Genomic DNA, 144,179 nt, shown 5'->3' with positions numbered 1-144,179 from the left:
GATTCACTTATAATAGCAATGAACAATGCAAATTGGAATGGAAAGTCGACTAAGTCAAGCAATGTGAGGGAAAGTCAATCATGCAACCAAAAGAGCATGTCAAGCTATTCTCCTAGAGGTCTAACTAGCGTCAACTACGATAAACTCTAGCTAGGAAACATCACAAGACACCTAAATCGTGTAAATGAAAGCCACAAATCAATGGTCCGTATCAATGTGAACTTACAATGCAATCTAGTGCAATAATCAAAGTTAGCTACTCTCTAATTAATCACACACATGCACATGATCAATTAACCAAGTTTAATCACATCATCAACTCCATCAATTATCCCCAATTTACATCAATTCATTACATCATAAGCTTCACCAAATCCCTAACCAAACAACTACTCAAGCATGATAATCAATTCTACCAATACAAACATGAATATCCAAAATCAATCGTCAAATCATAAAATTCCAATCAAATCAATCAATCAAAACAATGAATATTAAACAAAGCAATAAATGAGATAGAGTTTAGAAATTCTCTTTGATAATAGAGTAGATCTCCAATACAATTGTCACATTTGGATCTTCAATCTCTCAATCACCATTGAAATTCCTCACTTCCTCTCTCTAAAATCTACTCCTAAAATTAACCCTAAACTAGAGAGAGAAGCTCTCAACTAAGCTAGGAAAATGATTTAATTCTAATTCTACTTGTCTAATTGTTTTTTCTCTCTACCCAAAAATGGGTATTTATAAATACAAGGGTTAAAAGAAAATAAAAATAGAAAAGAAAGAAAAAGAAACTAAAATAAAATAAATAAGAAAAAGAAAAGAAAGTAAAAACAAAAAGAAAAATAAAAAGATAAAAGAATCAAAAGAGCCCGAAATTGGCAGCTCCAACAAAGGGGAAATTATCCCCTGCTTCACGCACAGTTGTCCCCTGCTACGCTCCTTCAAACCCACGAACGTGCGACCGCAAAGAAGGTAAGTGCGGCCGCAGAGGCTGCGAGTGCGGCCGCACCTGTCGAGGTGTGGGAAGTTTGCTGCTACGACCTTGAGTGCGGCTGCCGGAAGTTGCTTCGAGGGTGGCTGCAAGTGCTACGGTTGCTGCAGTTGGTAGAGTGTGGCTGGAGGTGGCGCAATTGGTGAGTGCGTTGGTGTTGCTGCAATTGTTGTTGTGAAGTGGTTTGCGGGAATTGTTGTTGCGGTTGAGGAGGTAAAAGGGACAGCAGCTGGTGGAATTTGCGGTTGTTGGTGGTATTTGCGTGAGGTGGCTGGTGGGAATTGGTGGCTGATTTGGAGGGGCAGCAGGTGATTACTGGTGTGTTTGGAGGTGTAATTGTGGTGCTGCTAGTGGTGTTTGGGGGCAGCAGGGGCTGCGGTGGCTGCTGTCCTGTTGGTTGCCGTGGTGGTTGAGTGGTGGTGTGCAATTGGAGGTGGTGGTCTGGGTGCGCTGCTGGTGGTTGTTGTTGCGTGAGGGAATGAGGTGCTGCTAGGGGAAAGCAGGGGAGATAAGGGAGGAGTTGTTGCTGCGGGAAGTGCGGGAACAGGGGAGCTAGGAAGAAGTTCCTGGCAGCTTTCAACACCATCACCATCATCACCATGATGGTGATGAAGGTTCAACTATGCAGTAGCTTTCCAAATTGGACTTGAACCAACACCTACAAAACACACATAAAACCGAGAAATAAAACAAAGTGAAATAAAACTAAAACCGACAAATAAAAGTAAAAGAAATAAAATGAAAATGAAAATAATAAAGGAAGGAAAAATAATAAAATGAAAATAAAATAAAGTAAAGGAAATGAAAATAAAATCAAATAAACTAAAATAAAATAAAACTAAACCTATAAAATCTAAAGTAAAGAGAAAACAACTAAAATAACGAAAATAAAAGAAATAAAAGAAAAAATACTATAAAACCATAGAAAGGTAGAAAAGAGAGAGAAAGCATAAAACCGAGCATTTATTGAGCAAGAAAGCTATGAAAAGAGGATAAAAAGGACCTAAATGCTCATCAAATGTGTGCCATTTATGACACACATCACTCGGTGATAGAAACACCTTAAGTGCACAAAGGCACCAACATACAATTTATTCCTAGTGTACATAGATACTTATATAGCTCCTTTCTCATCCTTAAAGCATCAATAAAAATTATATGAACCATAATTAAATTCCTTTTCAATATTCCAAATATAATTAAACGCGTAGTTTAATTAATCATGCATTCTAACATGCCATAAATAAAAGTGTGGTTCAAACACAACATGCCCAACATTAATTTTCCAACTATTAATCCATCTCAAATAAATCATGCATTCTAATTTAATCACCAATATCAATAATCCACAATATCCAATCATAAATCTTAGCATGATACTATTTAGGATTAATTAAATCAAGCTTAGCATGATACTGCATCACCAAAAATATGCTAAGTACGCGAACGTACCTTGAGTACGGTCTTGATAACGGGGCCGGTGGTAGCCTTAAAAAGCTATCGGTGGATGAAGCATACAAAATGATTGAAGAAGTGGCAAAGCACTACGCATACGGAGGTGATAGAAGGCAACCTCAAGCAAAGAAGGCCGGAATCCACAATCTTAGTGCAATAGACCTTATTGCATCAAAGTTTGACATGATAGTTCATAAGCTAGATCAAGCCACCCTTACATCTCCAAGCTCTTCCTCACAACAAGTCATGTCTTGTGAAACTTGTGGAGGAAATTATCATATGTCCTCTTATTGCAACTCAACCAACCAAGAGCAAGCGGCGGCAATTGGGCAAAGAAATGAGCCATACCCCCAATCCTACAATCAAAGTTGGAAACCCCAACAAAGTACGGGATGGAAGCAACAAAACCAAGGGCCCCCACAAAATAGCTGCAATCAAAGCCAAAATCAACCCCAAAACCACTACAACCAACCTCACTCTCAAAATCGACAAGCTCCATATCGCCATCCCAACCAAGACCAACAAAGGCAACAATATAACCAACCCGCTCCTCCACCTCCTCAAAAGTCTAGCCTTGAAGCCGCGCTTGAGACCTTCATTGCACAACAAGGAAGAAGCAATGCGGATATGCAAGAAAACATCTAAAAAATTTAAGCACACAACAAGATAATTGATAATCAATTGGCACAAATAGCACAACAAGTTGGGAGTTCATCCTCAAATCCTAGCGGTCACTTCCCAAGCTCAACGGTGGTGAACCCAAAGGAGCAAGCTAAGGCCATTACTTTGAGATTGAGGAGAGGTTATGAAGGGCCGATCATGAGTGAAGAGGAGCCTCAAAAGGGAGATGAGGGAGTTGTGGTGAGAAATGAGGATGAGTTTGAAAATGAAATAGTTGATGTTGAGAAAAAGAAGCAACAAAAGAGTGACGAGGGAGTCACAAAAGAAAGTGAGGGAGATGAGGAAAGATTAGAAAAGCCCCCTATGAGAGTATACAAGCCTCCCATTCCATTCCCTCATAGGATTGTAGAAAAGAAATTGAATGAGAAGTTTTCAAATTTTCTTGAAGTCATGAGAGGACTTCAAGTGAACATCCCCTTTCTTCATTGCCATGTCACAAATGCCTACGTATGCAAAATTTTTGAAGGATCTTCTATCCAACAAGAGTAGGCTTGAAGAGAGTGCAACCATCTCCCTTCCTAAGGAGGTGAGTGCAATCATTCAAAACAAGCTTCCTCAAAAGCTTGGTGACCCCGGTAGCTATGCAATACCGGTGAAGATTGGAAATATGGAAGCTATGGATGCTTTATGTGATCTTGGAGCAAGTGTGAGCTTGATGCCCTATTCTATAGTTAAGAGTTTGAAAGTTGGAGACTTGAAGCCAACAAGAATGTCCTTAAAATTGGCCGACCGCATGGTTAGGCTACCTTTGGGAATTCTTGAAGATGTGCCGGTTCAAGTTGGTAGAGTATTTGTGCCATGTGATTTTGTGGTAATGGAAATGGAAGAAGATACTACGGTGCCCCTAATCTTGGGAAGACCGTTTTTGAACACCGCGGGAGTGGTGATTGATATGAAGCAAGGAAGATTGACCTTGAATGTGGGAGATGAGAAAATATCATTTTCATTCCCACAAACATTGAAAAAGCCATTGTATGATGAAGTTCATAGAGTTGATACATTGGAAAGGGACTTAGAGAAGTTCCAAGAGAATTTGTTTGAAGGAGATCCTTTACAAGCTATCCTAACGGGAGGCTTAGTTGAGGAAAGTGAAGAAACAAGGGGGTATGATCTTTTGCTCAACCAAACTTTAGTCCACAACAAAATGAAAGTGGAAGTGCTTAATGTGGAGGTATAAGAGGAGAGGACTACGCCTCCTCATAAGGTTGAACGTAAAACCCTTTCTCCTTTACTTAAATATGCTTTTCTTGATGATAGTGAGAGTTATCCCGTTATTGTCAATGCTAAGCTTGATGACACCTCTCTTGGGAAACTCCTAGATGTTTTAAGGGAGTATAGAGGTGTCATTGGGTAAAAAATTGATGACATTAAAGGGATAAGTCCTACTATATGCATGCATAAGATTTTACTTGATGATGATCATGCTTCCTCGATTGAGCACCAAAGAAGGCTCAATCCAAACATGAAGGAAGTTGTGAAAAATGAAGTTTTAAAACTTCTTGAAGCGGGCATAATCTACCATATCTCCGATAGTAAGTGGGTTAGCCTGGTTCAAGTTGTGCCTAAAAAGGGAGGCATGACCAACATCAAGAATGATAAGGGTGAGACCATTTCTACGAGGTCGGTCACCAGGTGGAGGATGTGTATTGATTACCGAAGATTGAATAAGTCCACCCAGAAAGACCACTTCCCACTCCCCTTCATTGATCAAATTTTGGAAAGACTAGCATCACATAGTCACTATTGTTTCTTGGATGGATACTCGGGATTCTTCCAAATCCCAATCCAACCCGAGGATCAAGAGAAGACTACATTCACATGCCCTTTTGGCACCTTTTCTTATCGAAGGATGCCATTTGGACTTTGTAATGCACCTTCCACATTTCAAAGGTGTATGATGTCTATTTTGTCCGACATGCTTGAATCATCAATTGAAGTATTTATGGATGACTTTTCTGTTTTTGGTTCATCTTTTGACATATGCCTTTCGAATTTTATTAAAGTGTTGAAAAGATGTCAAGAGGTGAACTTAATTTTGAATTGGGAGAAATGTCATTTCATGGTAGAGGAGGGCATTGTTCTTGGTCATGTAATTTCTATTAGGGGAATTGAAGTTGATCGTGCCAAAATTGAGGTCATTGAGCGCCTCCCACCCCCTACAAATGTGAAGGGGATAAGGAGCTTTCTTGGACACGCGGGTTTTTACCGCCGGTTCATAAAGGATTTTTCAAAAATCGCAAAGCCGCTCACTCAATTGTTGGTAAAGGATGCCCCTTTTGTGTTTACTAATGATTGTTTGCTAGCATCTGATAGGTTGAAGGAGGCATTGATTTCGGCTCCTATTATTCAACCCCCTAATTGGGAGCTTCCTTTTGAGCTCATGTGTGATGCTTCAGATTTTGCCATTGGGTCTGTTCTTGGACAAAGGAAGGATAAGAAGCTCCATGATATCTACTACACTAGAAAAACATTGGATGATGCACAAAGGAATTACACGACCACGGAAAAGGAGTTTCTAGCCATTGTTCATGCAATTGAGAAGTTTAGGTCCTACTTGTTGGGGTCTAAAGTCATAGTCTTCACCGACCATTCGGCCTTGAAGTACATCTTGTCAAAGAAAAAACCAAAGCTAAGGTTGATACAGTGGGTCTTGCTCTTACAAGACTATGATATTGAGATTAGACACAAGAAGGGTACTGAAAATGTTGTGGCCGATCATCTTTCACGGTTGCCTATCTTTGTAGGTGATCTTGATAACTTGCCAATCGACGATTCATTCCCAAATGATCAACTATTTTCTATTCTCCAAGCACCGGCACCATGGTTTGCGGACATTGCAAACTACTTGTCTTGCTCTATTCTTCCCCCCGACCTCTCTTATCAACAAAAAAAGGAAGTTTCTTCATGATGTTTGCCAATACTTTTGGGACGACCCCTTGCTTTTTAAACAAGGTGTTGATGGCCTTTTTAGAAGGTGTGTCCCGGATAATGAAATTGAAGATGTTATCACAATGTGTCACTCCTCACCTTGTGGAGGACATATGAGTGCTAAAAAGACCTTGGAGAAAATATTGCAATGCGGTTTCTTTTGGCCAACGATGTTCAAAGATGTGTGGGGTGTGGTGAAAGCTTGTGACCAGTGTCAAAGAACCAGTAATATTTCAAAAAGAAATGAAATGCCTTTGAACAACATCCTTGAACTTGAAATTTTTAATGTATGTGGCATTGATTTCATGGGGCCTTTCCCGAGCTCCTTTGGGAACAAGTTCATTCTAGTGGCCGTCGATTATGTGTCAAAGTGGGTGGAAGCGCTTGCATCTCCTACTAATGATGCTAAGGTTGTGGTCAAGCTCTTTAAAAGTGTAATTTTCCCAAGGTTTGGAGTGCCCCGGGCTGTAACTAGTGACGGAGGTTCACACTTTGCAAAGCGATCCTTTCAAGCTCTCCTTGAGAAATATGGTGTGAGGCACAAGGTGTCATTAGCTTATCACCCCCAAACAAGTGGTCAAGCTGAAATTTCAAACCGGGAGGTAAAAATGATTCTTGAGAAAACAGTGGATATGTCTAGAAAAGATTGGTCTACAAAGCTTGATGATGCTCTATGGGCCTATCGCACTGCGCTCAAAACTCCTATTGGCACCACACCATACAAGCTTGTTTATGGGAAGTCATGCCACTTGCCGGTAGAATTTGAGCCTCGGGCTCATTGGGCTATCAAAACATTGAATTTCGACCTTCAAAACGCCGGTGAGAAGAGGTTGCTTGACCACCACTCCTTGGAAGAATTAAGAATGGATGCATATGAGAGTGCAAGGATCTACAAAGAAAAGGCCAAGGCTTGGCATGACAAGCATATTAGCAAAAGGGAGTTTAAGGAAGGTGACAAGGTCCTACTATTCAATTCCCGGTCCAAGTTATTTCCGGGTAAGCTCAAGTCAAGATGGAGTGGGCCTTTCACCGTTAAGAAATCTCAAATGACAATGGTGAACCGTTCAAGGTGAATGGCCAAAGGCTTAAGGCATACTTTGACGGTTTTGTGCATGAGGAAGCCAAGGTTGTTCACCTTGATGAGTTTGATGTCCCCTACTCTCATTGATCCTGCAATATCGTCAAGTTAGTAAAGTTAAAAGAGCGCTTCCGAGAGGCAACCCGAGTTTCTCAACTCGATCTCTCATAAACTATTATTTAATTTCCATCACTCTTACTCTTTCTTAATGTGTTTTGTAGGTGTTGATGAAAAGACAAGTAAGAAAAGGTTTTTTGTGAAAGTGAAGTAGTAGGTAATAATAATAATAATAATAATAATAGTAATAATAATAATAATAATAATAATAATAATAATGATAATAATAATAATAATAATAATAATAATAATAATAATAATAATAAATAATAATAATAATAATAATAATAATAATGGTAATGATAATAATTTTATTATTATTATGCCTTACTATTATAATTCAAATAAAAAAGAGAAAAATGTGCAGCATCTGGTCTGCACGGAGGTGCAGAATATCGCACGTCCGTGCAGAAGCAAGCAGGAGCAAGCAGATTCGAGCAGAATTGAAGAAAATTAGAATTTGAAGTTCGGCACGGACGTGCCAAAATCAGCACGTCCGTGCGAGTAAGTCAGCACGGACATGAACACCCTCGGCACGTCCGTGCCAAATCAGGCAGAATGCCCCTCAAATCTGCTCGAAGTTGCACGTCCGTGCTGAATTCGGCACGTCCGTGCAGCCCCGAAAATGCCTGGCAGCAACACGGTTATAACTTAAAAAAAAAATTTTCTTCACTCAACCTCATTCTCACCCACGAAATTCCCCATTCTCTCTCTCTAAAAACTCCTCTTCTCCTCCTCCATACTCACTCAAATCCCCTTAATCACCCAATTTCTTACCAAAAATCAACAAATTTCTCCAAAATCTTCACTCCTTTTCAACAAATTCACAAACTACTACTGCTTTTCTCACATTTAACCCCAAAAATCACCCAAAATATTCAAACCCTTAATTTGAAAAATTGATTTGGGGGTTTTCTTTGGAGTTGAAATTCAAGGCAATTGGTTGAAGGAGTAAGTTTAAGCAAACAAAAGGAAGGTTAGGAAGGTTCAATTGCGGGTTTTACACCCACGTTAAGTTCGGTATAATCGTTCCTCCCTTTTACTAATTTTATGTTTAAATTCTTGAATTTTTGCATGAAATTACTTTAGAAAGTTTGCTTAAATTAGCTATAAGTGATTGATAGTTGATAATTACAAAGTTTTAGTAATTTGGTGGGTGTTTGGTGAATGTTGTGAGTATTGAATTTTTGTAAGTGAGGTTGAAGAATTGATTTTTATAAATGACAAAGCATGCTTGTTTGAGTAAGTTGTTATGTTGGATTGTTTGATTTTAGTGTATGAAATTGATGTCAGATTATTGTGGTTGCATTGTTGGATTAGTCTTGGTTGTTGGGTGACTTGCTTGTCTTAATCTTAGGTGGTGCCTTAGAGCTTGACTTGGTGATTGTGTTGCGTTCATTGGTGATTGTTTAAGCCTTTGGTTGTTGTCTTAGTGGACTTAGTGCCTCTTGTGTGTTTGTTGTGTTGATTACTTGGTTGTGGTTTGCTTAATTGATTTGCATAAAAGACCGACCATGTCTAGAAGAAATCGACCTAGAAACACGGACGCTAGGTACCGCAACCCTTCTCCTCTTCCCCCTGTTGATCCACCACAATGGATACAATGAAAATAATCTTCAATAACACGACCTTTTCGAACAATTTCCTAAGAATTAGTAGGAGGAGAATTAGGCCTACCAAATTCTACAATGAGGATGTAGCCGAGTCCTTGGGGGTAGGGGACGATATTAGGATGCTATTTGAGGGATGTGGCCTAGGTGGTTGGCTAGACTTGCATGCTCCGACTTACAAGAGATTGACTCTTGAGTTCCTTTCCACCCTCCAAGTTCAACTAACGGGACAACAATAAGACCCCCCGCCGCATTACCTTCCAACTTATGAACACCCAACAAATAATGACCATAAAGAGGGTGAACCAAGCTTTTGGGTGGCCTACTAACGGAACCATTGGGCCAAAAGATAGCCCCCCCCCGTAGCTATAATGCGGGTGAGTTTTGGAGAAAGATCACCGACCTCTTCAACTACAACCCTAAGACCGATAAGGCCACAGCTATCATCCACCCCGCCTTTAGGATGTCACAGCGCACCATAGTGAACACAACGTTCGCTACAGGTGAAAGCTCGGGTGTAGTGTTCACTAGGGAGCTTCACTTCCTATGGCACTTGAGTGAGGGTATCACGGCCTTAGATGTAGGGTCCTGGCTAGTTGAACACCTAGAGGATGTTGCCACAGGGTCCGATAACATCACCATAGGTGGTATGATCACTATTATTGCTGCTGCTCTTAACCTTGATTTTGCAGATCAGGAGGTTTGCCCAAGTCCGAAGCAGATTGATATGCAATCGCTGAGGACGATGAGGTGGGTAGAGGATGTGGAAGGGCCGCACCCCTACTTGTGGTACGTGAGTGGGTGGTCCTATGCCTACCTCCCCGACCCGGAGCGGACCTACATCTACGATGAGAGCAATTAGGTTTTTGCGATGGACCACCCTTGGGTTCCCGGTGACGAAGAAGAAGAGCAGGAGCAAGAGCAAGAAGAACAACAACCACCACAACAACATTTCCAACAACAATTCCAACAACAACAACAATACGAGCATCATCAAGGATACCAACAAGGGTACCAAGGTCAAGGCATGGGTGAGGGCAACCCACCCCTCTCCTTCGAGCAACAAATGCAAATGATAAACAACGGGTTCAACCGCATGACCACCGAGTTCGAGACTATGAGGAAGTCTCACAAAGACATGGGATCCTCCTACGACAACATGAGGACAAGCTTCGAAGGTCTTACGTCTACCGGCATTGGTACCCCAGGTGCTCAAGCTCCCAAGGAGGCCTGAGCCAATGAGTTAGTTCTCTTTCTCCCCTTTCTTGTGCTTTAATTGTTTTAACATTGGGGACAATGTTTATGATAGCTTGGGGGGAGTCTTTCTCTTTGGTTCTTATATTGGTTCTTGTATGTTCTTGTTGGTATTAACTTTGCATGTTGTTTGTTCCTTCCCCTAACATCCAAACCCCTAAACATCCAAATTTGCTCCCTTTGAAATCCAACACCCTAAATCCAAATCTCCTAATATGTGAATACTTATCTTCTCTTCTCTCTTTATTTATTTAGATGTATAGTTGTGTTTTAATTTTTTATGCTTAGCTTAGTTTTCTTAATTTTCTATCTATTCTTGCTTTCTAGTAACCTTAAAAAAAAAAAAACAAAACAAAACAAAAAAAAAAACAAAAAACAAAAAAAAAAAAAAACAAAAAAAAAAATAAAAAAATAAAAAAAAAATAGCCCTTGGATGAGACTCAAATGACGATGCTTATATGATTTGCTTGCTTGACTCTTGAGTGATGAGTAAAAGTTCTTTTAGAAGGATGTGTGCAAGAGTTGGGGTCATTTAGAGGCTTATTAATCTTGATTGCATTAGTGTATATGAAATTAAAACAGATGAATGCTCAATTGCACGTCTAGCATAGGGTATTGTCAAATTTGCCCAAAGTAGGATATGTTTGAATCGAATTTCGGTCCCTTGTGCCCTTGATGTGTCTCCCTTCCTCCCCAAAATGAAACTCTACTAGGGAATTGGTTCTATGTGTATCTTTGTAATAAGTGGCATAATAAGCCACATGTTTCAAATAAAAGAAAGAGTCGCTCACAGTTAAAAGAGGCGAGGGCAATGAATGTTAAAAAAAATAATAGAAAAAGAAGAGGAAATAAAAAAAAACTCCAAATTCTCAAAATTTTCACTTTTTATTTTGTAGAGGTCAATTTGTGGATGCCTCCCACACACTATCTATTGTGATGTTTCTTGTGTAAATTCCCAAATTAGAGCGTAGTTGAAAGGGCTTGGGAGTGCATTTTGGGAGGTGGACTTGCATTTCGAGATTTTATAACCGAAAGAGGGCTTGTTGCAACTTTGGAATATCTAGACGTGCTCTAATGAACTAGTAAAGGTATAAGGAAGTATCCTAGTGCAACCTTACTTAGTTCGCCTCTCCACCCCCAACTCATGTGCACATTTGTGTGAATGGTAATTCTTAAAAGTTGCTCACTTGTCTTGCTTGTGATTTATATCCCGATGAGTAGACTCGGGCAATAAAAACATTGGTTTGGTGTGTATTGACCACTTTGATGATAACGATGTGTTATGATAGTTTGGTGTAGTTTGTGTGAGTTGTGGGTTAAGCTCAAGGGAAACCCTCACGAGATAAAAACTCGTCCTCTTAGGCGACTTAGGGGTTTAAATTGCTTTCACTTGTGCTAAAAGTGTTTATGGTTCTTGCCATACGGATTTGTGTTTGTGTTTTATCTCCTTGGTTTGATCATTAGCAAGTAATCTTCCTTCTTGGTTTGACATGTTTGTTTTGCTCGAGGACTAGTGTAGACACCCATTTGTGTCTGCCCAAAACCAAACCCAGTGATGAATGCCTTGCACGTTGTGTCATTATCGAATTAGGTGAAAGTGATTTGAAAGCCGAGTGTTGCGGTTTAGTTTTAATTAAATTCTTTTCTCTCTGATTTTGAAAATGACTATATTTATTTGAAAATAGCCGAACCAGTTTAGTTTGGCCCGTAATTAAGGTCCAATAATGGTGTAGTTGGATGGGGCTTGAAAAGACCTTTCCAACGATATATTATAAGCCCAATTCCGATGAATAATGAGGAAGTTATGGCCAAAATACTAAACTGGGCCCAAACCGGATTTTACCTACGACCCAATGATCATGAGGAGGGTCCAAAGGTTTAATCCTATTCCTAAACTAATTAGGATTGATTAGAATCTTCTATAAGTTTCTAAAATATCTTAATTATCTTTTTTTGAAAAGATAAGATCATGGAATTTGATTTGAATATAAACTTTCCTTTTTTAAAACTTTCCTAATTCAATTCGGATTTAAACATGTTCAAAGATAGTCAGATATTATTTTCGTGTCTCATATTTTTTATCCAAATTTTATATGGTTGGATAGATCTTGAAATTATCTTTCCAATGATATATTATAATAATAAATCCGAGCTATAACGAAAAAGATATTAAAGAAATACGATACTCTATCCAAAACTGACATCCGTCCTACTATTTCGTCCATATATTTTTATCTACAAAATATTTTAATCTGATTCCAATTGCATTAGAAAGTACACTTCAAGAACTTTCCAACGACATATTATATGACTTATTTGGACTTCTGGATCAAAAGATATGATAAAAACAAAATTCGTAAAAACTGCTGTCTACGAGTTTTATTTCGATTTGAATTCGGATTTCTTTTCTTATTCTTCGACCTTCTCTTTTTTCTTATAAATAGAGGTCTTATCTCCCCTTTTTCAATCATCAATTTTCTCAATCGACTCTCATCAATTACTATCAATCTTCCTTAATTCTCTCTTTTCCCTCTTGAGCAATATATGCTTTCTTTCTCTCTCTTTTTCCAAACTAGCTTTTTACATACAATATTCCGCATTCACTAGACTTAGAGTCATCTAGCCAAGTTCGAAGTTGCCTTCGCCCTAGACGTGCAAGGTTTGATAATTTCTGAGGGTTTGGTCCAAAACTAGTCTAAACTTTGTTTAACTTGTTTTTAATTTAATTCTTTAATTGTTCTTTATTTATTTTCATTGAAGTTTACTAACTTGTGTATTTTGTTATTAGAAAGAGGTACGAGGCTTCAAAGTAAGTAGATTAGCTTACTCCCTATTTCTTTCACAATGTAGATTGCATGCTTATTATTGTTTATGATTCCTAGTATCATGTTAGGATGTTTTTAATGCTTTCTAGTATCATGTTAGGATGTTATTTTATGCTTTCTAGTATCATGTTTAGGGTGCCTTTACTTATTTCTAATATTATAATATCATGTTAGTGCCATGTTAGTTTAAAGCTTTGATCTTTATTGCTTAGTGACATGCTAGGATTTGTTATTAATCTTATTAGTATCATGCCTAGGATCTTGCTATTGTTATTAAGCTTTATTATGCCTTATCATGCTATTATCGTTATTTAATATCGTTTATTATTATGTTGCTTGATATATTTTATTGTTATTGCTTGATCCCACCTTTTATGCAGATTTAAAGGGAATTTGTACTTGAAATCACGCTTAATAAGATAATTAATAATTTGGTTTAGGCTAATGTGATTTTAACTCAAGTGGTCGCCAATAATAGTTTTGTTTGTGCATTAATATTCAACCAACATAGATAAACAGGGTAGGTTTAATATAATGTTTGTATGTTATTCGAAAAGCGCGCATGAATACGAGCAGAACAAAGTAGAGGCCTATTTTATAGGGCGGGTCCTTTCTTTTGTAGATTGGATTCGTACCTTCATCCCCGGACCCTGTTTGGTTCAAGACCTTATGGAGTAGTTGATGGTCCTTTTGAATTGTCTTTTGGGTTTACAAGTTCCTAAAACTTGTTGGTGACTCTTTTTGCTTTTTGTCTTTCCCTTTGGAACGCCACCATACTTTAGTGTATGATCACAGTGGGGTTCAAGTTTGGGGTCATAATGCTTGAAATATTCCCTACAGTTTTTTGGCGACTCCACTGGGGAGGATTTCTATTTATATTCCTGAAATTTATTTAATTTTGGCAATTCTTTAGAATGAGCGGATGAGACTCGAAAAATTCTAAGTATTTCATGTGCGTGATTCGATTAACATTATTGTCATATGCATTAAAAGGTCTTCATGGGAGCACCCCATGAGTCAATCCATAGGAATTTTACACGTAGGAAATTTGAGAAATATCTTTCATGACTAGAATCGAAAAGATGATGCGAAATCTGGAAAATTCGAAGAACACAGAAACTTGCCAAGGCATGTAGGAACTAGCGTCTAGAAAACAGGGCTTGTCGCCCGTAAAAAGTTTCTGTCGCCTGGCGATAGGAGCTTTTTTGCGGCGACAGTCCCTGTAGTCTGGCGCCAAGTTCTTCCAATACCGAGCAAGGGGTCTGCCTTCTTGCTTTGACCATTTCTAGCGTTGTTGGCTTGATTTTGCTTATTGATTGAGTCCTTTTCTCACTTTTCTGAACCCATATGTGTTCTACATATGGAAATAACCCTCTGGGGGTTCCTGCTTCACCTGCCCAATGGAATATCCCACTATCATGTGCAAAGTTCAGATTTGGGTACGTGTAATGTTTGTGAATCCACCAAACCATGGAGTCGAGTTCGATTTCATCACGAACTCGCGGAATCCTGTCCATTCGCTCCAACCCTCCCGGTAGGCTTGTGTGCAATGCATATGGATTCATAACCATGGACCTTTTGACTTAACCCATATCCTCGAACTTTAGAGAACTAGAGCCATGGTTAGGTTGCAAACTCATCATATTGTGACTATGTGAACTACTTGTGCACCCTTGCTTGTATATATTATATATGTGTTAACCGTTTGCTTGACTTGTGTTAAAGACTAAATAAACTGACCAATGACTAAAGGACTTTGTTTAATTAATTAATTAATTAATTTGAACTAATGAATAAGCCTAAAATCGAGTCATAGTTCCATTAAGTCAACCCGGATTTTTATTCCCGTATACTGCACATGCGTCAACTTGTTTTGGTCATATCCGGAGTTCTAGGAAGAACCACGAGTCGTATAACCTATGGATCTGTAGCCCTGGGTTTTATCTTTAATTTGGCGTTGGTTTCGTCCCAATTAGAGTCACGGATTAAAAGTTATGACTAAAATACCACAGCCTGTCCAGTTTAATGCATATACGTGAAGTCTTAACTTAGTCTTTGCTTGAGTCTAGTCACATAGTCTAGCCACATGGTCATGACACAAGTCTTAACATGTCACCTACACTCATTAGTCTTAGCACAAACTTTGTATATGTCACCATGACCATGTCTTAGGTTCATGCATGAGTCGTTTTTCCGTCATTTGAGTTAGGGTCCATTCTATTCCTAATTCTTCCATATTTCTCCATCTACATCATCTTCCCACTCTCCACTCTCCACACATATTATTTCCTTCATTCTTTCATGATCTCTTCCCATCAATGCATGTTGAATCGAGTTTGAGTCATGTGATTGACAATAATAAAAAAAAAGTAATGATGAGACAAAATACAAGGCAAGCTTCTCCCCAAGATTTCATGCTTTCTTCTTCTTTTTTCAAACCTTTCCCTCATAAGTCTAGCATAGGCACCCTTTGTCTTCCTTAGATTTTTTTTTCCATAGGTTTTTTGTTTTTCCATTTTAATAAAATGAGCATTTAATTTCTTGCATATGATCATTGCATTGCATTGCAAAAAAAAAAAAAAAAAAAAAAAAAAAAAAAAAAAAACGCCGAATTAAGCACAAGGTATACCAATGATTTGAGGCACCTCTTGTAGCCATATCATATCTCTCACCCTTTAAATATATAATCCTTTTTTTTTATAAACCACTTTGAGCCTCGTCTAACGATAGACCTTTCATTTTTCAACCCACATCTACTAACCTTGGGATGGGATGGTGTGTAACTTATGCAATTTACAAATATGAAAGCTTGAGTGATCTCAAAAGAATAAAATAATAATAAGTAAATGAATAAAAGTGTACAAAAGGGCAAGTGTTCCAATGTCTTTGATATAAAAATATCTTTGATAAGAACATGTCTCAAATTGCGTCTCTTATCGAGTGCTCGGTACCGTGCCTGAGAAACATGAATGCCAAGTGAGTGATAGACCGCATGATCGGGATTGCCCACACTTATAAAAATAAAAATGAAAAAGCAAAATAAAAGAAGAGCAAAAAATAAAAAAAATAAAAGAGAGCTCAAAAGAGAGAAAACCTCAAGCATAAAAATAAAAAAAAAGATTCAAATTAAAAACAAGGTTGCACACCATGGGGGGCTTATTCAGGGTCTTGAGCCTTTATCCCTTTCTTCTTCAACCTTTAGTCTAACCACGTTACAACCCTTAAAAAGACCTTTTTGAGGTATACACACACTTGTGCGAGGTTCGGCTAGAGCTACGTTTGGCCTGATTCCTAACGGATACGTAGGCAACCTCATATTGAGGTGCGGCCATAATAAAAATGCATTCATTTTCACATTCACACACTTACACCATGATCATATCAAGGGATTTCCAATGCTCATCCCTATTTACTTAGAGCTAGACTTGGGGGCTTGATCCTTACATCATTAGCCTACCTAGCCTAAGAGTCATCATTATTTGACTCTTATCAAATAATACTTTTCCATACACTTAGCCTTTGCAGCTTAACTTTAGTGTCACTTTCACACACATCACAGATACATGACCAAATAGACTTCCAATTAGGAACCTTTTGTCATGAAATCTTAGCATAACGTTGAAGCATGCTTTGTCATATCACACATCACTCATCACTTATAATCATCATTGTATCAAAGTATGAAGTACTTAGCCTCCGTGCCTAAGTTACCTAAATACTTTCATAATTGAGTCAACTAAGATAGTTTAGGATGAATTAATCCTTATACCTTGAGGGATAGTATCAAATGCATATACTCGATTAAGCTCATTCAACATGCACCATTAAACACTTCGATTCTTTTTCGCGTCTTTCTTTTTCGGGAGAAATTCGGTACCCTCCACAAAAAATGACGGAAAATTCTTATTTTTGAGTCATGTACACATCGAGTCAAGTTCACACACGAGTCATGTATATTGAGTCATGATGTGTCATATCACATCGAGTTGAGTCTAACACATGTGTCAAACGATTTGAGTTAAGTCATGTCAAATCAATGAGTCAAGCAGCACTAAGCCTTAGGTTAACCCTAAGATAATAAAAGATGAGCAAAGTCCTATAGTCTGAAATATAGATGCAGGTACATTCCAGCGAGCAAGAATATTCCCGGATTTTTTTCGAAAAACCGCGAATATAAATACATGAGATTCTTCCAAGATGAGAGGAGTTTGAGCAAAAATTATATGGATCAGTAAATCATAGGTGAAGAGCCTTAATTTGCAAAAGATTTGAGCGGATTTGGTTGTAAGGAAACGACCAAATTGAAAGTTCAGAACGATATTGCGGCGACAGAAGGTTCTGGCATCCGCGTGTGCAGCGACAGAATGTGTGGCCCCATATTGGATTATGCGGACCTTTTACAGAAAATTTCGGGTTCCTTGGTACGCCAGTTAGCCCCTCTAAGCAATTTGACATGATTTAGTAATCGGCTCGATTACAATCACAATGAGTGATTGACCTGACAAAAGATCGTCTCACTTAGCTTAAAGCGCCTAAGTATTGGCTCATCGCAAGCACCAAAATAACGGTTCATAACGATTTCAATTCCTAGGATGGAAGAAGATTTGAAGATTCGAGATGACGGAGCCTTCAACAGGGGGCTTTAAGATTGAAAAGAGTCTATTACTTGGATTTAAGAAAGACGGTTTGAGATAAAGCGACCTTTAATAGCTTTCACTATGATTGGGGAGGTTATTATTTGAGAAGAACGATTCAAGATGAAGCGGTCTTTGATAGCTTTCGCTAAGATTGAGGAAGTTATCACTTGATTTGGAGAAGATAGCACGAGATGGGCGATCTTCGACGACCTTCGCTAAGATTGTGGAGGTTGTCACTTATATTTGAGAAGAGCGGTTCGTGATGAGGCGGTCTTCGACAACATTCGCTAAGATTGTGGAAGTTGTCATCAAGATTTGAGAAGATAGCACGTGATGGGCGATCTTCGACGACCTTTGCTAAGATTGTGGAAGTTGTCATCAATATTTGAGAAGAGCGGTTCGTGATGAGGCGGTCTTCGACGACATTCGCTAAGATTGGGAAGGTTGTCACCATGATTCAAGGAAAAGCTCGAGATGTAGCAGGAATGATAGACAGCGTTCCCTAGGATGTGGAGAGTTGTCACAATCTTGGAGATGGCGAAGTAAGGTCACCTTCGACGGTCCCTCAAGGTAAAGAAGAGATTGTCTATAGCGGCGATGCACTGCCGTGGCGATGTACGGCCACAACCCTGAAGATGACGGCATACAGTTATTATCGACGATGTTCCCGAAATACTGTGGAGGATTGTCACCAAGAATATTGAAGACGACGACATATGGTTATTTTCAATGATGGCGTTCACGAGGCACTGTGGAGGTTGTCACAAACAACAGATGAAGCAGCAAAATGGTTACGCTCAGAGACGTGTGCTCGACGGTGCAAGATACGCGTTTCTTAACTCTTTTATCTGTTTAACTAATGATTAGTTTGCAGGTATCGGCGTTATAAGAATGATTTGGAATTGCAGAACGTTTTGAATCATTCTCCGTCCCTATCAATACTTTGACTCTCGTTTTTCGAAACATAAGTTTCTCCAAACTCAGTCAAAGTGGGGGCTTCTGTAGACACCCATTTGTGTCTACCCAAAACCAAACCCAGTGATGAATGCCTTGCACGTTGTGTCATTATCGAATTAGGTGAAAGTGATTTGAAAGCCGAGTGTTGCGGTTTAGTTTTAATTAAATTCTTTTCTCTCTGATTTTGAAAATGACTTTATTTATTTGAAAATAGCCGAACCAGTTTAGTTTGGCCCTTAATTAAGGTCCAATAATGGTTTAGTTGGATGGGGATTGAAAAGACCTTTCCAACGATATATTATAAGCCCAATTCCGATGAATAATGAGGAAGTTATGGCCAAAATACTAAACTGGGCCCAAACCAGATTTTACCTACGACCCAATGATCATGAGGAGGGTCCAAAGGTTTAATCCTATTCCTAAACTAATTAGGATTGATTAGAATCTTCTATAAGTTTCTAAAATATCTTAATTATCCTTTTTTGAAAAGATAAGATCATGGAATTTGATTTGAATATAAACTTTCCTTTTTTAAAACTTTCCTAATTCAATTCGGATTTAAACATGTTCAAAGATAGTCAGATATTATTTTCGTGTCTCATATTTTTTATCCAAATTTTATATGGTTGGATAGATCTTGAAATTATCTTTCCAATGATATATTATAATAATAAATCCGAGCTATAACGAAAAAGATATTAAAGAAATACGATACTCTATCCAAAACTGACATCCGTCCTACTATTTCGTCCATATCTTTTTATCTACAAAATATTTTAATCTGATTCCAATTGCATTAGAAAGTACACTTCAAGAACTTTCCAACGACATATTATATGACTTATTTGGACTTCTGGATCAAAAGATATGATAAAAACAAAATTCGTAAAAACTGCTGTCTACGAGTTTTATTTCGATTTGAATTCGGATTTCTTTTCTTATTCTTCGACCTTCTCTTTTTTCTTATAAATAGAGGTCTTATCTCCCCTTTTTCAATCATCAATTTTCTCAATCGACTCTCATCAATTACTATCAATCTTCCTTAATTCTCTCTTTTCCCTCTTGAGCAATATATGCTTTCTTTCTCTCTCTTTTTCCAAACTAGCTTTTTACATACAATATTCCGCATTCACTAGACTTAGAGTCATCTAGCCAAGTTCGAAGTTGCCTTCGCCCTAGACGTGCAAGGTTTGATAATTTCTGAGGGTTTGGTCCAAAACTAGTCTAAACTTTGTTTAACTTGTTTTTAATTTAATTCTTTAATTGTTCTTTATTTATTTTCATTGAAGTTTACTAACTTGTGTATTTTGTTATTAGAAAGAGGTACGAGGCTTCAAAGTAAGTAGATTAGCTTACTCCCTATTTCTTTCACAATGTAGATTGCATGCTTATTATTGTTTATGATTCCTAGTATCATGTTAGGATGTTTTTAATGCTTTCTAGTATCATGTTAGGATGTTATTTTATGCTTTCTAGTATCATGTTTAGGGTGCCTTTACTTATTTCTAATATTATAATATCATGTTAGTGCCATGTTAGTTTAAAGCTTTGATCTTTATTGCTTAGTGACATGCTAGGATTTGTTATTAATCTTATTAGTATCATGCCTAGGATCTTGCTATTGTTATTAAGCTTTATTATGCCTTATCATGCTATTATCGTTATTTAATATCGTTTATTATTATGTTGCTTGATATATTTTATTGTTATTGCTTGATCCCACCTTTTATGCAGATTTAAAGGGAATTTGTACTTGAAATCACGCTTAATAAGATAATTAATAATTTGGTTTAGGCTAATGTGATTTTAACTCAAGTGGTCGCCAATAATAGTTTTGTTTGTGCATTAATATTCAACCAACATAGATAAACAGGGTAGGTTTAATATAATGTTTGTATGTTATTCGAAAAGCGCGCATGAATACGAGCAGAACAAAGTAGAGGCCTATTTTATAGGGCGGGTCCTTTCTTTTGTAGATTGGATTTGTACCTTCATCCCCGGACCCTGTTTGGTTCAAGACCTTATGGAGTAGTTGATGGTCCTTTTGGATTGTCTTTTGGGTTTACAAGTTCCTAAAACTTGTTGGCGACTCTTTTTGCTTTTTGTCTTTCCCTTTGGAACGCCACCGTACTTTAGTGTATGATCACAGTGGGGTTCAAGTTTGGGGTCATAATGCTTGAAATATTCTCTACAACTAGCAAAAACTTAGCTTGGGGGGATTTGATAACTTGTTATTTGATATGATTTTAGGGTGATTTTGAACCTTGTTTACTCGATATATTAGCATTTTGGCTCACTTCTATCCTATTTTCGTTCAATTTTTGTATATCCCTTGCTTCACGGGTTGTTAGTGTTTTTGTTGAGTTGTTAGGTCCAAAGACGATAATTTGAAGCATATGGATGATAAACTGAGGTTAGAAGCCGTGACAAAGGAGCAAAACCGAAGAAAATGTGAAGAGAAGGACCTAGAAGACCCTGCACGGCCGTGCCATGTCCTGCACGACCCTGCAGCGGTGTCCTAGAAAAACAGAGCTACTGCCTGATCTTGCACGGCCGTGCAAGACTTCAGCACGTCCGTGTGATAAGTGACTTTTATGTCACTTTTAGGGTGTTTATTGAGTCGTATTTCAGCTTATTTTCCAATAATTTCACCCTTTTATCCTTTATTTCTATAATTTTATTATTCTCGTCTTTTATCTTTATTTTGAGTATTTTTGTAATTTTCTATAGTTTTTAGTTTATTTTCGTGTTTTATTTTATTTTTCTTACTTTTAATGTTTATAGTTTAAGTTGTTAGTTTTTATTTTTATTAATTTCTATTTTTTTATCTCGTTTTCCTATTTATTTTAGTTTCGTTTTTTATTTTATTATTTCTTTAGTTTTAGCATTTTATTTTATTTTAGTTTATTTATCTTATTTTATTTTACTTTATTTTTCCTATTTTATTTTATTATTTTAGTCTTTGTCCCGTTTCTCCCTCGTCTTTGTTTTTGGTTGTAGGTGCGTTCGGGTCGATACTCAAGTTGCAAGTTTAATTTGGATCTAGTTCGAAATCTCGAATTGAGCCAAGCATCATTCACAAGCTGCTGCCCCTAACCAACACCCTTGCTGCCAGCTTATCGTATACTGCACCTCCCTTATCCTCCACCACACCTTCTGTCACCATCTCCCATGATCCAACTCTCCTTCTCCCCTGCTTCCCCACGCAAGCAACTGCACCACCACAAAAGCAATAACACCAATAGCAAACACAACAACACCAACACCACCAATCAAACCTCCAGCATGAAACCCCGCAAACACCACACACACCAGCATTAACCACCGCCAAAACAGCCGGAGTAACCCAAACCACCACTTCGCCACCACAACCAGCCACAAATTCAATCACACAATCCACCAGCCAACTCCCCTGCTCCAAGACACCAAACCAACCTCCAATTAACCACTTCTCTCACCCCAACATCTACAACACTCGCAGCCCGCATCACCGCAACCAACCTCACAACCACGCACATCACCACCAACTCCTCACAATCACTCACGCAACACCAACATCACCTCCTGTAGGGAATATTTCAAGCATTATGATAACCCCAAACTTGAACCCCACTGTGATCATACACTAAAGTACGGTGGCGTTCCAAAGGGAAAGACAAAGAGCAAAAAGAGTCGCCAACAAGTTTTAGGAACTTGTAAACCCAAAAGATAATCCAAAAGGACCATCAACTACTCCATAAGGTCTTGAACCAAATAGGGTCCGGGGATGAGGGTACGAATCCAATCTACAAAAGAAAGGACCCGCCCTATAAAATAGGCCTCTACTTTGTTCTGCTCGTATTCATGTGGCTTTTCGAATAACATACAAACATCATATTGAACCTACCCTGCTTATCTATGTTGGTTGAAATTAATGCACAAATAAAACTAATATTGGCGATAACTTGAGTTAAAATCACATTAGCCTAAACCAAATTAATAATTATCTTATTAAGCGTGATTTCAAGTACAAATTCCCTTTAACAATCATAAAAGGTGTGATCAAGCAATAACAATAAAACATAAATCAAGCAACATAAGAATAAACAATAATAATAATCATGATAATAACATGATACGGCATAATAAAGCTTAAAAGAATAGCAAGATCCTAGGCATGATACTAACAAGATTAATAACAACTCCTAGCATGTCACTAAACGATAAAGATCAAAGCTTTAAACCTAACATGGTACTAACATGATAACATGACATTAGAAATAAGTAAAGGCACCCTAAACATGATACTAGAAAGCATAAAATAATATCCTAACATGATACTAGGAATTGAACATCTTAACATGATACTAGGAATAATAAAACAATAAACATGCAATTTACATTGATAATAAAATAGGGAGTAAGCTAATCTACTTACTTTGAAGCCTCGTACCTTTTTCAAATAACAAAATAGACAAGTTAGTAAACTTCAATGAAAATAATAAATAATTAAAGAATTAAATTGAAATCAAATTAAATAAAGTTTAGACTAGTTTTGGACCAAACCCTCAGAAATTATCAACCTTACACGTCTAGGGCGAAGGCAACTTCGAACTTGGCTAAGAGACTCTAAGTCTTGTGAATGCGGAATATTGTGTTTAAAAAAACTAGTTTAGAAAAAGAGAGAGAAAGAAAGCATATATTGCTCAAGAGAGAATAGAGAGAATTAAGGAAGAGTTGATGAGAATTGATGATTCTGAAAACAAGGATTCAGACCCTATTTATAATGAAAATATTCCGAAAAAACATAGAATTTGATAAGGAATAAAACTACACGCTGTCGCCAGGAATCGACTCTGTCGCGACGCGACAATGTCTGTCGCGAGGCGACGCGCGACAGACTTGTCATTTGGCGACAACCTGTATTAGCGCGTTTTCTTCACGCTGAATCCGATCTTTAATCAACTTGATCTACGAAATCCGTACAGAAGATAAAATATGTATTTTTAAGATAATAAAACGATATTTTACTCCAAATAAAAGTCTATTTTAAAATAATTAAATATTAAATCTAATAATATTAGAATTAAAAAGAACTTTCAAGAAACTTCTAGAAAATTATAATTAATCCTAAAAATTTCAGGAATAATAGTTAACATTGGGCCCTCCTCTAGATCATTGGATCGTATTTAAATAATTAACCGGGCCCAGTTTAGTATATTGGCCATAACTTCCTCAACATTCATCGGAATTGGGCTTATAATATATCGTTGGAAAGGTCTTTTCGAACCCCATCCAACTACACTATTATTGGACCTTAATTAAGGACCAAACTAAACTGGTTTGGCTATTTTCAAATAAATAGAGTTATTTTCAAAAACAGAAAGAGAAGAATTTTAATTAAAACTAAACCGCAACACTTAACTTCCAACCACTTTCACCTAATTCGATTATGGTTCGACGCAAAAGGTATTCATCACTGGGTTTGGTTTTGGGGAGACACAAATGGGTGTCTACAGAAGCCCCCACTTTGACTGAGTTTGGAGAAACGAATGTTTCGAAAACAAAAGTCAAAGTATCGATAGGGAAGGAGAATGATTCAAAATGTTCTACAATTCCAAATCATTCTTATAACGCCGATACCTGAAAACTAATCATTAGTTAAACAGATGAAAGAGTTAAGAAACGCGTATCTTGCACCGTCGAGCACACGTCTCTGAACGTAATCATTTTGCTGTTGCATTTGTTGTTTGTGACAACCTCCACAGTGCCTCGTGAACGCCATCGTTGAAGATAACCATATTTCGTCGTCTTCAATATTCTTGGTGACAATCCTCCACAATATTTCGGGAACATCGTCGAAAATAACTGTATGTCGTCATTTCCAGGTTGTGGCCGTACGTCGCCACGGTAGTGCATCGCCGCTATAGACAATCTCTTCTTTACCTTGAGGGACCGTCGAAGGTGACCTTACTTCGCCATCTCCATGATTTGTGACAACTCTCCACATCCTAGGGAACGCTGTCTATCATTGCTGCTACATCTCGAGCTTTTCCTTGAATCATGGTGACAACTTTCACAATCTTAGCGAATGTCGTCGAAGACCGCCTCATCACGAACCGCTCTTCTCAAATATAGGTGACAACTTCCACAATCTTAGTGAATGTCATCAAAGACCGCCCATCTCGTGCTATATTCTCAAATCTTGATGACAACTTCCACAATCTTAGCGAAGGTCGTCGAAGATCGTCCATCTCGTGCTATCTTCTCAAATCTTGATGACAACTTCCACAATCTTAGCGAAGGTCGTCGAAGATCGCTCATCTCGTGCTATCTTCTCAAATCTTGGTGACAACTTCCACAATCTTAGCGAGTGTTGTCGAAGTTTGCTCATCTCGTGCTATCTTCTCAAATCAAGTGATGACCTTCACAATCTTAGCGAAAGCTATCAAAGATCGCTTCATCTTGAATCGTTCTTCTCAATAATAACCTCCCCAGTCATAGTGAAAGCTATTGAAGGTCGCTTCATCTCAAACCGTCCTTCTTAAATCCAAGTAATAGACTCTTTTCAATCTTAAAGCCCCCTGTTGAAGGCTCCGTCATCTCGAATCTTCAAATCTTCTTCCATCCTAGGAATTGAAAATGTTGTGAACCGTTATTTTGGTGCTTGCGATGAGCCAATACTTAGGCGCTTTAAGCTAAGTGAGACGATTTTTTGTCAGGTCGATCACTTATTGTGATTGTAATCGAGTAGATCACTTAATCATGTCAAATTGCTTAGAGGGGCTAACTGGCGTACCAAGGAACCCGAAATTTCTGTAAAAGGTCCGCATAATCCAGTATGGGGCCACATATTCTGTCGCTGCACTGGCGCATGCCAGAACCTTCTGTCGCCGCGATATCGTTCTGTCGCCAGGCGACAAACCTTATCGTTTGGTGACATATTTCTTTTTCATTTCTACCGCTGCTATTGCTGTTCATTGCTCAGTTTCACTCCGAACTTTCAATTTGGTCGTTTCCTTACGACCAAATCTGCTCAAATCTTTTGGAAATTAAAGCTCTTCATAATTTTGCTCAAACTTCTCTTATCTTGGAAGAATCTCATATATCTATATTCGCGGTTTTTTTTTTCGAAAAAATCCGGGAATATTCTTTCTCATTGGAATGTACCTGCATTTATATTTCAGACTATAGGAATTTGTTAATCCTTTATTATTAGTATTTGTTTGTTATCTTAGGGTTGACCTAAGGCTTAGTGTTGCTTGACTCATTGATTCGACATGACTCGGCTCAAAGCGTTTGACACATGTGTTAGACTCCACTCGATGTGATATGACACAACATGACTCAATGTAAATGACTCGTGTGTGATGTGCAAAAAAAGCAAAAATATTCCGTCATTTTTGTACCGACTTTCTCCCGAAAAAATAAAGACGCGAAAAAGAATCGAAGTGTTTGATGGTGCATGTTGAATGAGCTTAATCAAGTATATGCATTTGATACTATCCCTCAAGGTATAAGGATTAATTCATCCTAAACTATCTTAGTTGACTCAATTATGAAAGTATTTAGGTAACTTAGGCGCGGAGGCTAAGTACTTCATACTTTGATACAATGATGATTATAAGTGATGAGTGATGTGTGATATGACAAAGCATGCTTCAACATTATGTTAAGATTTCATGACAAAAGGTTCCTAATTGGAAGTCTATTTGGTCATGTATCCGTGATGTGTGTGAAAGTGACACTAAGGTTAGGCTGCAAAGGCTAAGTGTGGAAAAGTATTATTTGATAAGAGTCAAATAATGATGACTCTTAGGCTAGGTAGGCTAATGATGTAAGGATCAAGCCCCCAAGTCTAGCTCTAAGTGAATAGGGATGAGCATAGGAGATCCCTTGATATGATCATGGTGTGAGAGTGTGAATGTGAGAATGAATGCATTTTTTTTATGGCCGCACCTGAAACGTAACTCTAGCCGAACCTCGCTCAAGTGTGTGTATACCTCAAAAAGGTCTTTTTTAAGGGTTGTAACGTGGTTAGGCTAAAGGTTAAAGAAGAAGGGGATAAAGGCTCAAGACCCTAAATAAGCCCCCAAGGTGTGCAACCTTGCTTTTGAATCTTTGTATTTTTATGCTTGAGGTTTCTCATTTTCGAGCTCTCTTTTTTTTGTTTGCTCTTCTTTTTTGCTTTTGCATTTTTTCATATTTACATTTTTTTTATATAAGTGTGGGCAATCCCGACCATGCGGTCTATCACTCACTTGGCATTCATGTTTCTCAGGCACGGTACCGAGCACTCGATAAGAAACGCAATCTGAGACATGTTCTTATCAAAGATATTTTCATATCAAAGACATTGGAACACTTGCCCTTTTGTACACTTTTATTTATTTACTTATTTTTTATTTTACTCAAGCTTTCATATTTGGAACTTGCATAAGTTACACACCATCCCATCCCAAGGTTAGTAGATGTGGGTTAAAAAAAATGAAAGGTCTATCGTTAGACGAGGCTCAAAGTGGTTTAGCAAGAAAATGATTATATATTTAAAGGGTGAAAATGATATGACATGGCTACAAGGGGTGCCTCAAATCATTGGTATACATTGTGCTTAATTCGACCTTGATTTTTTTTTTTTTTTTTTTTTTTTTTTTTTTTTTTTTTTTTGCTATGCAATGCATTGATCATATGTGAGGGAAGAAATGCTCATTTTATTAAAGGGGAACAAAATAAAAAATACCTATGTAATAAATCTAAGGTGGACAAAGGGTGCCTATGCTAGACTTATGGAGGAAAGGTTTGAAAAAAGAAGAAGAAAGCATGAAATCTGAGTGAGAAGCTTGCCTTGTCTTTTGTCTCATCATTACTTTTTTTCTATTATTGTCAATCACATGACTCAAACTCAATTCAACATGCATAGGTGGAGAAAGATCATGGAAGAATGAAGGGAATGATATGTGTGGAAAAAGTATGTGGAGAGTGGGAAGATGATGTAGAAAGTATGTGGAGAGTAGGAAGAAGATGTAAATGGAGAAATATGGAAGAATGAAGGGAATTATATGTGGGAAAAGAATGTAGTGAGTGGGAAGATGATGGAGATGGAGAAATATTGAAGAATTAGGAATAGAATGGACCCCCAACTCAAATGACGGAAAAACGACTCATGCATGAACCTAAGACATGGTCATAGTGTGACAAACATGTTATGTGTGCTAAGAATAATGAGTGTAGGTGACATGTTAAGACTTGTGTCATGACCATGTGGCTAGACTATGTGACTAGACTCAAGCAAAGACTAAGTTAAGACTTCACGTATGTGCATTAAACTGGACAGGCTGTGGTATTTTAGTCATAACTTTTGATCTGTGACTCAAATTAGAACGAAACCAACTCCAAATTAAAGATAAAACTTGGGGCTACAAATCCATAGGTTGTACGACTTGTGGTTCTTCCTAGAACTCCGGATATGATTAAAACAAGTTGACGCATGTGCAGTATACGGGAATAAAAATCCGGGTTGACTTAAAGGAACTATGACTCGACTTTAGACTTTTTAGTTCAAATTAATTAATCAATTAATTAAACAAAGTCCTTTAGTCATTGGTCAGTTTATTTAGTCTTATTTACAAACACAAGTCAAACCAAACGGTTAGTTTAGTCACATATAAGCTATGCACAAGCAAATAATGCACAAGTAGTTCACATAGTCACAATATGATGCAATGAGTTTGTAACCTAACCATGGCTCTAGTTCTCTAAAGTTCGAGGATATGGGTTAAGTCAAAAAGGTCCATGGTTATGAATCCATATGCATTGCACACAAGCCTACCGGGAGGGTTGGAGCGAATGGACAGGATTCCGCGAGTTCGTGATGAAATCGAACTCGACTCCATGGTTTGGTGGATTCACAAACTTTGCACGTACCCAAAATTTGAACTTTGCACATGATAGTGGGATATTCCATTAGGCAGGTGAAGCAGGAACCCCCAGAGGGTTATTTCCATATGTAGAACACATATGGGTTCAGAAAAGTGAGAAAATGACTCAATCAATAAGCAAAATCAAGCCAACAATGCTAGAAATGGTCAAAGCAAGAAGGCAGACCCCTGGCTCGGTATTGGAAGAACTTGGCGCCAGACTACAGGGACTGTCGTCGCAAAAAAGCCTCTGTCGCCAAGCGACAGAACTGTCGCCAGGCGATAGAAACTTTTTACGGGCGACAAGCCCTGTTTTCTTGACGCTAGTTCCTATATGCCTTGGCAAGTTTCTGTGTTCTTCGAATTTTCCAGATTTCGCATCATCTTTTCGATTCTAGTCATGAAAGATATTTCTCAAATTTCCTACGTGTAAAATTCCTATGGATTGACTCATGGGGTGCTCCCATGAGGACCTTTTAATGCATATGACAATAATGTTAATCAAATCACGCACACGAAATACTTAGAATTTTTCGAGTCTCATCCGCTCATTCTAATTAATTGCCAAAATTAAATAAATTTCAGGAATATAAATAGAAATTCTCCCTAGTGGAGTCGCCAAAAACTGTAGGGAATATTTCAAGCATTATGATAACCGCAAACTTGAACCCCACTGTGATCATACACTAAAGTACGGTGGCGTTCCAAAGGGAAAGACAAAGAGCAAAAAGAGTCGCCAACAAGTTTTAGGAACTTGTAAACCCAAAAGATAATCCAAAAGGACCATCAACTACTCCATAAGTTCTTGAACCAAATAGGGTCCGGGGATGAGGGTACGAATCCAATCAACAAAAGAAAGGACCCGCCCTATAAAATAGGCCTCTACTTTGTTCTGCTCGTATTCATGCGCGCTTTTCGAATAACATACAAACATTATATTAAACCTACCCTGTTTATCTATGTTGGTTGAATATTAATGCACAAACAAAACTATTATTGGCGACCACTTGAGTTAAAATCACATTAGCCTAAACCAAATTAATAATTATCTTATTAAGCGTGATTTCAAGTACAAATTCCCTTTAACAATCATAAAAGGTGTGATCAAGCAATAACAATAAAACATAAATCAAGCAACATAAGAATAAACAATAATAATAATCATGATAATAACATGATAAGGCATAATAAAGCTTAAAAGAATAGCAAGATCCTAGGCATGATACTCACAAGATTAATAACAACTCCTAGCATGTCACTAAACGATAAAGATCAAAGCTTTAAACCTAACATGGTACTAACATGATAACATGACATTAGAAATAAGTAAAGGCACCCTAAACATGATACTAGAAAGCATAAAATAATATCCTAACATGATACTAGGAATGGAACATCCTAACATGATACTAGGAATAATAAAACAATAAACATGCAATCTACATTGTTAATCAAATAGGGGGTAAGCTAATCTACTTACTTTGAAGCCTCGTACCTTTTTCTAATAACAAAATACACAAGTTAGTAAACTTCAATGAAAATAATAAACAATTAAAGAATTAAATTGAAATCAAATTAAATAAAGTTTAGACTAGTTTTGGACCAAACCCTCAGAAATTATCAACCTTACACGTCTAGGGCGAAGGCAACTTCGAACTTGGCTAAGAGACTCTAAGTCTTGTGAATGCGGAATATTGTGTTTAAAAAAACTAGTTTAGAAAAAGAGAGAGAAAGAAAGCATATATTGCTCAAGAGAGAATAGAGAGAATTAAGGAAGAGTTGATGAGAATTGATAATTCTGAAAACAAGGATTCGGACCCTATTTATAATGAAAATAGTCCGAAAGAACATAGAATTTGATAAGGAATAAAACTACACGCTGTCGCCAGGAATCGACTCTGTCGCGACGCGACAATGTCTGTCGCGAGGCGACAGGGTCTGTCGCGCGGCGACAGACTTGTCGTTTGGCGACAACCTATATTAGCGGGTTTTCTTCACGCGGAATCCGATCTTTAATCAACTTGATCTACGGAATCCGTACAGAAGATAAAATATGTATTTTTAAGATAGTAAAACGATATTTTACTCTAAATAAAAGTCTATTTTAAAATAATTAATTATTAAATCTAATCATATTAGAATTAAAAAGAACTTTCAAGAAACTTCTAGAAAATTATAATTAATCCTAATAATTTTAGGAATAATAGTTAACATTGGGCCCTCCTCTAGATCATTGGGCCGTATTTAAATAATTAACCGGGCTAGTTTAGTATATTGGCCATAACTTCCTCAAAATTCATCGGAATTGGGCTTATAATATATCGTTGGAAAGGTCTTTTCAAACCCCATCCAACTACACTATTATTGGACCTTAATTATGGACCAAACTAAACTGGTTTGGCTATTTTCAAATAAATAGAGTTATTTTCAAAAACAGAAAGAGAAGAATTTTAATTAAAACTAAACCCAACACTTAACTTCCAACCACTTTCACCTAATTTGATTGTGGTTCGACGCAAAAGGTATTCATCACTGGGTTTGGTTTTGGGGAGACACAAATGGGTGTCTACACCTCCCCTGCTCCCTCAGCTCACAATCAACCACCACGCAACTCCCCTGTTTCAACCAAACACAGCCCCGCATCTCTAACCACACACAGACACCAATCACCCCACAGCCAAAACCACTACAACCTTCACACCGACACCGCCCAACACCAGCAGCAACCCGCAACAAGCAACTCTTCACCGCATCCACCAATTCGCACCATCTCCGAGCAACTCACCTCCACCAATTCGCAATTCGCAATTAAGCCCCAATTTGATTAGATCTTTATGCGGACGCGCAGGTCTGTCAGAAGGCGCACACAAATTGGAGTCCAAATCAAAGTCGAGGCAGAAGGTTTGCGTGACCTCTACGCGACGTCTTCGCGGGCGCGTAAATGTGGGTTCAATCACGAGCTTTTCACGTGATTTTAATGAAAATTGGATGGGCACGATTTGATGCTAGATGATGATGATGCTGATTTACGGTGAAGAGGATGGTTGGATGATGGAATTAGAGTAGCCACGAAGAGAAGAGATTGGAGGGGCTGATTCTTTTAGTTCATGGGTTTATGAGGGAATTGGGGGATTATGGGTTTGATTTTATTTTTATTCTTTTCTATTTCCTTTCCTTTTTTCTTTTGTTTATTTTATTTTATTTTTCTATTTTTATTTCTCTTTTCTTTTATTATTTTAGCTTGTATTATAAATACCCCCTTTGGGGTTATTTTTTAAAAAACTTTTCAATCAACATTTAATTCTACCCTAGATTAGATTAGAGTAGTTTTAGTTCTTTTATTTCCTCTCTCTTAGGGTTAGATTAGGTTTTTCTCTCTCTAGTTTAGGAGTAGTTTAGAAAGAGAAAGCTTGGATTTTTGATGGATTTTGGGATTTTGAAGAAGCATTTTGTGGATTTTTCTTCTCAATTATTCAATGAGTCTTCCTAACTTTCTCTCACCTTTATTGCTTTCATTTATTATTGTTTTTGCTTATTTATTTGTTGTTTTGAGTAGATTAATGAGTTTAGTTGTTTGAATCTTGCTTTTATTCTTATTTTACGTTGTTTTCCATGTTTTTGTTCATCATGTTAGCTTAGGTTTTGTTTTAGGGAAATGGATGAAGGTTATGTTAATTAATTTAATGATTGATTGTGGTTAGTATGAAATTGTTTCTTGATTATTGTGTATGGATGATGCTTTTATGGATTAAAATCTTTCTAGCTAATTGATTCTATGTTCTTAATTGTATTTTCAATCAATTGCGCGAGAGTGAGTTGGTTGAGAGCCTTAAATTCTTCCATACCAGTGCTAGGCTAGTTGCACGAGAGTGAATTAGTTTAGTAGGATAATTAACATGCTTAATTGTGCGAGAGTGAGTTAAATGTGTTAATCGTTCCTAATCAAGGTCATTTTCATCTAATTGTATGATGTTATTGAATGCATTGATGTAATTGGATTCCGCTTTCCCTAGTTTTAGTTATTTGCTCTTAGTTGTGTTTAGTTTAACCTCTCTTTATCTTACAAGCTTTCCTAGTAGTCTAATTAGCATAGATTGATACACTTAGTCCTTTTGGGTTCAACCCTTTACTTACCCCTATGCTCGTATTAGGGTAGTTTAGGTTTTATAAATTTCTCATTTGATTAGGGTTAGTAGACCAACGACACTATCTAATCCCCCGAGCACCGTGCAATTCAGCCAGCACGTTCGTGCCAGAAGCAGCACGTCCATGCATCTCACTTAGCCCGAATCAGTTTCAAAACTGATTCTGCTCTTCAAGGCTGCACGTCCGGGCAGAATTTCCTGGCCAAATCAGTAGCAAACTGATTCCCCCCCCCCCCTCTGACTCTGCACGACCGTGCTTAGGGTGGCACGTCCGTGCTACTTAGGCTGCACGTTCGTGCCATCCCAGGCACATTCGTGTGTACCTATAGCCGTTCCCAACTCTTGTTTTCTCCGTCCTTTTTATTTGAGGGTCATATAAATACCCCCCTTTGCTCAATTGTACGGCATCCAAGTTTTTAGTGCTTCCTATTAGTTTGTAATTGTAGAAACACAAATACTCTCAAATCTATTGTTAGATCTTAATTATTAGCTTGAAATTTTCAATCTCAATCATTGTTGAAGACAAGTTCCACCATTGTTAATCAAAGTTGAAGCTTTCTAGTAATTATTTCTCACTCTTTCCTCCTATTTCTTCTTGCTTTGTTGGTAATTATTTGCTTAATTCTTGTACGCTTAGATTGTTAATTAGCTTAATTCTTAGTTTAATTATGCTCATGAATTTTTTGATATCCTTAATTGCTTTAATCTCCATGGATTGTGAGTAGTCTAATTTTCTAGGGTTTGGGTAAAACCCTCAATGTACTCACTAATTACTTGTTGCATGTGCTAATTTGGTAATTGTTGGGTGCTAATTAGTCGAGCTTAAGTGGTTTAATTGCTTAGTTCTTGTATATGGCCATTGCTAGAACTATTGTCCAAGCTTTCTCAACGAAGGATCGAGAGATGAACTTGAGTTAGCTCCCTTATGCTTGATTGACTTGAAATGCCATGAGAATAGGAATTTCTAGTCAAGGGAATGTTTATGTCATCGTGATTATTCTTTAACACTTGCTTTATGCTTTGTAACCACGAGAGTAGGTTGAATTCATGATTCAAGTAATCCCTCTAGCTTAAGAGAGTAGTTGGGTACTTTAGATGATTTCCCCTATTTTATCCCGTATCTTACCTTGTTTGTGCATGTTAATTGTGATTTGCGATGAAGTTGAGTGGTATAACCCGAGCCCTAGAATCCTCTAAATTTTGTTAATCTCCCCTAGCTTTAGTTGACTTGAACTAGTATTTGTTACATAAAACCAAAGCAATTTCGACTTCATTTAGCTTATTTATGCGGTAGTATTTCGGTGGTTGATTCAACGCCTCTCTTGGGTTCGACCCTTTCTTACCCTTGCTATTAGCTAGTGAGACCAAGATAGGACTTTATCTTTGGTAGGCTCGACGACGGCCTACCAAAAGGTCAGCAACTTCTAACAAGCTATCTCCATCAATATTATCTCCCCCTTTAAAACCATGCAAACAACAAAAGTTAAAATAAATAAAATGAAACATTGTTATTTACAAGTTGAACATGAAAATAATAAATAAATATTTGTTACCAACTTACCAATATCCCAATATTTTCTTGGTCCCTCTATGTAATCCTTTTGCTTTCTAGAGAGCAATCTTAAGTTGTTGTGAATATAGACAAGAATTTCCAAGCTTAGAGTATTAAGCTTGTTTCTTTTGATACTTTGGATGCCCCCATATGTGCTCCAATTCCTCTCACAACAAGAAGAAGAAGCGGGTTGTGATAGTAGCTTGAATGCAAGGCTTTGCAACATTGGAGCACATGAGCCATAATTGGACCACATGACATGGGATCTTCATATGCCCTTGCTGCCATGACATGAGTTACATTAAAGAACCTTAAACCACTAGAAAAAGCTCCATATTCAAGAAACACTTTCCTAGCATCATCGGCATTTGGGAACAGCCTCTGTAAACATGCGTTTCTGTTTCTTGAAACCTCTTAATCTTCATTAGGAAGTACTCTTGGAATGTTGTCCCCCTTGAATCCATTCTTGAGTGTAGTATTTAGGAACTAAAGAATGTTCCAAGCAATGTAAAGGGGTATTGCTTTTGTTCCACCTACTCTTAATGACTTTTTGAATAGCATCATAAAATGGAGACTGCCCTGTGAGAAAATCAGCATCTTCATGATCGAAAATAACTTTGTTTACTTGTTCGATCATCGTATCCCACATGTCATACACTAAGTGTAAGACACATGAGTCTGTATACGCAGCCCTCAAGAAGTTCATCATGGGTAGTGTAAATTCAAGAAAATAATCAAGTCTATCCCACCATATCATCCATCACTCACCAATAAATCCTTAACCTCCCTTGCCTTAAGTTCAACAGATGCCTTCCCATTGACCTTAAATTTTTTCCAGTCAACATCCATCACAGTTTTTTCAAGAGCTTCCTTTACCTTTCTTAGCCTAGTTGCCATCACTATGTTTAATTAACCCAAACCTAGTTTCAGCAACCTTTAAGAGTCTTAAATCAGAATAACGTTCAAAAATTGTTTTGGACAAACTATGATTTTGAATAAAATAATTAATTTCATCAACTTGCTTCTCTAAATCTAAAATCCATTGACACTCTTTGTAATGGTTAGCTTTCTCACTAGGCTCGCATATAGATTTCAAAACCAAGTTTAAGCAATGAACAACACAAGGTGTCCAAAAAAATTTAGGATATTTTTTTTCAATCGCACGACCAGCAGCTTTATAATTGGCAGCATTATCAGTTACAATCTAAACAACATTAGATTCTCCTACATCTTCAATAATTTCAGAGAACAAACCCGCCAGATATTCAGCGTCTTTTGTAAGGATTTCGCTTGCATCAAAAGCTTTCAAAAACATAGTGCCAGCAGCTGAGGCAGCCATTATGTTTATCAAAGGCATTAATGTTAGATCTTGCCAACCGTCTGAGCAAATTGAAACTCCTTTCTTCACCCAACTATCTCGAATTGGTTGGAGTAATTTGTCAACATGAGCTTTCAATTGAAATAGTAAAGTTGTTCGGAGTCTTTCATAAGTAGGAGGAACAAACCAATGCAAGTTTCCATTAGCTAGCCTTTGACAAAATTTTCTGAAGTAAGGATTTCTTGCAAAGTTGAAAGAGAGCGTACCTGTATAAAACATCATAGTACATTCTTTGTCAGCTTCCTCCCTTTCTAACACATTGAATTGATAACTCCAATGCACCTTTTCTTTTCTTTGAATGAGCAAAATCCGAACCTTCAAGAAGAGAGATATAATCCTCCTTTTGTTTGGCGCTTAAATTACGAAACCTTTTCTTCTGTCCAGCTTCATCATTTCCCCTCTTAATCTTGCGATATATGTCGTCTGCAATTGTGCAAGGTGAAACACCTTGGTTGGGAATTTTAAGCAAATGCCCTTTCACTTTAGAATAAGAACCATTGACTTCTTTGTTGCAATACTTGCATCTCCACTTCCTGTTACCACCTCCACTAGTAGACAATTGCAAAAATTCGACATGACTCACAACGGTGTATCGTCAAACCCTTGATTTTTAGTAAGTCGAGCATGAATGCTTAATACAATTATAAAATGATAAGACAAAATTAAATTAATTAAATAATACAAGTAAATAAGAAATTATAAAAATTGATAATATATTTAGAAGATAATCATATATGTAATTGAAGATTATCAAAAGAAAATTAATCAGGGGAATTTGAGTCCTATGTACCTTATTATAATTGTAGATCTAATAATTTTTCTAGTATTTTCTCAATTTTGTGGAATGTTTCAGCATATCAAATTTGTGGAACATTTTATTTTGATGGGGTGTTTTATATAGAGGACTATGGAGTAAACCAGTAGGTAGTTAATGAGGGAAGGGGAAAAGTCAAGGAAGAATAAGCATGAGTAAGTAGTTAGGGAAGAAGAAGGATTAGAAAGAATTTAAGACCAAAACATTGTGCATCACACGTGGGCTTTTCCCAAGGTTTTGGTCTTATCAAGGTTTTTATTTTATTTTTAAATTTCAAAGTAAGAAAAAAAAAAACGTATCATCTATTCATAAATTAGTCAAATTTTTAATCAATCGATAAATTGATAATCAATTGATAAATGGACGAAAACCCGAATTAAATGGATGAAAGTTGGGTGATGGATGAAGTGGGTGATGGATCAGATCGGATGTGGGTGATACCTTTTTCACCCGCTAACCATCCACCCACCCGTTTAACAAATATTAAATTCATAATCTAATAATTTTAATAATAAAATATGAAATGTGCAAGAAAATTACTTGATTTTTTTATTGCAAATTACTTTTTCAAACAATACGCTATCATTGTTTCCTTTTTTATTAATAAAACAAAAAAAATTATTGTATAAATCACCAAAAATTAGAGTTTATATGAGTTTTTTTCACTTTAATACTCATCCATTTATCATCCGCTCCACCCGTTTCACCCATGGATGATGGACGGTCGGATATTGATGAAGGGTGAAGCGGGTGACGAATGGATGTGGATGGAGTGATTAAAATAATGGATGGATGCGGGTAAAGATCCACCCGATCCGAATCCGATCCATTGCCATCTCTATTCGTGGCACCTTGGGAGATCTTCTATGTTAACGTTGTTGGCGGAAAGGGATGTTCCCAACTTCCATAGCATTAGTTGCCTTGCTCTAATTTTTCCTTGGGAAGCCTTCTTCCTCTCTCTCGGATGGCTGTCTAAAGGTAGATTCCCTTTTACTCTCAAACTCCTTTCGGAGTTTGTTTAGAGCGGCCTTAAGGGAAGTAGCAGTAACAAAAGGATCCTCGACCTCATGGAATGAGGTGATCAGAGTATCGCTAGAATGAATCGTTGTGACTATATCTTCCGCATGGCCGTCCTGACCAGGGCTAGAGCCGGCATTAGGTGTCTGACCATAAATTTCCATAACGGACGAGTATCCCCACAAACAACGCCAAATGTTTTGGGGTAGTTTTGGAATCCCTCGAGATACTGGTCGCGGTCCCCCAACAAGTAAACTCGGACACCTGCAAGATAACAAAAATTCCGGTATCAAGTTAGTGATTGGAAACGGAAAAGCTAGAGAAAGAAGGTAGAGAGAAGTTGGAGCTAGTTAGTGCTCTTGTCACAATCCACCCTTCCCATCATAAATGATTGGGGTATTTATAGGGGTTGGAAATTGTGCCCCTTTAGGGTTTGTACCCTAAATTTCCGTGCTCTAATTGGCTGCACAATCAGTTAACGACACGTGTTAGATAGGGGCACGGTTCTGCGACATTCTCGTGATTTAGGCCTCCTGATGTAAGGAGGCCCTTAACTTTCTTTTCAGGTGCTCTTTTTTTTTTATCTTACACGTGTCATCTTCCCATAAAGACACGTGTTACTTGTTGATTGGGCCACGTGTCGCTATGGGATTAGACCACGTGTTGTGGTATATTTTTACTCTAAACACATGTATTATTATCATAAGCCAGCTTTTGTCCTTGACAATGTCCCAGGTTGTTATATGACGTTACAACCTTTTATAAGTATTATTTAATTTTAAATGGGTTGATGATATATTAGTATAACATATCAGATTTGGTTTATGTTAGTTGACCCCACTTATGGGATAAAGGGTTCGATTGATTGATTGATTGAAGATATATTAGTATGATACTATAACAGTAGAACAACAAAATCAAGCAATTGCACAAACCAAACTTTAAATAATTAATTTGTATATGGTTAGTTTAAAATTAAAATGATAAGAAATAGCATTTAATACATGTAATGGAAAATAATAATGAAATATTAGTGCACATAGCTTAGTTATTGCTCTATAAAAAATAAAAAATAAAAAAAAAAACTTAATTATTGCTAAATAGAAAGATAATCATTATTAAGGTGATTGAATAGAAACAACAATAATAGAGCTTAGATGGTAAAGTTATTTGGGTTTTAAATAAGGTTTTATAGACTTGCCATGTCATTGCTCATATGGCACCAAGTCATAATAAAAACACATATTTCACTTTTTGTTACCGACAAAACACACATATTTCACTTTTGCTACCAGGGAAAATTTTAATTTGATTTTACTACCAAACTGTAGGGAATATTTCAAGCATTATGATCCCAAACTTGAACCCCACTGTGATCATACACTAAAGTATGGTGGCGTTCCAAAGGGAAGGAAAAGAGAGCAAAAGAGTCGCCAACAAGTTTTAGGAACTTGTAAACCCAAAAGACAATCTGAAAGGACCATCAACTCCACAAGGTCTTGAACCAAATAGGGTTCGGGGATGAGGGTACGAATCCAATCTACAAAAGAAAGGACCCGCCCTATAAAATAGGCCTCTACTTTGTTCTGCTCGTATTCATGTGCGCTTTTCGAATAACATACAAACATTATGTTAAACCTACCCTGTTTATCTATGTTGGTTGAATATTAATGCACAAATAATACTATTATTGGCGATCACTTGAGTTAAAATCACATTAGCCTAAACCAAATTAATAATTATCTCATTAACCGTGATTTCAAGTACAAATTCCCTTTAACAATCATAAAAGGTGTGATCAAGCAATAACAATAAAATAAATATATAGCAACATAATAATAAATCAATAAATAAATAATAACAACGATAATAACATGATAAGGCATAATAAAGCTTAAACATAATAGCAAGATCCTAGGCATGATACTAACAAGATTAATAACCAATCCTAGCATGTCACTAAACAATAAAGATCAAAGCTTTAAACCTAACATAGTACTAACATGATATTAGAAAGAGTAAAGGCACCCTAAACATAATACAAGAAAGCATAAAATAACATCGTAACATGATACTAGGAATTAAACATCATAACATGATACTAGGAAGCATAAAACAATAATAAACATGCTTTCTACATTGTTAATAAAATAGGGAGTAAGCTAATCTACTTACTTTGAAGCCTCGTACCTCTTTCTAATAACAAAATACACAAGTTAGTAAACTTCAATGAAAATCAATAAAGAATAATTAAAGAATTAAATTGAAATCAAATTAAATAAAGTTTTGACTAGTTTTGGACCAAACCCTCAGAAAATATCAACCTTTCACGTCTAGGGAGAAGGCAACTTCGAACTTGACTAAGAGATTCTAAGCCTTGTGAATGCGGAATTGTGTTTAATAAAAAGTTGGTTTAGAAAGAGAGAGAAAGAATCAAGCTATATTGCTTAGAGGGAGAATAGAGAGAATTGAGTAAGTATTGATGATCTCAAAACAAAAGTTCGGGACCCTATTTATAAGGAAAATAGTCCGGAAAATTACAGAATTTGATAAGGAATAAAACTACACGTTGTTGCCAGGAATCAACTCTGTCGCGTGGCGACAGACTTGTCGTTTGGCGACAACCTGTATTAGCGCGTTTTCCTCACGCGGAATCCAATCTTTAATCAACTTGATATACGGAATCCGTACAGAAGATAAAATACGTATTTTTAAGATAATAATAAAATAATGTTTTACTCCAAATAAAAGTCTATTTTAAAATAAATAATTATTAAATCTAATAATATTAGAATTAAAAAGAACCTTCTAGAAACTTCTAGAAAATTATAATTAATCCTAATGATTCTAGGAATAATAATTAATATTGGGCCCTCCTCTAGATCATTGGGTCGTATGTAAATAATTAACCGGGCCCAGTTTAGTATTTTGGCCATAACTTCCTCAATATTCATCGGAATTGGGCTTATAATATATCGTTGGAAAGGTCTTTTCGAGCCCCATCCAACTACACCATTATTGGACCCTAATTATGGACCAAACTAAACTGGTTTGGCTATTTTCAAATAAATAGAGTTATTTTCAAAAACAGAGAGAAGAGAACTTTAAATAAAACTAAACCGCAACACTTGACTTTATTACTTTCACCTCATTCAATTATGGTTCAACGCGAAAGGCATTCATCACTGGGTTTGGTTTTGGGGAGACACAAATGGGTGTCTACACATACAAAAGCACATAGTTTTAATTTTGCTACCACTTAACACTGTCAGTTACAATTTCCATTAGTGAGATCTAACAACCCTCATTGCCACCCCTCCCTCCTCAGACACCCTCATTGCATCCCCATCAACCACCTTCGACCCACGAAAAAAACACCCAGCCACCATCACTGCCAGCAACCTCCCTCCCCCCTGCCGGCGGCCAACACCGACGACTCTGCTCCCACTCCCTTTCCTCCACCTACTCCTCCACCTACCCCCCCTTATCCCCTTCTCGCTGCCTCAACCCCCTGCTCGAAACCAGAAAACAACCCCCCTTCCCATCCCCTCCACCGAAATCGACCCTCCTCACCTTCCCACAGTACACCCAAAATAGCCACCCCTAACCCTTAAACACCAACCCGACACCATCATAAACGAAACCCTAAATCCCGTTTAGGGTGGTTTCGGGCTGGGGATAAGGGAGGGGGGTTGGTTGCATAGTTGGAGGAAAGGGAAGGGGAGTGGAGTCGCCGGCGGTGAACGACGCTTTGGGCGCCGGCAGCAGGGAGGTTGGCTGACGGAGGGGGGGCTGCTAGTTGAAGGTGGTGGCTAGGTTTTTCTTTTAAAAAAAATAATTTTTATTTTATTTTTTGAGTAAACTTAACGGAACCCTAATGGATTCTGTTAAGTGATAGCAATTTATAACAAACTTGTTTTTGTATGGTAGTAAAATAAAATTAAAATTTTCGTCGGTAGCAAAAATGAAATATGTGTGTTTTGCTGGAAGAAAAGGTAAAATTTTCCTAATAAAAAAAGTGTGACACATGCCAATAACATGTTTTCCCTTTGGGTTTTAATAATATTACAGATATGGTGATGTTGAAGATGCCTCACTTGTTCACGTGAAGATATGAAGATTCAAGTTAAATTTGGAAGGATCAATTATCAAGAAATGATGTTCTGCTATATGGGAAAAGTTATCCAACCATATCGTGTCGGATTTATTGCATTAAAAAATTTCACGTTATGTATTTATCAAGGGGAGCTAGAAAATATGTGTTGCACTCTTTTTCCTTGACCATGGTTTTGTCCCACATTGGATTTTCGTGGTAAGATTTTTTATAAGGCAGCATCTTGAGCATATTACGAAGAATGTTGTACTCTTTTTCTTTCATTAGGTTTTTATCCGATAAACTTTTTTTAAATAAGGTTTTAACGAGGCACAATTTTCGATTATAGACATCCAAAAGGGAGTTTTATGAAATATATTTGTAGATACCCATTATACCCTTATATTATTATGAGACTTTCCAGTTTTAGGGTTTATTATTCTCCAAACAAACCCTATCAATTGTAATGTTTATATATGCATACCTCCATCATATAAAAGAGTGAATACACATTTTCATTCTCCCTTAATCTCATATTTTCTCTTTTTTTCATACTCCCTCCGTTTTTAAATACATGCTTCATTTATATATACGCGGAGTTTTAAGAGAAATTGGAGAAAGTAATAAAATATAGATGTAGTGGAGTAGGTTGAAAAATAAAAAATTATAATAAAGAAAAAGTAGTTGGGAGAATTGGAGGAGAGAGAATATGAAATTAATAAAATATAATTTATTTTGGGTGAACTTGTTGAGAGAAATGATTTAAATATTGTAAAATCTTTCCAAATAAACAAATGTAGCAAGTATTAAAAACAGACGTAAATGAAAAGTGAAGTAAGTATTTAAAAACGGAGGGAATAAGGGTATGTTCTCTTCAACTTAATTTCAGTTTAGTTTAGTTTAGTTCAGTTCAGTTCCAATTAGTTCTCTTATAAACAAGTCAGTTCAGTTCAGTTCAGCTTCAATCAGTTCAGTTTAGCTTAATAAGTCAGAACAGGCCATAAATTTTTTTTTTAAAAAAAAAACAGATACTCCCTCCGTCCCCTTTTGATAGTCCTTTATGGGCAAATTTTAGTCCCAAAATGTTCACCCCATTTGCTTTTTCCAACAACCATTAATATTAATTCTTTACCAAAATTTCCTCCAATTTGCAATAATACTTGTGCAAATTTAAATTTCCCATATAAATTTTGTTTTCCCATGTACTTTTATTACTTTCTCTCTCTACTTTTTTGCATATATACCCAATGTCAATTTACTTTTTCAATTTAATTTTACTATTCTTATTTATGTTTATTAATTCCCGTGAAAAATGCACATAAGGGACTACCAAAGGGGACGGAGGTACTAAAAGATACTCCCTCCGTCCCAAAAAGAATGACTCATCATTTGGGATGATTACGCGGGTATTAAGGAAGTTAAGTAAAAAGAAGTAAAAGTATATTGGAAAGATAAATTTACATGGGGTTTGTAAAAAAAAATAGAGAGAGAAAGTAATAAAATAACATGGAAAATCAAATTTTTAAATGGGGAAGCTAATTTGCACAAATATTGTAGCAAATTGGTGGGATTTAATGCAAATGGGTCATTCTTTTTGAGACAAAGTTTTGGCCAAATGAGTCATTCTTTTTAGGACGGAGGGAGTAAAATCATAGTAAAACCCATTTTATTTTTAAAAAATAAAAACCTCAATTTAGGGTACTGGGCACATGACACGGCAAAGACCGTCCCACCCAGCAAACCCTAGTCAAGCTCCAATTCTCCAAACTATCTCATTCACTCTCCTTTATCACTTTCTGGATCTCATTTCCTTTCATTTTTATTACAACAGCTGTTGATGTGGATGTTGTTTCGGGGTTTTTTGTGTCCCTCGGGAGAGTTACAACACTAAGACTGGATGCTCACTTGGACGCCTGTACCTGCAAAACAACGGAGCACCGAATGGTCGGTGGTCCGCCTCCGAAGCTAAAGTTAGTAAAGGTCCGAAGAGTAATGTGCGGAATGAAAGGGTTATCTGCTCGGATTCCGAGCTCGGGTGTACTGTTCTCTTGAGAGTGACAATTCTGACAATGATTGTTAATCACTGAATATTCCTCGTAAGGTGTGAAAACGTGAACGTAGCCCATAAATGAGAAGGTTGTCTCCTATTTATAGGCTCCTAGAAAAGTGTGCCCTCCCTAGGGTTTCGTGCCCTAGGGAATGTCACGCAGCTTTTTGTAGGCATTGGGATTTGGGCCTGAAAGCCGCCAATCCCAGGTCCTTTTTTCTGCCTGCCACGTGTCGTCCTCTGGGAGGTCCAAAGTGGCGCCCCTTCTAGTGACACGTGGCGGACTCGGATTGGGCCAACTGGCCAGGGTATTTTTACCCAAATCATTTGCCCCTCACAGGTGGCACGCGCTTGCCACGTGTCGCCTGTGACAGGTGTCAGTATCCGAGTGATCGGATTCAAAAAATTACTGTGGAGGGAAAAGTTTAGGGTTTTAACCTTCTATAAATAGAAACTTTCACCCCCCCTTGAATTCACACCTTTGCGAATCTTTGGAAAATCTTGGACTTTTTAAATTTAAGAATCTCAAAATTCCATAAGTGTTTCGACTTCTCAAGCATCCGACACTCGGCCAACTGTCCGACCGTTCTTCAGCCAACCAAGCGTCTTTCACCCTTCTTCTAAAGGTAACGCCTGTTTTTTTTCTTTTACTTTTCATTTTTCCTTTGTTTTCGAAAAAATGGTTTCCCAATCGCATGCGGCACGGCATAGGATAGTGATCACCCGGTCATCGGGGACGGCTGAATCTAGAACTAGCAGTGCCGAATGCTTGGCCAAAGACCCTTCTTTGCGAACTTCTCCGAATCCGACCGTTTCCGTGTCTGTGCAGGACACTATGGCCAGAACAAAAAGAACAGCAAGAAAATATAACTCCGATGGAACTTTCTACCATTCAGATGGGTCAACTGTATATTCAGACGGCTCAATAAAGGGCGCCTCGAAGTGAGGTGTCGGAGCATCCTGACAGCCCTTCCTATCTTCCTGCAACCGCCACCTACTACCATTCGCCTACAACAAGTGGAACTCCCAGTGATGGAATCCTAGGGGAGGCGGATGAAACATATACACCCGGGCCTTCTGGAAAGGCACCGGAAGAGAGTCTGGGGGAGGACCCCGCTGGCACCAGTCGGCGGTCCCCTAGCTCTGATGAGAGCTCTGATGACGAGTCAGCCTCGTCATCTTCTTCAGAAAATGCCTCCATTACTTTAGAGTAGGCAAGAACCAAAATAGATTCTGCCAGGGAGTCCCTAGCAATGGATAAGGGGGAATCCTGCGTCGAGCCAAGCGCTTCCAGGCGCTTAGAGAAAGTCCACTACTATCATCACGTTTCGCCTAGCAGGCGGAGCTCCATGGAAAACGGCCTTGCCAGTTTTAGGCGCAAGGTCGTCCTAGGCTATGGCTATACTTTGTGTGTCCTTAACAAGGAAGACACCATTACCTGGCCGAGCCTGGCCAGCTATGAGGACCGAGCATTCGGCTGCTATGAGGCGGCCTTCCAGGCTGGCCTTCGCTTCCCTCTCCATCCGGCCATGGAGAGGATCTTGGATGGATACCAACTGGGTATCTGGAAACTTTTACCTAATTCCTGGATTATCATTCTGGGGTACGTTGCCGCCTGCGAGATGCTGCAGGTGGAGGCGAGCTTTGAAGCGTTCGCCCACATGCACTATCTTAGCAGGGCGCCTGCTAGGGGCAGTGAGGGCTGGTACACCTTGACCACTTGCAAAGGGTACACGATGGTTGTTGGCAAAGAGAACAAGTGGAAAGACTGGAGAACTAAGTTCTACATTGTCAAATCTGCCGACAGCTGCCTGAACCAAAAGTTCAACAGGTGGAATAAGAATCCACCTCTTCTAGCAGGTAGGAGTGCATTGCCGCCTCTCCCTAGGCGGGCAAGGGAGGAGATCATGGACAAGGGTTTGTTTACCGTGTCCGTGAAGACGAATGATGAGGGGGACAAGGAGATCACCCCTCAATGCTATCTCCCCTTGTACAAATGGTTTGAGGAGGGGACATTCTTAGCCGCCTGTGGGCTAAGCACTGAGATGCCGAGAGGTAGTCGGCCGTCTGTTTAATATGCAATTCCATTTTGCTTTTCAATACTTGTTTGATGGTGCTAACACTTCATTTTTGCAGATAAACCAATGGAGAAGCTCTCGACCTCCAGGAAGCCGGTTGTATCTGCTGCTTGATACAAATCAAATGTCCTCAACAGGGCAGAGGCTACCACCCACACCAAGGTGGATGAGCAGAAATCAGTCGGTACCCCCAGGGTGAGAACCTGTTATACTTAGCATTTTTAATAGATGTTGAATTTGTCCGAATGATTTCTGACTTGTTTTATCTGGTGTTAATGTAGGGTGCCTGTAATCCCCCATATTTATAAATATATTATAAATGAATTTTTATTTTATTTATACTATTTATATGTGTTTTTTCGAGATTTAAGTTTTAAAGTTCCAATTTATTTTTGGGTTGATGATTGATTTTGTTCCAAAAGGATTTTTTTTTAATTAATTATCCATTCAACAATTTATGCCATACATATTAAACAAAGCTAGCCCATTTCATTTATCTAATTGGCCCATTAATTTTATGAGGCCCAATCTTAAAACTAACCCTACATCACTCTCTCTCCTATAAATACCCCATACATCCCCAAATTTTTCCCCACACAAAAGGTTAGTCTTATTTTTCCTCCTCTTTATTTTCTTTATTTTATTTTTCCTTTATTTTCTTTTTCCTTTTTCTTTTTTTTTCTTTTCTTTTCTTTTCTTTTTCTTTTTTTTCCTTTCTTTTTTTCCCCTTATTCCTCCTTCCTACGTGAGAACTTTCTCACTACTCCACCTACCGCCTGCTGCTGCTGCCACACCGCCGCCGCCGCCACCGGCGACCACCAGTCGTGGCCCACCGTGGCTGCCCCCTTCCTCTCCTCCTTCCTCCTTTGTTTCATTATTTTTTTTCTTAATGTTTATGTAATTAGTTTTGGGTTTTGAGTTTATGGTATAAAGTTTATATTTTTAGTATCAAATTCATGTTTTTGATAGCTTAAACTTATAATTTCAGATTTTAATTATGCTATAAATTTTCAGATTGGGTTTTTCTATGCTATGCCCTCCAAGTTGTTCGGTTTCCAAGCTGTACCGATGCTTTTTCAAAGTTATAAGTTGTACCCTCCACCTCACAAAATTTATCAACGATACCCTTTGACAGCCATATCCGTTTACGAAAGTTAAGTTATTTTATCAACAATGGTGTCGTGGCGTTATTAATTTGACATGTGTCCCGTTTTTATTGGCTTAACACTTTAAAAAATTTAAAAAATCAGAAATAAAATAATAAAAAAATAGTTATTGTTAACGTCAAAGGTTATTGTTAATAAACATTAGTGAGGTTGAGGGCACAACTTAGACGTTTGAAAAAGCATGGGCACAGCTTAGAAACCGAAAAAGTTTGGGGGCATAACTTAGGGTTTCAATTTATTTAAATTGGGATTTTAGGGTTCTTAAGACTAATTAATTTGGGGCTTTTGTTCCTATTGGATTTCTAATGCATAATTAACCATAAAAACATGTTTTTAATGAAGTTTTAAGGACTTTTAATCTAAATTATATTGCTGGAAATTTGGTTAAGTATTAATTTATTGTTATGGGTTGTTTTCTAGGAAGTGATTTTTCTCTAGGAGACTTTTAATTAATTAAAAGTGGCGCAAAGGATTGTTTACACGAGGTACGTACATGTCTACTTCGTTGTAAGTAGTATCATGTTTAGGTACCAAAAAGGAAAGAACTTAGTTTCATGATTAGAGAACACTTGTATGGAAATTTTTTGGTTATGCATTAAATTAATTCATGTGCTTATGTTTATGAGACATGTTTTGGTGAATTGATTGTGTTTGTATGGAATTATGGATGCAAGCATCAAATTATATTGGATTAATTGTTTGTATAGAATGTTGATACAAACAAATTTTATTGGATTGGTTTGTTAACCACATTTGGATTATTAAAGGATTGGAATTGAATGGTTTAAGTGGAATGAATTTATTAATTATTCCACAATGTTATTATTTATTTATTTATTACTCAATCATGACTTGTTAGTATGTTGAGTAAAGGTGGTTTATTAAGCCGAAATGGCTAGGTGGGTTGACTATGTTCAACAATTTTGGATAATTTGGAAGTTTAATGGAATTAAAGGTCAATTTGTGTTGTGATCACCATTGTTCTAAATAAGATTAAAAATGAATTGATGTAAGATTGCTATGTATGGTCTTCTTGAATGAGTCGGCTATTAATTAAAATTGTAATCACGTAAAGTGAAACATGGATTAGCAATAAAACTCTGGAAAGCGTGCACTTCTAGAGTATTGACAATTATGGGTTGGGGTACACGGTGGTAGCCCGTGGCTTTTCGAGGCTTGTTTGATCAACATGTCCTCTTCTCTTTTGGTATTTACATTTTATTTTATAATGAAAGTTAGATGGGATCCTAGACTAACTTTGTGAGAATGGAGTCGCGCCCATTCTTGCATCGCGCTAAACTTTTATTTCAAATGGTCATTTGGGACCAAAATGATTTGGTGGATTGGACAACCTCGTCTATTGCTTACTCCAAACTAAATAAATTAAATTAATTGAATGCTACTCAAACGGGGAATGCTACTAAAGATTCAAGTGTTTGGAATTAGTTCATAAGTATGTTGAGTCAATTGAATTGTTTAAGTGTGGAGTCTTGATTATTGAATTCACTTTGTATGTTTATCTACTTTAATTAGTTGAGCATGTTAGGTTTTGTGCGTTGTAGCTTGTATGTACTCAGCTTTGCTGATTCCGTGCTTTTGTGTGTGTTTTCTTTTGGTCATGGCCTTCGCCTTTCAATGACCCTGTGATGATCCAATTATTACACTTGTATTATTGGGGAGCAGTATTGCACAGGTTAGCTTGATGATGTGAAGTTCGGGGATTTGACATACGCATTGTCAAGGGATTGGTGTGATTGAGAGTATTCGTTCTTTATGTTGAACTTATTTATGCTTTGCAATTTCATTTATGTTTTGGACTTTGATTATTGGTTTGGTTTTAAATAAGGGCCTTTAAGGTTCCAATTTTTAAGCTTTGACTTATTAATTTCCTAAACTATGTTATTTTAAAGACTTATGTTTGGTTTTCAGCTGCAATACTTTGATAAAGCCTTAACGTTTTAACACGTGGCGGTAACATGTCAATGGTTCTCCACTGTTTTATTTAAAGTAAGTGGTTTGGAAAAGGAAGAATTATTGGGGTGTTACAGTGCCCCTACCAAATCTCCCTCAAAACCATCCGACCCTAAGCTCCAGAAGACTAGGGCGGGTTATGTGAGCGCATCCGGCAAGGGCGGCCGGAAGCACATTGCTCATAAGCCCAAGAGAGGCCCAGACGCCTCCGCTCTCGAAGCTGATAGGGAGATTAGTAAACCGGATGTCCAGAGGACATCGAAGGGTGGCTTCAAGCAACCCACCACTGCTGTTGGCTCAGCAGGAGAGAGGAGGAGTTTGGGGAAGGAGAAGGAGGAGGAAGTAGAGGACAACGGTAAAAACCATTCGCCTTTCTTGTTCTTCCAATTAGATATACTTGTATTATTTTTCTAACTTTCTTCCCTTTTCAGTCCCTGTGCAGAGGCCGACTGTTATCCAGATGGCCAAGTCCATTCTGAGGGCGGTTGATCCTGACGACAAGGCGTCTGTCAGGGGAGTCGGCACCCTAGACTTGGTGATGTGTGTCATAAATGGCACACATTTGATGAGCATTTAGGTCCTTTTTATCCTCTTTTCATAGTTTTCTTGCTCAATAAATGTTCGGTTTTATGCTTTCTCTCTCTTTTCTACATTTCTATGGTTTTCTAGTATTTTCTCTTTTATTTCTTTTATTTTCGTTATTTTTGTTGTTTTCTCTTTATTTTAGATTTTATAGATTTAGTTTTATTTTATTTTAGTTTATTTGATTTTATTTTTATTTCATTTCCTTTACTTTATTTTATTTTCATTTTATTATTTTTCCTTCCTTTATTATTTTCATTTTCATTTTATTGCTTTTACTTTTATTTGTTAGTTTTAGTTTTACTTTACTTTATTTTATTTCTCGGTTTTTATGTGCGTTTTGTAGGTGTTTTGTTCCAAGTCCAAGTTGAGGTGCTCGCAAGAATAGCTACTGCACACTTGGGTCTTCGTCACCATCATGGTGATGATGATGATGGTGAGCTTAGTAACCAGAAACTCCTCCAACACTCCCCTGTTCCCGCACTTCACAACTGCAGCAACACAAATCAGCTAGCTGCTGCCTTTCCCCTGTTCTCGCAGCTACTTCACGCAACACCACCTCTCCACCCAACAGCAACGCACCTCCCCACAAACACCACCAGCAGCCGCAATTAACTCCAGCAACCGCAACAACCACCAGCGCAACTCCCACCGCAATTACACCTCCAATTCGCACCACAATTTCCACCATGCAAACCACCTTTCCTCCCTCAATTAACCACAGCTACAGCAAACACCTCCCTCACCTCGCAACCTCCGGCAGCACCTCCACAGCTCCGCCTTCATTCGTACCTCAGCAGGTGCGGGCGCTTGTTCATTAAATGCGGCCGCACCCAGCTGGGTTCGAAGTGAAGCGTTGATGATGATGTGCGATGGTCGAACCTGATGATGATGAGCAGCTTCAATGTTAAGGGCTTGATGTGTGCGAATCATGGGATTAATTCCCATTTGATGGAGCAGCAATTTCGTGAAAAGCAGGGGATCAATTCCCTTTGATTGGAGCAGCAAAACCGCCTCTTTATTTCTTTGCTATTTATTTTTCTTTTTATTTCTTTTATATTTCTTTTCCATTTTCTTTTCTCATTTTATTTTTCTTTTCTTTTCTTTTCCTTTTATTTTATTTTATTTTATTTTCTTTTCCCTTTTATTTTCTTTTACTCTTGTATTTATAAATACCCATTTTTGGGTAGAGAGAGAAACAATTAGACAATTAGAGAATTAGATTAGATTAGATTTTAGAGAGAGAAAATGTGGGTTTGATGATTGATGATTGAAGATTGCTACATTTGATTTGATTTCTATCAAGTTTGTAAGGATTCTTAGTCTTTAATGCAATTTAATGTTCGTTTGATTTCATTAGTATTGTTGTTTGATTTAGTTCATTGATAGTTTGATTGATTTTGATTGAATTTGTTGGTTTCAATTGATGAATTTGGGAATGATGATTAGTTTAGCTTTGATTTTGATTTTCTTCATGGATTGTGAGTAGTTTATTTGCTAGGGTAGTGGTGAAGCATGAATTGATGATGAATTGAGATTAATTTGGGGGAAATTGATTGAGTTGATAATGTGATTAAATTGGTTGATTGATTTTGTGCATGTGTGTGCTTGATTAGGCTTGATCACCCTTGTTATTCACACTAGATTGCATTGTGAGTTCACATTGATACGACCATTGATTTGTGGCTTACATTTACTCGATTAAGATATCTTGTGATGTTTCCTAGCTAGTGTTTGATGTAGTTGACGCTAATTAGACCTCTAGGAGAATAGCTTGATGTACTCTCTTGGTTGCAATTTCGGTTTTCCCTCACATTGCTTGACTTGATTGGTAAATTCCCCAAGTTGATTGAACTTCATTGTTGATGCATGTGGATCCATTCCCCTAGTGCCTTAGCATTCAATTAGTACTAGCCTTTTGCATCGCCTAGCTTAGCTCTAGTTTCTACCATAAACCCCTACTAGATTTCGGAATAGCTTAACTTAGGCATCGTGCATTCAACCTCCATTCCTTTGGGTTCGACCTTGACTTACCACTACACTTTATAGGGGTTAGTTGAGTTACAAATTTGTTTGATTGGGTGGGGTGGTATCCCAACGACCTACCGTTCTCTTTCCCATCAAAATGGCGCCGTTGCCGGGGAATGATGCTTTGAGTGCATGTTGTTGTTGAGTCTATTCCACTCTATTTGCAAAATACAAAAAGATTTTACACTTTAGGCTACACTTGTAGCCGTGCTACTAATATTTTCTTTGAGTTTTGTGTGTATAGATCCCAAGCCATGGGAGGAAATTCAAGAGTTTCCTTGAAGGAACTTGGAGTGCCCGGTGCATATAGGTATGAGAGCGGCATAGCTCCACCTACAACACCGGAAATTGACTTTGAAATTCGGCCGGCAATGATCACCCTAATCGAGAGGAGACAATATAGTGGGGATAAGAATGAGAGCCCATTGAACCATCTTAAGGAGTTTGAAAAATATTGCAACACTATCAATGTCAATGGAGTTTCTCAAGAGTTTATCCGCCTTAAGTTGTTCCCTTTCTATCTCATAGGAAGATCTTTGGAATGGCTAGACAAAGAAGTGAAGCCCAATTCCTTGAAGACATGGGATGATGACACAAAAGCTTTCTTGTCCCGTTTCTACCCACCAAAGAAGACGGCGGAGGCTAGATCCTTAATCCAAAGTTTTAAGCAATTGCCTAGAGAGAATCTCTATGAAGCATGGGAGAGGTACAAGGACTACCAAAGGGAATGCCCTCATCACGGAATTCCAACATATCAAGTGATCCAAATCTTCTATAGTGGTTTGAGCTTTCAAGGTAGATCGAGCCTAGATGCCGGAGCCGGAGGGCCAATCATGAACAAGACGGAAGAAGAGGTTGTGGAAGTAATAGATGATGTGGTAAGGAATTACATGGATTGACATGATGTAGAGAGGGAATCGGCAAGCACAAGTTGCTCAACCGATCAATCTTATGTCATCAACGAATTGTCCACAATGGTCTCGGAGTTAGGAAAGGAGTTGAATTCTCTCAAGAACAAGCTCGAGAGTTCTTCACAAGCTTCTAGTCTTCCCTCCCTATTTAAGGGGGGAGGTACATCTTCCTACTCTAACCCTCTTTTTGCTTCTTGTTTCATGATTAGAGAATGCTTGGTTTGTGATATGTCACTACTAGAAAATAGCAGAATTCCGACGGACTGCTTCCGACGGACCCAATATTCCGTCGGAAATATCGAATTTTTCGACGGATTTTAATTCCGTCGGATATTTCTGACGAATTCTAAAAATCCGTCGGAAATTTCCGACGGAATAAAAATCCGTCGTAATATATGGGCTTTCCGACGGATATTTCCGTAGGAAATTACTTTTTCCGACGGATTTTTAGTCCGTCGGAATTTTTTTTTTTTTTTTTTAAAAAAAAAAAAAAAAATCAACCCTAAAACCCTAACACTCTCTTTTCCGCCTCTTCTCCTCCTTATCTTTCTTCTTTCCCCCTAGAAACCCTAACACTCTCTTTTCCGCCTCTTCTCTTATCTTACCCCTTCTCTCTCCTGCTTTCCTCTTCTCTTATCTTACCCCTTCTCTTTCGTGCTTTCCTCTTCTCCTCCTTATCTTTCCTCTTCTCTCTCCTCCTCCCCGTTCACTCGTTCTCCTTCTCTATTAATTCGTTCTCCTTCTCTATCTCTCCTAACCACCGACATCAACAACGAACAACACCAACATCAACACCACCATCGCCGGCATCAACATCAACAATAACATTCGACCAAGAAACAGTAACCCTTACTCTCTCTCTTCATGCGTTAAACAAAGGTTTTTGGGTCAAATTCGACCATGAAAACTCTAGATCTAGAGTTTTTATGGTCGAATTTGACCTCTTAAACCCAATTTCGAGGTTATGTGTGGTCTAATTAAGGTATGTATTTCGTTTTTTTCAATTTTGATGTTATTTGTTGTTTTATCGGATTTTTTTTTACAATTTATGGTGGTGGGTGGTGGCTGTTGGAGATCGTGTTTGGGGGCTTGGGTTAGGATTTTAATTTTTTTTTCTTTTTTTTTGTTAATTTCTGATTTGTGACGATTTTCGGTGGTGGCGGTGGTGATTTATGTGGGTGGTGGGGTGGTTGTAGATGGGTAGATCTGGTTAGGTTGTTGGTTGTGGCGGTGGTGGTTGTAGATGGGTAGATCTGATTAGGTAGGTGGCTGTGGCGGTGGTGATTTAAGTGGGTGGTGGGGTGGTAGATCTGGTTAGGTGGCTGGTGGTAGGGGTTCTGGTGTGGGCTGGTGATACGGTGGATGGGGTTGGATGTGGGTCTGGTGAGGGTTTGGCTGGTTGTGTGAGGTAGGGGTAGGTGGTGTGGGGTGACGGCTTGCGGCGGTGGTTCGGGGTGGCGGTGTGCGTTTTTTTTTGTTTTTTTAAAAGCATTTTCTGACGGAAATTCCGTAGGAAATTCACGACGGAATTCAATCTGTCGGAAATTTCCGACGGATTTTTCCGGCACCGGAATTACCTCCTTCGACGGAAAATTCCGTCGGAAATCCGTCGGAAAAGTGTTTCCGACGGAATTTCCGACGAAAAAGGTGCTTTTTCCTACAAAGCCTTTTCCGACAACCAGTTCCGACGGAAATTCCGTCGGAAACGTGTTTTCCGACGGATTTCAGGGTTTTTCCGACGGAATTTTTCCGTCGGAAATGGCCTGTTTTCTAGTAATGTGTGTGGAAAGAATGATCATGATGCTTTTAATTGCTCCAATGTTCCTTGTGATAGAAATGATGGATATGAGAATGTGCATGTGAATTGTGATGATAATAATGATTTTGGACCTAGATTTAATGCTCAAAAGATTGTTGGGAATAGGAATTATCACAATAATGGGAGCTATGATAATTACAACCAAAAGAGTGGTAATGGTAACCATGTGACCCAAGAATTTTGTGGTAACCATAACAACTTTTGTTGTAATGATCAAAGCTATGGCCAAGAATATGGGGATCATAACCAAGGTTATGGTAACCATAATCAAAATTCCGGCCAAAATCATGGTAAGGGTAATTGGAGTAATCAAGGTAGGGAAATTTTCAAAATAATGTTCAAAGAGATACCCCACCCCAAATTATTCCAAAGACTCAAAGCCAAGGTGATGATTTCTTTACTCAACAATCCCAATTGAATAAGCTAGAAAATTTCATTATGGATCAATCTAAGATGTTGAATGAATTCACATTGTCTTGTAATAAAATGTTTGAGGTCCTATTTACTCATGGAAAGATGCTTGAGAACCAAATCGTTCAACTAGAATTGTGCTAGTCCATCTCCTTTACCTTCACAAGAAGTTGATTCTAGGGAACCGATGTGTGCTATGACCACTAGGAGTGGTAAGGTCCTTAAAGAGAGTGTTCCTAAGAAGAGTAAGGAGAGTGAAAAGGAGAATGATTCGAGTGAAGAGAATAAGAATGAAGAGCCTAGCAAGATGAGTGAGGATTCCAATGATAAGCCTAAGGAGAAAAGCGAAAGCAAGATGAGGTTTACAAACCTAGACTTCCTTACCCCCAAAAGCACAATAGGCATAAATTGGATGAGCAATTTGGGAAATTCATCGACATGCTTAAGCAACTTCATCTTACTCTTCCTTTTACCGATGTTGTAGAACAAATGCCAAACTATGCTAAATTTCTTAAGGAAATTTTGAGCGGTAAGAGAGATTGCAATTTGGTGGAACCGGTGAATCTAGGGGAGTGCTTTAGTGCCTTTATTCAAAACGACCTACCCCAAAAGTTGAAGGATCCCGGAAATTTCTCCGTACCTTGCAAAATCAAAGGAAAATTGTTCCAAAATGCTCTTTGTGATCTTGGTGCTAGTGTTAGTATCATGCCTTATTCCGTTTTTAAGAAACTTAAGCTAGGTGAACTCCTTCCATCCAATATGACCCTTCAATTGGTCGATCGGTCTATTAAGTTTCCTAAGGGGAGAGTTGAGGATGTTCCTCTCAAGATAGGAGAGTTCACCATTCCCGTTGATTTCATTGTGCTTGAGATTGCGGAAGATGACCATATCCCTATCATCTTAGGAAGGCCTTTCTTAGCCACCTCGGGAGCCTTGATAGATGTTAAGAGAGGTCGTATTACCTTGAGAATTGGTAAGAATGAGGAAAGTTTTGATTTGAAACCAACACATGAGTCTTTGTCCCTTGTAAAAGGAATTATGTGTGTTAATTCCCCTCGCCCTATTGATGATGTATGCACTATTGATTCTTCACATACCGATTTTCTTGAGAATTATGATGATGTGCTTTTGAGTTGTGATTACAAGAAGGTTAGTGAAGATAAAGTGATGATTCCCAAGCTTATGGACGAGGAGGAAGTTGATATTCCTCATTGGTTTGAACTCCATCCTCAAGATGAAGGTGATGTTTCTATGAGTTTAGATGGTGAAGGACCATTTACAAAGAAAAACAAGGCAAAGAAAAGAGCACGAGCTTCTAAGAAAAAGAGAAAGAGAAAGAAGTTGAGGAAAGAAAAGCTTGCATTTGAAAGGTCTTTGTATGAAAGCTCATCAAGCAACAACGAGAAGTTGCTAGAAGTTGAAGAGGAATTTGCTCTTTCTACTACCTTAAAGAAGGTGGTGTTCTTTGACCCTCCATGATTGGGAGGAAGGGTCGAGCTTAGGACCTTAAGCAAGCGCTTCCCGAGAGGCAACCCGGAGATTCTAACTCTTCTTTTTGACTTTTTGAGTTTTCTTGTTTTAGTTTCTTTATTTACCTTTTCCTTTCTATCACTTTTCTACTTGTTTGGATTTTTAGGATGAATTTTGCGGGATTGGATTTCTTCGAGAATGCTTGGTGAATGGAAGGTGTTTGCGGCACTTATCATGAATGTTTTCGATTCCGATCGAAATTTGAGGTAAAAGGGGTAAGAATTTTAGAGAGGTAAGATAGGAAATTCATGTTTTCAAGGGTGGAAAAAGTTGATACTTAGTGAATTCTTGTGGTGAGCACATGAATCTTTATCTTTGGGCTCTTTAAAAGTGTTTTTAGCTACTGCCTATGGTGTTCCTCATCACCATCATGATTCATGTGCGCACCCAAATAGGCATTAAGTATCAAAGAAAAGAAAAAACAAAGAAAGGGAGAAGCCAGGCAGTGTGCGGCCGCACACGCACATAGTGCGAGCGCACATGCTGCGTGTGCGGGCGCACACCAGCCTTGTGCGGCCGCACATCCCTGCTCCGTGTTCCTTTTAATTCCTCTTCCTTCTTCTTTCTTTCATTCCCCTCATTCCTCATCTCCTACCTCACGCACTCCCTCTCAAACCCTCCTCACTCGTGCGCATCTCAATCCCTCCTCATTCTCCATCAAAATCCTTCAATTTTTAGTTTAGTTCTTTAGTTAGTTTAGTCACTTTCTTGCTTTCTTAGTTTCTTTTCTTTTATTCTTTTTATTCTTTGATAAGTTTAGCTTTTATTTCCCTTAATTGTATATACTTTTTGCTTAGTTTAGTTTCCTTTTATTTGTTGTTTTCTTTTTTTTGTTTTGAAGTTACTAACCATTTTCTTTGTTTATAGTTTCTTTTATTTTCCTTTTCTCACTTGGTTTCTTAAAGAAGCTTTTGGATATGGAATGCAACGAGGTGGTTTCTACTTGCTTCGTTAATTTTTGCTAAGCTTGGAGCCAGTGAGATCTTTCTTATTTTTCTCTTTATTTTTCTTGGTTGCATAGAATAGGATTAGTTTAGGGGAAGTTGAATGGTTCGAGGATGGATGCTTGTTAACACGTAATGTGTTTGGGATCGATGACGATGATGTCGATCGATCACTTGTTTGTTGATTGGAATTCTTATGTGTTTAACTTGCCTTCTAGTCCATTTCATATTATTTCTCCTATTTTCCTTTTCTATGTTCCATTACTTTGCTTTTATTTTCTTTTATTTTCCCTTTCTTTTATTTTCTTTCATTTTTCTTTGTGGTATGATTTTGAGGCCTTATTTTTCACTTTTCTTTTGAATTGGACTTTGTACATTGGACTTTGTCTTTCGCATGATTTTCTTCCTAGGTTGTAAAGGTATGCACGGTTTGAGGCTATGTTCGGTTGAGTCTAGGATAGGTGTATGCTAGGGTAGTTGGTTTGAACTAGGAGGATCATGAAGCCGGATTCTACTTGTTTGTGGCATGTTGGTAGTTGCTCCCTATAGTCAATTTGACACCACTAGTGAGTTTTTGCCACAACCTTGTGAGGTTACTTGTTTTTCTAGCCTTCAACATTCCTTGTATGAGCGGCGTGGATCCTTGACTATGCAAACCTTATCTAATAAAGCTTGATGTATGATTCTCAAACCCGAGACCGAACTATCTAGGAAGGACAAAGGCACATTTTTCGGGGTGGTATTTTTCATTTTTGTTATATTTTGTTATTTTCCTATTTTTGGGTTTACATTTGCCTTCTTGCAACCATTTGAGTCTTATCCCTTCTTTTCAAGCCACATCTTTAGTTATTTGACCTTTTGTTTCATTTTCTACTTTTCTTGGTTTTTGTGAAGCATAATGATCATTTGAGATGGAGTTTGTGGTGGATGAGTTAAAGTTTTAGTTTTTATGAATGCAAATTTGTGATAAGATTTTCTTTGTGAATAATGGCAAATATTTGTGAATAAGCCGTCCTACTTCATAAAAGGCATGGACTAATAAGTTGCATATAGAAAAAGCCGTCCGAATTAAGTGAAAGGCAAGGACATTGCAAATTCGTATAAAAATAAAAAAACAAAAAAATTGAAAAAGTGAAAATTTCAAAAGTATTTTGATGTATTCTTTTCTCCTTCTAAGCATTGAGGACAATGCTTCATTTTAGCTTGGGGGAGAAGCGTGTACGCTTTTTGTATATATTTCTTTGTAAATATAGCTTCAAGTAAGCTTAGGGGTGTTGTTTTTGTTTGGTGATAACTTAGTTTTGGTGTAAAGAAATGTGCAATCTTTGCTTCACTATTAGGAAAACCACCAAATTTTAAATTTTAGCCTACCTTCACCCTTTATGCCTTACGTTACAACCTTGGGGAAAGACCTTTCGACCTAGATAGTTGAGTCACTATTCGGGGGAGGGCATCATGGGTCATTGCCTAAGGAAAGAGGATGCATAGTCGAGATTGTCGAGTAGCCTAAAAATAATTCTTTTTCCGGTTCCTTCAAGGAATCATTGGGATACTCACTAAGGGGAGATTTGAGACTAGTGGGGAAAACGCGGTAAGATTGTTTGGGATGAACGTGGATTGTGATGACTAGTTCCTATGCCTAGCATACCCTATGTTTCAATCAACCTTAGATATCTTGAAAAGTGCATACCTTAACTACTTGAGAAAGATTGTCATTCATTTGCATTATAGTCTTTATGTGAGTTCATTTCGCAAAGGTTTATTTTCATTTTCTTTTCTTTTGTTTTCATGGTTTGCCTCATTGATTTTTGGTGGAGAGTTATGGGTCAACTCTTAGGATACCCTTACGAGACCTCACTCGTCCTCATAGGCGACTTTGGGGTTTAAAGGGCTTGTTATAGCTAAAAGCAACCGTGATTCCTACGACAGTGAGTCTTAGTGTATATTCTTAGCTTGAGTCTTGTTTAGTTTGTTTTAATAAGCTCGTCATTTCTACTCCCTTGGTTTTGTTTTGCTCGAGGACGAGCAAAAGGTAAGCTTGGGGGCATTCGATGTGTGTCATAAATGGCACACATTTGATGAGCATTTAGGTCCTTTTTATCCTCTTTTCATAGTTTTCTTGCTCAATAAATGTTCGGTTTTATGCTTTCTCTCTCTTTTCTACATTTCTATGGTTTTCTAGTATTTTCTCTTTTATTTCTTTTATTTTCGTTATTTTTGTTGTTTTCTCTTTATTTTAGATTTTATAGATTTAGTTTTATTTTATTTTAGTTTATTTGATTTTATTTTTATTTCATTTCCTTTACTTTATTTTATTTTCATTTTATTATTTTTCCTTCCTTTATTATTTTCATTTTCATTTTATTGCTTTTACTTTTATTTGTTAGTTTTAGTTTTACTTTACTTTATTTTATTTCTCGGTTTTTATGTGCGTTTTGTAGGTGTTTTGTTCCAAGTCCAAGTTGAGGTGCTCGCAAGAATAGCTACTGCACACTTGGGTCTTCATCACCATCATGGTGATGATGATGATGGTGAGCTTAGTAACCAGAAACTCCTCCAACACTCCCCTGTTCCCGCACTTCACAACTGCAGCAACACAAATCAGCTAGCTGCTGCCTTTCCCCTGTTCTCGCAGCTACTTCACGCAACACCACCTCTCCACCCAACAGCAACGCACCTCCCCACAAACACCACCAGCAGCCGCAATTAACTCCAGCAACCGCAACAACCACCAGCGCAACTCCCACCGCAATTACACCTCCAATTCGCACCACAATTGCCACCACGCAAACCACCTTTCCTCCCTCAATTAACCACAGCTACAGCAAACACCTCCCTCACCTCGCAACCTCCGGCAGCACCTCCGCAGCTTCACCTTCATTCGTACCTCAGCAGGTGCGGGCGCTTGTTCATTAAATGCGGCCGCACCCAGATGGGTTCGAAGTGAAGCGTTGATGATGATGTGCGATGGTCGAACCTGATGATGATGAGAAGCTTCAATGTTAAGGGCTTGATGTGTGCGAATCATGGGATTAATTCCCATTTGATGGAGCAGCAATTTCGTGAGAAGCAGGGGATCAATTCCCTTTGATTGGAGCAGCAAAACCGCCTCTTTATTTCTTTGCTATTTATTTTTCTTTTTATTTCTTTTATATTTCTTTTCCATTTTCTTTTCTCATTTTATTTTTCTTTTCTTTTCTTTTCCTTTTATTTTATTTTATTTTCTTTTCTTTTCCCTTTTATTTTCTTTTACTCTTGTATTTATAAATACCCATTTTTGGGTAGAGAGAGAAACAATTAGACAATTAGAGAATTAGATTAGATTAGATTTTAGAGAGAGAAAATGTGGGTTTGATGATTGATGATTGAAGATTGCTACATTTGATTTGATTTCTATCAAGTTTGTAAGGATTCTTAGTCTTTAATGCAATTTAATGTTCGTTTGATTTCATTAGTATTGTTGTTTGATTTAGTTCATTGATAGTTTGATTGATTTTGATTGAATTTGTTGGTTTCAATTGATGAATTTGGGAATGATGATTAGTTTAGCTTTGATTTTGATTTTCTTCATGGATTGTGAGTAGTTTATTTGCTAGGGTAGTGGTGAAGCATGAATTGATGATGAATTGAGATTAATTTAGGGGAAATTGATTGGGTTGATAATGTGATTAAATTGGTTGATTGATTTTGTGCATGTGTGTGCTTGATTAGGCTTGATCACCCTTGTTATTCACACTAGATTGCATTGTGAGTTCACATTGATACGGACCATTGATTTGTGGCTTACATTTACTCGATTGAGATATCTTGTGATGTTTCCTAGCTAGTGTTTGATGTAGTTGACGCTAATTAGACCTCTAGGAGAATAGCTTGATGTACTCTCTTGGTTGCAATTTCGGTTTTCCCTCACATTGCTTGACTTGATTGGTAAATTCCCCAAGTTGATTGAACTTCATTGTTGATGCATGTGGATCCATTCCCCTAGTGCCTTAGCATTCAATTAGTACTAGCCTTTTGCATCGCCTAGCTTAGCTCTAGTTTCTACCATAAACCCCTACTAGATTTCGGAATAGCTTAACTTAGGCATCGTGCATTCAACCTCCATTCCTTTGGGTTCGACCTTGACTTACCTCTACACTTTATAGGGGTTAGTTGAGTTACAAATTTTGTTTGATTGGGTGGGGTGGTAGCCCAACGACCTACCGTTCTCTTTCCCATCACTTGGATGGCATCTTGGGGAACCTCTACGAGGTATGAGTTTCCACTTAAGCAATTCTTTTTTTTTTTTTTTTGCTCAAATCTTTATCCGCCTGGTTTTAACCATTCGGCTCTTTTTGCAGGCCATGCTGCTCGTCCAAGGGCTCAGGCAATCCCTCAAGGACAAGTCCAAAAAGGTAACAGCCGCTAAGGCTCAGGCCGAGTCTGCCTTGGATAGAGCTCAATTTGATATTGCTCAGGATGAATTTCTGACGCTTGATATGATGTATTCGCAAGCGGAAGCCAGCCTGCAGGTGAAGAAGGACCTGGACTCGGCGCGCCTACACATCACTTCCCTTAAAAAAGAGGTCAAAACTCTTAAGGAGAAGCTCGAGCCTCTTCAAGATGCCAAGGAAGAGGCCGAAAGAGCCAAGCAGAGGGTGGGCCGCCTGGAGCAGCGCCTGACCAACCAGGATCACCAGCTGAAGGCCAAGTTTGAGTCCGTTGCTGAGCAAGAGAGAGAAGCTCTTGTTAAGCAGATGATGAGTGATTATGACTCCATCATGCGGGACACTTGGGCGGCTGTGCAGCCCGAATCGGACTATCAGACTTGGAAATCCAAGTTTAATGAAGCCAGCAAAGCTTTCGACGCTCGCCTTCTTGAAGAGGCTGAGAATGCAGCTAAGGCTGCTGCTGAGGCCGAGGAAGGCTCTGGGTCCGACTCTTCTGAGGATTCGTCCTCTGGTGGTGAGGAGGAAGATCAAGCGGAGGGACGAGAGAAAAATGAAGAAGAGCAGCCGAAGGAAAACAGGTCGGCTGCCAATGAAGAAACTCTCCCCTGATCACTTAAGCTTTTTATTTTTTCTTTTTCTGCGGTCGAATGGCCAAGTACTTGCTTTTCCGGCATGTGTGCCGAGTATTTATGTATCTTTACCGACCTAGGGGTCGGGTGATTTGACAATTTCTCAGGCTCTGCCAGATAACAATTTCAACCAGTCGTCTGATGGCGATTGGTCTTTTTAATTTGAATCATTCAGCCATTTGGCTGAAGCTATATATCAATATTATTGTCCTTTGAATTTTTTGCATGTTTTTGGCTAAGTATTATAACATGTATACCATGCGAATGTTCTTGCCCCTGGACGGATGTCGAGTGGTTTCGGTTTATTGGATTGATTGACTTAGAAATTATTGATACTTAGAAGAGTATTCATGGTTTCTAAGTCAATCAATCACTATAGTGATTGCCCCAAACCACGCGGCAGGCGTCCATCTAAAATTGGAAAATAAAAGTTTTCAGTCGGCCATTAGCTTGAACTAAACTCAAATTTCTAACTTAGCTAATTTGCTAAGGGAAAAACCTCCGCCTGTTTTGCCCCATGAGCAAAAACAGGCGCATCCGGCCATAGGCCTCTTTGAGATAAAATGCTAACTTTATAACTTAGCCAATTTTCTTTAAAAAGAATTGTCCGCCGGTCTTGCCCCAAAGGCAAAGATCAGGCGTCATCCGGCCAAAAGCCTCAATAGGTGCTAAGTAGTTAACTTAACTCGTATATTAACAAGAATGTTCCGCCTGCTTTGCCCCTGGGCAAAAACAGGCGCATCCGGCTTAATGCCTCGTTTAGCCTCTACTTATTAAACAGTGACCATTTTCGAATTGTGCTAGAACAGTTAAAAAATTAAAGCCTTTTAGATTTCACTTTCGATTAAAACAAACGACTGCGAATGCTGCCTTAGCATTCGGTAGGGCCGCTTGTTATATTCGTAGAGCAATGTGCCACCCAAATGGGAGATGCATCTCCTCGACGAATTCGCCCAAATGGACGTCGCCGGTTATCTGACTCATGTTGGAGTAGACGGTCATACTCATGTTGGAGCAGACTGTGACCATTCGGTCTCTTTTTGTTTATTAATATCCGGCCATGGGCCTCATCATGATTTTATCTGACCTTAGGCCTCTTAAATGATTAAGTAAATATTCGTTAAGTGTTGATATCAACTTAATGAATTTCATAGGAACGACTGATAAAACAATCGGCTCCTTCAGAAGGATTGGGGCATCTGTTGTTGGAACAGACGCTTTCCAAACATATTGGCTGTCTATATTTTGTACAGGCGACGCTAAGAAACTTTAAATAAAAAGAAAAGTTGGAAAATGAAGGCATATTCTCATTAACAAAACTTGAGATAACAAAATTGAGGTATTTACATTCGTACTTAGAAGTAGTACTTTTTCAAGTTGTCTACATTCCAAGTTCTAGGCAGCTGCCTGCCGTCTGGGTCTTCCAGGCGGTAGGTGTCGTCTCTTACTTCCTCATAGATTCGGTAGGGGCCTTCCCAATTTGGGGTTAGCTTTCCCTGCTCATTTGCCCTACCGACTACCTCCATTTTCCGTAGCACAAAGTCCTCCACTTTGAGAGGACGCTTGTGTACTCTTTTGTTGTAAGCCCGAGTCATTCTCAGACGGTATATCTCATGGCGCAAGGCAGCATTGCCCCTGCTCTCTGGAAGTGAATCCAATGCTAGGCGTGTAACACCCTAGAAATTCCTTTCCTTTAAAATACACTTTCCCCTCTTGAAAATACGTTTTAGGAATATCTAAGACATTACCATCACCGTGAAAACGGCTAAGGCAACAATCAAAGATACGCAGCGGAAGACTTGAAAGCCAAAACTAAGTAATGATACAATTTAAAAACCGAATTAACAAAAGTAAAGTTGAAAATCAACAAAACCAAGTTAAATAAAATCCGTTACAACTTGGAACCACCTAGGGCCCTTATTCAAAAACCGATCAATCAAATAATAGTGTTAGTCCAACAAATAATAAAACAAAACATCCAAAGCATAATTATTACACATCCTAGTGGAAACTAGCATAATTCTCTCTTCACTCATGCCCCATCATGAACATGCCTCACTACCTGAAAAGAGTATCCCTACTTGCCCCCACTACTCTCCATTAAAATGGATCATCGTAGGGCCAAGATAAAGACATAGCCAGACACAAACAACACACACAATCAGCAAAGCTGAGTACATAAGCGTATTTAAATACACTAATATGCAACTCCTAGCATCACACATACTTACCTCATTGCACCTGTTTACAAGCACACACAACAAACAACAAGACTCTTTCACTTGACACTAAATAATTCATTTAGTGTTGATTACGCATCGAACGGGTTTCCAACTAAACCTACCTCAATAAGTTGAGGTTCACTGACACGGGAGCTAACCGTGCCAGCATACCTATGCCACACATTGGTGGCGGAATTCCAGCGCATAATAATAAAAAGGAATATACAGCGTCCTGTACTCCATTAGAAGTTATGGTTAAATATAAAACCCCATAACTCCCCCCATTGTTCATACTCAAGGTATATACGTTCCAAGAGTTTTGGTGCGTAATCTCTTTCACTTTATGTTATTTACAGATTATTAAACTTGGTGATGACTCCCAAAGCATAATAAATTCAATCAACAATAATGATTCAATCAAACAAACATTCCAATTTAATTCTTGAATAATTAGTGACCACATATAATTTAATGTTGAACCTTTTTTAAATCTACCTCAGTGTCAAAGACACCTTAAACGCATAAAGCGCCAGCAATCCTATCCCTCGGTGTTAAAACACCTTAAGTGCACAAAGGCACCAACATACCATTTACTCCTTGTGTACATAGACACTTATATAGCTCCTTCCTCATGCTTAATGCATCAATAAAAATGATATGGACTATAATAAAATTCCTTTTCAATACTCTAAACATAATTAAATAATTAGTTTAATTAAATATGCTCTCTAACATACCATAAATAAATATGTAGTCCATATACTCATGAGAAAAATATAATTTCCAATCCATAGATCATCACAAATAAATTCATGCTTCATAGTTCATTCACCAATACTAATAATTCACAATTTAATACATAAACCTTAGCATGATACTACTTGTAATTGATTGAAACCAAACCTAGCATGATTCTACATCATCAAATATGCTAAGTACGCGAACGTACCTTGAATATGATCTTAAAATCGCCACGACTAGTAAAAATTGCTCACTTCAAAGTCTCCTACACATTAAAATTATAATAGTGTATTAAAGTTCACTCTAAACAAATTTCCAGCAATATATACTATTTTAAAACCCTTCATAAATTAATTAGAATAAGCTGAAATTATATTTAGAACACCATAATTAAGTCCCCCTTAATGGGTAATTTAAATTTCCTTTAAAAACATACTCCCTCCGTCCCCAAATGATAGTCACTTTTGAAGAAAAATCACGGGAATTAAGGAGAATTAAAGAAAGTAAATCGAAAAAGTAAATTTACATTGGGTATGCAAAAAAGTAGAGAGATAAAGTAATTAAAGTACATGGGAAAGTAAAATTTACATGGGAAAGTTAAATTTGCACAAATATTTTTACAAAAGTTAGAGAATTTTGATAAAAAAATAATATTAATGGTACTTGAAAAAAGCAAATGTGACTAACATTTTGGGTCACTAAAAATGGCAAAAGTGACTATCATTCTGGGATGGAGGGAGTAATATTTAGGGTTCTACATAAAATTCCTGCACTATTTTTCTAATTAAAACTTGGTGAAATTTAGTCTTAAAGTACTTAATTTGAAGATCTAAACATTAATACATCATATACTTTCATAATTTCATAAATCAATAACCTAGGGTTTCAAAAATTGGGGCTTTTTAATTAAGAACTAAATCTGAAAATTTATTAATATAATTACATCATTCAAATATCAAAATTAATCCAAACACTCATAATTTATAATTAGACCTAAGCATAGATTAAAATAGAGAAAGAAAGATTAAGGTTTTTTTTTTCGAGAGCTACTCACGGCAGCAGCCACCACGGCGTAGCTGGGCTGCTGCCGCCTGCCGTCGCGGCTTCTGGCCGTGTGCTGGTGGCGTGCGGTGGTGGTCCTGCCACATGTGGTGGTGGTGATGGTGGCCGGCCGAGCATAGGGGAAGGGGAAGAGGAAAAAAAAAGAAAGAAAAGTAAGGAGAAAAGGGGAGAGTTTACCTTGGGTTTTCACTGGGCAAAGTTGATTTTGCCTCATAAGTGGGATATTTATACTCCTTCTCTACCAACCCTTCTACCCTAAACTTTCCTCTTTTAGTTTTCCTAATCCCTTCCCAAATAAAACTTGTTAAAAATTAAACTTTCTTAAATTAAAACCCCATCTTTTAAAATAAAAATAATTAAATAAACTTTCCTTTTATAATAATATTAATTAAAATGCTTTAATTAAAATGATTATAACTATTTAAATATTTTATAAAATACATACTTTAAATAAAATACGTATAAAAATACGGGGTATTACAGTCTACCCCCCTTAAAAAAAGTTTCGTCCCGAAACTTGGGGAACGAAATTGAAACCTTTTTCTTAATTATGTATAATATTGCTGTACTTTTTGTCACCCTTTTACTGTTTTATGTCTCTTGAGAGCATAAATACTTGAAATACTTGTTTAAATTCGTGCAAAGAGCACCAAAAATGACTGAAATCTGGGGAAAAAGCGCGAAATTCTACCGCATTCTACCCCCCTTAAAGAAAACGAGTTACGCCCCCGTAACTCTACATACCTGAAACAACTCTGGGTATTTCTTTTTCATTTCATCCTCTGCCTCCCAAGTGGCTTCCTCATATTCTTGGTTAGACCAAAGTACTTTTACAATCTTAACATTCTTGTTGCGTGTACTACGCACTTTGCTGTCAAGAATCTTAACAGGTCTCTCTTCATAGGTTAAACTTTGATCTATCTCGATGGTTTCGGGTTGTAGCACATGGGATTTATCAGGGATGTACCTTCTCAATTGGGACACATGGAATACGTCATGTACTTTACTAAGCTCCATAGGTAAAGCTAACCTATAAGCTACCTTGCCCATTCTTTGCAGTATTTCATATGGACCGATGTATTTTGGACTGAGTTTTCCTTTCTTCCCAAATCTCATAACTCCTTTCATTGGTGACACCTTTAGCAATACCTTATCGCCTATTTCAAATTCTTCTTCTCTTCGCTTTAAGTCTGCATAACTCTTTTGGCGATCTTGAGCTGCCTGGATTTTAGCTTGAATTTCCCTTACTTGTTTGACTGTGTCTTCAATCATTTGAGGCCCAAGAACTATAGTTTCACTAATGTCGTTCCAACAAATTGGGCTACGACACTTTCTCCCATACAAGGCCTCAAATGGAGCCATTCCAATGCTTGCATGATAACTATTGTTATAAGAGAATTCAATTAGATCCAAGCTATCCTCCCATCCTCCCTGGAAATCTATAACGCAAGCTCTCAACATATCTTCCAAGGTTTGAATGGTTCTTTCGGTTTACCCATCTGTGGCAGGGTGAAGGCTGTACTCATTTTAAGTGTTGTACCAAAGTTTTCTTGCACACTTTTCCAAAATTTTGAGAGAAATATGGAATCTCTATCAAATACGATATCTTTTGGAACCCCATGTAATCTCACAACGTGCTTGATGTAAGCTTTTGCAAGTTGTTCCATTTTCCAAGTTTCCTTCATTGGTATAAACACTGCTGATTTTGTTAGCCTATCCACCACTACCCAAATGGTATCATTGTCGCTCTTGGATTTAGGAAGGCAGGTCACAAAGTCCATTGAAATGCAGTCCCACTTCCGGCTTGGGATTTCTAATGACTGTACAGTCCCTTGAGGCCTTTTGTGTTCTATTTTCACTTTCTGACAAGTTAAGCATTTTGCCACAAATTCCAGCAATATATACTATTTTAAAACCCTTCATAAATTAATTAGAATAAGCTGAAATTATATTTAGAACACCATAATTAAGTCCCCCTTAATGGGTAATTTAAATTTCCTTTAAAAACATAATATTTAGGGTTCTACATAAAATTCCTGCACTATTTTTCTAATTAAAACTTGCTGAAATTTAGTCTTAAAGTACTTAAATTGAAGATCTAAACATTAATACATCATATACTTTCATAATTTCATAAATCAATAACCTAGGGTTTCAAAAATTGGGGCTTACTAAATCTGAAAATTTATTAATATAATTACATCATTCAAATATCAAAATTAATCCAAAAACTCATAATTTATAATTAGATCTAAGCATAGATTAAAATAGAGAAAGAAAGATTAAGTTTTTTTTTTTCGAGAGCTACTCACGGCAGTAGCCACCACGGCGTGGATGGGCTGCTGCCGCCTGCTGGTGGCGCGCGGTGGTGTACGGTGATGGTCCGGCCACGTGTGGTGGTCGTGATGGTGGCCGACCGAGCATAGGGGAAGGGGAAGAGGAAAAAAAAGAAAGAAAAGTAAGGAGAAAAGGGGATAGTTTACCTTGGGTTTTCTCCACTCTAGGCAAAGTTGATTTTGCCTCATAAGTGGGATATTTATACCCCTTCTCTACCAACCCTTCTACCCAAAACTTTCCTCTTTTAGTTTTCCTAATCCCTTCCCAAATAAAACTTGTTAAAAATTAAACTTTCTTAAATTAAAACCCCATCTTTTAAATAAAAATAATTAAATAAACTTTCCTTTTATAATAATATTAATTAAAATGCTTTAATTAAAATGATTATAACTATTTAAATATTTTATAAAATACATACTTTAAATAAAATACTTATAAAAATACGGGGTATTACAAGGCGCATGGCCTCCCAGTTCGCCTCTTTATCATACAACATGATTCGAAGAGTCGGCTCATAGTGCTCAATGGGCAGGACAGCTTCTGCTCCATACACCATAAGGAATGGGGTTTCTCCAGTCGCCCCTTTAGTAGTCGTTCTGATGGACCAGATGACGTTTGGTAATTCATCCGCCCAAAGGCCACCAGCCCGTTCAATTTTCTTCTTAATCCCGTCTGAGATTAACTTGTTGAAGGCTTCGACCTGGCCGTTTGCTTGAGGTCGTCCGACTGATGCAAAGAAGCTTGAGACTCCTTGGTCTCCCAGCCAAGTCTTGAGTTGAGGTGTTTCAAATTGAGGATCATTGTCAAAAACGATAGACATGGGCACCCCGAAACGAGTGATTATGTTCCTCCAGATGAAGGAAATGACATCTTTTGTCTTGATGTTTTTGACCGCCTCCGCTTCTACCCACTTGGTAAAGTAATCCACAGCCACCAGTATGTAGCGCTTGCCGCCTGGTGCAGCTGCATATGACCCTAGAATGTCCATGCCCCATTTGGCAAAGGGTATTGGGTGGCCGTCAGGTCTGTAGCCAGACGATGGATGAGTTTGCCAAATTTTTGACACTTGTCACATTTTTTCACCATTTCCACTGCATCCGACTCCAGAGTTGGCCAGAAGTAAAGCCGCCTGGCCTTGGCAGCGAGGGATCTGCCGCCTATATGGGAGGCGCAGAATCCCGAATGCAACTCTTCGAGGACTTCCATACCCTTTTCAGGGGTAACACACTTCAACAGGGGTTTCTAAAAACCAGCCCTGAAGAGTTCTCCTTGCCGCAACTCGAAGTTAGCCGCTCGTTTTTTCAGAACAACTCCAAGTCAATGGTGAGTCAGGGAGCGTGCCGTCTGCAAGATAAGCCCGGATGATGTCCATCCAGGTTGAGCTTCGGTCAAGAATTCTAATGGGGTCTTCCTCAGATATACTTCTTTTTTCCATGACCTCCCAGAAGACTGACCGAGGCATTTCACAAGAGGCGGATGATGCCAGCTTGGACAGAGCGTCCGCTTGATTGTTTGAAGACCTGGGCACTTGACTTAGATTGAATTCTTCAAGTGTCCCTACTTCATCCTTGACCGCCTGCAATTATATAATCATGGCCGGATGAGTGTCCTCGTACGTCCCATTGACTTGGAGTACAACCAGTTGTGAATCCGAGCAGGCGTCAATTTTCTTTGCCCCTGCTGCCTTACAGTACCGAATGCTAGCAAGCAGGGCTTCATACTCGACCTCAATGTTAGAGACCTGGAACTTGAGCCGTAGTGCATATTCATATTTGTCTCCTTCAAGAGACTGACAGATAATTCCTGCACCACAACCGTTTGCAGTGGAGCTCCCGTCCACATACACTTTCCAAACCTGACTAGTATCTTCCGGAGCAACCGGCCTTATCATTTCCACAATAAATTCGGCGAATGCTTGCCCCTTTATTGCTTTCCTTGGTTCGTAAGTGATTTCCAATCCTTGCATTTCAATCGCCCATTTGAGCATTCGTCCAGAAGACTCCAAAGTTGTCAGAGGCCGCTTGATCGGTTGGTCAGTGTAGACCACTGTACTACCGCATGTACCAAGAAATAAGGTTTCACCTTCTTGATGTCCATGTAAAGAGCGAGACCTAATTTTTCAACCATGGGGTACCGAAGCTCAGCGTTCCTGAGAACATGGCTGATGAAATAGACCGGGAGCTGGGTGCCGTCTCTTTCAGCTAAGAGGACGGTGCTGAGGGCATGATCGGAGACGGCCAAGTACATGAAGAGCTTCTCTTTGGGCAGAGGGCTAACAAGCCTCGGCAAAGAGTGCAGATGAGTTTTTAACTTTTGAAAGGTCGCCTCTGCATCATCTCGCCATTCAAAATTGGTCTTCTTCCTGATTGCCTGGAAGAAGTAGAGACATTTGTCGCCTGACCAACTGAGGAATCTCCCCAGGGCCGCTAGACAACCTGTTAGTTTTTGTACTTCTTTCACAGTGCGCGGCGACTGCATGTTAATGACCGCCTGTATTTTCTCAGGGTTGGCCTCTATTCCCCTTTGGTCAATCAGGAATCCAAGAACCTTCCCAAACTCAACACCAAAGACACACTTTTTTGGATTTAGCATGACCTTGTGCTGCCTGAGTGTGGCGAATGTTTCTCGGAGATCAGCAAGGTGATCCGCTTGTTGTTTGGATTTGACTATCATGTCATCAATGCATGCTTCTACATTCTTCCCAATTTGATTAATGAAGACTGTATTAATCATTCGTTGGAAAGTCGCAGGAGCATTCTTCAAACCAAACGGCATCACAGTATAACATAACAACCCCTGATCAGTGACAAATGTCGTCTTTTCTTGATCTTTTTTCCATAGGGGGATCTGATGAAAGCCTGAAAAGGAGTCCATAAAACTCATCAGGGCATGTCCGGCTGTTGAGTCGACCTGACTGTCGATCTTTGGCAGGGGATAACTATCCTTCGGACATGCTCTGTTCAGGTCGGTGTAGTCAACACACATCCGCCAAGTTCCATTCGGCTTCCTTACTAACACAACGTTAGCCACCCACTCGGGGAAATTACATGGCCGAATGAACTTGGCGTCCAGCAGCTTTTTAACTTCGGCTGCTGCTGCCTGAATTCTTTCCTCGCCGTGGTTTCTTTTCTTTTGTCGAATGGGCTTGTTTTTGGGATCCACGGCGAGTTTGTGGACAGCGAGATCCGGGCTGATGCCAGGCATCTCTTCCACTTCAAAGGGAAAGATGTCTTTGAATTCTTTCAGAAGCTGGTGCAGGCTGTCACCTATCTTAGCAAATGCAACCGTCCCTACCTTAACAGTCCGCACTGGCCGAGTGTCGTCCAGAGAGATATCAATGTGGTCAGGACGGAGGTCATCTAACCGTTCCCCGGTCAGTGATTGCTATTGCTTTTCTTTTTTGACCACCACCAGTTGATCAATCGTTCTCTTTTTCTCAGCTGGTTGGGCTGCCTGATCTTCCTTGACATCATCAAGGTCGATTGTTTGTTTGCCCCGAACGGTTGCTGCGACCGCGGGCTTAACGTCCGAGAGGTAACACTTCCGAGCCGTCTTTTGGTCCCCGTTAAGGGAACCGACTGTGCCATCATCCCTTTCATACTTGACAAGTATGAGGGCAGGAATGATGACGGCCTTACACTCGTTCAGAGTGGGTCGGCCAAAGATGAGGTTGTAGGCAGTGAGCTCTTCAACCACGAGGAAACGGATGGTCATATGACGACCGTTTCCCTTCTGTCCCAGGCGGATGGGCAAGTCTATCCGTCCGACTGGGTGTACAAGTCCTCCCACAAACCCTACAAGGGTTTGGGAAACCTCTATCATGCTATTCGGCTTGTACTTGAGATTATTCAAGCATTTGAGGCTGATGAGGTCAGAGGAGCTACCTGTGTCTATCAAGATTCGACCAACCAGATGGTTGGCCACTTTGCATTCAATGACCACAGGGTCATCATGCGGCCGACGGACTTTGCCTCTGTCCTTTTCGGTGATGATGACTTCGAGGAAGACGGATGTGCTTGCCGCCTCTCCCTCCTCAACAAAATGGATCATCTTTTTCAGATGATCCTTGGTGCCTCAAATGGTCGTGCCAACCCCGGCGAATCCACCTGCTATTGTATATACCGGATCTTCATCGGTTTCGGTACTAACAGTAGGCTGGGGAGTCTTCTTTTTGGACTGCCCCGGATTTGCTTTTGAATTCACTTTGGACTTCACATAGGACTTCAGCTGTCCTTTGTCGGCCAGACGGTCAAGCTCTCATTTGAGGCTAAAACAGTAGTTGGTGTCATGATCGACATCCTCATGGAAATGGCAGTGTTTATTTTTGTTCCGATTCTCAACGGAACCTCTCATTGGAGTCGGCTTCTCAAGAGTCAGCCGATCTTTTATTTCCATCAGGATGGAGCAGCAGTCCTTGTGGAACTCGTACCTTGGTACGTACGGTTTCCATTCTTTCTTCTTTTTCTGGGCCGGCTGACCAGAGTTATCAACGGCCCAAACTTGCTTTTTCTTTTTGCTCTCTTCTGGCTTAGGAGCCGGCTGAGCAGGCCGACTCTCCTTCTGTCGGTCAGACCTCTTAGAGTCCGACTGCCTGCTGGAGGAGCAGAGCTCGGTCGCCTGTATATAGGCTTCCGTCTCTCGCAGTGCCCCCTGCAAGGTAAAAATTTGTTTGCGGACGAGTTCGTACTTGAAAGTAGAACCATCCTTCAGACCCTGGAAGAAGTTTGATGAGTGGCATTTATGCCACAATTTAGTGTTCTCTTTACGGGTTTTTCCCACCCATTTGTAGCTTGTTTGCCCCCTTTTCTCTCCTTTTTGTTCCTCTTTTCTTTGTTTGCCTTTCTCCTTGTTTTCTTTGTTTTTGTTTTATAGGAATCAAGGCATTGGAAGAAGAGCAATTCACCCCCAAACTCCCCTGTGAGCGGGCGCGCAGCACTGTGAGAACCCGCGCAGGATTGCTCCAAGAACAGAACACAAACAGAAGATTTGTGCGCCTTGTGCGCGCTTTGTGTGCGGGCGCGCGACCTTAATGTGTGCGGGCGCGCAGCCCTGGGAGAACCCGCACAGAACAGCAGCTGAAGCAGAACCAAAACAGAGTGTTGCGTGCGCCTTATGTGCGCCTTGTGTGCGGGCGCACACTCCTCAAACGCGGGCGCGCAGTATTTTTGGGAGAAGGTGCGCATCCATGGGTTTAATTCTCCGTACCCACAGATCTGCGGGCGCACAAGATCTGCGAGAGTGCACACACAACTTCTGCGCGGGCGCGCAGTGTATGTGCTCGGGCGCGCACCGCTGAGTTGCAGTCTTTTTATTTCGTATTTTTGTATCTTTTAAAGGACCTATATATATAGGTCGTAGGGAGTTTAGTTCATCATCTATCATTACTTAGAAACATTTTAGCCCTAATCTAGTGAGATAAACTTCATTAGTAGAGAGAGAAAGTGTGGATTTCCATTGATGAACTTGGATATTGAAGAAGGAGCTTGATTAAATCTTTGTAAATCTTCATCTTCAATTAATGAGCAATCTCTTACTCTCTTTCTTTACTTTTGTATTTAGTTTTGTTTGCTTATTTTGATTTTCCTTCTTTTCTTATTGATCATGTTGATGCTTATTGATTTGATAATTGATATTGTCTTCAATATGGTTTGTGAGTAGTCATCTAGCCAAGGGTGTGGGGATGGTGTAGTTGTTGATTGATTCATGCTTATAATGTTGGGGTTTTGTTAATGGTGATTAAAGTCTTTGTATGTTTGATATTCTTTAATCTTCTTCCAAGTGCACATTGTTAGTTGATTAAAGGTGAATCTTTGCTAACAAGAAACGGAAGTTGACTTAGTTAAGGTTCATTGTTATCGATAGTTCTTTGATTGCACCTTCTAATATATGGTTCTAGTGTGGAAACATAGAGGCTATGTTAGGAGAAATTGATTAACCCCGGAGGCGGTTAGATTGAGCTTTAATTCGATATTCTTGCATGCTTAGTTTACCATTGCCTTGCTTCCGTGTTATTGCATGATCAAATGGCAACTACATCTACCTACTTCCCTTGGTGCTTAGTTATATTGATTTTTAATCATTCTTAATCTCTAGTTTAATCTCTTAGTTATTCACACTTCTTGTTCCGAGGTAGCTTAAGTATTAAGTAGTGAATGTGGTGTTTATGCATGTCTCCTTGTGGTTCGACCCCTATGCTTGCCTTATACTTGTATTAGGTTTGTTTAGGTGTATAAATTATATTTGATCTAGGGATAGACAATTTGACGACGCGTTTATTCCCTTGTCAAATTGGCGCCATTGCCGGGGAGACGACATCATGGGATACCCAAGTATCAACTCATCCACACTTTCTATGGAGGTCTCTCACCTCAAGGGAGAACAAGCCTAGATGCCGCCGTCGGCGGTCCAATCATGAACAAAGGAGAGGATGAAGTGGAATGCATCATAGAGGAGGCCGCAAAGCATTATGATGATTGGTATGAAGGAGAAAGGGAGGCCACTTCTAGCAAAGGTGTCTATGCATTGGAGCAAGCCAACGCAATCAACAACCAAGGGAGGCAATGGTATGGCCAAGCAAATGGACGAAATGATGAAAGAAAGGTCCAACCCTCATGGTAATACCTCCCCTTCAACCAAGGGAGGCAATGGTATGGCCACTTCTTCCCCCTCTTCTTATAATAGAATGCCTCAAGGATGCATGTTTTGCTCAAATTGTGAAACCTATGATCATGATACCTCCCATTGTGTGTATGCTTGTGAAGTTCAACTCCCTCCCTATGAACATGATGATAATGTAGAAGATGTCAATGCTATGAATTTTGCTCCTAGAATGGAAAATGTAGGGAACTTGAGGCCAAACTCCAATCAAATGGGGAATTGGAATCAAGGTGGAAACCGTGGTTGGAACCAAGGTGGTGGTGGTTATGGTAACCAATACCATGGTGGGGGAGGCCCTTCCAATTTCAATGGAAGGGGCTACTCTAACCAAAGGGGGTATGGCTATCAAAACCAACAACCCAACTCCCGATACCATGACCATTAAAATCAAAATTTTGGTGATCAAGGTAACATGGGAAACAATCGACAAAGCAATGTTCCCAACCAAGGCACCGGAAGCAATAGGGGCCAAAATGTTTCTAACTATGCCCAAACCAATAGGCCTCCGGGTTTCCATCAAGCCCAACTTCCTCCACCTCAACAACCTCTTCAAATTGAGGCCCCTCCTAATGATCCCGTGATGGCTAAGCTAGATGCCATCATGAAAATGCATGAGGAGGAAAAGAAGAGAAATGAGGAGGATAAGAAGCGAGCCAATGCTCATATGAAAATGCTTGAAACCCAAATTGCCCAACTTGCTACTAATTCCTCTTCTTCTTCTTCTTCCTCTATCCCTAGTCAAGGAGTCAACCCAAAACCTTTGTATGCCGTGACAACAAGGAGTGGAAAGGTAGTAGGGAGTGACCCCTTAGTTGAGGAGGAACCTCGAAATGAAGTAGAGTTAGAGAGAGGGGACGAGAGAACCAAGGAGCCTTCTAATGTTGAGAGGGAGAAGGATGTTGAGGTTCAAAAGGAGAAAGAGACCACCCCCTTGCCCCTAAATCTCCAACCTAGAGAGGAGAGATTACCTTTTCCCCAAAGATTTGTGAGAGCTAAGCTTGATGCTCAATTTGGGAAGTTCTTGGATGTGATTAAGAATTTGCATGTTTCCCTTCCTTTTGTAGATGCCATGAAACAAATGCCCCATTACTCTAAGTTCTTGAAAGATCTATTGAGTGGGAGAAGGGAGTGTGAAACGGTGAGCTTGACCGCCAATTGTAGTGCAATCCTTTCCAACAAACTTCCCGCCAAGTTGAAGGATCCGGGTAGTTTTTCCATCCCTTGTTCTATTAATGGTATTGAGTTTGACAAAGCTTTGTGTGATTTAGGAGCAAGTGTGAGCCTCATGCCCTACTCCGTCTACCAAAAGCTAAGTGTAGGAACCCTTTCCCCCACTAACATTACTCTCCAACTAGCGGATCGGTCCATTAAATTTCCCATGGGTAAGGTTGAGGACATTCCCCTTAGGATGGGAAAGTTCACATTCCCCGTGGATTTTTATGTGCTAGAGATGGATGAGGATGAGAGGATTCCTATTATCTTGGGTAGGCCGTTTTTAGCCACCTCTAGGGCCATTATTGATGTGAAGGAGGGTAAAATATCTTTGAAAATCGACAATGATTCAATTGAGTTTGATTTGAATAATGTCATGCAACAACCTTCCTCAAGTGGTGAATGATATAGAGTAGATGTTCTAGATACCATGCTTAGTGAATTTTCTCGTTCCCATTTGCATGCTTCTAACGATCCCCTATAAAGTGTATTGTTGAATGATTCTAAGCTAGGTGCTCACAAGGACGACATTCAATTCTATTAGGATTTGCTAGAGGAAAGCAAGAGCGAGTGCATGGATGAGAGCATGGAGGAGGAGGCTTTTCACACCCATGATCTCTTTCAAGTTGAGGAAAGAGAGGAGAACACCAATGGTAAGGGAGCACCAAAGGTAGACTTGAAACCTCTACCTTTGGGCTTGAGGTATGTATTTCTTGGTTCTAATGAGTCTTTCCCCGTAATTGTTAATTCCAACCTAACGGAGGAGCAAACCTCCCTCTTGATCAATGTTTTGAAAAAACACAAGAAAGCTTTAGGCTATACCATTGATGACATCAAAGGTATAAGTCCTTCTTTATGCATGCACAAAATTGATCTAGAGGAAGATGCCAAACCCGTTAGGCAAAGGCAAAGGAAGCTTAACCCTTCCATGCAAGAGGTTGTGCGGAAGGAAGTGGCTAAGGTTCTTGATGCGGGAATTATATACCCAATTGCTCATAGTGATTGGGTATCTCCCGTGCAAGTTGTGCCTAAGAAAGGGGGAATGACGGTAGTGAAAAATGATCATGATCAACTAGTCCCCACTACGCTTGTAACCGGTTGGCGTATGTGCATTGACTATCGCCAACTCAACACAAGTACATGCAAAGATCATTTTCCATTACCGTTCATTGATCAAATGTTGGAGAGGCTTACAAAGCATTCCTTCTATTGTTTTCTTGATGGCTATTCAGGATTTTTCCAAATCCCGATTGACCCCAAGGATCAAGAGAAGACGACTTTCACTTGTCCCTACGGTACTTATGCGTATCGTAGGATGCCTTTTGGGCTTTGTAATGCTCCCGCAACATTCCAACGTTGTATGATGTCTATTTTCAGTGATATGATTGAGGATGAGATAGAGGTCTTTATGGATGACTTCTCCGTTGGAGGAGCCACCTATGAAGATTGTCTATCTAATTTATCTCGTTGCTTAGAAAGATGTGAGAGGGCTAACCTCGTGTTAAATTGGGAAAAGTGCCATTTTATGGTAGAAAGTGGGATTGTTCTTGGGCACAAAATTTCCCATACCGGCATTGAGGTTGATAGAGCCAAGGTAGTGGTCATTGAGAAACTTCCTCCCCCACCAACGTGAGGGAAGTGAGGTCTTTTCATGGCCATGTCGGGTTCTATCGGCCTTTTATAAAAGACTTTTCTTTGATTGCAAAGCCTCTCACATCCATATTGCAACAATATAAAGAGTTTATATTTGATGATGCTTGTCAAGAATCCTTTTGTAGGTTGAAAAAGGCCCTTTGCACCGCCCCTATTGTCCAAGGTCCGGATTGGTCCCTTCCATTTGAACTCATGTGCGATGCAAGCGACGAGGCTATTGGTCCAGTTCTTGGGAAACGAAGGGATGGGAAGCTTCATGTCATACATTATTTATCCAAAACTCTCAATGACGCCCATCGAAACTACACAACCACCGAGAAGGAATTCTTAGCGGTTATTCACTCATTTGAGAAGTTTAGAACCTACCTCATTGGATCTAGGACAATTGTGTACACCGACCATTCGGCTCTCAAATATTTGATAGGGAAGAAGGAAGCTAAACCAAGGTTGTTGAGATGGGTTTCCAAGACTTTGATTATGAAATGAGAGACAAGAAGGGAGCCGAGAATGTGGTGGCGGATCACCTTTCAAGGTTGGGCGGTGCAAGGTTCAAGGATGATGGTCTGCCAATAGAGGATGCTCTGAGGGATGATGTGCTATATGTTCTTGAGGTGAAGTCGGCTCCATGGTATGCGGATATTGTGAATTACTTGGCTTGTGGTGCCATACCTCCGGATTTCACTTCACAACAACGTCGAAAGCTCAAGCACGAGGCAAAGAGATATATTTGGGATGAACCGATTCTGTTGAAGAGAGGGGTTGATGGGTTGTTGAGGAGATGCGTCCCCGACGATGAGTTTCAAAGTGTTCTCCATATGTGCCACTCTTCTCCTTGTGGTGGGCATATGAGTGCTCAGAAAACCGCCTCAAAAAAGTTCTTCAATCAATGCTCTTTTGGCCTTCCTTATTCAAGGACTCTTGGATATTTGTCAAGACCTGCGATAGATGTCAAAGGGTGGGGAATATTTCGAGAAGGGATGAAATGCCACAAAACCCCATCCTTGAGCTTGAAGTTTTCGATGTGTGGGCGATAGATTTCATGGGCCCTTTTATCTCCTCAAATGGGAACAAATATATTTTGGTTGCCGTTGACTACGTGTCCAAATGGGCAGAGGCCGTAGCTTCTCCAACAAATGACTCAAAAGTGGTGGTTAACCTCTTCAAGAAAGTGATCTTCCCAAGATTCGGTGTTCCAAGGGCGATTATTAGTGATGGGGGGGTCACATTTCAAGCAGCACACCTTCGTGCGACTACTTGAGAAATATGGGGTATCTCACAAGCGGGGGCTTGCTTATCACCCCCAAACAAGTGGTCAAGCGGAGGTCACAAATAGAGAGCTCAAAGTGATCTTGGAAAAGACAGTTGCTAGAACGAGGAAGGATTGGTCCTCTAAGCTCATTGATTCTCTATGGGCTTATAGGACCGCTTTCAAGACACCAATTGGGACCACCCCTTACAAGCTTGTATATGGGAAGAATTGTCATTTGCCCGTGGAGATGGAGCATCGTGCTCATTGGGCGATCAAGCAAATCAACTTGGATCTCAATAGTGCGGGGGAGCAAAGGCTTTTAGAGTTGCATGAGCTAGAGGAATTGAGGTTGAGTGCCTATGAGAATGCAAGTATGTATAAGACAAGATCAAAAGCGTGGCACGACGCTCAAATCATCAAGAAAGATTTTGTCAAAGGGCAAAAGGTGCTCCTCTTCAATTCGAGGTTGAAACTCTTCCCAGGCAAGCTCCGATCAAGATGGAGTGGGCCATACATTGTTACGGAGGTGTTTCCGTATGGTGCATATGAAATTTTCCAAGATGGCCACTCCCCCTTCAAAGTCAACGGCCACCGCCTCAAGCCTTATTTTGAAGGATTCCCAAATGATGAACCAATTTCAGTTACTCTAATTGATGTGCATCGTCAATTCCACCCCCCTTAATCATCTCGAAGAACGTCGAGCTAACGACGCTAACCAAAAGCGCTTCCGGGAGGAAACCCGAGTTTCTAACCCTCTTCTACTTTCTTCTCTTCATGTTACTTTCATTTTACAATTTACAACTTTGGATTATTGGGATTTGTGAGTTTTGATTGTATTTGAGTCTTTGATAAACGGTGCACCTAGCATGATTGTATGGAGTTTAGATGTGTGATTAAGGACTATTTTTGCAGGCCGTTTGGTGTTATACTTGGAGCTAAGTTGAGGTTTGGAGACTTAGAAGTGAGTGAGGAGCATTTCAAGAGAGGATTTGATGAAGACCCTGTGCGCGGGCGTGCAGGCCTGGGAGAACCCGCGCACAGAAGTAGCTCAGAAAACAGAACCTGGCAGAATCATTCGCGCGGCATGTGCGCGACATCTGCGCGGGCGCGCAGAAGAAAGCTGTGCGGGCGCGCAGGCCTGGGAGAACCCGCGCAGATCGAAGACAAAAATGCATATTTTGGCAGAAGGTTTTGCGCGACATGTGTGCGCCATCTGTGCGGGCGCGCAGTTTACTTGCGCGGGCGCGCAAATCTGGGTTTATCGGGGCTTAAGTCTCATTTTTCCCCGATTCTATCCTCATTTCCTCATCAAATTTCACGATTCTCACTCTCTCTCCTCAAGAACTCAAACCCTAACTTCCCAAATCTCCTCTAATCTCACTTATTTCCTCGAAATTTCAACAAATCCCTTACATTCCCTCAATTTTCTCACAAATTCATCACTTTCCCCTCTCAAAATCACCCATTTTTCACCAAATTCGGAATTGCTCCTTGGTGGCCGAAGTGGTGGTGTGTGAGTGGTCGTGGTGGTCTTCATGCTCTTCAATTGTGGTATAATCCTAAACTTTGACTACTTTGTAGCTTTAATTCATTAGATAGTAAAATGTTTTAGGATTGTTAAGCAAAAAATTGAACTTGTATGAATTTTGTGTGATTTTGAGATAGTTTAACTTATAATTGTGGATTTTGTTAAGATTTTCTTGGTGATTTGTGTGTATTGTTGATGGAAATTGTTGTTTTCATGAATTTTGGCTAGCAATTACTTGGTTTGGATATTGAGAATTGTGTGTGTAATCACTAGTTTGATTTTGAGCATTGAAGATTGTTAATGTATGAGGATTGAAAATGCATATTGATTGAAAGTTTTTTGATGCTTGATTTTGAAATTTGCCTAGTAATTCTCCATTTAGCGATTGAGTATTGCGAATTTTGGCCTGGACTTTTGTTGTTCATAGTTGTTTCTTGCTTGTGATATTTGTGTCTGGGAAAGATTGTTGCTCCTAACCCCTTTTCAGGTAGCAAAATCAAAGGTTTCATTCTTGTTGTTGTTGTGGGAAGGTTTTGGTATCTTCGAGTGTTGGAATCACTCCGTGGTGTTCTCGGTATCCCATTGGGTTGTGAGAAAAGTTGGTGAAGATGAGTGGTAGGAGAAGGAGTAGAAAGGAGCCTAGAATATCAGTGGATGAACTCCAACCCTCCTCTCAAAATCAAAACCAAACACAATCCTCTCTTCCCACTTTAAAATTTGTGAACCGACACCATGCACCCTTCCATCAAACACTCCTAAAACGCAAGCTTAACCCCACCCGATACTACTATCAACGCTCGGTGCGTGACTTGGGGATAGATGAGGACCTTCAGTCCCTTCTTGACAACCTTGGGATGAGTGAGTTCATCAACCACCAATACCCAACCTTCAAGGAACCCACCTACGAGTTCCTCGCTTCCTTTGAGAAGGAACCCGTTGGAAACAACGAGTTCCAAATCTCCTTCCAACTCTTCAATGCCCGCCATGTCGTCTCTCTTCGGCGTCTAAATGAACTCTTTGACTTTAACCCCGACGCCGACCTTCTTGCCCCATCCACCGAGCTCTTCCCCGAGTACGATGCTTTCCGTTGGTGGCGGACAATTACCGATTCGGATGATTTTAGTACTCGGTGGCAAGCCAAATTATCCATCCAGTACTCCGCATCCTTCACCGCATCTTGGGGTTTGCGGTGTTTAGCAAGCAGGATTTGAGTAAGCTCTCTCACGAAGAGCTTTTCACTCTTTGGGTCGCCACAAAGGAGGAGTTGAGTGGGCGGCTCAACATGGGGTATTGGTTTGTGCTATGTTGCAAGGCAATCAAGAATGGGAACAAGACGGGAGAGATTGCCTTAGGAGGGATGATTTCAAGGATCGCCTCGAAGCTAGGGGGTGAGGTTCTTTTCCCTTTTTGCACAAGGGTGGGAAGAGACAGAGATATATTCGTGGACATCTCCTTCATGCGAAAGTCGGTCTTCATCCAACCGACCGACGATGTGAACAACTTCCACGATTGGTGCGTTGAGAGGGAACACCATTGCATACTTCCATTCCCGAGCCGCACTTCCTTGGAGAGGAACACAAGGAATGTGTGGAAGGTTCCTAAGGACAATGGTGTCCTTCCTAACGCTCTTGGAGGTGAGCGAAATATGATCGTCCGCGAGCGGCATCAACAGCAACAACAACAACAACAACAACAACAAGAACAACAGCAACAATTCCAACAGCAACAGCAATTTCAGCAACAGCAGTTTCATCAACAACAACAACAACAAGGGTTTCAACTACAAGGTTTTCAGTATGGGGAGGGATCCCAAGGTTTGCGCGTCCCCTCCTCTAGCGAGGGAGGTATGGCCTCTTCCTCTTCTTCTTTTAACCTTGAGCGAGCCTTCCAAAACCTTTCAATGCAGGTAAACCGGTTGACGGAAGCCGCCGATGGGTACTCGGTTTACAATGCCAATATTTATGATTGGCATGTAAACCAAGGACACTTTGACCCACCGGTGAACTATCCGTATTTTCCGCCCCAACAGGGGCCGGTTCCTTCTCACGAGGAACCGCATGCTGACGGCACTCCCCGTCAACCGGTTTGGCCCTATTGGTCCGGGCCTTCATCTCAAGGGACCCCCCGAGTGAACTACCCCACCTCTGAGGGGTATGATTACAAGGCACCGGGGGGTGTGATTACCGTGGGGACCCCAACTACCCCATGTACACATCCGAGCCTCTTGAGATGCCCCCTCCCTATGACCCTCTTCCGGACTACCAACAAGAGTTGTACCGGAACCACGGTTTTCCACCGGGTTGCACCGATGGTTGGGACCCCCATGGCCCTCCTATCGACGTCGACTACGAGTGGCGTCCTTATGGAGAGGGCTCTAGTTCCCACATGGAGGACTAGGGCCCTCGGGCCGAGTTTAGCCCTTCCTCCTACCCCATTCTCCACTTTGTTCAAACCGAGGACGGTTTTCCGTTCAAGTGTGGGGGGGTGCTCATTTATTGTTTCATTTAAGGGCTTTGTTCTCATGGGGCGCAATTTTAGGCCAATAGGTGTCTTTTTGGAAGGTTCCTTCCCTTCTTTTCAACAAAAAAAAATGATGATGATGATGTTTTCAATGAAACCTTGTGTTGTTTTGGCTCCCGTTTTTTTCTCGAAATCCAAACTCCCCTTTAATCCAAACTTTTTTTTCTTTGTCCTTTTTCTTTAGTAGTTTCTTTTTTTTCTATTTTGTTTTTCTCTTTATTTCTTTGTATATAATTCTCTTGCTACTAACCAAATATTTGCCGAGTTGTTTTGGACTTTGACATTTTGTAGGGCTTATGGGCGCATTCCCCAAATTTTTCCGAGCAATGGAGTTTCAACGATTGTGGATTTGCGTTTGCTAAGCGTAATTGGGTGACAAATTCTCCTTCTCAACTCTTTAAATATTTGATTGGTTGCATAGCTTATGTTAGTTTAGGAAGGAGTTGAATGGTTCGAGGTTGATTGATTTGGTTCTAAGGAACCTGGGATCGTTGATGTTGTATTCAACGATCATTGTATGTCGATTGGGATATATATGATTTGCATGCCTCATTTATGAACCTTCTTAATTTCTTCCTTTTTCTTTGTGTGCTGCTTTTCTTCTTTCCTTTATGTGACATTCATAATCATGACAAGAGAAAAAAATTTTAAAATTGAGAATTTGCTCGTTCATTTGGAAATGTGGACCTATATGCTTTTGTTATGACATATTTTTGAATGCTTACCTTCCTAGTTGAAGAGGATCTTCACGGTTTGAGAGTGCTTAGGGTTGAACAAGACACATTTTAAGCTAAGGTAGCCTGGTTTAGAACTCTTGAGGACGTTTGAACCCCTAGTTCACGGGAAAGTGGTAAGATGGTGTTGCTCTCCGTAGTGAATAGGATTCCCTTGGTTGGTAATTGCTTACTTTCATATCCCATGTGAGCGTTTATTGTTCAAGCCTCCATCACTTTTGTTGAGCGGCATTTTGGATCCTTAACTATGCGTGTCTTAATCCTTGTGTTGGTATCTAGCTCCCAAGACCGTGATCATATAACTTTAGAGGAGGAAGAGGGCATCTCTTCTCATTTTTCTTTGTTTTCCTTGTGTTTTGTTACAAATTTGGTTTTTTATTTTACATGTACCTTCTTGCTAACCATGTTGAGCCTTATTTCCCCTTTCTTGGTTAAACCACATTACAAACCTAGCGGCCTATGTTCTACCAACCCTTGTAGTTAGTGAAGCATCGGCTTGTGAGGTTCGGGTTTGAGAGTCTTGATTTTAAGCAAGGAAGTTGTGTAATTTGGTTCGAATGAGGTCTTGAAAGTCTATTCATGAAAAAGTGTGCAAAAGGTTTGGCAAGGAAGTTGTAATCTATGAAAACCAAACACCATTCAAAAAAAAAAAATGAGGAAAGAAAGAAAAGAAATTGAGAAGGAAAAATTGAGTTGAATGAAAATCTTGCAAAAAGAGAGTAGTATTGTCATGTAATTTGTATTGAACGTTGTGATTTGAAACTTAGGTTAGATTCCTATGTTGTTATTGAGAGATGGCCACTCTTATGCTTCACTTAGGAGTTTCCACCAAAGTTTTCAAATTAATTCCCTACCTTAACCTTTAGCCATGACATTACAACCCTAACTAAGCCCCTTGGACTTTAGAGGGGCGTGGTCAAGGAAACGGTGGAGGGAGATGGATTTCAACCCTATGGAGAGAGTACGCATGGTTGAGATGTCGGGATAGCCTCATTGTTCCACATAGATTACTTTTTCCGGTTCCCTCGAGGAATCATGAGGAGCCAACTAGGGGATGAATTGAAGCTAGCGGAGAGAACGTGGACCGTCTAGGATGGGGCTAGGGCGGAGGATGAAATCGTTAGTTCTCTATGCTTAGCTTAGGTTTGTCTCTTTCAACCTTGAGCATCTTAAAGCGTGTTTTCCCTCTTGAATTGAGAAAGGTAATTATTCTTTGATCAATGTCATTACTTCTGAGTCCGAACTGAGCATTTCTCACCGTGGTACTAGATTGATTCTCTTGAACCTTGTCATGTTGTGTTTGTTGTCTTTTTCCTTGGGTTCCTTTGCTTGAGGACAAGCAAGAAGCAAGTGTGGGGGAATTTGATGAGTGGCACTTATGCCACAATTTAGTGTTCTCTTTACGGGTTTTTCCCACCCATTTGTAGCTTGTTTGCCCCCTTTTCTCTCCTTTTTGTTCCTCTTTTCTTTGTTTGCCTTTCTCCTTGTTTTCTTTGTTTTTGTTTTGTAGGAATCAAGGCATTGGAAGAAGAGCAATTCACCCCCAAACTCCCCTGTGTGCGGGCGCGCAGCACTGTGAGAACCCGCGCAGGATTGCTCCAAGAACAGAACACAAACAGAAGATTTGTGCGCCTTGTGCGCGCTTTGTGTGCGGGCGCGCAGCCCTGGGAGAACCCGCACAGAACATCAGCAGAAGTAGAACCAAAACAGAGTGTTGCGTGCGCCTTGTGTGCGCCTTGTGTGAGGGCGCACACTCCTCAAGCGCGGGCGCGCAGTATTGTTGGGAGAAGGTGCGCATCCATGGGTTTAATTCTCCGTACCCACAGATCTGCGGGCGCACAAGATCTGCGAATGCGCACACACAACTTTTGTGCGGGCGCGCAGTGTATGTGCGCGGGCGCGCACCGCTGAGTTGCAGTCTTTTTATTTCGTATTTTTGTATCTTTTAAAGGACCTATATATATAGGTCGTAGGGAGTTTAGTGCATCATCTATTATTACTTAGAAACATTTTAGCCCTAATCTAGTGAGATAAACTTCATTAGTAGAGAGAGAAAGTGTGGATTTTCATTGATAAACTTGGATATTGAAGAAGGAGCTTGATTGAATCTTTGTAAATCTTCATCTTCAATTAATGAGCAATCTCTTACTCTCTTTCTTTACTTTTGTATTTAGTTTTGTTTTCTTATTTTGATTTTCCTTCTTTGCTTATTGATCATGTTGATGCTTATTGATTTGATGATTGATATTGTCTTCAATATGGTTTGTGAGTAGTCATCTAGCCAAGGGTGTGGGGATGGTGTAGTTGTTGATTGATTCATGCTTATGATGTTGGGGTTTTGTTAATGGTGATTAAAGTCTTTGTATGTTTGATATTCTTTAATCTTCTTGCAAGTGCACATTGTTAGTTGATTAAAGGTGAATCTTTGCTAACAAGAAACGGAAGTTGACTTAGTTAAGGTTCATTGTTATCGATAGTTCTTTGATTGCACCTTCTAATATATGGTTCTAGTGTGGAAACATAGAGGCTATGTTAGGAGAAATTGATTAACCCCGGAAGGCGGTTAGATTGAGCTTTAATTCGATATTCTTGCATGCTTAGTTTACCATTGCTTTGCTTCCATGTTATTGCATGATCAAATGGCAACTACATCTACCTACTTCCCTTGGTGCTTAGTTATATTGATTTTTAATCATTCTTAATCTCTAGTTTAATCTCTTAGTTATTCACACTTCTTGTTCCGAGGTAGCTTAAGTATTAAGTAGTGAATGTGGTGTTTATGCATGTCTCCTTGTGGTTCGACCCTATGCTTGCCTTATACTTGTATTAGGTTTGTTTAGGTGTATAAATTATATTCGATCTAGGGATAGACAATTTGACGACGCGTTTATTCCCTTGTCAAAGTCTGTGAAGGCGACCTCATCAGACAGCCCATGGATCTGGATTTTCACCAGATAAAACCGCCTGACGTAGGAACGCAAGCCTTCTCTATCTCCCTGCTGCACATTGCCAAGATCAAGGCTTGTCTTTTTGGCAGGGATGTTTATAGAGAAGTTAGAAGCAAACAAGAACGCAAGCGTCTTGAAGCTATTGATGCAACCAACCGGCAGATTGCCAAACCACTATTAGTCTATGACCTTCAGGGTGGCTGGAAAGCAGCGACACCATGCGGCATCATCCAACCCTTGTAAATACATGAGGTGGGTGTATGCTAGCAGGTGGTCTTGGTGGTCCCATCATAGGTCCCAACCAACACATTTTTAACCCTGGCCGGCTGTTCGGCGTCGGTTATTTCCTTGGAGAAATCAGAGGGTTGATCTCCAAGGTGTTGCAGCCTAAGCTGCCAATCCATAGGCTGATAGCCGCATGCCGCCTGCCCTCCGAAGAAGGCAGGTTGAATATAAGGTTGAGCAGCCACCTGGTACAATGGTTGAGCCATGTAATGAGCCGAATGAATTACATGAGGTCCAACTTGAACCCGAGGGCTACTTGCTGGAGTCTCATGCACAGATTGTGAATACCTCAAGGAGGTAGTCTGTTGAGGCCGACTCTGAAAGCTCATTCCTCTTCTGCTCGATGTAATGTCGAGCGTCAAAGAATGTTTTCTTGCTACCATAAGGCTGAACATGCCGAATGGCTTTTCTTGTACCCCTTTCTGGAAAACGGAATCTGGTAAAGTCATACTGAGGCCGAGCCTTCTCCTTAGGTGCAGGATGAGGAGTCAGCTGTCGGTCCCTGACCGATTTGTGCTTGCCCATCTGGGCTGACTTCTTGGTCGACTGCTCCTTTCTAGGAGTAGCTGGCCTCTTGTCGGTGAGTTGTTTGATCTCACCTCGGAGACTGCTCACAAGCTTCATGAGCTCGTCTCTGGTTACTGGGGCTGATCCTTCCGCCTGGGTAGGATCAACCGTCTTCTTTGAATGTCCGGCTGGTTTGCTCGGAACATTCTGAGAGTGAGGGCGCTCCCGCTTTTCCTTGCTGCGGATGCGCCTGGAGATGAGAGACCCATCTCTGGCAGTATAGGTTTCGACGTCACCGTCGTCACCTTAGTCATGGTCCGTTTGGACCAACACTTCTTCCAGGGACCGATTGGTCTCTGGAGGCCGATTGGTTTCCGGAGGCCGATTGGTTTCAGGAATTGGTACAGTTTCCAGAGAGGTCATCTTAGAGGTACTCTCCCCACAGACAGCACCAAATGTTTCGGGGTTTTTTGTGTCCCTCGGGAGAGTTACAACACTAAGACTGGATGCTCACTTGGACGCCTGTACCTGCAAAAAAACGGAGCACCGAATGGTCGGTGGTCCGCCTCCAAAGCCTAAGTTAGTAAAGGTCCGAAGAGTAATGTGCGGAATGAAAGGGTTATCTGCTCGGATTTCGAGCTCGGGTGTACTGTTCTCTTGAGAGTGACAATTCTGACAATGATTGGTAATCACTGAATATTCCTCGTAAGGTGTGAAAACGTGAACGTAGCCCATAAATGAGGAGGTTGTCTCCTATTTATAGGCTCCTAGAAAAGTGTGCCCTCCCTAGGGTTTCGTGCCCTAGGGAATGTCACGCAGCTTTTTGCAGGCCTTGGGATTTGGGCCTGAAAGCTGCCAATCCCAGATCCTTTAATCTGCCTGCCACGTGTCGTCCTCTGGGAGGTCCAAAGTGGCGCCCCTTCTAGTGACACGTGGCAGACTCGGATTGGGCCAACTGGCCAGGGTATTTTTACCCAAATCAAATGTCACACTCTATTTTTCAAACATTTACAAACATTGTTGTTTGTCTATGATCTTCACCACTCTACAATGGCTTCCGTTTGTGTAGATAATATCCCCACTTCTTCTTACTCAACCTACTCTTGGTTAACCCCCAAAATTCCAAATTCAAATTTAAATTCTAATTCTAACTCTAATTCATCTTCTTCTGATAATAAACTTAAATCTGACCTTGATTCTACCATCTTCGATGCCGGAGATTTCGAGTTCCGTCTTGGTGATAACCTCACAATGCTCCCCGCCGACGAGCTCTTTTCCGACGGTAAGCTCGTTCTGTTGCAATATTCCACGCCAAAGAAATCTCCACCGTCGGTAATTCTGCCGGAAGAGGAGGTGAAGTCACCGGAGTTAGAGAACTCTAGTCAGAATACGTCAAATGAAGATCCGTATTTATTCTCGCCGAAAGCTCCGAGGTGTTCGAGTAGATGGAGGGAGTTTCTCGGGCTTAAGAAGCTTCAGGGTCAGTCTAAAATGACGTCGTCTTCTTCGTCAACCAATAGCAAGTCGTCTATCAGCTATTTTCTCAATAGAAACTCAAAAACAAGCGCTGACACTTCATCTTTAACCTTGCCATTGCTGAAGGACTCCTCATTTTCATCGTCTTCTTCGACGGAATGTGAGCCTGTATCTACTACCTTGTCTCGAATTTCACTATCCTCTACCTCATCAGACCACAATCACGATGAACTCCCTCGGCTGTCCCTCACCGGTGAGAAGCCCAACATTCAGCCCACTAGATCTAGCCCAAAACTTCAATGTGTACGGCCCAGAGAGAACCCATGGGTAGGGAGGAGTTCAGTGAGAAACGATACGATGACGACGAGGAGGAGGAATATCTCAGTTGACAGTCCGAGAATGAATTCATCAGGAAGAGTAGTGTTTCAAAGTTTAGAGAGAAGTTCAAGCAGTCCAAGTAGTTTTAATGGCGGACCAAGACGACATATTAATAATAATAATAGTTATAAAAACAGAGGATCAATAATGGAGAGATCATATTCTGGTAATGTTCATGTTAGGATTACTCCTGTTCTAAATGTGCCAGTTGTTTGCTCTCTTCGTGGATCTTCAAAGGCCGGTGTTTTCGGGTTTAGCCATTTGTTCTCTTCTTCATCATCTTCTCAGGTGCAAAAGAAAGAGGGTAACAACAATAACAACAACAATGGTGTAAATCATATTAATTCCAGAAGCTTTCATCAAGAGAAAGAGGGCAGCAACAACAACAATGGTAATTATAATACCATTTTTAGAAACAAGAAGGTGAAGGAAAAAGAGAATTCATAAAGATGGAATGAATTAATTTTTATTTTAAAAAAAAAATTAATTGTTTTACTAATTACTCGTAAATTAAGAAATAACCTTTTTAATTTTTAATTTTTATTTTTATGGGTTTTTATTTAATGGAGGGGGAAACGAGATGGTGGGACTTGAAACAGAGAAAAAGCAGATGATAAGATTGATAACCCTTTTTAACCATATTTCACTATTTTTTTATTTTATTAATTTCTGTTTTTTTTTTCTTTAACTTTTTGGGTTTTTGTCATGAGGTGCGGCATTGTACTTGTTTCGTATCCTTAATGATAAGTAATTTTTTGTGGGGCTTCGCATTTGTTTGATGTGCCAACTCTTTATGTTATGTTAAAAGGAGTACAAATTACAAATTGTACTTTTTATTCCAAAGTTGTTACGAGCACTCGTTATTTTATTTGCTATGTAGAACATATCCATGTACAATAAGTGTTACACTTTGACCGTCACATGAGCTTGGGCAATTTAATTGACTTATATAAAACAAAGGTAAGTGGGGTGGTTGGAGTATTAAAAAATTATAAAAGAAAAACAGTGGGGTTAATAGTTTATTGAAAAATAATGAATGTGAGACGAAAGATATAATTTTAAAAAAAAATAGTAGTGGGTTTGGATGGGGACCATGAGAGGAGAGAGATATAATATTTTAATGTAGCGTTTTGCTAAAAAAAAGAAGTGTAACACTTATTAAAATACGGCCGGATTTGGTAAGTGTAGGACTGCAAACGATCTGGGTCGAGCCGAGTTTTAGTCTGTTCGAGTTAAGCTTGATAAGAAATAGTCATGTTTGAACTATCTCGAGCTTGAACGAGCTTTTAAAAATCTTATTCAAGTTAGGCTCGTTAAGAATTTGGCTTGTTCAAACTTTGTTCACGAACATACTCGTTTGCATTTCGAATTTAAGTTCGATCTTGAACGGGTCTAAATCGGCTTGATTAAATAAACGAGCCTTACTTTATCATTACAAAAATGATTTCTTTCAAATTTTAACATATCCATATAATTATATATAAGATGCTTATATTCTTTCTATAGAAAAAGGTAACAATGACGGAGTTTTCATACTTTAACATGATGAAATAATTAGTACTTTTTACAAATATGTATGAATGAAAGATATATAAATTTTTCGAATTTTAATAAGGCGTGAAAAAAACTTATAAGTTAACTTAAACAAGCTGTCCATGAAAATTACCGAGTCGAACATGATGTTGTTCGAGCTTCGTTCATATATTTGACGAGCTTAAGATTTTTGTTCAAGCTTGTTTGTTAGCTTAACAAACAAGTTTTGACCAAGTTTTGATCGAGTTTGTTCGCAAGTAGTTCACGGACGTATCGACTTATTTAAACCCCTAGGTTAGTGTAACACTTATTAAAACACGGAGGGAGTATTATATTAAGGGTTTGTTCCCTTCACATTAATTTCAGTTCTATTCAATTCCTAATATCCTCCTCTTATAAAATATCCAGTTTAGTTCATTTCGTAATATCCTCCTCTCATAAAATATTCAGCTCAGTTCAATCAATTAGAACAATCCCTAAGTGTATATATTGTTGATTTTATTTTTATTATTATTACTCTCTTTGTGTTTTAAAAGTGATATACTTCGATCGACACTTATTTTTTGTAACTTAATTGACTTAATAAAAAATAAGAAATAAGTAGGATGTTTAGTGTATTAAAAAAATTGTAAAAGAAAGATAGTAGAATCAAAATTTCATTGAAAATTAATGAATGTGATTGGGAAAAATTAATAAAATAAATATTAAATAATATAATAGTGGCGGGTTTGAGTGGGTACCACGAAAAGAGAAAGATATACTACCTCCGGTTCAAGTTACTTACAACTTTAGGAGGGTTTTCGGAAGCCAAGACAAAATTTCCTAAGCATGTTTATTGAAAGATAAGGGTATACACTTAAATATTAATCAAAGTAAAAAAAAAAAATAATAAAAAAAATAAAACCCAAATTCAACCAAAATTTTAAAAAGAAACCCATCACCACCGGCACCACCTAGCTGTACAGAAACCACCCACCTGGACACCACCACCACCAAACCCTTCGATCTCAGCCACGACCACCTAACCTACCGATCTTAGTCACGACCACCAAACGCTCCGATCTCTGCCACGACCACCGACCTCAGCTAACCCACCGATCCACCAAACCCACCGACCTAACCTCAACAAACAACCGATCTAACCTCAGCAAACCACCGAACCACCAATCTAACCTCAACAACCCACCAAACCCACCGAGCTAACCTCAGCAACCCACCGAACCACCGACCTCACCAACCCACAAACCCTCGACCTCAGCTAAGCCACTAACCATCGACCTCAACAACCCACCAAACCCACGAACCCAACACCACGTGTAACACCTTAAAAATTCCTTTCCTCTAAAATACATGTTTTACTCTTTTTAAAATACGAAATAGGAAATTTTAAGACATTACCGCTACTGTGAATACGGATAAAGCAATTACAAATGCACACAGCGGAAGATTAAATTCAAACCCATCGAAAACAAGTCAACTCAAAAGTCAACCAAATGATTAAAACCAAAGTCAAATGAAGTCAAATAAAATTAACCTACAACTTGGAACCGTTATAGGCCTTTTTTAAACCAAACCAAATCCAAAACTTTGCGTTATTTTCATACATAATAATAACATCATAAATAATTAAAGTATAAAACACATCATAAACTAATGGAAACTAGCATCATTCGTTCTTCACTCATGTCCCGTCATGAATATGCTTCAATATCTGAAAAGCTTATCTCTACTTGTTTCCACTACTCTCCATTAAAAATGGGTCATCATAGGGCCAAAGTAAAGACATGGCCAAAACACATAAACACACACAATCAGCCAAAGCTGAGTACATAAGCGCAATCAAACACACTAACATGCTTTCACCTATCAACACACACTTACCTCAATGCACCTGTTTACAAGCACACACAAAATTCAACAAGACTTTTCAACTAGACACTAATTAATTTATTTAGCATTGATTACGCAACGAACGGGTTTCCCACTCTACCTCCCCCAAATAAATGAGGTTACTAATACGGGAGCTAACCGTGCCAGCATCAAAACAACACATAGGTGGCGGAATTCCTGCGCAAAATAATAATAATAAATAGGAATGTACTGCGTCGTGTACTCCAGTAGAAGTTATGGTTAAGTATAAAACCGCATAACTCCCCCCATATGTTTATACTCAAGGTATATACATTCCAAGAGTTTTGGTGCGTAATATATTTCACTTTACGTTATTTACAGATTATTAGACTTGGTGATGACTCTCAAACCATAATCATTCAATCAACAATAATTATTCAATCAATTAAGCACACCAATTTAATTCTTGAATAATTAGTGACCACAAATTTAATGTTGAACCCCTTTTTAAATCTACCTCGCTGTTAAAGACACCTTAAACGCATACTGCGCCACAAATCCTATCCCTCGGTGTTAAAAGTACCTTAAGTGCAGTAAGGCACCAATATACAATTTTCCTGTGTACATAGACACTTATATAACTCCTTTCCCATGCTTATAGCATCAATAAAAATTTTATGAACCGTAATAAAATTCCTTTTCAACATTCCAAGCCAAATTAAACATGCAGTTTAATTAAACATGCATTCCAACATGCCATATATAAAAGTGTGGTTCATACAAACATGCTAAAATATAATTTTCCAATCCATCACCAATAAATCATGCTTCATAATTCAATCACCAACATCAATAATCCACAATTCCAAACATAAATCTTAGCATGATACTACTTGTAATTTAATTAGCCAAACCTTGCATGCTACTACATCACCCATAAATATGCTAAATACGCGAACGTACCTCAATTAAGCCCTTAAAGTGGCCGAAAACACTACACACTTCCCGAACCAAGTCTCCTACATAAAGGGACAATAATACTATATTAATTACCCTTTTATACACAATTTCCAGCAACATATAATTCCACATTAAATAACATATAATAAGCTGAAAATTTTTTAAAAACCCTTAATTAAACTCCTCTTTAATGGATAATTACACCCTTTTTATAAAACATCAAAAATAAGACTTTAGGCAAAATTCCAGCATTTTAGATCAATTAAAAACTCTCCAAAACTTCATCAAAACATCACTTTTATGCTTAATCAATCCATAGAATTACTAAATATAGAAAAGCCCCAAATTCAATTGATGTAAGAACCCTAAAAATCATAACTTTATCAAATTGAAAACCTTAACTTATAGCTTTTATAATCTGAAAATTAACATCAAGTATAAAATCTGAAATTATATTCCTTGACTACTAATAATATGATTTTGATACTAAATTAATCATACTTTAAAATAATAAAACCATATTAATAACAATATGCAAACTTAAATTAATTTCAATAACAAAACCAAGGAGAGAAAAGGGAGGAAGAAAGGTGGTGCGGCAGTGGTGATTTGGCAGGTTGTTGGCCGATGACAAGGCTGGCCGGACAACAGTCGCGTCCCTGCTGTTGCTTGTTCACGCAAGAGAGGGGGAGGCAAGGACTACGGGTGGTGGTCTTCGTTCAGGCGGCTGAGCGTCACCGGCGTCCGAACTCAGGCTGGAACAAGTCGACGGTGGCCTCACGTCAGCAGCTGGGTGGGGGGTTCTTTATTTTCACGGGAAGGGTGAAGGGGAAAGAAAAAAAAGAAGAAAAAAAAAGGAAAAGGAAAATAAAAGGGAAAATAACCCATTTTGACCATTTGACTTTTTGTGTGGGGAATTTTAAGGATCTAGTAGATATATATAGTGTAGGGTAATTAGAGTAGGTTTGGGCTTCATATAGTCATGGACTTAAAATAGTTAGCCCAAATACAAGAGTAGGATAAATTGGTTTATTAAGAAAATGATCACATTTTGATTATTGACCCAAATATAAATACTTGCTTAATTAATAATCCCATAATTAAAATGGTTTGACCTAAAATATATTTTATAATTAAATTAATATTTTATAAAGTACACTAAAAAATACGGGGTATTACAATTTACCCCCTTTAAAAGAAGTAGGTACAAAAACAATAAAAACTTGTTTGAAAATAAATAAGTTCTTGCAAATTCTAAAAATTTCCTTCATATTTTTAGTTTCTATACTTTTGTGATACTTACTTTCTACCTCATCTATTCATTCACACACAAACTAGTGTGTAAAGTAACCAACTCACAAACCAACTTACTCAAATTAGTGTGTAAGATAACAACTTTACTAACAAACTTACACAAAATAATGTGTAAACTACCACATTAGCTAACAACCTCGCATTTTGATAATAGACTTACACATCCTAGTGTGTATGACAATCAAATTAAATAACATAATTAGTTTAAAACTGACCGAAAAGGCACTTAAAATGCCAACATTAAGCGAAAAGCGCGTAAATCTATCGCACTCTACCCCCCCCCCCCCCTTAAAGAAAAGTGTTACGCCCCTGTAACTCCACTTAACTCAACTTTAGAGTTATGTTGTTCTTTTTCTCATTCCATTCATGATAAAATCATGACACTTCTTTATATCCATTCCTTGTTGCGAGTGCCAATAATCAATCCTTTACTCATCATACTAAACAATTACACTATCTTTTACCAATCCTGTAGTAAAAGTATGAAGCACTTTTCTATTCAAAACCTTTATTATGTCTAGCTCTCAACTTAATAGTTTCCTTTGCAACTCATACTTTTAGTCAATGTTCTATCACAATGACTTATGAAAATATCTTATATCTTACCAAGGTCCAATGATAAGGCTAAGTTATTCATTCGCCACTTTACCAAGTTTACGCAAACTCGCAAATTCGTTTGGAGTCCAAAAACGATCTTCTCGCTATTGTTCCACAACATAGTGAACTTTATGGTTCTTTCTATACCAACCTCAAACTATTGTCATGCCAATCCTAGCTTGTATGGTGATTTTGTGTTTGTTTTCACTCCAATGTTATCTTTACCTCCTTTTTTGAAATTGAATATACATGCTCTCTACATGACCTCAAATGTCAAATATTCGTTTTGTTTGTATGTAATCGTCCTCAATGTATTACCAAAGTTCATTTGTATACCTTCCAGTATCTTGAAAGAAACTAGGAATCTCTATTTAACATGATGTCCTTAGGAACTCCATGTAGTCTCACATCAAATTGATGTAAGCCTTCGCAAGTTTGACGTGGGGAAAACTTGGTCGTTGAACTAATCCTCCCTAAGCCAAACAAAATTTAAATCACATAACTAACCTAAATACAAGTATAGAGGTAAGTCAAGGGTCGAACCACTAGGAACGATTATGTTCAAGTACTCTCGATTAGTGCTTAAGCTAGGTCGAAGTCTAAGGATAGAAGGTGAAACTAACAACTACTAAGACGAAGAAACCAAACTAATAAAAAACTAGGGAATGGGATCAACAAGTAATCATGACAATTGTACCAACTCGGAAATACATGCAAATCAATGATTGTGAAGACTAATGGCAAGCTCAATCGAAAGAGTCAACAAGCTAATCTCCTAGAGGTCAAACTAGCGCCAACTACGAGAGACTCTAGCTAGGAACTTCGCAACCCAACTCAATCGACAAATACAAGCCACAATTCAATTGTTCGTATCAATGTGAACTTACAATGCAATATAGTGTGAGTAACTAGGTTGATCACTCCTAAATTAAACAAACACATGCAAACTTCCATTAATCACTTTAATCTCAACAATCAATCAACACATTTCCCAAATTAAGCATAATCAATCAATCATACAAGTTTCACCCTATCCCGAGCCAAATAACTACTCTAACAACATCATCAAATCAACAAACAACCAAAGAAATCAAGAATCAACAAAATATCAAGATCAACTACTCTAAACAAGCATCAAAGATCAAAATCAAATCAAATCAAATCAAACCAAACAAACATGAATTAACTGATCAAAACAATAAATGAGATAGAGTTAGAAATGCTCATTGATAATAGAGAAGATCTCCAACACAATTGTCACCTTTGCATCTTCAATCTCTCAATCACCATTTAAATTCCTCACTTTCTCTCTCCAAAATATACTCCTGAACTAACCCTAAAACTAGAGAGAGAAACTCTCAACTAAGCTAAAAAAATGATCAAAAATGTAAAATGAAGCTTATTCTAAAACTTGCTCCAAAAATCAGGTTGCAAAGATATATATAGGAGGCACGAACAAAAACCGAGCACGACGAATACCCAGGGAGGCGTGCCAAAAGCTTGCTCCAAAAGATTCCTTCACCTTAGTAAATCACCAATATCAAGACCCGAACCTTGTATAAAACCTAAAACCACGAAATTAGAGCAAATAAAAGAGAAAAGACTAGAAAAACCAACGAAATGCACAAATACTACAAAATAAGAGAGAAAAGGTATAACTAAGAGCAAAAGCATAAAACTAAGCATTTATTAAGCATGAAAGCCATAAAAAGAAGGAGAAAACAACCTAAATGCTCATCAAATGGGTGCCATTTATGACACCCATCAAATGCCCCCAAGCTTATCTTTTGCTTGTCTACGAGCAAAACATAACCAATGGATGGAAAATGATGAGCTTATTCAAACAAACTAAAGAAGAAAGGATACAAAAATATACACTAACTCACTTTCGTAGGAATCACGGTCAATTTTAGCAACTAAAGAATCCATATTACACTTCGAAAACTGAGCATATTACAAGTCGTCCCTAAAATGTCACAGAATCCTCAAATGTCTATTATAATTCTCCTCACTCTTCAAGTATAGCAAGATATCATTAATAAAGCCATATATTTATCGAATTACTGTACTCATGGAAATACTCGATTCATTAAATCCATAATGATTGTTAATACATTAATTAACCCAAAAGGCCTGATTTATATTTCCATGTTAATGAATCCATGGGCTCCTCAAAATTTTCTTCTCTCCAACTTGGTTTTCAAATACTCCCAACAAAAGTCAATTGTCTCACGAATCGTATCCCTATTTTCTTTCCACCAAAGTTATGCTCCTCAAATTCTCATGGCAATTCAAAACAACAAAAACTCATCTTTCACTACCTAGTTCTACAAAAAGCAGGGTCTCCACTCTCCTTAAAGTATGCGGTTTGACCAAAGCAAAATTCATACACTCCTCTCGTGTAGTTTATCATCACCAAATATATATATTTCATCAATTCTCCAAGTACATTCCTAATTTGATCATAAGGTTTCTCAAATAAACACTCATTGGTTGCAAAAATTGAAGGGGATATTAAATAATAAAAATATAGATCTTACCAATAACCTAAAGCACCAAATAAATAATAAATAACATCATTAAATAAGCATAACCAAATAGTCACATAATTACGTGCTTCATATAATGATCATCCATACATACACATTACATTGCACAAATCATCACAAATTAATCTATATTGTATTCTTTAATCCTTACACATGATTCTAGGTGATCACAACACCCAAATTTGCATGATTATATAAAACATATACAATTAAATATAACTTGCATAAAAACTACATTAAAAATAAATAGCACCAAGAATTAAATTATAATGCACATAAATTGAAATCATCTGTCCTATATGCCCTTCTTATGTAACACCCCAATAATTCTCTCTTTAAACCTCTGAGGACCCTGAACAATATTCAAGAGAATTACTGGCGTGCTACCGCCACGTGTTCAAACGTTAAGGCTTTATCAGAAAATAGCAGCGGAAAAACTAAATCAGTTATAAATAAGTTTCAAAACTAACGAATGAAACCAAATTAAGTCATACAACTTAGAACCATTAAGGCCCTTATTCAAAACCCAATCAAAGTAGTAAGTGATTAAATTCAGTGTTCAAATAAATTCAAACCCAAAAGAAATAGTGTCGAATAAAATCGAATTAAAATAAATTCAAACTTGCAAAAGAAATAAAATGAAACAACCAACTCTCTACTCAAGATCCCACAACCCTGATGAATGTTGCATGTGTAAGAACCTGTGGTAATTCTGCTCCCCAATATTACAAGTGTAAAAATTGGATCGTCACAGGGTCATTGAAAGGCAAAGGCCATGACCAAAGAAAGACACACACAAAAGCACGCAATCAACAAAGCTGAGTACATACAAGCTGTGAAACAGAATAAGAATTCCATGACATGCTACTAATAATCATTAATCATGCATCATTAAGTTATAGACTCAACACACGACTCAACTATCAATTTTACTAGGACTTCACTAATTAATAGTAGTTAACTCGTTTTATATCATTCATTGGATTAAGCAATAGACAAGGTTGTCCAACCCATGCTCCATTTGGAACATCAATAAAGAAAACCCCATGCCTCCTTTCGGAAACATCAATAAACATCCAACGACCACGGGCGCGACTCCGTGACCGTAGTTAGTATGAGATCTCACCTAACTCCTAGTTTTAAGAAAAAATATTTGAAATAAGAGACTCGTAGATCAGACGGCCTCGAGAAAAGTACACGGCTAATACCCCATGTACCCCAACCCCTGATTGTCATTACTCCAGAAGTGCACCAATCTAGAGTTTTATTGCTCATCCATCTTGCACTTTACGTGATTTACAGGTTTAGACTTGGTGTTGACTCATATGCAAACAATACAATCAATCCAATATCAATCCAATCAAACTAGAACAAGTTTCCAATTTCATTTCTTGATTTATGAGTGACAAGCAACAATTATTATTTATTCCTTTGACTACCTCGGTGTATAAACACCTTGAGTGCATAGGGCACCCCAAATCCTTAACCTCGTCTTATAAGACTGGAATTCTTCCTTTACTCATCCTATTTCAATAATCATGAATGAGTAATAAATAAATCATTCCACATACTTACATACCTTTGCCTCTAATTGCACCTTACAAAGTTAATACATAAATAATATTTGCCACGTAAAATAGTGCATATCATTCGGAAATCACAATGTATAACCAAACAATTATTCCCAGTCTTCTCTATACATGATACTAAGTTCTTGTTTCGTTCCTAAACATGTTTCTAAAGGCAAGGTTTCGTAACTCGTACTTACCTTGAGTAAACAAATTGGTTGGCCACTTAACCAATCACCTTCTATAAAGTCCTCTCCTAAACCAAACAATAAGATTTCAATCAATACCCAAACAACCAAATTTACAGCAATACTAACTTACTTTAAAACCTTCAAAATCCAAATCAAACAACACTTTAAAACCTTCCCTTTTGTTAAAATTAAAGGCTTATATATAGTTCTTTAAATTTTTCTTCATAAAAACCTTAAAATACACTCTTTTACATGAAATTACAGCAAGTTCAAAGTCTAATAAAAATCTAAAAACTATATAAAAACCCCTAAAAAAAATCTCCCTTTTTAATGGGTGATTAAACCCTCTATATAAAACATCAAAAGTAGTACTTAGAAACTATTTCCAACACTTAAAACTTCAATAAAAACATATATTTATGCTTAATTAACTTTAAACATAATTAATTTTATTAATCAAACTCAAGAATAATATTTTAAGTAAAAAGAACTTCGTTAAAATCAAAAATTGCCCGAAAATCATATTTAGAGGCTGAATTTGGCCACGAGAGGGTGGTGCTCACTACCATAGGTAGTGAGTCTTTCTTAAAATGTTGTTTCCACATGGAAAACACTACTTTTTTATCAAAATTGGATGAGTTCAGAATCTGATCGGGATTAAAACGGGATTAATATTAACGAACGAAAATCTAAAAATTAAAACACGTATATAATCTGAAATTTTATACCATAATTGAAATATAGTAAACCTAATAAATTTGCAATCTTTTATAACTCATATACATAATCAAACCATAATAATAATAATCTAGAACAAAATTTAATCTAAGATTGAAACTTTAAACAATTCATCAAAACAAAGGAAAAGAGGAAGGAAAGGGAGAAGAGATTCGAACTAATGGTCGCGGGTGGTGGCTGGAGGACCCCGGTGCAGCAAGGGCGGCGCGGCGGTGGTCTGTGGCAATTTTTTTTTTTTTTTTTTTTTGTGAACCGTGAAAGAGGAAAGAAGGAGGAGAAAAAAAAATAGGTTGAATGAATTTACGTGAGAGGGAGAAGAGTTTGAGGGTTTTGGGTTTTTATTTGGGCTTTAGTTTCCTAATTTTATTAGGAGTAGGAATTATGTAGTTTGGATTTGAGTGAAATTGAGCATTGGGCTACAAACTTAAAAGAGGATTAATAATTTTAGCTTGAAAATCTTTTTGCTTTTACATCAAAATAGTTCATACTATAAAATTAAAATAAAAAAAAAATACATTTGTATAAATAATAAATAAATAAATATACTTTAATTAGGTTGAAACTATGGGGGATTACATCTTAAGACTACCCAAATCTCACACATAAAATAAAATAAATAATACTAAGGTTCAAAGAATAAAATAAGTACGCAGATTCAACTAATTTCAAAAATTATTTATAACATAGTAATTTATAAAAATACATATATTTTATTTAAACTGCCGAATTATTTTAATTAAAATAAAATAATTTTTTTGAAATTAAAGTTGAACCTTAAATTACGTCATAAAATCCAGAATCATAAGATTTAAAACGTTAGGCGCCCAAAAACTTTTAAAGTAACTTTAGTGGTAATTAAATCGAACCTAAGCTCCCAGATACCACTTTGTAACACCCCAATAATTCTCTCTTTAAACCTGTGAGGACCCTGAACAATATTCAAGAGAATTACTGGCGTGCTACCGCCACGTGTTCAAACGTTAAGGCTTTATCAGAAAATAGCAGCGGAAAAACTAAATCAGTTATAAATAAGTTTCAAAACCAACGAATGAAACCAAATTAAGTCATACAACTTGGAACCATTAAGGCCCTTATTCAAAACCCAATAAAAGTAGTAAGTGATTAAATTCAGTGTTCAAATAAATTCAAACCCAAAAGAAATAGTGTCGAATAAAATCGAATTAAAATAAATTCAAACTTGCAAAAGAAATAAATGCAAACAACCAACTCTCTACTCAAGATCCCACAACCCTGATGAATGCTGCATGTGTAAGAACCTGTGGTAATTCTGCTCCCCAATATTACAAGTGTAAAAATTGGATCGTCACAGGGTCATTGAAAGGCGAAGGTCATGACCAAAGAAAGACACACAAAGCACGCAATCAGCAATACTGAGTACATACAAGCTGCAAAATAAATTAAGAAATCCATAACATGCTACTAATAATCAATCATCATGCATAGACTCAACACACGACTCAACTATTTATATTACTAAGACTCCATTAATTAATAATAGGTAAATCATTATTTTTTATTCATTGGATTACGCAATAGACAAGGTTGTCCAACCCATGCTCCATTTGGAACATCAATAAAAGAAAAACCCCATGCCTCCTTTCGGAAACATCAATAAACATCCAACGACCACGGGCGCGACTCCGTGACCGTAGTTAGTATGAGATCTCACCTAACTCCTAGTTTTGAAAAATATATGAAATAAGAGACTCGTAGATCAGACGGCCTCGAGAAAAGTACACGGCTAATACCCCATGTACCCCAACCCCTGATTGTCATTACTCCAGAAGTGCACCAATCCAGAGTTTTATTGCTCATCCATCTTGCACTTTACGTGATTTACAGGTTTAGACTTGGTGATGACTCATATGCATAACAATACAATCAATCCAATATCAATTCAATCAAGTAAAACAACTTTTCAATTTCAATTCTTGATTTATTAGTGGCAAGCAACATTTATTATTTATTCCTTTACTACCTCGGTGTATAAACACCTTGAGTGCATAAGGCACCCCAAAACCTCAACCTCGTCTTAGAAGACTTAAATTCTTCCTTTACTCATCCTGCGTGCATTATCATGAAAGAGTAATAAATTAATCATTACACCAATCATATACCTTTGCCTCTAAGCGCACCTTGCATAATTAGAGCACAAATAATACTTGCAATATAAAATAGTGCACGTCATACGAAATTCACAATGTATAATCAAACAATTTAACTCAGTCATCCCTATACATGATACTAAGTTCTCGATCCGTCGTCCTTAAAGATGCACCTAAAAAAAAGGTTTCGTAACTTGTACGTACCTTGAGCAAACGAATTGGTATGCCACTTTACAACTAGAAATCACCTTCAATAAACTCCTCTCCTAAGCCAAATAATAACATCTCAATCAATACCCAATCAATCAAATCTACAGCAATACTAACTTACTTTAAAACCTTCAAAATCCAAATCAAACAACACTTTAAAACCTTCCCTTTTGTTAAAATTAAAGGCTTACATATAGTTCTTTAAATTTTTCTTCATAAAAACCTTAAAATACACTCTTATACATGAAATTACAGCAAGTTCAAAGTCTAATAAAAATCTAAAAATTATATACAAACCCCTAAAAATCTCCCTTTTAATAGGTAATCACAGCCTTTTATTAAAATCACAATTATACTACTTTAAATAAAATTCCAGCATTTTAAACTAATCGAAAACCACTTCAAAACTTCATCAAAATACATCTTTATACTTAAGTTATCCATAGAAAAATTATATTATCTCTTACCCTTTAAACTCAAGGATAAAATTTAAAAAAAAACTTCGTGAAAAACCAAAAACTGCCCGAAAATCATATTTAGAGGCTGAATTTGGCCACAAGAGGGTGGTACTCACTACCAAAGGTAGTGACTCTTTCTTAAAACATTGTTTCCACATGGAAAACACTACTTTTTTGTCAAAATCGGATGAGTTTAGAACCTGATCGGGATTAAAACGGGATTAATATTAACGAACGAAAATCTAAAAATTAAATCACGAATCTATGTGTTCAAAATAATCTGGAATTAAGTTAAACTAATCAGTAGTTATAATCACCAAAATTTCAAAACATCATTACTATAAAAGCCCCAAATCAATTGTTCATAAAAACCCTAAAATCATGATTTTCAATAAATTGAAACCCTAGGTTTATAATTCATAAAATATGAAATTTATAACATAAATATAATCTGAAATTTATAATCTTTATACCATTAAAATATAATTTGATACTAAAAATATAATCTTTATACTAAAATCAAAACCCAAAACAATTAAATTAACATTAAGCAAAATAATGAAACAAAGGAGGATGAAAATAAGACTAACCTTTTTGTGTGGGAAATTTTTGGAGATTCATGGGGTATTTATAGGAGAGAATTATTGTAGGGTAAAAAGAAAGATTGGGCCTCATAAAAATAATGGGTCGATTAAGTAAACAAATGAGTTAGGCTTGTGTGACTGGACATAAATTGTAGAATAAAGGTGCATAAAATAATTTGTTCAAATAATTTTCGACCCTGATTAATAATTTGAAACTTTTGAAATTAAATTATGAAAAATAACAAATAAATATTATAAATAAAATAAATTTTCATTTATAAAATATTTAAAAATACAAGGGATTACATCACCAAACAAAAACAAACTAACACCCCTAAGCTTATTCAAAGCTATAGCCACAAGCATATACACAAAAAGCGTGAGAATGCTTCCCGCCAAGCTTAAATGGAGCATTGTCCTCAATGCTCAAAAAGGGAGAATACTCACATCAAAATATTTTTGAATTTCTCATTTTTCACTTTTTTTTTCTTTTTCTTGTTTAATAGTGCTTTGTCCTCGCCTCTTTTAACTTTGGACGGCTTTTCCAACTTTGCACTTGCTTTGTCCTTGCCTTTTTTAAAAAACTTTGGACGGCTTTTTCATTTATTCATTTGTCATAATTCACACAAAAATCACAACACAAACTTGCTCATCAAGGGAACCAAATATCCAAACTCCTCCACCACAAACTCCAAAAACCAAGAATGGAAATGAAAATGAAACAAAAGGCTCAAGATCTAAATATGTGGCTTGAAAAGAAGGTAAACAGCTCAAATGGTTGGCAAGTAGGCAAATGTAAACCCAAAAACCAAAAATGAAACAAACTATCCTAGAAAAGAAAAATTACCACCCCGAAAAGATGCCTTTGTCCTCCCTAGATGGTTCGATCTCGATCTTGAGAACCATGAGTCAAGCTTCTAGATTAGGTCCGCAATAGTCAAGGATCCATGCCGATCATGCAAGATAATGTTGATGGCTTGAAAAATAACGAACCTCACATGGATGTAGCAAAAACTCACTATTGGTGTCAAATCGACTATAGGAAGCAACTACCAATCATGCCATAAACAAACAGAATCCGGCCTCATGATCCCACTAGTTCTAACCAACTACCTTAGCATGCTCTATCCTAGAATCAACCAAGCATACTCTCAAACCATGCACACCGTTACCATTTAAGAAGAATATCATTCAAGTATACAAGTCCAAATGTTATTATGTCCAAAACAAGAACAAAATAAAACACATTGCAAATTTTCCTTGATAGAAACGAAAATCTTTAGGAGTTTTTCAAAATAAAGGAACATGGAAAAGCATATACAAAGGTGCATAGCATATATGAATCAACATCCCACCAAACATGATAGAATACCCTCCCTCAAGATTGAATGAGACAATACACTCAAACACAAATCAAATAATCCATGGGGAGGGGAAAATAAGGAGATCAATCCAACCAACCAACACATGTCCAACATGCCATCAACCATTAGAGAAAGAGCAAGGAAAGATATTACCGGATTTGAGGTGGGTGTAAATACCTTCAAATGACCCAATTAAACCTTTCAAAGCTAATTTCCCAAGAATTGAACCTTGTTTCCATATGCTAGCAAAAATAGGAGTCTACCTTCCTTGATTCTTGATCCGATCCAAATCGAAGCAATAAAGTATATCAAGTCATGTACCTAGCAAACATTTCCATGAGAGAAAATCTATTCTAAAAACGAAACAAAATCTAATCTAAAACATGGGTTACTTCCCGAGAAAGGCTTGCTTAAGGTCCAAGCTTGACCGCTCTAGAAAATAATAATTTAACGCACGCAAGAGCTTGTCAAATGCACTACTACACATTTTATATGATAACAAGTAGGCACAAGACAAATAGAGAACGTGCAACAAGATCATTGCACGCAAGTGAGAAGGGAGGTGCCAAAAGAAAGAAGAAGAACGATCAAAAGGAAAAATAAGAAGTGAAGGGAAAAGAAGAATGGAAATAAAAGAAAAAGGCAAATCCTCCTCACCAAAATATTTTAGGTTGGCATAATTCTCCTCTTCATCAACAATGATGGAATGAGGGACATGAAAATCATCCATAGAAAAGGGCTCCCCAATAGGCTCTTTGAGATAGGAAGGGAGAAAAATAGGGCAAGAAGGGAAGTGGTCAAACCTTTGAGAAAAAGGGGTATGAGAAATAGGCAAAGAGGTAGCTACTCCCTCAACATAAGGTCTCACATCGCCAATGAGGGCATGAAAATCAATCATAGAGTCCTCGAATGAAGATCTCTCACAATCTACATCTCCCTCAAGCTCAAAAACTCCAAGGGAATCAACCTCATCATCCTTTACACCACAATAAACAACCTTTCCTTCAACCATCTCAAAACCTAAGTCCTCAAAACCGTGGATTAGTAGAGGTAGAGTCATCACAAACTTATCTAAATCCCAAAAAGCTTTCTCGATGAACTCACCCCAAAATCCATAGATCTTCGTATGACTCTCACAAATAAAATGGGACATTACCTCCAAAGAGTCTATGTATTCATAGATTGAAGGGTCACAAACATACACTTGAGACTCATCAAGATGGGAAAGAGGGTTAGGATTTTCTAATTCAACTCTCTTTTCGTCCTCAACTCATTCACCATCACTCATATGCTCATCAAAGGAATCCTCACACTCTCTTAGTTGCTCAAAATCACCATCATCATCCTCAACACACACATTGGATTTGTAATTTTCACACACAAGCATCAAAGATGACAATTGGCTTTCTAGCTCTTCACTTCTTCTTCTTCTCTCCTAAAGTTGTTCCTTACTCTTTTTCATCACCTCCAATTGACTTATCATCAAATTAAGAATCGACTCCTTTTTAGGCCCAAGATCATTACTAAGCTCAATATGCCTAATTTGAGTTTCTAAAGTAGCAATAAGAGATTCAAAAGACGTAGAAGATTGAGGCTCAACAAGAGATGAAGAAATACAACCAAGATTGGAAGAATCATCATTGAGATCATGAGCATATACATCACATTGGGGAGTGGGGGCAAAATCAAACATATGAGATTTGTCAACTCGAGCATGTACCTCATTATCATGAACAAAAGAGGAAATAGAATTGTAAGCATTTGTTCTAGGTTCAACTATGGGATCATGTGACTCATCATGGGAAATCATGCTAGCATTAGGAGAATTAACACATTACACATCAAAATTAGAAGCACGATTACCCCTATTATAGACTTCCCAAGCAAACCAAACATAGAAATCCCAAGCATCATTAATTGAAAATGATCTAAATCTACCATTATGCATTCCTTCAACTATATCCCTAGTTTGCTCATTCAAACCAAAATAACAAAGCTCACAAGCCTCCCAAAGACTACAATGATGATATTCAAGAAATCCCTCAAGTCTATTGAAATATTCACAAAAAGGCTCATTATCATGTTGAGGAAATGAGAGACATGCCATTTTTATACAGAGCAAACAAAAATCAAATAAAATAAAAATATAAACAAAGACCTAGACTCAAGCAATCAAAAACACTCAAACATAGACACTGTTCCCCGGCAACGGCGCCATTTTGACGAAGGGAAAACTAGGTCGTTGAACTAATCCTCCCTAAGCCAAACAAAATTTATATCACTTAACTAACCTAAATACAAGTATAGAGGTAAGTCAAGGGTCGAACCACTAAGAACGGTTATGTTCAAGTGCTCTCGATTAGTGCCTAAGCTAGGTCAAAGTCTAAGGATAGAAGGTGAAACTAAAAACTACTAAGACGAAGAAACCAAACAAATAAAGTATTAGGGAATGGGATCAATCGCCCTTCTATAGTAAGCTTTCACATTAGTAGTATCAAAATACAAAACCGCTAAATATAATTGACCCACTCTATCATAGTCTTTTACCTTGATGAAGCAAGCACCCAAGTTCAGATTAAAGAGCACAGCAGTGCCCGAAAACATCAATTTATCCTCTTTACTACAAAAATCTGCAAAGGACAACAATTTAAGAGCAAGTGAGTATTTTGCAATAGCAGACCCCATTTGATTTTGCTTGTAGAACATGTTTCCCTCAGCTTTTAATCTCCTAACAAAATTGAGAATTCCAAAAGGATTCTCCAACTACCCAACTGAAAACTCTAACTCATGAGAAGAGACATCATTGTCTTCAACATGGGAAATACACAACATACCCCTTAGTTCCTCAAAACTAGCCATAGATACTGAAACAAAGCAAATTAAAACACCAAAGGAAAGCAGAAAACTAAATCACTAGGCTTCCCTTTAATTACCCAAAACTAAAAACATACCAGAAAAAAGAGAAATCCGACAACCAAAGGAAACCCCAATCTTATTGCCACCACCATCGAAGGGGAACTCTGCAATATCACCAACAAACCAAAAAACAAAAAAAGAAATAAAAAAATAAAAAGGAGATAGACGGAGGGACTGAGCTTGCCGGCGACGGCTAGACGAGCCGCGGCTGGGAAAAGGGGGACGGTGGAAGCAGTGAAGGGATAGGGATGAGGGTTAGGGAGAGAAAGGGTATGTTGTTTTTTTGGAGGTTATGTACGAAGTACTTTTCTATTTTATGTTACGCTGCTTGTGTTTGCACAAATCAAACACATTAACTAAATAAAAAATTTGCCTCTAATTTCATAAAAATATAAAATAGTTTTAAGTTCATTTGTACTGTGTTATACTTATATAATGCCAATCGTGCAAGATTGCAAGTAATAGAACAACAAATGTAGGTTATCTTATTCTTTCAAAAAAAAAAATGTAGGTTATCTTATTAATTCTCGTATGGTTATTGAATGTGTTCCACCCTCAACAATTGCATGGAACTGTCACTCAGTGTAAATATTTCATTTTTTTCTGAAAATTTTAATATGCTACAAAATAAAAAGAAAAAAAATAAATAAAAACCCGAATGTTTTTAGAAGGCACAAAGACACTAAATAAACACAAATGTTCAAAAACATCCGATGTACAATAACGCTACTGTAAATCAGTATTCTCTCTCTTCTCACTTATTTTTCACCCACTACGGAGCCACCGCTGCCGCCGCCACTGCCTCGAGCTTGCCTGCTTGAGCCTCGTTAACAGTGATCTAACGGTCGTTGAGTGTTTGGCCGTTCATTCCTTCGATCGCAGCATCAAGCTCTTCTTTGCTTCCGAATGTAACGAAGCCAAATCCTCTAGATCAAAGTAGTTGCAGAAAATTTCGAATCAAAGCAACAGAATATCAGCTTAATGAGAAACAAAGAGTTTGCTGCTGATAACCACACTATATCGTCATTTGTGAGCTTACTTAATTATCCAAAAATTGGTGATGAAGACAAGGAATTACTGAAAAAGTTTTTGGAAAATTGAGCGAGTGATAATTTGGAAAAGTGGAAGGAGCAATGACTAAAACATATAATCAATAAGTCAATGTGTAAATTTTGATTGATTGTAGGAAAAAGCATTAATGTTGGTGATTACATTTGATATTACTTCATTTTGGCTTACATTTACTTGAATGGTGCGGCTCATGAAAGTAGACGTGGATTGATACTCTGTTTTGCATATGTAGCATAATTACTTTTGTGAAACAAAGGGTCACTTTTGTGGAAAAAAAGGACCACTTTTGTGAATAAAAAAGGTCATTTTTGAAGAAAAAAGAACCACTTTTGTAAAAAAGGGTCATTTTTGTGAAAAAAAGGGTCACTTTTGTAGATAAAAGGGGTTACTTTTGTGAACAAAAAGGGTCACTTTTGTAAAAAAAAAAAAGTCGCTTTTCGCAGAATGTTCGATGTACAATAAAATTATTGTAAACCGGGGGCATGCAAAAGTTTTTGCTAAATAAAACTACAAAAATTCTAATGGTATTAGAAGCAACTGCGTTAAAAAAAAAAAAAAAAAAAAAAAAAAAAAAAAAAAAAAAAAAAAAAAACCAAACAAACAAACAAAAAACAAAAAAAAAAAAAAAGCATAAATTTTTGCTACACTCGTACATCTGAATCCACTATTGTCTAACTAAAACTTTTATGCATAAGCCTTTGCTTTGAAATGCAGCAAAAGAACATAATTAAACCTGTGAAAGAATATTGAGGCAAACCTTGAGTCTGCCCCATTTTATACATGACAACATAAATAGATGAAACAAAATCGTCCATATCTTAATTCACTTAGTTCTGTTTATGACTCTGTGTGTAAGATCTACAAGTGCTCGCCTTGATCTTCTTACATCCTCGTCATCACTCTCAGGAAGGGAATCAATAGCTTCAGCCGCAAGGTTTGCATGCTTCAGTGCTAATTCCTTTGCTTTCTGTATCCCTTGACTTTTTCCTAGGTAATCGAGAGCCTAAATGAAAAATAAAATAAAAAAACAGATTATATAAATACGTTGCATTCCTCAAAAAAACATAAAGCGGGCTGCTGGTGCCTTCTACTGAAAATTATACTAGTAAACTGAACAGGACATGCAAGCAAGCAATATTCTTATTAAATACTTATTGAAGAAATGAAAAAAAAAAAAAAAAAAAAAAAAAGAATTCATCTCTTGTGCAAAAGTGGTATCTACATGCTTTTGTGATTATATCCAAATCCTGATAAGGCAGATATGTTGGCAAATGGTTATAAATATATGGACAACAACCTACCAAAAAATACTTCCACCCCTTTTATCTGGCGCATCACAAAAAGTAAACACCCAACTAAGAACTAAACCGCTTTATGATGTTTCCATCGGGATAAAAATCTTGCAAGGAATGGTAAGTACTTTCCTTATTATACCATCAATAAGAAGAGGATTATCAATCAACATTATTATGTCAGAAAAATAATAAGAACTATCTCTGATTTAGTTTGTCCCTGTTAGCAACTTTGGGCATGAGTGTACAGAAAGAGCCACAAAGGACAATGATGTTAACAAAATTCAATCAAATGTCGTAGACTATTAGGTACCAGTGTACCACCCCCCAGGACTTAAATCAACCAACTCTCGCCTCTACAAATGCAAAAGATAACCTAGATACTTCTAGATCAACTTTCAGACTTGCATGGCAAGCATTAATCCTGGACAAGACAATCCTAACCAATTCCTGAAAAAACATTTATAAAAGATTAAAAAAAAACCTAGGCTCCACAGAAAAAGACCATATTCTTCCACGCACCATAGAGGCATATCCTTAGGCACACTAGCACAACCTAAAACCCCAATCTCTTGCCAGATCCAAGTACTTTTCTCACACAAGCCAGTCTCTTTACAACCTTCTTTATACTAAGGTCCCAAGAAACCCATTCAAACTTTGAATATTAGAGCTCCGATATACTTGAAATTGACTCCTGAACCTCAAAATTTTCCAGAATAATATTACATAAGACTCAGGACACTCAACATCATTCCCAAGAGATAGACCAATCAGAATATAAAGACAGAAAAAGGAAGGAAAAGAAAAAAGCCTTTTGCTGAACAATATTCAAAAGGTTCTTTAACCAACTTTGTATACTAAATATGCATTGAGATATTCAAAGATGTTTATTCAACCAACTCTTAAAAAAGGATCCTATCACATGTATTAAACAGTAAATTAGAGTTCACGAGGGAACTTCCTAGGACAAATAAAACAGCATATAATTAGGTAGGGAGGTGAAAAGATATGCTGAGATAAGTCTAAGAAATTAGTACAAAGATTCCACAAAGATGCTTGCGAAAGATGATTGCAAAGTCACAAAAGAATAACTATCTGATCGATCATTTAGGAGCCCAACCTAGATAAAAGCATTTGTTCATGCAAATTTCAAAAACAAGAAACGGAGAAGGATTTTAAAATGAAGTTCACTTATAAACATACCAGATCTATATCTGTAGGGTTGTCCAAGCCTCGCTGCACAACTTCACCTAATTGAGGAAACTCTTCTATGGCGAACAACAAAGGAGCTGTGACAATCCCCTGTGGAAAAGATAGCAACATGTAGCACTTAGTGACTGAAGAAATAAAGACAGCAACTATAACCCTTTCAAATAATCAGTGGGGCCTGGGGAGGTCCAGATGCAACCCTACCCCTAGACTGAAATTTTTTTTGAAAGAGTGCATATGTAAATATTAATACACTAAAATAAAAAGGAATGTATGTCAACCTAGTTCACACACAAATACATATATAATGGTGTGTCTCTGAATACATAAATTGGGAGGAATTTATCATTTTTTTACTTATAGGATGTGATATTAATAGCTATATGGCAGTTTTGCCACAAATTATAACTGAGGACAGTATTTCTGTGGCAGTAATGCAAAGAATGTATACTGCAATGCCATTGCTGATTGAGTGATAAATAGTAACATGAGTTTCTTTTAAGTTTAAATCTTCGTCAATCTCCCATGATGTTGATACCAAGCCAAAGTTACAAAAATATTTTGGCTTTTCAACTAAATGTGGCCTTTAGAGTTCAAATACTATCAATATGTGTACGATTCTTGGTTCCTTAAATAAGAACTAGATCTAAAATGCATGCGCACTTCAAATTTAAAAACATGTAAAAACAACTATATGAAAAGATTACGTAAAAAGTTCGGACAGTTCAGAGAGGACACCAAACTCCTCAAGAGTTGGCTTACGGAATAGAGATTTTCGACAAATAATGAACAATTCTCTCTAAACAGAAAAGAGGTAAGAGATTACATGACGAATATCAGAAAGTGAACCCTTTCCAAGTGATGCAGATGTGCCAGTGTAATCGAGAACATCATCTATCAGTTGATATGCCAGTCCCTGTGGAGGTAAAAAATGGAGATGTAATGAGCAATATCTATTGACATTATCTAGCAGGAAGGTCGCTTAAACATAAAATTATCTTATACTAAAACAATTATATTAGATGAACAGCAAAACAACAGCTAGCCTTTACTTATCAGCTTATAAATGCAACAAAACTGAATATAGTGGTATTAAAAAGCTCAGGATTGATCAATACACTAAAAATTAAAGATAACTGGAAATGGGTTCCTCAAGGTGTACAACTTTATCACAAATATCCAATACATAATGAGTTCCTGAAGAGGTTCTTTAGAGTTTAGGATGCAAATTTAACACAAGTTCTTTTTCTATGAGCAATATGTGAATAAGATGGTAGCCTAACAGGTGCAATGGTTCCCCTTTGAATAAATAATAGCATTTCCCTAACTGCACTTTAGCCCTAAGGTTAGGCAGGCAAAAAGAGCATAAGGCCTACGAAACCATCACTCATCAGTATATAGAAACAAGCACTATATAATCATTTTGCAGGCCTGAATCAGCACTTCAGCAGTAACGCCCTGTTTAGTTCACCTTACAAAAATAAAATTCAGTTCAGTAAAATTAAGTTCATTTCAATACAGTAAAAATAAGTTCAGTTTAGTAAAATTGATATCAGTTCAGTAAAAATAATTCAAGTTCAGCAAAAATAATTTTAGTTAATAAAATAATTTCAGTTCATCAAAATAAGGTGAAGTGAACAAGGTCTAACTCAATATCCAACACAACTTCAAAATTCTTCCAGAAAAATGAACAGAAAAAGCCACCCATTTTAAGCACAAAAAATTTAATCTTGTAATGATTGCTACATGCATTAAATTGTATCAAGATGCCTTTTTGAACTCTTGATTCTATTAATGTTTAAAATTATCTTTGTTGGATCTCAAAAATCATAGATCAGATCTGGATTCGGATACAAAAATTCAAATCCGGTTCATATTTGACCCATGGCCACCCCTTGATAGGTTCATATTGATCCAACAGATACTTTTAGGCTATATTCCACTTAGCTACTTAGCATAGGTGTATTCATTTTCTGATGCAGAGATTGCACGTTACACTACTACACTATAAGGATTAAGGATGATCTATCCAAATTCTATAATTTGACAACCAATTGTTCTTTTTCCATTACAGTGATAATGTATGCAGAGAAAACATGTCTCAATAATTATAGATGGTGAAAAATATACAACTCACCAGATTTTTCCCATACTCGTAAGCTAATGTTGCAGCTTCTGAAGTTTGTCCTGCTAGAAGAGCAATTGCCTTGCAGCTATTTGAGATCAATGAGGCTGTCTTGAAGTAAGTCTTGTCCATGTAATACTGCATGCTGCAAGTAGAAATGAACCAAAATATCAGCCCTGCATACATGATTAAGCATAAATCAATACAACATAAAGCAGCTACTGAATCAAAATAGTATCAGGTTGGTGCATTACCATTCTATCTGAATTCTGAACCTTATAAGAAACGATGAGAAAAACAGTAGCTTGAGGAAACAAAATAATCCTATAGTTGGACATTAGGTGCCACAGAGCAGCAGCAACAAAAGAACTACTAGAAGTGACTTCAATGAAGCATAACTGAAGGCACACATTTTTTCACGAGTTTTTTTTATTGTTTATTTTATATGTCTCACTTCATGAGGTCAAAAGGCACAAGGAACTCTGAATTGCCTTGGTGTACATTGACCTTTTTATACATTAAGTCATTAAGGTAGTTTTCTCTTCACTTAATTTCAGATATCTTACCTTCTTTTTAATATCTTATTAGCCCTGAACTTATCTTTGTTTGAAGTTATTAGAATTCATTAAGCCTTACCTTATTTGAATTCATTAGCCCTTTATCTTATCTTACTTGACCTTATTATAAGTCCTCATTAGACATTATAGTAACTTACCTTTTATCTTATCTTATATGAAATTTTTTGCCCTCATCTTATCTGGACAGAACCAGCTACTACTGCCATCACTCCATCAATTTAATTAAAAAATCTAACATTCATAATCTAAGCGGTGTCCGACAGTTTCACCTGCATCTAGGTAAAGGTGTTTATTGCAGAAGCCACCTAGATAGCCACCTGCCAGTGTAAAATTTGTTTTTCTTTTTTAGGTTTTATGTTTTTTTTTTTTTTTTGAGGAAAGACAATGAATAGTAGATGGGTGGAGATTGATGTTAAGGATGGACAGACAGGGGCAATAGTGGCTGGCGGAGGACAACTACCAATCTGGTGGTGCTGCTGGTGGCGGTTGTGATAGGATAGATGGAAGATGAGGGGCAAAGAATTTCCTACCCTTGGGTACTATCAAGTATTATAGGGCAGTATTTAGCAATCCACTAGATTAATGAAGTCAGCTGACAAGCACTTTACCCTGAATATTTTCATCTCACAGTAGCAGCCTCTTGCAACTCCCTCAACTATAGTAATGGAAGTACGCACAATTAGCAATCAACTTGTCCTATGATTCCTATCCTTCGAATAATGTGAATATATGCTTTAACTTGAAATTGGGCAAGACATTCGAAATTGCAAGGAATTCGTGGAGCCAATGCACCATATATGCAACGTAATCTTATTCTTTTTTTATATAAAATAGTTTTATTTAAATACAATAGGGTAAAAAATTAATTTTTAGATCAAGTTTTGCCAATCTTAATAGTCTTACTTCCCATTTCAAAAAGAGCGAATCCTTTTACAAGAGCATCAAAAGGAAAACAAAAGCAGTGTACTTGCCAACAACAAGGGAAATGAATGAATTGTTTCATACTTTAGAGGCTTAGAGCATTTGAAGATCTAGATGTGCCAATGCCCAATAAGCATAGGACAAATTATTTTGACAAACCAGCTATTCAATAATACTGTAGAATTCTCATCAAAAAAACTTAGTTGCTTACACAAATACACAGAAAATTTACTTGTTTAGCTAAAGGAAAGAAAATATTTTACAAATATCATACAAAAAATAAATAAATAAACAAATAAAAAGGAGAGAGAGCAGCACAAGGGAAGACTTAAAATCAGGAAAAGTTTCTGAAGCAAGAATCATAAACACTGTAGGGATGATCAATTTTTCACATAAGAGATCCCAACGCATAGTTCAATAGTAAGATTTGTTAATTTCAAGCATTCATCTCAGGCTAAAATATTCCACAGAATCTCCATGGCACTCCAAAGTGTTTTTATTCTCACTAGTTATCACTACCAAAGCCCACACAAATTTTTCAAAATTAGCAGAGGAGTTTTTATTTTTTTTTACCAACCCAACACTTCTCATTAATACACATATAACCCCCAACCCTCCAATGAGTAAAAAGACACCTCACAATACAGAAAGAAGAAATGAAGTGCAATAGGTAAAATATACATCAGATATTCCCGCAATAAAAGCCCCTAAGATCCTTACAAAATGTACAAGCCCCACATGCATAGCTGGCAGTAGAGGTGGTTATTGGATAGGGTAGCCCAATGATAATAGGGTCAGGGCCAAGCTTAAAGGGTTTTAAATGGATAGGGCCTTTAATGGACAGGGCCCTTTTGGACAGGATCAATATAGGGACAAAATGTTTTTCCAATTTAATTGATAAAGAAAATAGATAATGTAAAAATAATTACATAGATAAATTTATATTCATATATACTTAATAATGGCTTTGTCCAATATTTTTTTTAAACTGATATTTTGCAAGCCCGCCCATTATCGACCCACAATTGACCCGCGACCCGCATTGGCCCAACCAAATATTGACCCTATAAAATGTGACCCTCATTGACCCGACCCGCAACCGCCCCTAACCCAACCCGCCCAATAACCAGGTCTAGCTGGCAGCATTGTTCCTTGAACTTATTCCTTTAATATGCTTAATGCTGCATTCCAAAATATTACAATTTGGAACTTAGGTTTTTACTCCCTGGAACCAAGTGGTTGTATAATTAGATTTTTGAAGTAAAATAATCAGGCTTCCTCTTATTGAGAGAGGGAGAGATAGAGAGAAAAGGAGGACATGAATTAGGAGGAAAAGAGAGTGAGAGATTTTATCAAATACCAAGAGTACGTGAAGTCAATTGTTAAAAACGAAATTAGATGAGAGGAGGAAAAAAAGAAAAAATCACATGACTATCACATGACAAAAGCATACTTGCTAGTTGCTATAATAGGTCTTTTTGGCCAGAGACCAGTTTCATAAAAGAGTTCACAAAGATTGGTATGACTTTGTTTGATTTGAAGTTATTTTGTTTAATAAGAGTATAAGAATGTTCTTATCAATATTTTCAAACAGGGGGAATTGTAGTTTTAGACAAATTTCCTACCAAGTAATCAATTCCATAGTTAATTACATTAGAATTAATAAATTATTTTTCGGAAAGGGTGAAAGAACTTTCAAAGATTTTCAATATAACATAATTAACACCACATGGTAGCATGTTATTGCATACAGCCATAAGAGAGCGAGGACCATGATAGTACATAGTACTTGTTTCAAAGTCTTAAAAGTCTTATAAATTAACTTCAATATAGTTAGAAAATTCGTGAGAATAAGTCCCTCCTTCAGCCCATTTACAATTATTTAATAGAGTTACCAACAGATTTTCCCCTATAATTTTTTATGTCCATATAGAGATCTTTAGTTTTCTTTTTATCTTATGATACATATCTTTGTCTCTTTCACAATTCTTTAAAGTTCCTTCACCTTCAATAAATCAAACAAGCAAGAAATATGGACATAACATACTAAGGTTTTAATTCTCGTATCATGTCAAGAGAACTTGACAAGTTGGATCTCTGTGCAGGAGATAAGAAGACAAATATGCAATCATCAACAAATGCATCTCTAGCTGAATTGCCACCTTTATTTCACAAATTTGGCGGCCAATTTATGCACATAAAGAGTTAGGTCATCCCTTTCAAACAAAGCATTACTGCAAAAGGTAAACAAAATAATTCCAGAAAAAACTTACTTTAGACGCTGCTCAGATGTTGTTGTCATCTGCATTGTTTCACCAGTGACAAGATGCTCTACAACCTTAGCTAGTAGTGTTACAACCTGCAAAACAAATCCTCATTTGTAAATTGCCCCACATATTTGTGTTTCTTGCAAAACATTATGAAGCAACCAACAGGCATTGGGAGGAGAGGAAAAAAAAAAAAAAAAACAATTTAGAGCTACAATTTCAAATGTTTAAAAATATTTTACATTTACCTCAGTATTGTGTAAAGAGGCTAGAGCTACACAAGCCCTAGAGAGCAAGAAATCACCCGCAAGAACAGCCAACTGCACTGTATGAAATAGATTAAGTCATGGAACGTGCTTAAGAAAATCATTTATAATATCATATCTTTTGCTAAGCTTATTAACGGATTGAGGGAGTAAAAAAAGGAATGTGTTGGCTGCTTTGAAGGTTGTGTCTGTTGTGTTGGAGTTATAAACAAGATCTGATAAAGGAATGGTGGTTGCTTAATGTTGTCAGAATGTGAGGAACAAAAATGCCATTAGATGAGGATTTAGGAGGTTGTGAATTCCTAAATTGAGATGTGTGATTACAACAATGCCATCAAGATCTATTAAGGCTGAAAAGAAGAAAGATTTATTTAAGACAAATGCCATTGATAACAGTCATGACATGGGATGGATGATGGTTGTCAATTAAAACGATGTAATGGTGTGGGGCACATTTGAACCTATATATAAAACATCGGGAAAGGGATTGTTAATAAGAAAGGGTTGCAAAAAAGATAAAGGACTTGGGGTAGAGAGAGAGAGAGAGAGAGAGCATTTGAAGTTTTGAACCTAAATATAAACCATTGGTGAAGAGATTGTTTATAAGAAAGGGTCTCAAGAAAGCTCTCAATGCTGCTGAAAATGGTTGTCATGCACATTAACATATGAGAGCAAAAAACCACAGTAAACAAAAACAAGAATTAACAATTTATATCCAACTATATACTCATGTCTCCTGGTTTCAAATGTTTAGGAAGACAAGCACAAGGTTCCTAAAATCCCCACAACCACAACAAAAACCTTGAAAACGGCCCCATAAATGTTAATTTTTCACATGACACTACATTGGTATTGGAATTTCGCAAATCTCCAAATTATTATCAGTAACATAGCTTCCAGTTGGCCAGCAATAGTGCCTCGTACTCTATTCAATGGGGCAGGATACTGCAATGGTAGAGAGATTGGAGGCACAAGGTGTACAGGAGGGTTAATTTGAATGAGAAAGGTAGTTTAACTAAATTCACCAACCTAAGCAATTAAATTGAAGAATTTTAACAGAAGCATACAGGTGGGTCAAAGTGGACTGGGAGGAATGTTTAACTAAATTCACCAACTTCAGCTAAGTGATGCAAGAGCAAATCCAGAAGCTAGTAGAATTATAGAAACAATATCAGTAATGGTAAAGTGTTATAATTATATAGATCTGGATAAGAAAATGTTGTGTAGATCTGGATATCTGTGATCAACGCATCATTTTCTTTACCGTAACACCGTGACTGTTCTCGCGATCGCGACCGAAACCACTTTTTTATTCTATGGGTTGTACAGCAATATTAAGCTCCACAGTTAAATCAGGGGTTGGAGGATATGGAAGGGCATCAGTAATGGTATAGTAAACATATAGAAATATACCTCTTAATAAAAATGCAATGACATGTTGGAACTATAAAACAAAAAAGGAAAAGATGAACCATAAAAATGTGGAAGCAAGGTGCCAATACTTTTTGAACACTACAATTTTGCCTTTTGCAAACAGTACAGAGCAACTGCATTATTTTAAAATTTATAATACAAGTAACTAAAATGGCATATAATGTCATACTACAATAGCCATAATCTGCCAAATTTGACATGCAGCCCATGAAGCTGAAAACATTACCTTATTCCCCATCACTGAGTTCAATGAACTAACACCCCGTCTTGTATCAGCATCATCCAATACATCATCATGGAGAAGACTTGCTACCTAACACAACACGAGTATCAATTAAGAACTTAAGACCAATAGATGATACTCGTTTCAACCATTATTTCCTGAAGCTCTGCACACCGATAGGTAAGAATTAAGAGGATGCCTACAGATAGCAGATACAATATTTGGTAATTCACAAATACATCATGTGATGACATAAGCAAGCATGCATCCTTTACAAAAGATGAAATTTAAAAAAGGGTGTGCTACAGTATTGTCAATTGAGAATAACAACTTTAACTAGAATCAAGTTCCTCTTAATCCAGCATCAAACGTGGACAAATCAGGAATTCAAAATCTAATATTAAGACCAAGAAAGATACTTAGAACTCAAAAATGTTTACATGCCAGCAAGACAAACAGCAAAATCTTCTAACTATGCTTCTGCATGTAAGATTTGGACAGTCAAGAAAGCCTTAACTAATCTATCCAAATTGAGTGGTTATTTCTATAATAAGGTTAAAAATATTTTCTATACAAGGAAAGAACATTATAAGGAGCTTTCCTCCAGGATCCAAGTAGTAACTCAGGCAATCATAAACTTCGCAGAATAAAAATCTGTTGGTCATGGGATGGGGATGGGGGGTTATAGTTACATGTACTAACCAGTGCACAAAATGACAGTTAAACAATATCAAGAGTGCAACATAAATAGATTAGTTACGGGAGATGAAAGTAAAGGCAATTTCCAATTTCAGTTAATTATCCAAAACTTACAATTATATTACATTATCAAATATTGATGGCCTTAGTTCCGCATAATTACTGAAAACAGAGAACCCAAGCAAAGCTCCCCTTTTTTATTATTGTAGAGAACTAAGCTGAAAATAAACCAAGGAGAACCCTTGAGTACAAAAGGAATCCAGCTTGAAGACTGGTTAACAGCACCATAATAAATTTCAGGATACTAAAATCTTCTGAAACACAGGAAAATAGACTGTGAACTAACTCCTGAGCTTTATTTGCTTAACAAAATTAATAACCATTAACTATCTCAACTACAGATGGAATGTGATAAGAACCTTAAGACCCAATCTCAAACATCTATTCACAAAATGGGTGGCCAGTTTTAAAATCAATAACATAAATATTTACATTCAGACAAAAGAATAAAGAAAATTAGGAAACAAGACAGTAATCTATTACTCAATAGTGCAGCAAGGAGGTACATCCATTTGTTGACTCAGCCCCGGCCCAAAGTACCACTTCTCAGCACCTAACCCAAAAGCTGGCCCAAAGTGTAAGGTACATCATTACCAACTTCTACCCCTTAGATCTAGACTACCCTAAAGCTTTCAATTATTCACACTTCATAATTCTCATTGCATTATTTTGTCTCATCAATAACTATATATTAAAAGACACACCAGCAATGACACGTGTCATAACCTGGTGTGTCCTTAGTTTGTCTTCTTTTTAAAAAAAAATACAAATCTTATACAAAAATAATTCTCTAAATTTATACAATATAATTACTTCCCAAAAAAAATTTTGACATATCTTTGACGTAAAATATTTATATAGCTATAAAAAAAATTCTTCATAAGTTTGATAATTTTTTACATCATTTTATACCTAACATATCTTTTGTAATCCTTTATTTAGATCAAAATTTGTCAACTATTTTTAGATTTTATTTTGTTTATAAAAAATTAATTATAAATTATTATGATAGTTTAAAAATATGATTATTGAAAATTTCCGTGTAAGGCACGGGAACTAACCTAGTAGGTCTCTAAATTTTAGGCAGAAGTCAAGAATTAGTAAATACAATTAACCTGGCGCCACAACTCAGCCCTGTCAGGTAACTTAAACTTTGGCAAAATATCAAATTTGAAAAACACTTAACCAAAACGCAAAGGAGAATATAAAAGAGGAATCAATCATAGCCTTAATCCCATAAGTGGGGTCGGCATAAAAGAGAAATGAAATAAGTAATTATATACTGACATGGATCATCTCTGTGATCTCAGCAATGCACTGTTGTCTTCTACGAAGTTGTGTTTCCAAATTATCAACTACACTGGCAGGTGATAGTCTATCAGCAGAAGACACAGGCATGTTCAAAGCTGTTGCCATCAATAATAAAACCTGCATAAAGCAAAATTTCAATTCTTAAGAAAGGCAAATTAAGAATTTTAGAAGACCAAGTCAAATGTAAAACTAAGATAGATTGACTTTTTAAACACCACAATACACACAGCAGGAAAATGAAATCCTAGTTCATACAACCTGTTGCATAACACCCAAAAGCAAGCATGAAGGTCTAAGACCAGGCATCAGCATCTGTCCCATCCAAAGAGCCTCACTTTTTTATTATATAAAAGTAACATAAATATAAAGTAAGAGACCCTTCACATCGGGGTTACACTTAAGTTCTACACCTCTAAATTGAAAAAGTCTCAAAGAACAAAAATTGTGCGATACAGATTAAATAAGCCATGTCAGTATTGAAGATAGCATGCTGTCAATAATGATGCTATCAATACACCAAATCGAGAACATTACAGGTATAAGGATATAAAAGAAAAAAGTGATTCCAATTGTTACATGTTGACGGATCTCAAAATGAACTTTAGTTTTCAAGGAAACTGTGAACGTTATGTTACTTCATGTTTCACGCAAGCAATATAGGTATATCCCTTCTATACACACAACACTTACTGTGGGGCGAAACCGCTTTCCTTCTACTCCCATTTTGAAGAAATATTCAGCAGCAGATGCCAACTTAGGGACCTGCAAGAAGTCAAAAACAGGAACATCATACGATGTCTAATTTTCAGCGCTCATTCCATTCAAACAGAACTTATTTATCTGCTGTACATAAGACAAGTAACTGTTGCACCTCAGCAACCACCATTGACCGTAATCTATCAGCTAGGATTGATAACTCATCAGCAACAAGGGAAAACGGATCAGATTGGTCCTGCAACAGTAAATCGGCAACTTTAAAGCATGACCAAAATTAAATGCCTCTGCAGAAGAATACGACTAATTGACCGAAACAACATGAATATAAAAATCCATTATGAACAACTAGAGTTGTAACTTTAAAACAGGTTTTTGTTAACCCCTTCATCTCCTGACAACAGAACCATATACATGCATATTATTTATATCAATTAGCAACTAACATATTCCTTAATATATATGCTGTTAACAATTGCAATTCCATGAAATACAATACAAAAGCATAGAGAAACTCTTCATTCATGTGTCAAGTGTCTGTTACTATGAACACCGTAACATCTTTGGAACATCACCAGATTTCTCACTACAAAAGTATTTCATGGAATTACAACTTGCAAATATGTATACAGTAACATCTTTGGAACATCACCAGATTTCTCACTACAAAAGTAAATCTAAGATTGTGTTTTTTCCCTTCCCAACAAAGAGACCAACTTAACTCACTCACAAACAATAAATAATTGCATGAGTATATACAAAGCCTAGTTGGGTATTGGATCTGCAAAAGTCACACCTAACCTCAACTTTGGACGTTGCACTATTATGAATATGATGTCTTGCATCATAACGAAAATCGCAGATTGTATGTTCCGTAGATCCCCAAGCATACTGCATAAGGAATGCAATACAAAGTTATAAAATACACAATATATTCTATAATATTGGTCATATAAAAAAAAATAGAGCCTATAGTAATTAATAACCCAAATACATACCTTGAACAACGAAGGGGTGATTGTAGGATTAGAGTGGCAGAGCAATTTATGGTATGCAGCAACAGCTGAGCTAGAAGCAGTTCCACAAGGATTACGGCATCGTAGTGGATTCAACCCAGTCCTTGAAACCCGGGAATATCCTCTAGAAAACATCATCTCTGTAGAGCTAAATCAAAGAAGAAAACAGGAGATTATAAAATAGTAGAAAGTCCAAAATTGTCAAACTTTTCTCCCCGAGTGTTTGTTTAACACCCCAACAACAGCTTCATTATAAAACAAAAGTTGTAAATCACCATCAATCATGCCAAGTTTAAACTATCACAATGAAGAGCTGGTTTTTGCCCCAAGTTTCAATTTAGCAGCTGTATTAACTTACTAATTTGTCAGTATTTTAACCCCAATAAGCTCAGCCCGCCACCCATCAATTTTAGCACAATACTTCTTAATTATCATTAATTCATTCATCATTTTCGGCTTTCGAACAATCAAAAGGGTACACTAGACTAACGTAAACATACAACAATAACAATTAACAACAATCACAATTTCAATCCTCAAAAAGACGGGCATTTGACAAAGTGGGTATACATATAATCGATATTCAGCTAAACCCCACATTACAAAATTGTCATAAACATGGTCAATCAAATCACAAATTACTTCTTTAATACTATATAAATAAACAATTCAACAAATTAAATCAAACCATTGATCAAATTCCAGCAAAAAAATAAAAAAAAAAATACCCATTATCACACAATATATTTTCCAACGAATTTCATTTCAAAACTCGTAAAAAATAAAATCAACAACCTAGAAATTGACAGAAATGTTGTGATAAAATAATAATGAAAGAAAGCATTGAGATACCTGAATGAATTAATTGAATGAAGAAGAGAAAAACGAAGGAGATGAGTTGAGCTGAGCAGCGGTGGGGTTAATTGTTGAAGGGTTTCTTGTTGAGTAAACCACTATAAAACCGACAACATTGACTCAAAAAATGAAAAACGATGACGATGCCAAATTATGTACCATTAATTTTGATTTGTCACTCTAAAATGTGCCACTATTTATTAAACGATAAGCACACACTTGTTCATCACAAAATTCATCTTCCGTTTTTCAGTTTAGGAGGAAAGAGATTGAGTAGAGGAGCTTATGTCAAAGACTTTAGGTTTTTTTATTTTAAGTATTTTTAAAACTTGGTTAGGTTTCGTAATTTTCAGTATTATTATTAATTTAATATTATTTTATTTCGATTAAAAATATACGGTAGTTTCAAATACTGTTGTCGGTCATAATAATCGCTACATTTTATTTCGTCTGTTTTATAATAATTACAACACCTCCGTATGTGGTAATGATCCACCTCTATTTTTATTATTTCCTTCTCCTACGGTCCTACCAACCCCACTTAGAGGATGTCTCATGCTCTAACAACTATAGGCGAGAAAATCTCTATCATGGGTAGAATTGTAACTTTGTGTTGAGTAAAAAAATGTAACTGCGTTGACTTGGCTTCCATGAGAAGTTTTTTTTGTTGTTTATGGAGTCACATGAGGGGAAACACCGTTTTCCGTTTTTCAACTTCCTTTCTTTCTCATTAACCTCTTTTTTCATCTTCCCAAAACACAATTTAAAATTCAGAACTTCCCTCTCTCTATACTGACTCTTACTCGCTCGTCGTTCTTCTCGCTTCACTTCTGTGTCGGCGTTCTTGTTCGTTCGTTTGTACTTATTCGTTGGTTGATGGTTGTTGTTGTTCTCGGCGTCGTTTTTCCGCTAATACATGTAGGTAAGAAATTTGGTAACCCTAGAATTTTGAAATGTGTAGTGTGTGTTTATTTCTGTATTCTGTGGCAAAATTTGAAATTTTGAATGCATGTACTTAAATTATTGTTAATTTGAGTAAATTTCCAGATTGGAATTTTCAGATAGCCAAATCCAAGTCCAACTTCGTTAGATTCGGAACTCCAAATCAAAGTAAATCCACCTATTTTTTTTATTTTTTTTTTTTTTTTTGTAAAATTGTAAACTGTAAAGGAGAAATTAGAAAAAAATAATCCCAACTTTCATCAATTTTGGTACAATAATCCCAACTTTGGATTATCTAGAATAATCCGAACTTTGGAGGGTCTTCTATTTCTTCAGTCCTTATGACCCGTTACCTGTTGAGAAGGTTAGTTTTTTTTTTATGTTCTTTAAAAGCCACGTGTTAGTACATGATTAGTCCAAAATAAAAAAAATAAAATAAGTAAGGGTCTGTTTGGCATCATTTTTGGTTTTCAGTTTTCTGTTTTTTTAAAAACTAAAAACCAAAAACAGGAAACAAGAAAAAGGTGTTTCCACTTTTTTGTTGTCAGTTTTCAAAATTATCATAATTTTAATAAGTCTAAATAATTTTTTATTCATTATGTGACATATATAATATACTTTTAAAAAACAAAAAACCAAAAAACAGAAAACCACAGCAATGCCAAACAAACCCTAAAATAAAAACTTTGAAAATTAAAAAAAAAAAAAAAAAAAAAAAAAAAAAAAAAAAAACCATAATTCCCCCAAAACCATCAGTCCATCAGCCCCCCACCCAAACCACCCCCTCCACTAGCCCTCCCCCACCTCTTCCACCAGACCCCACCCGAAAACACCCCCCACGCAGCCTAAAAACCGCCCCCATTCCCCAACCACCACTCCCCACCTGCCGAAACACCTCCCCCTCCCTTCCCCCACCCACGAAACCCTCCCCCCTCCCTTCCCTCATCCCGTAAAAATGCCGTTTACCCGAAACCACCTCAATCCCTTCCTCGAAAAAACCCTCCATCACCACTCACTGGCACCCCTGAAACCTTCGTTTTCGTTGATGGGTTTTTGATTGGTGGCTGCAATTTAGGGGTTTTAGGGATGCGATTAAGGGTTACGGTGGTTGCGTGGGGTTTGGGTGATTTTGCTGGTTGCGTGGGGTGAAATTCGGTCACGAAACTCACTTGAAACCACTCCCTTAATTCTGAAATCACCTAAATCACCCCTGAATTTGCGAAACTCCTTCGGTGGTTGCGTTTTGGGGTTTCGATTCCTACAAACTTGGGGTTTCGGTGGTTGCTTGGGCCGTGGGGGAATAGGAAGGGGTTTCGGGAATATAATGGGGAGAAACGGCAACGCAAGGGGTGGGGGATAGGCGGCAGTTCGGAGAGAGGAAGGGTGGCGGTCTGGGTATGGTGGTGGGGGAAGGGGAGGGGACGGTGGGGGAGGGAGGTTGGCTGGGTTTTCTGACTTTTTGGTTTTTTTTTTTTATTTTTTTATTAATTTTTGGACCAATCAGAGTTTGCCACGTGTCAAGTGACTTGGTATAATAGGTCATTGACTTTTGTTGACCGGTTAGGGAATTGAAGAAAAAGAACACCCCCTAAAGTTCGGATTATTCCAGTATAATCCAAAGTTGAGATTATTCTACAAAAATTGATGAAAGTTGGGATTATTTTTTCTAATTTTTCCAATTGTAAATGCAAAGTGTACATTTTTAGATGTAAAAGTACGCATGAAACCATGAGTCCACGATTCCTTATAATACAAATTTTAAAATTCCACCATAAAAGCAGCATTAGATAGCCACCACCACTCCACCAGGGTCCAACTTTTCAAAGTCGGACTTATTTTCGGACATGGATTCAATATTTTTTAATGGAAATTTTAAAATTCCACCATAAAAGCAGCATTAGATAGCCACCACCACTCCACCAGGGTCCAACTTTTCAAAGTCGGACTTATTTTCGGACATGGATTCAATATTTTTTAATGGACTTGGATCGGACTATTTCCTTTAAATCGAGTCGTACTCATTATCATCCGTAGGTATGGGTGAGGATAGAGATAATTAGACTGTTAGGTTTCCTCAATAACAACATGACATACTCATTTGAAAAAGTAAAAAAAAAATCCTAAATATGCAATTAAAAATCATGCAGATGGCTTGTAGGCAACAAAACATAAAACAAGGATTAGCGAAATAATCATAGAAAACCAACACAATATCTCCATGTTCTGACTCACTGTAATAATGTGAAATTAAAATCATAATGCGCGGTATAGATCAGTGATTACAGAAGTTGGAAGTGAAAAAACTAGAAATTGTCCATAGATTGTAAAACTTCAGAATACAACAGTGTCTAGCATAGTACCCAATGTCTGAACTATGTTAGAGGACATCAAGTTCGAGACATGTTCTTCAAGATGCTTCTTGGCATCTTGTCTTCCCACATTAGCAATTGCAAGCTTCTCTGGGGACAACTCATCCTCCTCCTGAACAGCTTTGTTATATTTTATCGCAAGATTCAGCATTTCCTGCAAAATTTTGGAATGTCAGTAAGCAAATTTTAGAATACCTCGCACAGGTTATGTCATAATGTTAGGTAGCAAGAACGAAATGCTTGTGAAAACTTGGACAAGTGAGACATTCCAAATCCTGAATCCACCCTTTTTTTTTTTTTTTTTTGAAAACACATAATTCTCAATCAAGTTAAATCTTATTATCTATACTTATATATTAAAAAGCGTTCCTAAAATCGTTTATGTTCCACGTCATTCCCCTCTCATAGCATTGCGTCACATCATCACTTAATGACATGTCATTACCAATTAACAAATCATTCCAACTATTATTGTCTTATTGATAGTTTAATATTAAAAAGTATTTGATGGGTTTTGAACACTAGACCTTGAGGATACAAGATCAAACTCTTTACCATCTTAGCAAATAATAATTCATGTTATATATACAAATAAATATAAGTATAAATGACATGCACCAATTAAAAAGAAAACCTGACAAGCAATTTGAAAACAATTAAGAGGAATTAAATCAACATTTCTCAAACAATAGAGTATTAAAAATTTCTTTCTATACTATACTCTTTGTTAATTAGTAACATTATGTTTAACATTTACGCATTACATACATAATGGCCTAATGGATGATAATATATTTCATAAATAAACAATTTAATCAAAGTGGTAACCCGGTGCAACGCCCAAGCCGCACACTAGTTCAATATATGATTGGTTGAAAATTCAAACCACATTCTAATTTAAGCTCACTAAATGCCAACTGATGGTTGAACCCTACTAATACCTAAGAGATTGGAGGTGATATGCAAAACTCCCCTATCAAAAACATTTCTCCACTACTTCAGAATATATATATCACATTTTGAAACTAACTAGTTCATACTACATTTTGAAACATTTTTTTAATTTAAAGTGATGCTACTGTATTAAGTGAGCTTAAGGGTAATATGACGATAAATATTACACTCAGTTCTCACTAATTTGTGAACTCAAGGTAATATCACTAATATGATGATAAATACCACCATCAGCAGCCAATTTAGAATGGTGAGCAACTAGGGGCCACACTAGATGAGCTTAAAGGTGATGTTACTCCCACAAAAATGCCTAAAAGAAATTTGTATATGTAAGGTGGGATTTGACCAAAAAAAAAAAAAAAAATCCTAACTCAATGTCCTGTTAACAGAACAATTGATTCATTCTCTAACATTTTTTTTTTCCTAGAAAAAATATGCAATAAGTCATTTGACTTCTCCAGTAAGCTTTCACTTTGATGGGCATGATAATATTAGCTATTAGCCAGTTCAACTCTTGTAAGCTTTACTTTGAAAAGGCATAAAGAACATCAGTTGCACTATGTTTCGATAGAGAGAAATGAAGGAAATTGTCATCCCTTGTTTGGATAGTGTATTGAAAAAAATTGGAATGATCCATTTTTTTCCCCCTTAAATAAACCAAATCCTTTCAATTTTTGAAAAGATTTGAAAAGATCTAAGCTCACTCTCTCCTCTCTCCTTCATTTCCTTCCCCTTCTTTAGACTTTTCTCCCTTCCCTTTCCCTTCATAATTTCTATCCAACCATAGTGTTATGGATAACTTAAAATTGGTGAAGCTTGTTATTGAGCAATTGCTACATATCTTAAACTCAAAATTCCTACATACCTGGACAGTCTGTTCGTTGGTCTTAGAATGAGAATCAAATCTCTTAAGTGTCAATCCATCAGTCCATTTCTTTTTGTGAAGGTTCAGTAACATCTTCTCCTCAAGTTCGTTCTTCCTGTAGTTGATGGCTATGGAATAGTAATGTCTGTTCAGCCCATGGATCAATGCCTGGAAAGGACATATCAATCAGAGAGAGAACTATAATTGTCAAATGCAAAATATAAGTATCCATACAAAATCTAGTCCCCACTCACCTGAATAGATGGTTTATTAAGATGCCCAAGGTTGGATGTTGTCTGACGAGGCTCTTGACCAAGCATCATGGTCTGTGGGTTGATCAAACGGAAGGCATCAATAACAACCTTCCCCTTGACACTCTGTATTGGATCCACCACTACAGCAACAGCTCTTTGATTTAAAGCTTCAAAACTCTGCAGTCATTAAGCAAAAACAGAGCTTATTGAAAACTAGCCTTCTTATTGTTAATGAGATAGTTACAGATAAAGCACATACTAGAAAGCAGAGTTGATACAACTATTTAATTGTTTGAATGAAGTATTGACAAATGTCAACAGTAAATAAAGTTGCCAGAACTCAGAAGACTAACGGCACATAAAAGACACATATGTATATGCAGATTGGAGATTAGAGGGGAAACACTACTTCGATCCACCATAATCCAGACTAATTGGATTATAGACACCCAACAATCAACACTAGCAGGACCAAAAAATGGAGGAGAATCATGAGAGGACAACAAATTACTATCCCATGCATTGACAAATTCTTCCAAAGCCCATAAATGTATAACACTACCATCATCCAAAACAAATGACTAGCTCCTTACAACTGCTGTGAAATCACAGGGACTGGACCATGTTCAGAGGACATGTAGAGAAGCCAATAACTAGCAGCAAATGACCAATTAAAGCTAAAACAAAATTATTCAGACCTGTTGAGTGTTGATATCTACGCCAGAAAGCCAGCAACCAAATCCAGGATGCGAGTGGTACCATCCAACAACCATCTCTGGCCTGTAAAACAAGGAAAAAATATTTAACGCAGCTAATTCACAGAAAGAATGAAAAGCATACAGTGTCTACACAAAATAAATAAATTAATTAAATAAAATAAATAAATACAAAAAAAAAAAAAAAAAATTGAATACAGTAGCAAAGAACATAAACTGAAAAACACCACTTTCCTAATTGAATCAATGCTGTAATGTAATAAAGATATATGTTGCAAACAAATAATCCACCAAATAAAAGGAAAACAGGAAGTATCCCCAAAGGTAAGGTCCAAATAGCTAACAAAGTCAAGTTAAAGGATGTAACAAACAAGCTTATCGCACATGATATCATTTGTATACAAAGAGAAAAGAACCCATGTGTAATTGGAAGAAGAAAGGGTAAGTCCTGGAATTAAGTTGCAGCTGATGGGAGTAATAACCTATCCCTCAAGGCATGCTTGGATTATAGGTAAATGCCTGAAAGGGGTAATAAAATTCAGACAAGAGAAAATGAAGGTGATAAGAGGTAGTTGCAACTCTTGCATGGGAGATGAAGTGTTGAAAGTGTAATAAGAAAGGAGAGAGGAGGAAAGCACCCCCTTAATACATTACCTTTTAGGGCATGCTTGGATTGGGGGTAAAACATTAAGGGGGTAATAAAAGTCAAACTTGAAAAAACATAAGTAATTAGAGGTATTGTTGTAGGAGACATGGTGCTTCCAAATGAAATAAACTAGTTGTGCCATGAGGAAAAGAGAGAGATGGAGGAATTATTACTCTCATAATGAGGGTAATAGTTACCCACCCTCCCCCTAGTGTAACTATTACCCCCAAAATGAGGGTATTGATTCCTCTTTCTTCACCTCAAACCATACCATCACTACATAATCTTCTTACACTCACACCATCACTATCTCCTTCTTCCCTATTCTCACATTCATTTTGCTTAATTTGACTTTTATTACCCCCTTAATGTATTACACCCAATCCAAGCATGCCCTTAGGCTAAATATAGGTACAATTATAAGGTTAATATCATGAGTTGAATTATTACCAAGTGATTTATGGGGTATAGTTTTTTAGTGTTAACCTAGAGATTTGATGATTTAATTCAACCATCAAATTCCATTATGTGCTCTTGAACCAGCAACGATGAGAGAACACTGGTGAGAAAAGAACTGTGGTGGTGCAAGATAAAGGCAACTGCTAGGGAATAATGATGCTGTTGAGAGAAGAATGGGGGAGGCAAGAATGTTTGGGATTAACCCCTTATGAGAGAATGCCGTAATGTTCTAATGCATGTAAAAAGTATGAGCCCAAAAAATTAACCTCATTCCAAGTGTATCGTTTAGGTCCATAACAATTACCTAAGCAAGCCCTAATCCAAGCATGCCCAGAAAAGGCATATAAACTCCGATCTAGATGATAGGGAAAACTAACACAATATAGTAGCAAAACGTAAAAGTGTGCATTGTAATTCAATAATATGTGAAGTATGTAAGCAAGAATTAGGTCAAAGAGAAGACAATCGACGACTCTCTCTTCATTCTAAAGCACAAGAACACTAGAAGGTGGTATCAATTCTTCAATCTTGGTCAAAGTAAAGGAGACAACATTTCACCCGGAATGCAATAGCTAAAGGATTGCTTTAAGTTCCTTCTTTTTTTTTGTTTTTTTTTGTTTTGCGCTTAGTCAGCAATTAGATCATTAAAACAGTGAACCAGAAAATGTTAAAATGAAAGCTAGGGAGCATAACAACCCTCTAATAAACCCATGTCTTACTAAAAACATCCCGAGTATAAAAAGTTGAAATTCAATAAGAAGCAAAACCAGATGCTATTACTATCTCTCTTTAGCTTTTTCCCTCTACTTCAGGACAAAATACTTTAAAACGATTCGAAGAAATTAAGAAAGCACACTCATGAAATCTAGTAAAACAGAACACAATGTTTATGTTTCTCAACAGCACAAATAAATATAATCCATGAATAAAAGTAATATATATATATAACAAGTAGGTTACAACAATCAGCATTAAAACCTATCATACATAATTTGCACTTAGATAGTGAAGGAGAACCCACACCGAGAATAGACAAATCTAGCATAATTGAACAAAAACTTCGAGCACCACAAGTTTATATTTTAAGGATGAACATCATATTTTACAAATAATATCCATGATACAGTAGGTAACAGCAGAACAATCCACAAAAGTTAGAAATATTTTAGACCAGCAGAAAATTAACGACAAGAACCACTAAAATCTATCAGCAGAGTGGAACAATAATACTTGCTGCAAGGATTTCTAATATACACAACCATACAAAGTTTTAAAAATCATGCTGAACTAGAACCTTCTGAAAAAATTCCAAGTAGCTTCAACAATAATCCAAACCATCCCGATCATAGAACTAGACTTTTAAAGATATGGAGGCAATGCCATACCAGCCATATTATACTCTTTCTAGCTTAAAATTCTTAGCGAAATGCCAAAATCGTATTCCATTAACCTAACAGTCTAACACCTACTTGAGAAAATGAAAATGAACAACATTCTTCCCTTTCAACCTTCTGATTTGTATCATCAATCATTTTCAAGAAGGGATCTTCACAATTTTTTTCCCACCTCAAAACCATAGAGAGACCACAGAGATTGCATAAACTCCAAATTTATAGAATCCACGCCATCGTTGACATAAAATGTGAGTCACACTCCTACAGCCTTGTTTTATGTACCTTAGACCTATTCATCTCAAATATATTCAAAGTTTATATCCAATTTCAAAATATACAGGTTTGATTTGTTTCGAACAACAACAACAAAGCCTTAGTCCCAAAATGATTTGGGGTCGGCTAACGTGAATCGTCATAAGGAATCGTACGATAACATGAATTGTTTCGAAACAAGTCTACTAATTTCAAAACCCCAATTCTTTCAATAAGACTACTGTTGATAGAATAAAGAAGCAGATCTACTAAAATTAAACAACATTTAGAAAAATCTAGCACAATTCGAGACAAAAACCCTAAAAAAATCAAAACAAAAAAGAAAAGAATACCTTCCAGTTTGCTTAAGCATATCAAGCATGTTAGTCTGGAAAACATGGTCAACAGCTTCAACACTAACACCAGTACCACTCTGCGGCATAGCAAAAACATCAACAACCCTAACAGTATACTCATCCACAAATTCACCCAACATCAATCCCATTACTTCCATTGGAACACCAGCTCTACCTACAAATCCAATTCAAAATTAAAAATCCAAATTCATAAAATCCCAAATCAAACTTATAAAATTAAAATTAGGGTTTATAAAATCACCATGTTTGAGCATCTTAAGGAGAGCGAGGGAGGAGATGTAGACTTGTTCAGAAGTGTCGAGGGTTGGAGAATCGGGAGGTGGGTGGCCGAGTGCTCCTCCGGCGCCGGCGAACATTCTGGTGAGTCTATCCATCGTATTTTCTCTCTGGTTTACTGGAAATCAGGAGGTGGATGTGTTTCGATTTGTTTTTTAGAGAGGAGAAATGAGAGAGAGATCGGAATCGTGTTTTCTTTTTGTGCACGAAACTGGTAATACTCCGACTTCACTTAAATGGATACGTACATACAAAACTATACAAGTAGGGCCGTAATTGGTTCAAGAACCGAAAACCGGACCGATCAAGCTAGGATTGAACCGGATATAGCGGAAAAATCCGATCTAAAACCCAGGCCAGACCGATTTAGACCGATTTTAGAATTTTTATATTTAAAGAATTTTTGGAAATTTGGAAAAAAAATAGAGGAAAAACATTATTTTAACGTCTTTTTTTTTTTTGTATGTTTTGCACAAAAATCTCCTACGACTAATTTTTTTCAAGCTTTTAAGGATAATCTTAATCATTATTAAAAGTTTTATGTATAATTTTAAGCAAAAAACTAGTCTGGTCCAAGCCCGATTTTTATAGGGTGTTGGACCGGACCGAAAACCGGGAAAATAAATTTCTTGGCCCGAAGACTGGACCGGTTAGTTTGGTCCGGGGTCGGCTCGAACCGGTCCAGTCCATTTTCCCGGTCCGGACCAAATTTTTTAACACCCCTACATACAAGTAGAGGTGTCAAAATGAAGTGAGAGGTTTCGGCTCGTTAGGGCCCTTCTCCTTACTAAAATCAATACCTTTCACATTTTTGTTAACGAGTTCGGTGAAAGAGTTGAAGAGTCTCGCAAAGTTTCGTTAAACCTTGATCATATTCCTAATCCAAAATAATTCATTTCGTGTCTATAAACCCAAAATCATTCATTTCGTGTCCTTAAAATCTTTCATTTCGTGTCCAAATTATATAATGTCCAAACCAGATTATTTTGCTCCATAATCTAGGTCCAATTATTGTTTATTTAGATGAGGCTTGAAAAGAGCTTTCCAACAATATTTTATAAGCCCAAATCCGACTAATAACAAATAAGTTGTGGCAAAAATACGGCAAATTTTAAGATGCACCATGGTGCACCTATTTCTAGGTGCACCACGCCTATACTTTTGAACAATTAGTAAAAAATATGAACAATTGCAAATTTTGAACATGTAGTAAAAACATCTGAACATCACAAAATTTGAACATTTAGTTAAAAAATCCGAACAATTGCAATGCATCATGTCTATACTTTTGAACATTTAGTAAAAGAAATCTGAACAATCAAGAATTTTGAACATTTAGTTAAAAAAATCTGAACATCAAAAATTTTGAACATCTAGTAAAAAAATCTGAACAATCGCAATGCACCACGCCTATAGTTTTGAACTTTTAGTAAAAAAAATATGAACAATAACAAATTTTGAACATTTAGTAAAAAAATCTGAACAATCGCAAATTTTGAATTATTACGAGTCAGACAAATTTTGAGCTGACTCGTAATAATTCAATAGTTTTGTAATAGAAACTGAACATTCAATGTATACAAAATGAACATTTCTTGATAAAATATGAACATAAAAATTGCATGTTTATGTTCAAGTTTTGTGACGTGTTCATATTCTTTTTACTAAATGTTCATTTTTTGTAGAATGTTCAACTGTTTTTACTAAATGTTCAAAAGTATAGTCGTGGTGCACCTATTTCTAGGTGCACCATGGTGCACATAATACTAATTGCAAAAATACCAAACCAAACCCAAAATGAGCCTAGGTTCACCTTATCTACGACCCAATAATTATATGATGGTCCAAATGTCATAACTCCTAATCCTAAATCTACTAAGACTCTTTTAAAAGTTTGTAGAAGGTTCTAGTTAGAAGGTTCTAGTTTATCTTTTCCAAAAAGATAAAGATCAAAGAGTTTGACATAGAATAATACTTCTCTTTTGATAATCCTCATCCTATTCAAATTCAAAGACGTTCGGATATATTTGACGATCATAATTCTATTGGAAATCAAACTCCGAATAAATTATAGGAAATTTTGAATTTTGGTACCTCGAAAATGACCCTAATTGAATTTTCGCACCCATTTAAAACTTTTTATTTTTATTTTGGTGCCCATGATATGAAATAACCAAGGAAAGACAAGTAAAAGGGAAAAGCTTTCAAACAAGCACAAATTTCAATGCAATAAATAAGGCAAACCTATCTCAAAATCACTAAGATAAATGAAATAGGAGTCTTAATCAAAGCTAACACCAAGTAAAGCTAGGATTAAGGTGTAACCACAAAGATACAAGGTAGCAATCACAAAGAAAGCAAGATAATTACAATGATTATGGTAGAGAGAGAAAGTCTCTTTGATTACAAAATCAAGCAAAGTTCAACAAAATTTAAAATGCAAAAACGTCTTAAGACAACTTAAATAGTTCGCACAAACTGACATAAAAACGGGAAAAGGTTCGGCTGAACTCTGGGTAAGTTCGGTCGAACTTGTGGGTAGGTTCGGTCGAACTTTTAGAGTTCGACCACTCCTGTAAAGATGCTAAAATCAGGTCTAAAACTACCTGGAAAGTTCGGTCGAACATGCTTTGGTTCGGTCAAACTCCTCTGCTCCTGGACAGCTCAACTTCAAACGTTCATAACTTCTTCGTTTCTTCTCAAATTTGGCATATAACCAGTTGTTGGAAAGCTCTTAAACTCTACTTTCACCTCCAACTTGAATCACCTAAAAATTCCTTGTAACGAAGGAGATATGGCTGAATGAAGTAGTTGCGTCATATATTGATAAGCTTCTTCCCTCTAATCCTCGTTCCCATTCTTTATCTTCAACAATCAATTGTGAAATCAAGACAAAAGGATTATTTTATTCACCTAAGTCGCGTCATAACATAGAGAAGTTATCCAAAAGTAGAATGGAGCCATGAATGCCACCAAATGGAACATATAGTCGCACAACTCGTAGTTTTCAATGATGCTCCCGCATCAAACCCTCTCTCTTGAAAAGGAATTGACCTCAATCCTAGAGATGACATAAAACTCAAACCAAACCTTGGATAATGACTTCATTATTAAAAGCAATAAATCCTACTTGGCTTTACAAAACACATTCAACCGAAGTATCTACCCGGATCAAACACCAAGATGACGAACTTGAGCAAAATGAGGAGTAAAATCAAGTGAACCATTGTGCAGAGCAATAAGAGAACAATAATATCACCACTCACATTTGTAGACACCTACTTTTGGCTTCTTGTCCCGAAAAGGAAGTGCGATGATGTTACAAAAACCCGTTCTTCATGCTAGATCAAAATTGAATTGTTTATGGACTACGAAAAGTATTATGAAGTAAGTTAAAACCCATATTTGAGACCAAGTTATGTTAGAGCCTTGCCGGATTACTAATTAGGCCTAAAACGTGTTCATACATGTTTTGTAACACCCCAATAATGCTCTCTTTAAACCTGTGAATACACTGAACAAAATTCAAGAGAATTACTGGCGTGTTACCGCCACGTGTTCAAATGTTAAGGCTATATCAGAATTTAGCAGCGAAAAACTAAATCAGTTATAAATAAATTTCAAAACCAACGAATAAAACCAAATTAAGTGCTACAAGTTGGAACCGTTAATGCCCTTATTCAAAATCCAAGCTAGTAGAAGTAGAACAAAAATAAAACCGAGTTTAAAATAAATTCAAACCTATGAAAAGAAATAAACTGCGAACAATAAACAACTCTCCACTCAAAGATCCCACAACCCTGATGCGGATGTTGCATGTGTAAGAACCTGTGGTTAATCTGCTCCCCAACATTACAAGTTTAAAAATTGGATCGTGACAGGGTCATTGAAAGGCGAAGGCCATGACCAAGGAAAGACACACACAAAAGCACGCAATCAGCAAAGCTGAGTACATACAAGCTGCGAAATAAATTAAGAAATACCTAACATGCTACTAATAATCAATCATCATGCATCATTAAATTATAGACTCAACACACGACTCGACTATCAATTTACTAGGACTTCACTAATTAATAGTAGTTAACTCGTTTTATATCATTCATTGGATTAAAGCAATAGACAAGGTTGTCCAACCCATGCTCCATTTGGAACATCAATAAAGAAAACCCCATGCCTCCTTTCGGAAACATCAATAAACATCCAACGACCACGGGCGCGACTCCGTGACCATAGTTAGTATGAGATCTCACCTAACTCCTAGTTTTTAAAAAAATATTTGAAATAAGAGACTCGTAGATCAGACGGCCTCGAGAAAAGTACACGGCTAATACCCCATGTACCCCAACCCCTGATTGTCATTACTCCAGAAGTGCACTTATCCAGAGTTTTATTGCTCATCCATCTTGCACTTTACGTGATTTACAGGTTTAGACTTGGTGATGACTCATATGCATAACAATACAAACATTCCAAACACAATTAAATCAAGCAAGGCAAGTTTCCGGTTTCAATTCTTGATTTATTAGTGACAAAACAACATTTATCATTTATTCCTTTACTACCTCGGTGTGTAAACACCTTGAGTGCATAAGGCACCCCAAAACCTTAACCTCGTCTTATAAGACATGAATTCTTCTTTTACTCATTCTATTTCAATAATAATGAATGAGTAATAAATAAATCATTCCACATATTTACATACCTTTGCCTCTAAGCACATCTTGCAAAGTTAATGCATAAATAATATTTGCAAAGTAATATAGTGCACATCACACAGATATCACAATGTACAACCAAACAATTATTCCCTGTCTTCTCTATTCATGATACTAAGTTCTCGTTTCGTTCCTAAACATGCTTCTAAAGGCAAGGTTTCGTAATTCGTACGTACCTTGAATAAACGAATTAGTTGGCCACTTTAGCAACTAGAAGTCACCTTCTACGAACTACTCTCCTAAACCAAATAACAAGAACTAACTCAACACCCAAACAAATAAATTTACAGCAATACCAAACTACTTTAAAACCTCTCAAATCATCAAAATAAAGCCTTTAAATTGCTCCCATTAGTCAAAATTAGTAGTACAACATCCCAACTACAAGTTTATGTGTTAGAATTATGAAAATATAGTGTTTTATATCAAATTATAGCAACTTTAAAGTGGGTAAATAAATCTGGAAATTTGTTTTAAGTATATAAAATAACCCCATAAGCATAATTACTTGAAATAGTCATTATATAGAAAGTTAGTGTGTTAAAAACCCAAGAATATATCAATTCAATGCAATTAGAGGCTTCAAAATAAAAGGTATGAAATTTGAAAATTATTTTTAAAGTTAGAATATAAAGTTCAAAGCTTTTTCAATCACAAAATACTCACAATAATTATTTTATAGGTTTAGAAGCATAAAAACATGAAATTAACACTACTTGTTCATAAAAATTGAAACTTTAATAAATCTGAAAATTTATATATGATTAAAATAATTATACTTTAATGTAATTTAAACATAGTATGATTAGGTAGTTTGATTAACACGTTATCAAGCCCTAAAACATGAAAAATCAATGCTTTAAGCCCTAAAACATACAAAATACATAATCTGAAATTTTACTTAATAATTTAGACATACAAAACCCATAAATTTATAAACTTTTATAATCTAAACATACTATCAAACCATAATTAAAATATTTAGAACAAAATTTTTAATTAAAGCTTGAATCTTTAGACATTCCAATTAATATTATAAAGCAATAATAAAAAAAAAATAAACGAAAAGGGGAAGAGAGGTGGCGAACTACGGTGGTCGGCAGCGGTGAGGGCGGTGGTGCATGTGGCTGGGTGGCAGCAGCGGAATTTTTTTTTCTTCTGCTGGAAACGTGAAAAGGGAGGAAGAAGAAAGTGAGGGGGTTTTTTTTTTCCCTTTAATCTCACGTGAAAGAGGAGTAGGGGAGTAAGGGAATTAAGGTGGGTTTTTTTTTTTTTTTTTTTTTTTTTTTTTATAAAAGTTGGGCCTAAGTTCCTAACCCAAGTAGAATTAGGAGTAGGAGCTTGCAATTTGGGCTTGAATAAGAGGAACTAAGTGTTTGGGCTAGTAAGTTAAGAAGGCTTAGAATTTAAATCACAACTTAGTAGTTTTAGTTTGAAAATAATTAAAATCTTAATACTTTACCTCAAATAAAATTCATACTTATAAAATAAAAAATATAGAAATATTTGTAAAAAAAGACTAAATAAATAAATTATTATTAAATTAAAAATATGGGGGATTACATGTTTAAACTTGATTAATAACGGACCCAAATGCGTCAAATGCAGTGATTGGATCCAATGGAACCTACATTGTTGAAACCCGAGCCAAACAGATAAACCAATCATAAAATTCCCATGCAAGGCCTACACAGATGGATAGCCCTTTCAAAGATCTTTCCAACAGTATATTATAAGCCCAATTCTGAGCCAAAACGAAGAAGTTATGATCAAAACACTAAACCGGACCCAAAACGGACACCCTTTCACTCCAACGGCCATAACTTTTGATCCATAACGAATTTTAACCTAATTTCAACAGGAATTGAAATAGACATCTAGAGCTTTCCAATGATATCTCACACGCCTAAATCCGACTTCAGAATCAAAAGTTATGGAAGTTTTAAAAATGCATTTTCGTATAAGGCAAACCGCAAACTAGAGCAACTCAATAAGTTGCGCGCGCCATTGAGATGCGCGCGACACTTGAACGCGACTCAGAGAGTTGCGCGCGACAATTGACGGCGCGGCTAAAACCCTAAACCGAGATTCCTACGCCTATAAAAAGGGGTCTTCGCATAGCTCTAAAGGGAGAAAATCAGAATTAAAAACCCTAAATTTCTGAAATCCCTAATCTCTCAAACCCTCTTACTATCATACTACTTTTCCCTCTTTCTTCTCAACTACTCTTCAACCCTAATCCATCCATTGAAGTCCTTGGAGGTATAAAAAAGAAATAAGGTCCATAAACATCTAAGACGGAGATCTAAGCATACATAGAAGAACGGTTAGTTTCCTGAGCACTTAGATAAATCACTTTTCTTTTTCTTGTTTAAATATTTTTAATTGATTAATTAGTGTTATTTGATCACTTTAAACAAACTTTTAAATAATTAATTCACATAGTACTCTTTCGTTAAATAAAGATTAGAATTGAATTAATTAATTGTTGTTTGATCACTTAAGCCAAGGCGATTGCTTATTTCTTGTTCTTTTCACGAATTTGATTAAATAAGACTAACTACTTTTGCAATGTAATTCCTATATAATTAATGTGTGTAAATAAAATCAACTAACATAGTTTTAGGTATCACGTTGCATATATTGTTTGGTGATGAAATTGTGCAAAGGAAGACCTAGTAGAGGCCGCACTAGGGCTAGGATCGCAATTCCCCTCTAAAGGGGACGATATCTTGGTACCTTCGCTCCCTAACTCATTTCTGGTTTATGTAGACCAATTTGGGCATTGGTAAACTTATGATTCATGCTAAATATCCCTTGAACTCTACTTGGGAGAAAGGAATGAACGAGGTTTATGGGTTTTCCTAAAACTCATTGGCGACTCCTACTTGTTCCTTACAAAAAAGCGTGTATGATATAATCATTTCTAATTCAAGGTCCCCCAAATAGTCAGGAATTCAAATCCTAATAAACCCTAACAAGTGTAAAGTCCTAGGCTTTAAAGGGCCATGGGCATCTAAGGAGAAGGTCCCTACGATGGGAACACCCTCTTTACAGTGGCGACTCCGCTGGGGACTTAGAGGTTACAAGATTAGTTCGTAGTTATGGTCCAAGGTTTCCAACACCAGGTTGCCAATGGGTTATAATGAGTATTAACTTGGATAATCTCTAGTTAGAGAGCGAGACTTGAACGCATAATATCTTCCTTTGCACAAAAGTAAAAACCAAACAAGCAACATTGCACCATGCATAAGTATATCACACTTAAACATTGGGGATTGGCTCATTGACTAGGGGTTGCCAACACTAGGCTTCTATCCTGAAATCAATAACAATCATCCCACCCATATCGCCAACAAAATGTTGGGAGGGCGATGTCATAAGTCAACTCGTTGAGTGATTGATTTGTGCGTCGTTTCTTAAGATATGGTACCTTGGACACCCAAGCCTTTTTTGACCTTAGAATGGGAATACGTGAATCTTGACTTGTGGCATGCTTATGTGCTTATGTGACTACATGAATATGTGCTTTGTGTCTAATCTAACTAATTCCAACTTGTTACCTAGAGATATTAAAAAAAAATTCGCAAAAAAAAATTATGGTTCGACAAAAAAAAAAAAAATGTCGAACCTACCAGGTGGCACGCGCAAAGCGCCCTCGACGCGCAAGTTCAAAAGTTGTGCGCGGCGCCCCCGCGCAGCACTGTGTCTTACGCGCAGCTACTGTTCAACGTCGACTTTGACTCGTTACGAGCAATATCATACGGAGAAAACGATACTAACGCTTCAAGGTTAATCGTTAAGTAGGTGCTAAAAATATCTCTTTGGCTAACAACGTTGTCTAACTTTTACTTTGATTGTCTTTTTTATTTTTTGAAAAATCCAAAAAATGCTTTTATCGTTTCTTTTGCGCCTTCACAAAAAAAAAATAATAATAATAAAAATAGAAAAAAAGAGAAAATAATGAATGATAAAACCGAGAAAATAATTAATTATTTCTTGGATTTTACATTCGGAGGCCATCATTCTTTTTAAACAAATAGTAATATATTATCCTTTAAAGATAAGCGATATGAGAATCATAATTTTTAAAAAACGATATTGATCTCTATTGTAATTAATCTGAATGATCAACAAATACTTGATCATTTTAAGGAGTGTGTTTGGGTCGATTAATATTTCTAAAAATTGGATGCGCACTTTCAATTCAACTTTCTTCTCTTTCTCTTCTACCTTTTTTGAAAACAATTCATTTAAAGTAAAATCCTTAGATGATTACCTTGTTGAAGTCAACACAAATCATGACATTCCATTAATGATTGTTCGTGAATTTTTTGACATTCTTCATCAACAAACTTGTTTAAAGTGAATACGTATTACAAGGATAAAAAAAAGTAAAACAATCATTTTGACTCTAGTTCATTGTTTATATGCTTGGCAGAAAAGGTTTAAAGTAAACGCGCTCAATTTCTCGTGACACACATTAATAGGTCATATTCCACATTCGCATACTAGTCCAATCATGGGTGACAAAGCAGCATCGGAGAAACTTAGACAGGAATTCCAAAACCTAAAGGCCCTACGAGAAGAAGAAGCCCAATTAAAGGCTCATAAAAAAGCAAAAAAGGCTAAAATAAAAGTAGAAAAAGAAAAAGAAAACATTCTGTAAGAAAAAGCAAGAGTCGAAAAACTAGAGGCCTTGGAGAAACTTGTCCTTCGAGCTAGCTCAAGGACTAAGTACTTGAGCTTGCACCACAACCTAGTGGCAAGACTCTTCCAAAAATTTTCTTGACTACGGATTTACCAACCTTTAAGATTATGGACAATCCTAATTCTCACTTAATGAGCTTTATTGAAATCATAACATTGAAAGGGGTTGAGCAAAGTCTATATACATGTACTTTTCCTCTTTCATTGGACCCAATTGCTAGATCATGGTTTTATATTCTCGATGCAAAAACAAACTTCCACTTGGATATAACATCGAGCTCACAAATACCTTGCTCGATCTTGAATTGCTTAGGCAAGGGGGAGAAGAAGGTTTCATTGGCCTCTTTTCCAGGTGGTGATCAAAGGTTGATCTTCTTTTTTTTTCACAAAGACCTCCGGATCATGAACTTGTCCCAAAGTTCATAGATAATATGTCTCCACTATACAAGTGTCATTTACAATACCTTGGTTTAGACACATTTTGAAAGGTCTATACTGTGGGAACAATAATTGAAAGAGACTTGATAAATGAAACCATGAATCATATAGATGGACTAGATTTTTAGAGAGGATTTCACCTACGTCGGAAACGGACAAAGCTCGAAGACGCAATCTCAAGAAGTTGTCAACAATTCAAGATGTAGCACCTTAGGTCTTGTTTTGTTTCTTTTTTTTTTTTTTTTTTTTTTTTTTTTTTTTTTTTTTTTACGATAGACTAAGAGATTCTTGCTGCCGAATCTACTTATTTTGTACTCTCA

General features: G+C 37.4%; 4 protein-coding genes, 1 long non-coding RNA gene and 1 other non-coding gene across 8 annotated transcripts; 2 read left to right on the top strand and 4 right to left on the bottom strand.

Annotated features, from left to right (window-relative positions):
* Nucleotides 1-6,669: 6,669 nt before the first annotated feature.
* On the top strand, nucleotides 6,670-7,134 carry LOC145604128 (uncharacterized). The gene has a single exon (XM_081660078.1). It carries the CDS (start codon nucleotides 6,670-6,672, stop codon nucleotides 7,132-7,134), a length of 465 nt encoding a protein of 154 aa, XP_081516204.1.
* A 44,811-nt stretch (nucleotides 7,135-51,945) lies between these two features.
* Nucleotides 51,946-52,051, bottom strand: LOC145606394 (small nucleolar RNA R71). Its single transcript, XR_014105283.1, has one exon. It is a non-coding gene; the product is annotated as a small nucleolar RNA R71 (small nucleolar RNA).
* A 36,634-nt stretch (nucleotides 52,052-88,685) lies between these two features.
* On the top strand, nucleotides 88,686-89,936 carry LOC145604127 (uncharacterized). Its single transcript, XM_081660077.1, has one exon. It carries the CDS (start codon nucleotides 88,686-88,688, stop codon nucleotides 89,934-89,936), a length of 1,251 nt encoding a protein of 416 aa, XP_081516203.1.
* Nucleotides 89,937-96,889: 6,953 nt separating this feature from the next.
* Nucleotides 96,890-108,790, bottom strand: LOC145604611 (uncharacterized). 2 transcript variants are annotated; one of them, XR_014104945.1, is made up of 4 exons: nucleotides 105,710-108,790; nucleotides 103,121-103,182; nucleotides 100,062-100,117; nucleotides 96,890-97,309 (listed from the first exon to the last, which is right to left on the bottom strand). It is a non-coding gene; the product is annotated as an uncharacterized LOC145604611 (long non-coding RNA). The 2 variants fall into 2 exon arrangements; XR_014104944.1 differs by lacking the exon at nucleotides 100,062-100,117 and having other exon boundaries at nucleotides 96,916-97,309.
* A 1,254-nt stretch (nucleotides 108,791-110,044) lies between these two features.
* Nucleotides 110,045-124,757, bottom strand: LOC145604492 (solanesyl-diphosphate synthase 1, mitochondrial-like). 2 transcript variants are annotated; one of them, XM_081660374.1, is made up of 13 exons: nucleotides 124,487-124,757; nucleotides 123,617-123,782; nucleotides 123,420-123,509; nucleotides 122,776-122,856; nucleotides 122,595-122,666; nucleotides 121,881-122,021; nucleotides 119,838-119,924; nucleotides 118,160-118,231; nucleotides 117,918-118,003; nucleotides 114,158-114,290; nucleotides 112,847-112,936; nucleotides 112,015-112,113; nucleotides 110,045-110,522 (listed from the first exon to the last, which is right to left on the bottom strand). In XM_081660374.1, exons 2-13 carry the CDS (start codon nucleotides 123,770-123,772, stop codon nucleotides 110,343-110,345), a joined length of 1,287 nt encoding a protein of 428 aa, XP_081516500.1. In that variant the 5' UTR covers nucleotides 123,773-123,782; nucleotides 124,487-124,757; the 3' UTR covers nucleotides 110,045-110,342. The 2 variants fall into 2 exon arrangements, with proteins under 2 accessions (XP_081516500.1, XP_081516501.1); XM_081660375.1 differs by lacking the exons at nucleotides 123,617-123,782; nucleotides 124,487-124,757 and having other exon boundaries at nucleotides 123,415-123,475.
* A 2,869-nt stretch (nucleotides 124,758-127,626) lies between these two features.
* On the bottom strand, nucleotides 127,627-134,198 carry LOC145604746 (26S proteasome non-ATPase regulatory subunit 14 homolog). The gene is made up of 6 exons (XM_081660684.1): nucleotides 133,959-134,198; nucleotides 133,694-133,871; nucleotides 130,572-130,653; nucleotides 129,874-130,050; nucleotides 129,620-129,787; nucleotides 127,627-127,954 (listed from the first exon to the last, which is right to left on the bottom strand). The coding sequence occupies exons 1-6, from the start codon at nucleotides 134,089-134,091 to the stop codon at nucleotides 127,763-127,765; spliced, it is 930 nt and encodes a 309-aa protein (XP_081516810.1). The 5' UTR covers nucleotides 134,092-134,198; the 3' UTR covers nucleotides 127,627-127,762.
* Between the last annotated feature and the right edge of the window lie 9,981 nt (nucleotides 134,199-144,179).

This window comes from Chenopodium album, chromosome 22 (assembly GCF_948465745.1).
Source record: "Chenopodium album chromosome 22, dcCheAlbu1.1, whole genome shotgun sequence".
Classification (NCBI taxonomy): domain Eukaryota; kingdom Viridiplantae; phylum Streptophyta; class Magnoliopsida; order Caryophyllales; family Amaranthaceae; genus Chenopodium; species Chenopodium album.
This window is presented reverse-complemented; position numbering and strand designations above follow the sequence as displayed.

Coding starts and splice junctions, on each gene's coding strand:
- LOC145604128 (XM_081660078.1), top strand. CDS start 6,670: ATGATTCTTGAGAAAACAGTGGATATGTCTAGAAAAGATTGGTCTACA.
- LOC145604127 (XM_081660077.1), top strand. CDS start 88,686: ATGGCTTCCGTTTGTGTAGATAATATCCCCACTTCTTCTTACTCAACC.
- LOC145604492 (XM_081660374.1), bottom strand. CDS start 123,772: ATGATGTTTTCTAGAGGATATTCCCGGGTTTCAAGGACTGGGTTGAAT. Junction 122,667..122,775: donor GGTCAATGGTGGTTGCTGAG/GTGCAACAGTTA, acceptor GACTTCTTGCAG/GTCCCTAAGTTGGCATCTGC. Junction 118,232..119,837: donor ACTCAGTGATGGGGAATAAG/GTAATGTTTTCA, acceptor CATACAGTGCAG/TTGGCTGTTCTTGCGGGTGA.
- LOC145604746 (XM_081660684.1), bottom strand. CDS start 134,091: ATGGATAGACTCACCAGAATGTTCGCCGGCGCCGGAGGAGCACTCGGC. Junction 130,654..133,693: donor ATGCTTAAGCAAACTGGAAG/GTATTCTTTTCT, acceptor CTTGTTTTACAG/GCCAGAGATGGTTGTTGGAT. Junction 129,788..129,873: donor TTAATAAACCATCTATTCAG/GTGAGTGGGGAC, acceptor TGTCCTTTCCAG/GCATTGATCCATGGGCTGAA.